General features: G+C 37.8%; 1 protein-coding gene across 5 annotated transcripts; it reads right to left on the reverse strand.

Annotated features, from left to right (window-relative positions):
• Nucleotides 1-1336: 1336 nt before the first annotated feature.
• STAT4 (signal transducer and activator of transcription 4) lies at nucleotides 1337-92526 on the reverse strand. 5 transcript variants are annotated; one of them, XM_019740777.3, is made up of 25 exons: nucleotides 92411-92499; nucleotides 92141-92272; nucleotides 89798-89926; nucleotides 88233-88377; nucleotides 37190-37288; nucleotides 34904-34996; nucleotides 33911-33989; nucleotides 32408-32493; nucleotides 30787-30938; nucleotides 29007-29165; nucleotides 28248-28340; nucleotides 24880-24939; nucleotides 24572-24589; nucleotides 24389-24482; nucleotides 22502-22546; nucleotides 12537-12620; nucleotides 10922-11020; nucleotides 7935-8070; nucleotides 6329-6378; nucleotides 5597-5691; nucleotides 5154-5290; nucleotides 4630-4821; nucleotides 3142-3208; nucleotides 2651-2759; nucleotides 1337-1632 (listed from the first exon to the last, which is right to left on the reverse strand). In XM_019740777.3, exons 2-25 carry the CDS (start codon nucleotides 92146-92148, stop codon nucleotides 1606-1608), a joined length of 2256 nt encoding a protein of 751 aa, XP_019596336.1. In that variant the 5' UTR covers nucleotides 92149-92272; nucleotides 92411-92499; the 3' UTR covers nucleotides 1337-1605. The 5 variants fall into 5 exon arrangements, with proteins under 5 accessions (XP_019596336.1, XP_019596338.1, XP_019596337.1 ...); XM_019740779.3 differs by having other exon boundaries at nucleotides 92116-92272; XM_019740778.3 differs by lacking the exon at nucleotides 92141-92272 and having other exon boundaries at nucleotides 92411-92526.
• Between the last annotated feature and the right edge of the window lie 51653 nt (nucleotides 92527-144179).

A 144179-nucleotide genomic window follows, 5' to 3' on the forward strand; every position in this document is an offset into this window, starting at 1 on the left:
AAAGACTGTGTTAGAATTGGAGCGTGTGCACAGACGGCAGTTTACTAAGTCTGGACTACAATTACCGGCTGTTAGAGCTCAGCGCTGGGATGGTTTGGCCCCTACTTCTAGTCTTTCTACCACAGGGAGTACATGGGCCTACTGAACCCTGTGAGGTAAAGAAAAATTCCTTGGGCTTGCAGAGTTGTACCCACTCTAATGGTTCTTTGGGGGGCTTTCCTTGCTACCTTAAGACTGTAAGGAAATGTACGGGCAGCTGTCTTGCTTCAGCATTTATTCCAGATGAAGGCACTGGTATTCAGTATTGTTGGTCAAAGTGATTCTTTATATGAAAAATAATTTGAAAAGGGATTAGCAAAATGGACATCTGTGATTTGTGTGGGATGGGTGAGGGGGAACATGAAAATATGATTAATATTTTGAAAAGCTACATTATGTTTCATTAAATACTGCTTATTTGTTACTAGTTGGCAGAAACAATAATTCTGGGCTATAGAGGAGGAGATTGATAGGATGGAATCTCTCTAAGGGAGAAGGCAGTTTATTTTAGAACCATTTTTTTGTTTTGTTTCGTTTCGTTTGTTTTGTTTTGTTTTGTTTTGTTTTGTTTTTTTGAACTCTTTTTCCATCAAACATCGGCCTCTCCCTGTTTGGCTTGTCTGAGAAACAGGAAATGGTTGGAAGAAGTTAGAAAGGAGTCCTCCAGAGGGGACTGTCATCTCTGATTGCAGTCAGGGCTCACCTTGGATGGCAGCCTCAGGATTTTTCTGCAGTGGGTCATGGCAGATGTCTCCGTATTGTGACTTCTTCACCTGGCTCAGCAGCTTTCCTAGGGCCTGGCAGACAGAGAGAGCTCCCCAAGTCCTGGCATCAGACGATTTCCACACTACTGCTAAGGGCAACAGCTGGGGAATAGCACTGCTGAGCATCCGGCCTGGCCCATAATATCAGTGCCCCAGATACCACCAGGAATGACTTTGGATCCTTCCCCTAATAAGAGGTATTCCTGGCAGTGTCCCAGCAGCTGTGAACCTGAAGTTGGGACAGTGTTGACATGACAATCGAGAGGCTTCATAATTCCCCCCATGGACACCCTGTGAACAGCTGCTATTAATGCCCCATTATTACCTCCATGTTGTATCTAGTGTGATGACTTTTAACCTGCTAGAACTCAGGACATTGGTTTATTTGGCTTTTCCCTCAGGCCTTCCTGCTGGATTTTGAGTCATGTAGGTGTGACTTGGTTATTTTTTGACCTGTTCTGAAATCTCACTCTTGAACCTTCTAGAACCAAGATCATAAGTAATATGAGAAATAAAAGCAGAAGTGAAACAAATACATACAAACGAGGCTTTATATTATATTAACACTGGGTTTCTTAAAGTGTCTTATCTTGCAAGTTTATCTGAAGCTCTGGTTTTTAGCATTTCAATCACAACACTCCCAGTTAGGAGAGTCATGCCAGTGAGAGGAGAGCTTCAGACTTCAATCGTTTCCTGGAAACCGGTATATACAAAGCTGAAGAAATAAGATGTGATTGTTGGCAAAGATCAGTCTTTAAACTTTTTTTTGCTTCCTTCTTTTGAATATCAAGAGTGTATCCTGTCATTCAGCAGAATATGGAGACTTCATCTAAAATTGAAACATGAAAATGATCTTTGAGGAAACTGTTGTTTTGCAAATAAATCACTATTTCTTAGGTAAATATTCTCTACTAAGTACTCCATAATCATTCTACCAATTAAGTACGAAGTATTCTAAAAAATAATTGGGGTTGATCAGTCTAAAATAAAAGCACCTTTTATATAGATGATAACTGTTTTAAGAAGGCCTATTTATTCCCACCAAAAACATAACGAGGAAATGGGTGCAAAGCGTAATTAAAGTTCTCTCATAACTAAATGATTTAAGGACCGCTAACGTTGGAATAAGCTGTCCAAGGAGAGTATGAATTTTCCATCCCTGGAAATCTTAAAAAGAACTAAAAACCACTTGATTTATAGCCAGATAGAAATCTCTTGGGGCTCAGGGTCCCTCCAAGATTCTATTATTCTGATGTATGTTCATCCTCATGTAAATTGGGGGTTTGAATTGCTTGTCAGTATTGGGGTACAAGCACAGATAGGAGGCATCCTAAATCTCCTTACTGCATTTATAATTATGACTCAGTTCTCAGAGGATTATTATTATACTGCTGTTGATTGTTATTCACGTAAAGAAGCTTCTGGAACAAATTAGGCAAGTAACAGTTAATCAAGAAAAATTGGGATTTGTGGTGCTTAACTGCTAAAATTAATATTAAACTAGGCTTATAACTATTGACTAATATGTGCTGAATGCTAAAGTGGAGAGAGTGATAGGGGTTGGTAGGGCCAACAGTGGGAGAAGTGTATTTGAGTGCGGGTACAGGAATATTTTGCCCTGTGGTAGCTTGTGATGGAAAGAATTTAAAGCAGTTCAAATAAGTGAAGGTGTCTGCTTTCGGTGTGAGTAATATCAGCAACACACAGGACTGCACAGACATCCCTTGGGCCGTGCTAATGAATTGGTTTCCTCACACTGTCCAGAACTTCAGACCATTTGATTCACACACCACCTCCACTTCATTAGGAATGCCCTTGACCAGCAATGGAAAAGAAAGGGAACATACTGCAGTTTCAATTGTTGTGGGACTCAGGTTTTCTCTCAGCACTGCATATACACTTGGAGACATGGGAAGAAGGTCTGATGGAGACGGTGGCTCAGCTGAATCACTTCGGCTTAAAGAGGTAACAAGGTAAATATTAAAAAGAATTTAAAAAATCATAGCTGGTGGTGACTTACTGTGTCAGGAACTCATTTCTAGGACTTTATTTGTGACACTGAGAATGCCCAATTCATTCTTTGATAACACAGCCTTCAGCCTACTACATGGAATAAATATATGGCATGTGAAAGGACAACTTCATAATTCCAGTCATGATAGAATGTGGTACGTCCCGAAGACACTTTATGTATAAAAGGAAATGGAACATTGAGCATTAAAATGCTTTATTCTCAGTTATATCTACTCTGCTCTACCCTTAAATTTTCTATAGGAAAGCTTTTTTAAAAAAAATAAATTCAGTAATAAATATTTTACATGTGACTAAGATTACTTACATTGTTGAGATTGGGATAAAAACAGAAGGAACATAACCTTTGTCTCCCCTTTCTGTTGGTCTTGAGACTGAAAAAGAAAGGCACAAAGTTGGGGAAAATGTTATCAATACTATTGATAAAATTAGAAAAAACGTCTAAAAAGATATAAGTAATGCTAAAAAGAGAAAAACATCTCTTGGCAGGCCCAATCTGACTTTACATATTAATGTCTTTAAATGCGTGAGAAAGATTGAGAATCAACTGGCTTCTATGCTACATTTTTTATGCTACTATTACTGTTAGAATTAGTGTTAGCATAGAATACAATATTCTATGCTAATATTACTGGCTTCTATGCTACATTTAAGTTTGATTATAAGAACTGATTTATTCATATATTGGGGGATTTATAATAACTCAGGACTTTTCATTAAAACTGACACCAATCACAATCTTATAATTACAAATTTTGAAGCATAAATATCAGTGTTACTAAAAGTGCTACTGTTCTATAGTCACAGTAACATATACAAACCTCACCTTGGAAACATTCCCAAAATTTCTCTGCTATACGTACTGAACATGTGTTTGGTCCAATTGTAATTTGGACCAACTGTAATTTTTCAACTGTAATTTGTTGCATTTCACCAGATATAGACACTTAAAAGCCACAGGGTTTTCTGTTGTTATTGTTATTGTTTGTTTGTTTGCTTATTTCAGAAGGGAATGAAATAGGGTGGCAGCAAGTCACCCTCTCTGAATGACAGGTGTAGGATATTCCACAAGATGGTGCTCAGAGATTTAGTTGCTATAGATGAATATTTTAATAGATTGTACATCCTTTCATTAAAGAAACAGAATGATGAATTTATATTACAATTATGTAGCTAATCTCATGAATGTTCTTTCATGTATTCAACAAATATTTACCACATGCCTCTTTTGGCCAGGTATTATTTTGGCCAGGAAAGGTAGGCATGTCAAGACTTGTTATGGGTAGGCTAGGAGGTAGGAGATATTACACAGACCCTCTTGTCTCCTCCCTGGCAAATGAACAATACTGAGTTAGAGACTACAGTAAGATAAAAAATATAAAGCTTATAAACCCTAAGCTTTTGCAAAAAAACAGACTTGCCTAACTTTTACCAGCTTTCTAATAATTACTTTCTTTTCCTCCCTTCCACCCCGCAGTCACAGAAGTATAGTCAGAACCACAGAAGGAAGGAGAAAACCAAAACTCTCCAAGTGGCTGTGAGAAGCCTCCATGGCCACAGTGAAGTCTGGTGACAGCTACTGATTACTAACTATTCTGCTAGAGTTGGACAGCCCCAGCCATCCCCATTCATGACTGCTGACACACCACTTCATTTCCAAGGCTTTGACCAGCACATACCCGTTGGACATGACAGTGATCAAGTAGACATAAAAAGAGGAACTTCATTTACTTTACTCCAATATGATGTTATTTCCCAAAATCTTAAAAAGAAAAGCAAATAGAAAGAGCCTAACCTTCGCATGGCTGAGAGCTGTAGTGTTTACCGAAGGCTTTGTCTTTGGGAATGTCAGGGTATAAGTACTTCAGAGGGTTTTCAGGAATATTTTCAGCCATAATAACCTTGTAGTCTCGAAGGATGTCAGCAAATGGCAGAGCAGACAACCGGCCTTTATTGTAGGGTTCTACAGAGTGGAATCTCACTTCTCCTGGAGAAACAGAAAGGAGGGGCATATTTGGGTCCCACAGATATTCTTTGTGGTCATTCTTCCTACCCACATTATCTTCATGACACTGATTATAAAACAATGCCAGCCCTTCTCTACAGTCTAGACAGTACAGATTGCCATGTGATAGTGGACACCCACATGGGCTGTGAGAAATTCATGATACCGTGTTCTGGCACAACTATAATAACAAATACTCAAACCCACTGAACACGTGGAAAATAGAACAACATGCTACACATTTCTGAAAACTGGAATACGAGTAACCAAACTCAATACTAATTTCACAGGAATAAACAGTAGTGATCATGTACCATTTTCAGAGTGGTCCACCCAAGTGAAAGTTATTCCTCCAAGGTGGCTTTCGCTGAATCTTAACAAAAAGGTTCCAGGCATTTTATCCTTTAGCAAGAGTCGTTCCTTCTCCTTGCTAACAAAGCCCATGACATACCTAAAAATAGAACAATGCATAGTTTCATCTGATCAAAGACTATAATTTATTACATTTGCATTTAGTTCATTCACAAAGAATGGACCTAAATTTGTTTTGAGTGTAATCAAAAGCCTATGGTGCCCGAAATAGTCTTATACAGATTGAAGTAAATGTCAATATTCTATGAAGAATGTGAGAAACTGCAACTATTACATTTTCCCCCTATGACACTAAACATGCTCGAAGAGAAAAGATTAAACGGAAAAAACTAACAGCATAAAAATAACTAATGAACTCATGTGGAAAATATACCCTGTAACTCACCCATCAATCCAAAGGGGAAGAATATGTTTCTTAATTAGATCTAATATTGCTTCAAGCCATGTCCAAAAGGTAAATGATTTCCCGGGTAAGTGTTCCTATTGAAATAAACAAACATCAGGACAATAACTGTTTCACTAGTAATGTTGATATAATAATTTGAGTTCCATTTTTTTCAGTGAAATATTTCTGTAAAATGAGACAATACTTTAGAATTTCTTTTTAAAATAACCTTAATAAAATAATCATCAAATTCCCAGATTATGATATGGAGACTCAAAAAGGAGCACTATTACATTTTCACCCATCAGATCTACAATATGAAAAATGATAAAAACCAATTCTGGCAAGGACATAGAGAAACATGCATTCTTATCTGGTAAGGACTGTAAATTCAGACAAATTTTCTAGATGGCAATTTGGTAATGTGTATTGAAAGCTTTAAATATTCCTTTAACTCTTTGCTCAGAGATTTTTTGGGATTTTTATGTGAAGGAAATGTTTAGACAAGTATAAAAAGGTATATATACAAGATCCTAATTCCAACATTAAAAAAATAGCCAAAATTCTAAGCAATGTCAATATCCAACTGGCAGTTTAAAATGTATTTTCTAAATCTTAAAACATTCTTCTTCCAAATTAAATGCATGTTGCCATTGATATTAAAAGACTACCTACGGTTGTCGGGTAGAAAAAACATCATATAAGTGATGTCCTCCCTTCCCCTGTTTGTACCTTGCAGAATTTGGCCCAGGTGAGATGACCATCACTGTAGCCAGATTGGACTAAAATGAAAGAAAATAATGAGATTTTTATTAAACAATTAAACTCTTTAATTTGGTGCTCAGTTTAGATTTTCCTTCCCCCCTCTTCTTTCATGCATTTCTTAAGCACCTGCTATGTGTTTATAATGTACTTAATGCTAAAGACAGTAAAAATATATCACGAAATTTACTATCTAGGAAACAATTCTTTACCATGGATTTTGCTAAAGATAACTTTAGGAAAGGGGTGTCTAGGGCCAAGCCTCCACGAATGGATAGAATATAAATTGTCCGAGGGGGAGAAAGAAGCCACTCCAGTAATAAGAATAATGTAGGATGAATAGTGGACGTGAATATGGCTTATATAGAAAACAGTAAGAGCAGCCAGATCTTGGTGGATAAACATTATAAAATCAACTTGTATAAATTAGACGTAGCCAGACTACCAGGAATCTTGGCTACTACCATGAAAAGGATGGACTAAAGATTCATTGGGCAACAAGGAGCCACTGACTGGTTTGATCAGGGCAGTGAAAGGATACAGGAGTTTCTATCTAAATTTCTAAGGAAATTATACTCATAAGAATACTTTGATAAAGATCTGAAAGAATATGGTGGCTATCTATGCTACATATTTAAGAGCTTTTACTCACTCATTAACAAATATTCATTGAATTCCTACTATGTGGTATATGCTATAAATAAGAATTAAAAAGGATATTTACATTGGTAAATATTATAATATTCCCAAAGCCCTGATCTGTTTAAAAACCTATTGATCGGGTAATAGCTACAGCATCACCTGTAAGTCAAACTTAAATCACACACATTTCCACTACTATTGCTCAAATGCATCTTTGGCCCTACTTTAACTAAAAATGTATACAAATCCAATTTTAATTCTTTTTTTGGTGCTAAATGTGTTCACCCCAGACTTTCAAAATATAGATATCTCTTAAAATTCTTTTAGAAAGAGCTTATGTTATAATCTCTACATGGAGTACCAGTGTCTCTATTTTGCAAACTTTAGAAATGTCAAAACAGAAGTTTTCTTAATATAAAGAATTAAGTATTTCCTCGGTGATTTTAATTTCTATTGCATTGATTTTAAATTTTCAGCTATTTTCTATGTGGTTAATGACCATTGTGATATTAATATGAAAAAGCTAGGCACCATTATAAGACTTCACGTTATTTTCACTGCAAAAGGCCTAAGAACACCCTGAAGACTGGAGTGTGGAATGGAAAGGAAGGGGCTAGAGAAGTGGACAGGCCTGGCCTGTGTCTTGGTTCTGCTATGAACTAGCCATGCAGCTGTGGCAAATGACTTAACCTCTGAATTTAAGTGTCCTCATCTATAAAATAGATCATTCTGCTTTAAAGAATCATTGTTCACCCTGAAAGCACTTCTGTAAGAGAGACAGTAAAGCAGTTAGCTCTTGTGCCTGACATTATAGTAGGCACTCAATAAACTGTGACGATACTTGTTATCATTAATAGTAGTAATATCACCCTGCTTCTTTAAAACACTTGAGTACTAAAAACAGGAGCAAGTTCCCCCGTCGACCAGCTCTCACCTGTCAGCTTCTCTGCCAGCATGTTGAGTTGATCTGAGTTAAGGCCACGACCGACATATGATGAAAACTGCCAGCTCATCACTTCCAGGAGTTGACTCAAAGTGGCAGATGGAGGGTTATTAAAGAAAACCAAGTTCTGAAACAGAGTTGCAATGATGATTATATTTATTAATCACACTGAACACACTGTAATTCAATATATAGGATTCCTGATTTAAACTCTTTTGGCCAACCTAAGTTAACAATACATACAGAATATCTCATTTCTGTTGTGGTTTTTAATTAAGACTGATTTTTTTCTTTTCCTAAAGAGTTCCTTGTTTCTTCAGACTAAAATAATATACAGCTCCATCTTATCCTTGAAAAAATCATTGGGCGTCTTTTTATCTTTCCCTGGACTATAGACTATCATTAAATTCATATAAGTACGAGGTGTGACCAAACCATACAGTGACTGTTTAAATGAAAAAATATTTACAGTAAAAGACACGTTGCCATTTACCCCCCTCAAAGTACTCCCCCTCACTTCGAACACATTTATCCCATTGTTCTTGCCACTTTCTGAAGCAGTTCTGGAAGTCCTCTTTCGTGAGTGTCTTTACTTCATCCTCCCTCATGACAATGCTCCGTGTCACACACTACTTCTGTTACGGCAATTTTTGTCAAATAAAAACATTACGGTGTGTCCTCATCTACCTTATTCACCGGATCTGGCTCCGTGCGACTTCTGGCTCTTCCCCAAAGTCAAAATGATCATGAAAGGTAAATGTTTTGAAACAATTCAGGATATCGAGGAAGCCATGACAGTACAACTAAAGACACTCATGAAAGAAGACTTCCAGAACTGCTTCAGAAAGTGGTTCAAAGCGAGGGGGAGTATTTTGAGGGGGATTAATGACAATGTTTCTTCTACTATAATCAATTTTTTTAAATTGAAACATTCACCATATTTTTTTATCACACTTCGTGGTTAACACTGTCCAACAAATAACTGGACAGATACTGTTTTCTGAAATAATACTAATTTTGAACAAAACTTATATCATGTTATTTAATTGGTACAAGCTATACCTTGACCAGACAAAGCATCCCAAGCACAAAAGCAGTTAAGTCTCAAGCTAAGGAAGATGACCCTACAATATGAATTTATAGTTAACCTGGGACTCCTGTTTTACTGAAATTAGTAGTCTTTTTTTATGTTTCTCTAGACAAGAGAATCTTCTGCATGATCAACTGTAAACAAGACTGTTTGTACCAGGAACTGGGTCAACGATAGTGGAACAGAAGACTTCGTCTCAGATTTCGGGGAAGCAGAAGGTGTGAAAGATGTTCTAAGAGAGAAGGAGGTAAAGAAGTGAGAGATCTAGTGTAGTACAAGGAGAAGACCTCTGGCGAACATGAAAGGGAACCAATTCAAGAGATTTCAGAAAGTGAGAATAAAAGGACACAGCATCCAATAAGGGTGGGAGATAGGAAGGGGAGGAATGGAGAGAAAGAATTTCTAGCGAGGCCATTTTCCTTGAACCTGAGAATTGTGTCTGGATAAATAGCCAAAAATCATAGAATAGAACCAGGGTCTAGGAGCTTGGATTTTGAAGCAGAATAAAATTAAGAAGAAAAATCAGAGTTAGTTGTTATGTTGGACTCTGCGGGTAGGCTGTGCATCTATATTTTAGGAGCTGCATATGATCTACATCTCCAGATTCCTCATCCAGGAGCTGAGCAGAATCTGGGACAGTTAGTGTGACAACTTTGGTATCTTTCCTATAGAAAAAGGATGCTGAAGAAAGCTAACTGCTGCACACTGTACTCTGAGGCTGGAGGACAGGGAAGTGTCCTATCTTCCCTCCTAAGTCCTGGAGTTGGATGAAAAGCTCTTAATGTGCGTAGTTCCTATGGGGAATGACATTTCATTTCAGTGGTATTGGCTGTTCTTGGCTTTAAAGACCAAGTGATTTCTCTGATGAGTTCTGTTCTTCTCACTGGAGGCTGAGAGGATGGAAGCAAGGCCCAAAGCTCTCCCAAAGCAACCTTCCTCTGCAGTTACTCTGTCTCAGATGCCAGGGCTGAGTCACTTTGCATGCTCTTTCCTTATTAGGCACATTAAATAAAAGGCAAAGAACACTTAGAGCTGACTCTTTATATCTGTTTCCATTGCCAGAACCTAAGGTAAAAGAATTCTTCCCTTTCGAAGGAATATTTGCTTTGAATTAAGAAGAAATGTTATTTATATCTGACCTATTTTCTCTAGATTTTGGTGGTTTCCAGGACAACACACTGAGGTTTTCTAAGAGGGAACAAGGGGAAGTGCTGACTCATCTTTTTTTGCCACTCCCTTCCCTGGTTGTCTTTTAAGAAGAGCATCTATTCTCTGCTTGCTTTGTAACTTGAGGCCAACTTTTGATCAGTGTCTCAAGTAACCACTAGATGGCAACAAAACCCAACTTGAGCCTAGAATGGATTAAATCTATAATCAACGTCAATGGATTAAATCTACAATCAACTCAAAAATTTGTACAGTCAGTGTGTAGTTAGGCAAGATTGATGAAGAGTCTAGTTACTTATTTGGAAACCAATTCTCTACCTTTGTAGAAGAGCCTGTGGGAGATGTGGCCAAAAGTAGTTAAGGAGGTAAACAGCAGATAGTCATCAAATTCTGCAGCAAGGTGTCCCCCCAGAGCCCAGTTAGCACAACCACAGGATGACCCTAGAATTCTCTGTGATGCACATGTTTGGGAGCTGACCAGACCCACTGTCACTTTTGCTAGCCAGAACTCTCTCAGGTCCAAGTACATTTGAATATAATACTTTAAATATAACTTGAGAGAGGAATCCTACAACTAGACATATTGGAGTTCTGGAATAAAACAACCCACAAAGACATGCCAACATTTTACTTACATACATATACAATAAAGGTGGGCTTTATTGACAATAAATCACATTGAATAGAATTAAAGGAGGAGAAATAGGGATAGAGAATTTACCTGGGAATCATTGGTTGACACATTGTACCAAATGATGGATGCCCAAGCATTAGGTAACTGACTGACATTGGAAATCATCACCACAGGTAATGAGCTGGTCTGGTTAAAAAAAAAAAAAAGCATAGTTATTACAGGTAGTTGCACCTTAAATTGATTTTACACTTGACCCTCTCCCCTCTCCCCAGGGCCATCTCAAGCCAATCCCACTCCTCCAATCCTGGTGTCTATACTACCCTCATCACTAAAACGGTGTGTGAAGGCACTGGAACTTTCTGACCATATATGAGTTAAGGGTGTAGGAAGGAAAGAAACTATAGAAACAGGAATCCTTTCAAAAGTGCTTGGTCAGTCAGCTTCTCCAATATCTTCCTTGACGTTGTATAAATATTTATACTTTCTTATATCACATACTGCCTTAAATGCAATGAATTAGAGCTTGTCTTGATTTAGCAACTATCCTCTTAATAAGTTACACTAAGGAATCTAATTTTAAATATTTCTCTGGAATGGATCAATATGTTCAAATTATGATCTAACATAATATACCAGATCTAATTAATATACCAGACATAGGAGTTTTATTGTACAAGATGAAGAGGTAAGCAATTTTGAAATACAAAGCATTATGGGAGATAGAGTTGTCTGGTTTGTAGTGGTAGAACTCAACTTAGTACTATTGGTACTGTAGTTTTCAACTTTATGGAATAAACACACTTTCACAGACTAGTCTGGGAAACTAAGCAACTTTCATTCGTCCCTTCCCAATAACAAAGGTTAGATAACTGTAGACAGTGAAATAACCATTTGATGAACTTAATAGCTCATGGCAACAGAAGTTTAGGGAAAAGAGATGAGGAAGGAATCCATAGAAGACTTTGTAACTATATTTATGTTCATTAAGATAACAGGAAAGGCAGAACTCTAAAATAATACACCCTACAAATAGGATCGATCATACTCAGGGTGTGTGAAATTGTGTTTGTTCATTCACATACTTATTCATTCATTTATTCAACAAATGTTGAGCATCTGTTATGCGGTGGGCATTGTACGAGGCACTGGGAATGGAGTGACAAATGAGGCATGACGTCCTGCCTTCAAGGAGCTCATAGACAATCATGTTCAATTTAATTCCCAAAGTTTCTTTACTTCTTCTTTGACTTCAATGGTGAATGTTGTAAGAGGATCAAAACCACGTACTGTTAATGCTCCTATGATTTATCTTTACTCATTATATTAGAAAAACCTTCTTTCTGAGGGATTTTTATGTACAAGTTAAATTTTTGAAAAGCTATTACTATATGACATGGTTCAAGGATATTTATTTCTCTGTAGGCTTTCCACTGAGTATCCATGACTCAGAAAATCCCAGAAAACAAGAATATGTATGTATATTGAATTCATAATGCCCACGAGATTTTATCATTCATATTTAATCAGAATAGTATAGGTTGTCTAATTAGTTAATATTTGCCATATTGATTTTCTAAATTAAAGCAAAAATAATGAATAGGGATGTACTAATACCTAGAAAAGACTGAGCTTTCATTTACAAATGCTGACCAATTCCTGAAAATGTTATTAGTAAATAGCAGATGTTTCTTGAAATACCTACCTCCAAATCTATAGTCAGGCCATAGAGACAGATCTGTGTTTCAAAGGTTATGGAATGAAGCTCCTCAGTCACCATGTGACAGCCCTTGGGGAGAAAGAAGTAAGTTTTTATCTTACAAATGCAAACTTTCCATCTATGAAAATCTATAAAAATCAATAATTATCAGAGTACATGCCCCCAAATATTCCCTAGAGTGGAATATTTTTTATTATTTTGAAAGTTAGTTAGGCTACATATAGAGTTCAACAAATCTTCATTTCCAAGCAGAATAATTTTAACAATATAATTTCTGGCTTTTATAATTCCAGTGTGTTTTCATCACTTGAAATTCAGACAAATCGTTCTTTATTTTCTAATTTTGGGAAATCAATCCTTTTGACTTACCAACTAGTAATAAAAGCAAGTCATATGTGTGTAGATATAACAGAAACAACTTGGTGACACAATGAATTTGTTAAAGAGAAAGCAAGATTTCCTTCGAGTTAAACATGGTGGGTAGAAAACCTACCTGTATTTTCCTCTACTCCCTCCAGAAACTTCAACACATAACAGCTGGAATTTTGTTTACTTTCAAATATAAAGTAAAACTGTAACCAAGATTTCCTACTGAGAGGTAGGGGAGTGTGGAGTGAGGGTGGCAATAAGGTGCCATGTGCCTCAGAGCCAGGGGCCTGACGCAGTGAGCCCCTGAGGCTAGAGAATGAAGAAGGCTGACCTGGAGAAATTATGAGCTCCAGCCCATGCAGGAGATGCCACCTCTCCCCAACCCTTGTTGGGGACAGGAGGTTTACTCTCTGGAGCTGATGAAACAGAGGAACTAAAGAGGCACCCTGCATTTTGGATACAAGGTCAAGCTGAGGGCAGAGGTGAAGTGCTGTGTTAAAGAAAGGAAGGCCTTGTAAAAATGTACGGGGAAGCTCATGCCCTTCCAGTTTGACATCTCTAGGAAAGATATCCAAGAAGTGGACTAGACCTAGGAAAACAGCTTGTAGATACTGCCTTTGGGGGTCCCCCAATGAGATAAACATCCTAATAATCACCCGTAAGTCTACAATTCCCACCACGCACAATTAATGAAATATACATATTTCATTAAAGAGTTCTTAAAGATGTTTAAATTTTTTTATTAATATCCTTACAGATATAACAAATATATTACATCAGTGAAACAAAAACAAGATGTTATTAAAAGAAGCATTCAGAAAACAATAATGAAGAATTAGAAATATAATAAGAGAAATAGGCAAATCAGTAGAAGGACTAGAAATAGGATGAAGGAAATGATCCGGAAAGTAAAACAAAAAAAGAAAACCCCGAAGAAATGAAAAATAGGATAGGAAAAAATAACACAGAATTAATACAGAAACTCCCACAGCAAACTAGCAGAAGTTCTATAAAGAGAACAGATAAAAAGGAATAGAGGAAGGACCAATGGCATAGCCCAAGGATAACTCACACACTGCTGATGGGAGTTGGTACAATCCCTTTGGAAAATAATTTCTCAATATCTAATTAAGTAGAAGATGCACTCCCTAGGGTGATCGTGAAAGGACGTTTGAAAATATATCAAAACAAAAAACCCCAACAAAAAGCAATTGAGCAATAGAATCAGAGGTCAATCAACTCAGATTGCAGCAACAGATGGAGGGTTCTGAGGGATGTTGCCAAGGAAAAAGAAAAAGAAATTCAGATTGACATGTTTGACCAAATTGTGAGGAGTTTTTAAGTAAAGAAGGAAAGTTTAGGGCTATAGTAGTGACAAGTATATAAAATAAACTGATCAAATTAAAAAATTGAGGCAACTAATAAATACAGGGAAAACTAAAAGTAATACAAGAATGGAAATACAATCATATTATTATATGGCTCAGCTGTGAACAATTTTTTATAATCATACTAATGTAAACATTGAATGTATTAACTAAACCAAAATATGTCATATAATGACATTGTGAAGATGGGGGAAATTTATATGTATGGGGAGAGCGGCTATAAAAGAACCATAGCTTAACCATTTATGGAAAAAATTCAGGAATTAAATGTACAAAATTTTTTATAAAGTGAAGAAATATCAGTATGCTATGAGCATGATATTTATAGCTCAGAAAATGAGCACCTCTGGGGAGAGGGCTTGCAGTGGAAAGGAGTGGGACAGAAATTGCTGTTTTTCCCAGATGAAATTTACCTTGTTATGAGCTTAGGACCAGCAGCATTGTCATCTAAGAGCTTGTGAGAAAAACAGGATCTCTGGCCTCATCCCAGGCCTTCTGAATCAGAAGAACCTTGGGTGTAATTTATGAGAAAATTATTCTTAATGTGGTGTATCCACATTGTGTTTAGTCTCAAAAAAGATGTGAAAATTTTGGAGATGGTATAAGAAGCATAAACAATTTTAAAAAATCAGTCCCGTGGGAAAATGTAAACAGAAGTGGAATTATTTGACTAGAAAAGGGTGGAAAGGGAGATTCAATATTGAATATGTGTTCAGAACAAGTTAGAATCTGTACTAAATTTCAAATAATAAAAATAGTTCTAATATGATGACATGAATAACAATGACACGTGGAAGGTTTTATTGACAATGAGGAATGTTAAATTTAGGATTTGTTACTGAGACGTTAATAGAGAATTAAAAACTCCTCTCTCCCTTGGGTTAGATCATTGTGGTACCTTACATTCCTGCAGGTAGTTAGATTCACTCAAGTAAGATTGCTTCTTACTGGGTTAGTACAAAGTTATGCTAATGAAAATTCTCCTTGAAAATCCCTTAGCCCACCCCTAAAATTATTCCCAGTACATTCAACACACCAAATAGTCCTCCCACCCTCATTCCCCCACTCCCATGTTTAAATGCAAACATACATACATACATACATACATACATACATACATACATAGCTGTTTCTTTGGTTGATCATGAGATGAAGTAGTCAGCTTGTGTTTAGGCACCAAATTAAACAAAAAACACATTTTTCAAACAATAGAAAATCTCACTGCCTTAGAGAGGGTTACGCTACGCAAAGCACAAACAAATGGAGAATCTACAATATTAGGTTCACTAATGGGTGCCTTTCACATTCTGACTGAATTCAATGGCAGGATGATACAAGCCTATGCAGAACAGTTGAGAGGCCTGAGGCAAGCACACAGATGGAGATCCACATGCCATATGTCTAAATATTTAACCATTATAAATCAAGTTAACAAACTGTTAAAATATGGCCAAGCCTTGACATCTAAGCTTACAATACACATGAACTGATCGGCCAGGTTTTAACTCCTCAAAGTCCCACTGGAACACTGTGGCCTGGGGAAAGTGTGGCCATCCTGGACCATTGCCCACTGCCTTCTTTTCCACCTCTGTGAGGGGCCTTGCGTGACTGGTGTGTCTGCTAGGCCTCCGTGCTTGTGCCTAGAAATGTTTGCATTAAGAGTGACACCTATGCTTGGGAGAGTAAACCTGGAGAAGAGGCCCACACAGGACCTGGAAATAGTCTTGAAGTCTTTGGGGCTGGGAATTCTGCAGTCCTGGACTCTAGGTGAATACACTGCCTTGACCCCACAGAAATCTTTCTCCACAGAAATCTTTTTCTGCAGATTGGTATGCTGGAAGACAGTCAAACCGAGCCTTTTTTTCCCCCCTTATTCTGCCTCTGCCCCCACCCCACACTCCTGTTCAAACTGTTGTTTCTCAGTCTAGTTGGGTAGGACACAGCTCCCTGGCCCATACTGGTATTATGAGCCTTGCACTCCCCTGGGCGGCTGCCAGCCACTCACGCTCCAGGGAGAGCTGTTGTTCACAATCTTAGCTGTACAGGGCGCAGCTCACTGGCCCATGTGGGAATTGAACGGGAGAACTAGGCATTAGGAGCATGGCACTCCGACCACCTGAGCCACCGGGCCAGCCCCCAAACAGAGCCTTTTTGAGTATGCAGTCCCATCTCTCCCTGATTCTAGCCTCTATAGGATAATTTATGTGATTAAATGCAGTAGTACATATGATATGAACATTCATTATGGGTAATTGCCACAGATCTTTGGGTTATGGCACCTGTGTGTTCACCATCAAAAGTGTGAGAAAGGGGGCTGCCAGTTGGCTCAGTTGGTTAGAGTGCAGTGCTTATAACACCAATGTCACCTGTTCAAGTCCCACATGGGCCAGTGAGCTGCACCCTCCACAACTAGAGTAAAAACAAAAAACAGCTTGACTTGGAGCTGAGCTGCCAGTGGGCGGCTGGTTGGCTCAGTTGGTTAGAGCGCAGTGCTCATAACACCACGGTCACCAGTTCGATTGAGAAAGCCAGACTCCACACACAGGGCAATGACACTCAGGATTGTCCACTAACTTTGGAAAAAGACTTCATGCTCTAGATATGACTTTACTGATCTGGAATGTGGGTGGTGGGAGATCTCAGTGATTCAAACTAATTTCTAATGTTTACTTAAAACCCCTGATGCAATTGTGTGGCACATTTAGAATGAGATCCAACAGGGAAGCTAGCATACAATACACATGACTGGAGAAAAGCAGCTCTGGCAAAAGGAAGCATCATTAACTTTCAAAGCTTGCATGGCCATCACTCACAGACTTTATTACTTTATCAGTGCAGTGTAAGCCAGAGACACTATTCAATTTCACATTCCCAGGATCCATTCCTTACAGATTGGGAAAATATCATAGGTAAGATGTACCATTAATGACCATATTAAAAGCCATTCCGATCATCTGGGATGATTATGGATTGAAAATATCCATGTTTATGACACTTATACGGCACTGAATATTATAACTGGATTAACTGTATTGTACTTCTAAAGAAAAGTACCCATTGGATAATCTGCTAAGAAACTGGAAAACTGGCTGAACAAGTTGAGCAGGGCTCCATCTAGAAAAAAAATACACAACCTAATGAAAGGTAGGGAAAAATGCCACCATATTCTTTTTTGTTTCCTCTGCTCACTGTCTAATAGTATGTACACCTTGGGAACCTAGAATGTGTTAACAAGTGGTTATGGCTTTTGACTTGAAGGGAAACCTCTGCTAAGTAAATATGACTGGGATAAGAATGATTTTCATTTAAATTTCTTGCCTATCTCTTAACAGGCCATAATCTACAATAATATTGTACATGGAAAACTATGTGGAATAGAACACAATTACAATACTCCATTCACTTGACGAATATTTATTGAGTACCTATCACGGGCTAGACACTGAGTTAGATGCTGGGAAACAGTAAGAGGGGAAATAATGATACAATCACAGAGAGATGAATCTCAATCACAGGATCATAGGAAATGAATGTAAAATGACAGTTCCTAGCCCATAAAATAAGGGGACTGTATGGAGAGTGTGGCCTAAAAAGTCCACATTGTTAGTGTTATTCTTGTATTGATGTCTCTCTTAAAAAAGCATTGCAACTACTTAAATTAGTTCAGAAGGAAATCAACTTCCTGTGAAAATACTTGGGCTAGTTGGAGTGTGAGAAGTGTATCTGTGTTTGAGAACACTGAACCTTGAAAGAACATCTGTTTGGCTATTTTGTTAAATGAAACGCAAGTCACTCAGGCTTTACTAATAGCTTCTTTGTGCTTCATGACTTCCCACCACATAAACAAAATTACCTAACACCTCAGTTTGTGGCTAAAACTGTCATCAGTTGAAGCCTGCTGACAAAGAGCAAACTTGAGAGACTGCAATTCCTGCTTCCCTGTTCAAACAGTTTCCACATTTCAATAATCACTCTGTAGCTGGACCCCTCCAGATAAGGACCTCTAGGGAAGTGTGCTCCCTGGGGATGTTTATTTTATAGAGACAGACTGATGCCTTCAAAGTTTGGCCACTTGCTAGGTGATAGAATTATTTCTTCATAGTGACTCTTCCAAGGAAAGAACAAAGGTGGGAGAAAGGCAGAAATGGCTAACCTTGATTTTGTGACAGCATATCTACAGATTCCTCAAGGGGTGTTGTGAAATTCCGAAGCAAATTCTTAAAGTTAAATTTATTTTGTAAAAAAAAAGTAAAAACCCTACCCTGTGTTGCACTTATGAGGGTTACAGAATCTTAGTCAAAGGAGCTTCAGAGATGTTCTAGTCCAATGGTTTTAAAATGATTTTTAACCTTGACATATTTTTGAAAGGAAATTTTCCACCTGGGTTCCAATCTGTAAAATATGTGTATATGAAATAAAGGTGTCTTGACTGAAACAGGGATGGGGTATCCAGACCAACCCCCAATCCAAAGGAGTCCCTAAGGCACCTCTTTGGGGTCTTCTGGGCATGGTGTGGGGCTAATGCAACTTTCTCCCTTCACCCAATCCTACAGCCAGGAGCCCCTGTACATCCTGACAGGTCACCTCTTTTTTTTTTTTTTTAATTTAAAAAAACAATTTTTTTAATTGGCGAGTATAGGGGAACAATGTGTTTTCCCAGGACCCATCAGCTCCAAGTCAAGTCATTTTCAATATAATTGTGGAGGGCACAGCTCACTGGCCCATGTGGGAATCGAACCGGCAACATTGGTGTTATGAGCACTGTGCTCTAACCAACTGAGCCAACTGGCCGCTGCCTGACAGGTCACCTCTTGGATAATCTCAGAGTCAAAGAACCATGGAGTGCTGCAATTCTAAGGAGATTTGGAATGGTGGTGACCTTATGGGAATATCATTCTTGATATCTTGGGATATTCTCAATCATTTCATAAGTATCCCACCCAAATTCTCACAATCACAAAAGCAGAAAAGTAGAACTGAGGACCCAAGGTTGTGTGTGGGGTGGAGGGGGGCGGGGAACAGAGAGGGGTGGGTAGGAACCTGAGACATGCGATTCCCACAAAAGGGGCATACAAACATGGTATTCCGAGGTTTCAGGGACCTGGGGCCGTAACAGGGATGTGCTCAGGAGCCCTTGAAAGGGAGGGTCTGCAGCAAAGCAGTTTGGTGGGTGAGGACCAGGTGGTCCTAGGTCAGATACCACCTTTGGAGCTATTTCCCCACCTGTGTAAATACCTGCTCTTTACAGAGAGGGCAGCCTGGAGGGGGATCAGGAACTGCCGTAATAGACACCTGCACAGCATATTGCAGTTGACTCACATACACCATCTCATTTGGTCCTCCCAACAGCCCTGTGAAGAGCAGGGTAGCATGATCCCCATTATATAGATAAGGAAACTGGGAGTGAGTGAGGGGAAGTGGCCTGAGCAAGGTCCTCTGCCTGTAAGACGCAGAGCCCAACACCATGCTATTTCCACTACCCCACCACTGCACGCAGGAGATAAGGGAGAGGTCAAGAACATTGTCTGAGGAAGCATTCTTTTAAATTCCTTCTAAACTTTGTAAGGATTCTGGTGCAAGGTAGGTACATGATTTCGCAGTGGGTGAGTTTAATAGCACCAGCAGCTGGAGCAGAGAGGAAAAGATGACATACTACCTGCAAACCCTCAAAGATCTCTCTCATAGGAATCCCAGCACGTGGAGGGGGCATGATCAGGTAAAAGGGTGGGAGAGGGTCAAAGAGGAGTGCCAACCAGCGTGGCTTCTCCCAGGGAACGTTTGATGATTCCAGAGGCAACAAGGCATAGTGGCCAAGAGCATGGGCGTGACAACCACGGTTTGAGTCTTGGCCTGACCCCTCTGTGTTGCAGTTTCCCTAAGTGAAATAAGTAATGTACTAATAGGATCTACTTCATAGCAAAGTCACAAGAGTTACATAAATCAATGTCTGTGTAGCTCTCAGACGGTACCCAGTATATAGTAAATGCCACACGAGGATTTGTTAAGTAAATTTTTGTCGGGCTGTGAACTTCTGATGCAGGTACTCACAGATATGCAACAGCTACTATTAGAAATTCAAAAATGAGGCTATCATATCTTAGCTTCCCGTTTTCCTGAAAACTTGGTTACTATAATCCCTGTCCTCATCATGTTATTAACCCCACGATATCACCAGATATCCCCCAGCTCTTTCCTGACTTTCCTTTGGTTCCTTCCACTGCCTGGCCAAGCCCCTGATTCCTTGGTTCATCTTGCTGAGCTCACTTTTATATATTTTGTGACTTTTCAATTCATGTAACACATAAAACAACATTCAAGTCTGTGGTTTGTTTTAAACGTAACTAAAAGTCATGTTAAAATTCTATCAACAGGGGGAGCTCAAAGAATAGCTTAAAATTGTCCTGAACTGGCAAACTTGAAAAAAATGGAAGAAATAGAATCATTCCGATTTGACTGCACACTTTTGCTATTAATTGGGAAATAAGAGGAAATAAAGTCAAATTAATATAAGTAGACAGTGTTAATATGACTGGTTAGTTTTTCCTTAGTAGAAGATTATTTACTTAGATTTCCATCTCTAGGGATATCCAAGTAAAGATTTTGATTTTACATTCATGAGTATGACAATGTCCTGAAGAGCTGAGCTATTTAGATTTATTCCCATTTTATTTGTTTTATTTTTAAAAAGTTCAGAAGCATTGTGCTTAATCTGTTCAGACTTAGTAACTACTATTCAGAGGTGTCACGCAGCATGAAATGTTCTTTGCAACTCTGGCCAAAATTCCAGTGAGATGGGTAAAATGGGCTTTTATTTATAATGTGCTAATGTTTCAATTAGGAAATTTGGAAAACCTTTATGGATTTCTATAAGGTAGGAAGAATAATTCCCACTTCTTTGGTTTATTAGAATATCCTTAATCTCAAAATCTCCTTTCATGTGATATCTGGCTTACAGAGACCTGTTTGAAGCTCTGTCCTAAGACTTTCCTCCCTGGGAGAAAAGTTTAGCTCATCTTTGGTGGAGCTGTGATATTTGGTAAATGATTTTTAAGACATGATTAAGGGAATGAAGAATTCTTGGAAGGAAAAATGTGGAGTATTAAACCTGTTGTGATGGATCTGTGTGGCTTTGTGGGGTGGGTTATATTGATCATAGTTGAATGCTGGACTTATAAAGTGCTTTTTTTCTCCCAAATAATTCAAAGACATTTTTCACAGGAGCTGTGAGGTATAAGGCCAGGAGATTGGATCCATATGAACCAATGCACTTTATAAGTGCATTGTGTAGAAGGCCTCATATGCAGCATCTCTGAGCCGAGAGCATTGGGCATTACTACCCTGATCTCTTAAAAGAAAAAAAAAATGCAATATTTCTCCAAGAGATCATTTGCTAGGGTCTTATTTCAGTCACTGTCAGAATGGACTGAAACCCAGGTTTTCTGATCCTAAATATGTAGAGCATAGACATATGCCCTAGTATTTAGGCAAACTAAATTGATGCTCTCCAAGTCCAGGATTTGACCACTGTATCATTTACTGACTTAAATGTGAACACTTGGACTGCATCCATTTGTTCTGTTACTCAATTCATTCAGTGAAATGCAAACCTTAGCTATGAGAGCAAGGTAATTGATACCATAAAATAATAGGATTGTTTTTCACCTGTGATTTTCACATAATATGTTATGATGTTCGAGACTTCTTATCCTCTGTAAGAAAGGAGTGACTTAAAGATATTTTGTAATAATGGAGGATTGACTAAAGAAAGTATGGAACACCTGTAAAATGCAATACAATGCATTTAAATCATGTTCTCCAAGAGAATTTAAGGTTATGGAAAGGTGTTCACCTTACATTGTTACGCAAAAAAAAAGCAGGTTATGAAACTCTGTGTGTGTGTGTGTGTGTGTGTATTAAAGTAATGTGTACATAGATAAAAGTCTAGAATGATGTGAACAAAAATGTTTATAGTTGTTTTCTTAGGAGAGTGTTATTATATGCAATTTCTATTTCCTCCTTTTAAAAGCAAAACTTTTTATACTGTCTGCAATTATCAAGCTTTACATTTGTAATCAGAGAAATATGAATTTGACTTTATATAAAAATATAAATAGGACAGTTTAAGAGCTTTGTAAAAATGGGGTATTACAGAATTATTTCCTAAAAAAATTCTGTTGGAGAGAAAATTCCTACCTCATTTCCTTTGCTTCCAGCACTGGACTTCATTTCCTTTGGTTGCTTTGTAAAAGAAAAGAATAGATAGAGAAGCATTATCAGCTAAATATCAAGTTGGTTGTGCATATTACGGTGATTTTCTTGGCCACAATTTTGACAGTAACCCAGATGTCTTCTAATTCATGGAAACTTGACAGAGCTGCCCACATTCAACAGAAAGGAGCTTCCTGTTTCACTTCATGGTGAAGTTTAGAACTTTCATTGAGATAAGTAAGCAATTTGGCATAAAATTAAGACAATATTTTGGAAAAGGGAAATAATGCAGGGATGTTTTAGAATTTAGTTAGCACTCTTTGTACCTAGAAAATAATCATCTGAGCTAAGCTGTGAAGATACCCAGTCCCCGTGAAACCCAGTCTAACCCAGAGGAGAGGAAAGTAAATGATAGGGCAGGGTGCCAAATGGCAAAGTAAGTACTAGATAGCATTGGAGGAGAAGACTAACTGACACAAAAATGTTCATGATATGGATTCTTTAGTTTAAAAAAGCAGAACGTTATATAGTATGCACAATCTGACCGCACTTTTAAAAAGTATATGTATAGAGATATATGTAAGAAAAAAGAATGAAAACAAAAATAAGGATGTTAATAGTGTTACCTCAGGGTGGTGGGATTGCGAATGATTTTTAATTTTAAAAATTTTGCTTGTCTGATTTTCTACCTTTACTTTTGTATTAAAAAGTGATTAAAGTTATTAATTAAAGAAGATAATATATATGAAAATGGTTTGTGACTAGAAGAAACCTGCAAAATCTAAGGTTTTGTTATTTTATATATTATACATGCTGGAATAAAGAGCTAGCCACTATTTGGTATGTTCCTTGTCCCTCCTTTTCCATGTGACTTTTTTGGAAGACAGACATCTCTAAGTTCAAGGCCTCTTACTGCTTTACTTATTAGCAAACCTTGCCCATTATTAAAAATTCCTTGAGGATAGGAATTAAACCTAAGCCAAAAAAGTGCTCGTTATAAGAATGTATAATAAATGACTCCTCATTACATTTTATTTATTCAGCAGTCTCACCTGGTAGGGATTCAGTTAAAAAGAAATGTACTCTTCAATACTGAAGACCAAACAAACAAACAAACAAAAACAACCAGCATTAATTTGTGTATGCAGATATCTTTCTGTTAATGTAAACTTTATAACTTAAAAAAAAAATAGATCTTTTGAGGCTAATTCAGTGATGTCCCAACATTCAGGTGAGGTACTTTTGAAGTGTTAACAAACCAGATGAGTAACATGTTTCCGGCAATTAAAGCAGTAGGGTGTTTGGGAATCTAAGAACTATGCAAAGAATTAGAAAGAAAGCAGGATGAGAACTCTAGGTTAAGAGGAAGTGGTAAAAACAAGAAGCAACAGGATGAGGCTGGGTCAGAAGCTTTCTAGACATGCCAAGACAAACTGTACAACTGTTATACCCAGGAACATCCTATTTACCCCCAAGCTAATTCTCCTAAAATGAAAGTGTCTTTAGCCAGACATGTTGTTATTAAATATCATTTGTTGGAAAGATTTTTAAAAAATGAGACCAGGAATGTCTATCCATTACAAGACAGATCACCTACCATTATCATCAAACTATATTGACCAATGCCTATATATATTTAGGTACTACATCACCATTGTTAAGAACTCAGACCTTCTGAGTTTAGGCTCAGTGTTCTTTCTACCATTTTTAATTCTTCAGTGATAGCATGTTTTATTCTCAATATGGCCCTTAACCTCACATAAGAAACACTAAGGAACAATATACATTGAGTTATAAGGCCCACGAGTAAAGATGTGCCTGATTTGAAAAAAAAAAAAAAGCTTGTATAATTTTACTGTTTAATTTACTCACCAAATGTCGAAATTCTACCGAGAGACTCCCATTAGAAGATTCTTCAATGGACATGGCCTTGACATGAGTTCCACAAAGGACAAATCTTCGATTGCTAGAGAAGAAATCTTAGTTATTTACATGGTCTCAGGTAATATATATTTACGTTAACAGCAAAAAAAAATTCTAAAATAAATGTCTTACCTTAGAGTTGAAACATTCCTGTAAAACCAAGAGGATTATTTAAAATGAGCTATTTAATAGTAAAAACTTTCTATGATATTTTAGAGAATAGTATATACAATTTCAATTAAGAGTTTATAGTTAAATTTTAAAATAAGTCTTCATTGGAGTTCTGTTAAATGTTTGAACTTCAAAGTCAAATATTTGAATTACATCAATACGTAATATTAGAGAACTGAATTTAAAAGTTTGAAATTATTCTATAAAATAAGGACAATTAAAAAAAAAGTCTTACACTTTCATGTTTTAAAATGGAATTTTGTACTTACTTGTCAATTGATGCTTTCACTTTTACCTGATAGTTTAGTTCTGGCAATTTTATTAGTAGTCTGGAAAGACACATAAATAAAGAATCAAATGTAAAAATTAAAAGTGCTAAAAACCTTTTTACATTTAAAGTTTTAAACATATTTATAGCATATACATATGAATCAAATTATATTATCTCCAGTTATATGTTAGTGTGTTTTTAAAATGTCAAATTCCATATTACTAATACTGACATCAGCCACATAATATCGTATTGACAAACATTTGGGAAGTGTTTCCATATTGCTTCAGTTGATGTGTGTTGGGTAATACATTGGTTAGGTCAGAAAAATAGCTATATATTTTGGCTGAAGCCCAAATTTGGGTTAAATGTATACGTTAAAAAAAAGTCATTTGCAAGTCTATTAATATAGCCCCATTTTATTCTCATATTATAAAATACATTCTGTAAGCTTAGGAAAACTAAATGCTTTGATGATAACTGTTTTATGGTAAAAATACTGAGAGAGACTAGGCTTCTGGTAGAATATGGAAAATTCCCATTTAAATGCATTTACAATTTTTAAACATACTATATTTAAGTAGCAGCAAAAATGTTCATAATTTTAAAAGACCTAAATTCAAACAAACAAGTGATTAAAGGTCAAAATAATAATTTCTTTAATTTCTTCTTCTATTGTAAGCACTTCCTTTTTTCTTTTGCTTTTGCCAACTCCTCTAAGCTGTACCCTCTGATATACCCTTTCTGTAGGTTCAGTCCAGTTTCAGAAATACTCATTTAATCACTCACTCAATCATTTACTCATGCACTCATCCCAAACCTTGTTCATTCACTCAGCATATCCTGAGCTCTTCAATACATCCAGTACATCCCTAGGTATTGGGATACTGGCATAGTGAACATTGTGGAAGGAGAAGTGTGGACATAAAAGGGAAAAGTCCAGCCAAATAGATGGAATATAGAGAATAGTGATAAGCAACTGGTTGATGTTAGAGAAATATAATCATGGTAATAGAAAGACCAAGCAAAAAGGTGGGTAGAATGAAGCAAAAGTTCCTTAAAAGTCCTGTACAAAGCACAGGATTGGTTTTAGGGTTTGGAATATATGTGTGTAGCTGTTGGTAGCGAGCAGTGAGGAGGTCACATGAAATAAGGCAACATGTTTTCCCTCTCTGCCTATCTCTCTATCCTACTTCAGGAAGGATCTGATTCACTGTAAGATGTAACAACTAAAGGGAGTCCCATGTTACCGCTCCCTTTGAAATAGAAGGATGCAATGCTATGGTAGAGAGGGGTTTAAGGGAAATCTTGAATGCTAATTAAAGGATCATCTATTAAGATAGTGAGGAACAGGGTACAGAGAAGAAAAACGGGGACTCAACAGTCAGGCAGAAGAAAGGGCAAAACACCCAAATGAGGGACTAATGGTCTTTGCCTCTTGCAATTAGTTCAAACAACATGCAAGGTGGTACCCATTCAAGGAACTCTTTCACTCAGAACTCTTTTCTGAGAAATCCCTACTCATCTCTCTTTTTGTCCCAGGGAGCATCTTAGATTTAGCATATCATCTGTGGGGGTACCTCGTAGAAAAGTAGGATGTCCACCATCCCTCTATCCTATTTCTCTTTACTGTTACTATCTTCTGGGTTACATAGAGATGTGGGGATGAAGAATAAACAACTTTTGAAAATCATGAAATTTTAAAAGGGAACCTGGCCTCTGCCTTTTGTTTTTGGTTTTTAAGTCTTGGTGCAAAAGTCACACAAGGGAAATAATCAAGAATTTCAAATAGGTTTTGGAAATGCAAACTGAAGACAAATACCTCTCCGTTAAAAATGGAGTTCTGCAGTGATGGATGTTAACTAAATTTATTGTGATAATCATATTGCAACTTATGTTTTTACTATTAATAGCTCATGTATGTCAAGTCATTGTACTATACACTTTAAACTTACACAGTATCGTATGTCAATTATACCTCAAAACAACAAAAAATAAAATAAGGGGCTAGCCCGGTGGCTCAGGCGGTTGGAGCTCCGTGCTCCAAACTCCGAAGGCTGCCGGTTCGATTCCCACATGGGCCAGTGGGCTCTCTACCACAAGGTTGCCAGTTCAATTCCTCGAGTCTTGCAAGGGATGGTGGGCTCCGCCCCTGCAACTAAGATTGAACACGGCACCTTGAGCTGAGCTGCCGCTGAGCTCCTGGATGGCTCAGTTGGTTGGAGTGCATCCTCTCAACCACAAGGTTGCCGGTTCAATTCCTGCAAGGGATGGTGGGCTGCGCCCCCTGCAACTAGCAATGGCAACTGGACCTGGAGCTGAGCTGCGCCCTCCACAACTAAGACTGAAGGGACAACAACTTGACTTGGAAAAAAGGCCTGGAAGTACACACTGTTCTCCAATAAAGTCCTGTTCTCCTTCCCCAATAAAATAAAATAAAATAAGATAAAATAAAATAAAAATGGAGTTCTAATAATGATAGACTATATCACGGGTCCCTAAATCACCATCTACCACAGCACATTTGCCTCTTGTACTCTGGAATTCAGCTTTTCAGAGGTGAACTCAGTGATTAATAATTTAAAACTTTGGGCCCTGAAGATTGAAGCATAATGAAAATCTTTGAAAGTTTGATCTCAAACTCTTTATTTTAAGTGTCATTAGGGAAAACTATACATTTTGGTTTCTCATGCTAATAAAAAGGATCAAATAGATAGATAAAGCAAAAATAACACAAAAATCGTGCATCTTTAACTCAGGTACATAGTAAGTATATACTGAAAAACATACTGCTGAGCATTTTTGCAGAAAATCCAATAAACTAGTTGTTGGGTAATCACGGGGGAAGAATGTGCCACTGTATTTCCTGGATAGGATGTTTAGAAACTTCCGTAATCTGTCCCTACTCTGTCTTCGCAATTCTCTCTCTTCCTGCTCCCCATGCTTAGACAACAGATCCAGGAAGTCATTATTTCTAGAGTCTTACTCTCCTGCAATCCTGCTCTCCCTTCCCCTCTCTGCTCTTCCCTTAAGGCCTTTCCTCACGGTGACCAAAAGCTATTTGCCAGTCTCTTCAGTCTTCTCTCAAGTCGACCTTTTCAGCAATTAATCCCATGTTGCCCAGTGCTGTGACTTCATACTTTCATGATAATATCCCTCATGTCTTCATCTTCATTGTCATACTCTGTACAAGCAGGGCCCTCATTTTAACATTGTTGTACATGTTTACCACAGCTTAGAGCTGGGCATGCAGGAGGCGCTCAATAAAGAAGAGTTGAATGAATGTCACAATGAGAGAAATTAGTCTTAATTATGCATGTCTGTGGCTCCATAAACATATGAAATGTTAGAACACATTCTGCCTACCTTAGTTTTACAGTGAACTGAATGAGAGTTTTAAGTACCATCGGCCTCTGAGGGTGGGTTGGCATGCATGGCTGTCGTTCAACCACAAATGAGCTAGATTAAAAGGAAATAAAGCTTGTCATTTGAAAACACTGAAAATATTGACAGGCTGAAAACCGCAGAGGAACAGGATGCTGTCCTCTTCTAAGGTCCAAATTTCCTACACTTAGAAGACAGTCAAACCTCCATTAAGCTCAAATCTTTCCAAAGACGTCTCATAAATAATTACCAGGAGATGGGGAAATGCCTAGAGAGTGTCCCTAAGTAACAATAATAATTAATTCCTGATTGTCGCAATTGAGTCAAGAATAAAAGCCCCAGTCTATTTTTAACATACTAAACATAAAATAGAAAGTTAATTTTATGCCATTTTTGAACTAGATATTAGGATTTCTGGTACATACTAGTCTCCACCCTTCATTCCTTGGATATGTACTTAAGAAATCCTTGAAATCTTCTTTTCCAAAATGTTGAAAATGAAATTTAGGTGGGTAATGTGCTTGGTTCATGGAAAACTAAGTCAAGTTGCGGAGGGAAGTATTGTTGAATAGTGAAGAATAGAAACGTTTTTGGAACTCTCTGGAGTTTTAGTCACTTTGCCCTGAGGTTCATTGTTTACTTTGCTACTACCTTCTCACCTTAACACCAAACCAGGCTGGGTGTCCCTGCAACTCCACAAGACTGAGGCTACCACGAGGCATTTAAATGGATAACACTTACTTCTTAAAGAGATTGTAGATCAAGAAGGTGACTCTTTCCAGCAGATGTGGTCTTTGCATCGGGATGGGATCACCTTCATATGTCATTTTGATAGACTGTTCCTCTAATTTCTCCAATTGCCTTTTGAGTTGGAACAGACTTTCTGCCAACAGTGTAAAGCTATTGAACAGCAAATGAAAATTGCAGATAGTTTTTCCACTTAATCTACCATTTTAACTATTAAAATTTTTAACATATTAACTATTAAAATATTAAACTAATTAATCATTTAATTCTGTAAAAGGTTAATGAGAGTTCTTTATGTTTTTTCCTTAATAGATTTTTCTCTAAAATGCACAATATAATGTTAAATATTTTCAAGGTTTTCTAATATATACCTTCAGTTACAGGCAAGAAATTCCTTTTTAATCATCTTTTGTTTAAAAGGCTATTAAACATACATATGTTAAGAATCTGGCACTCACTAAAAGACAAAGAAAGAGCAAATTTAAAACTTTAAAAATACATGATGTGAAAAATGTTATGTATAAAAATACTGAAGAAGAAAACCAATATGAAATGGACTCCCTCCCCTCATATATGTTTTTTTATAAGCCCTAGGTATTAGCCAAAAACTATCCATGGAGATCTCTGGAGAAAGGTATCTGCTTGGAATTTCACTCACTATGTGGTGATCTCACCTCGGAAATGGAGGTGGGAGCTTGGGTCAGAAGTCTAGGGAGGAGGAAGATTGAAATGGACACCGAAGGAACCTCCAGCTATAGACGAGGCAGAATGTCTCAACAGACTTGATAAAAACATTTGGCCCTGACAGCAGCTCTTTCTACGAAAAAGGTTATTCCCCACATAACACTGTGGACAGAACTGTCAATGCCACACTGAATTTGATACGAGCACCACTATCTGCTAAGTTCTTTATTGCTCCCTTTGTTGTTTATCTTGTTTTCATAATAACAGAGTACAGTGAGGTTAGAAAATCAATGTATCTCCCCAAGAAAAATCAATATGTTTTAAAAAGAGCCCAATCCCTTACTTTTTTTTTTGAGACGTATGCCTGGCAGAGCAGAACTTTTAGTGCAAGTGTCCCCAGTGACTACATATGTTTATTGTATTGAATTATTCCCTTTGAAAACAAATTTAGATTTCAGCTGAGCATTTTTCTTCTTTTTCATTACACTTTCTAATTTTTTCAATCAGAAAGTTTTATTTTTGCATTGATGAAGAAAAAAACCCTACGAACATGTTTTTTCTCTAATACAGAGGATTGTATCCATGTAGGATTGTATGTGTGCATACACAGGGAGGAGATGCCATGTTGTATTAGCCATTTAAGATTTTTCATTTAAATACAAAAATAAATTGCTTTGTTGACAACACAAACTGATATTTAATTCTGACATGTTAAGACACACATTTAAAAATTGAGATATCTTTTTTCAAGCTTTTGAAGCTAGTACTTCTTATAGAAAGCCTATTTATTGCTGGTTTCAAAAATTCACGAGTCTTACAAGATTGGTAGATGAGAAAAATTAAGCAATTCCTGTGCTAGATTCTATGGATTTCTAGAGATGCTTTCATTTTCTCCTGAAAGGAATAAAAATTAAGAACGTGTATACAATTACATCTATGTTTTCAAATGTAGAGTTGCCCCCTGCTTATAAACCATCAATAAGCTGAATGAACTGAAGTTCTGGTCTCAGCCTGCATGCTCTGGCTGAACAACACTGAAGTTTTGTACTTCCTGTGGTTTTCACTGGAAACTAAAGTCAATGCGTTTTACCAGTTTTGAAGCTGGTCGAGCCCATTATGAAGCGGACCTCCAATGCAGGCAATTTGCTGCCGCCTCTTCCAGTCCTGCAGCTCTTCTATTAGCATGCTGTTCATCAACAAGTCCGTTTCATTTACTATTTGTGTCATCTTACTGAGGGCTTCCTAAAAACAAAGATGACTACTGAAAAGATTTTCATGAGACACAACCAAAGTCACTCACAATTCAACCTATGAAACAATTTACCTGACATGGGAGGTAAAGGCTTAGTTAAAACTTTGACCAAATATTTCACCAAATACTACCACAGAACTGCCTTTTCAAACAATTCAATTATTACAATCAAATAAAGTCATGAAGAAAACAGCATGACTACAGTTACTATTCTCTTAATAGCTCATAGCATCATTTAGTATATATGTTGAATTTGTGACTCTTGTAACAATATTGAACCTTGTGGTCAGTCATAAAGCCATATATCTGCTTTTAAAAAAGGCATTTATAAATTGAATTTATAGTCTTATAAATATGTTTATACATTTATTATAAAATGTATTGATTAAAATTTGAGCCTTTCTGTGTTAGTTTTTATTAATACTTTATCTGGGTTTTGGGAGGCATAGTGAATGAAGGATAACTTTTAAAGGCATAGGAATTAGAAGATGTGAATTTCTACCCTGGCTTTGCCGTAACTATGCGAATTTAGGTAAACCATTTAACTTTGCTAGAACTTGGTCTTCTGATCTGTACAATCCGGAGGCTAGACCAAATTATTTCCAAGGTTAAAATCTCCTTAAAATCTTATTTCTAAAGTTGAATAAGATGGTATGCATAAAACATATAGTACAGATTTATTATGCATTAAACATTAGTTTATCTTGGATTAACTATCTGTATGTTTAAAATCTGACATGTAACTGTTCAAGTTTATGATTTAGGGTAAAATAAATTTTACACTTATTTGTGCTCACACAAATTCCTGCATACAAAATGGAGCCGAACTTTTGAAAATATTGATTTATCAGTGACTGGTTAAATTTCAACAGCATTTATTTTCGAGAGGTAGAAAAGTTAAATAGAGATGTTTCCCCTCTTTTAAAATATTTCATTGAGCCAGAAAAAAAGGTCTCCCTCTCCTTGGGAGGAGGTTAGATTGAACATATTCAGTTGTCAATAAACTATTCTGAAATCTAGGAAATTACTTAACACAATGTCGTTTGCAGCATAGAAACTGGAACATTTATTCTCCCAAGAAAATTTTGGTAGTCATGAAGTAATATTTTAATTATACGTATGTAGTAGAACCCATCTCACCATATTAAGTACAGCAACTAAAACAGTCATATCTGAAATAACGGCAATAAAAATTGGGTAAAATGTTCACCTTGGTGTTAATGATTGCTACAGTAAATGTACCACATAAGCAAGATAAATAGACTCTAGATCTAGAGTTCCAGTTCTGTAAACTTAGAAACATGGCAAACAATATGGTACTTTTCCTGGAAACACTGCCGTTTATTCATTCAGCATGAATGTAACAAACGAAATCTAAGAGCTTGATTCTTTTCAGTAGGACTAGATGTAAGAAAAGGAGAAAAACAGGCATAAGCCCAAGTTAAAGTTCTTCACTAACCTTTCTCTTGAAGTCGAGGCTGTTGAGCATTTCTTGCAGAGTCAAAACTTCCTGACTCATGAGGGCATTGTTCTTGTCACCCTGATCTGCGAAGGAAAAGAGATCAGATTTAGAGTCCTCTCCAAGACGAAATTCTCTGTCCTGAAAGCAAAGTCTGCTGCAGTCAACCTCCTAAGATCTTGAGATGCAAATGCCTAAATGAGGCCATTAGATATGAGGTGGCTATCAGTCTATTTATTTGGCCAGGAAGGATTACATCCAAACAAAAGCACGTGAGAGAGGAGCTCTCTATTTTAAAGACTTTGAGAGCAGACCATTCTTCAGACCAAGTTCCTTTTGGAAGTGGGGATAGAGGAGGTAAAAAAGCTTTTGTATGGATTCCTTATTAGCTACCTCTACATTGACAGTAACCCTTGTTGGTTGGCAGAAGTAGAAAAGGAATGGGGCCTCTCTTTGTGTCCATCATCAAATCATAGCTGACTCTTCCTGCTGCCTTCATCCACCCCTTCCTGCTCCACCTTACACCCAGGAGTTAGGAAACTGCCTGGTAGACTTACAGTTTTATCTACTTGGTCTCATGAACTAATAATAAAGACTAAATTCCTTGCTTGCCCTTTTTTCTTTGCAAAATGTGCTAGCCTCACAGTAAAGCTAGAAGTGGGAAAGAGTTGCAAATTAAAAAACAAAAAAACAACTCTGACTGAAAAAAAAAAAAAAAAAACAAAACAAACAAAAAACTTATCCTCTTAAATGGGAGATGTACAATAAAAATTGTATTATTTAATGTGAACATTGAACTTGATTGGTATATAGCAAGTGATGGTTCCCACCAACCACTCATGTCTATGAAAAGTGAAGATTGGGAATGCTGATCTGACTTGTGTAACTGTGAAAAAGATACCCCAGAGCAACATTGTGCCACATTTCTCTACAAAATAACCCTGATCTCCAAGGAGTCATTCTGGGTTGTTTTAATTCCTAAATTCACTAACTCCTAGATACTAACTTTTGACAGTGTTTATTGGTAGACAGAGGAATTTTGTGTGATTTTTAATTTTTTATTGTTTTTGTCTATTTTCCAAATTTCCTACAGTGAATCACATTTCTACTTTATAATTTTTCAAAATTATATTAAAAAATCACCTAGGGATGATATTAGTAATTTCCTGATCATATTAGGCAATTATTATTATTATTCATAGTTGTAATAATGATATTTCACTTCTATAGGAGAATGTTCTTAGATTGGGGAGCTGCATGCCAAAATAGGGGTCATTTCTCAAAATTTACTTAGAATTGGTTGGTAAAAAAATATATTTATACGAAAAACAAAAAAAGGAGGAAGCAAAATAAATACTCCTCTCCTGAACCCTCCCTTCAAAAAATCTAAAAAACTCACTTGGGAAAAGCAGATCAATTTATCAATTCTGTCAGTAAAGAAGAAACCCTAGTCGTGTTGCTTTTATATCCCTATGTAGAATTCTAGATGAAACAAAAACTTACCCATCGTCTGAATTGTTTTATACCTGTAGTCAAATTCATCTTGCAGGTCTTCTAAATATTTGGTGTCTTGTTCTGTCATCTTTTTACAAAAGAAAACATACTGACTCAGTTGTTTCAATTAAGCGTGTCAACGAAACATCATCAATTTCAAAATACACTGTTTGTGCTTCCCGTTCCCAGTAATATCCTAGACTAACTGTATAGAACCTACATTCCTAAAACGCTAATTCCCATGAAAGTTGAGTAACACTGGAAGAACCAGACTGAATTTGCTCTTCCACTTTCTCTTCGTGATTGGAAATCTTTCAGCATTATGCCTTGCATTTCTCAATTAGTTCCAAATGCTACCAATAGCTTTTTTCTTACCTGAGAATATGGATACTTTTCCCTTTTAGTTCCATATAATTCTGTATTAATGTACCAATTATCATTTTGCTTAAAGTCTCCATTCTAATCGGCTGCAGTTTATGACAATTCTGTACAATTTTTTTTCTTCTAGTTTACTTCTTAGGGAAAAAAATCGTGTCTCCTGTTTGTTTCTGTCTCTGAGATTTTCACTTTTTTCTTCTCTAAACCTGCTGATGTTTTTCTGTTCAGGCATAACAGGTATTAAGTGTCAAGATCTGGGCTAGAGACTTTTCATACTACCTCATGTGGCCCTCACAACAATCCTATGATGGAGGTTATCCTCACTTTTACAGGTGAAGAAGCAAAGGTTCAGAGATGTGAGGTAACTTACTTACCTGAGGCCACATAGCTTGCCAGTGATAGAGTCTGATGGGAAACCCGAGTCTCTAGTAATTGAAGTTAAAAATCTCCCCCAAAAGAAATCTTTTCTAACATAAACATAGTGTGTGTGAGAGACATTTATCTTATTAACAAATTGTCCTATGATTTCTGTATGCATTAACTTTGGGCACATAGGAGAAAGGTGCACAGGTAGTTGGATGGGGATAATAGTTAGCCTGTCTAGGTATCTGTAAGATCACTCACCTGCACGCTATTTTTAATGGCAGCCACTTTGTGCTCCACATTCCTCTGTCTTTCTGAAACTGAAGAACTTTGTAAGGATTTCTCCAGAGGTCCCTGAGAAAACAATGTCTTGAAATTTCAGTGATGCTGATAAAAAGGTTTATGATGAATATAACATACTTTGTAGTATATGTGGTATACTTTGAACTGAGGTTTGGATCAGTATGATATGAAATAATCTATAGCCATTAAAAATCATGCTGTAGAAAAATATTTAATGACATATAAGTAATATTAAATTGTTAAGAAATTGAGAAAATATGTATACATACAGAAGGTGCCAAAAAATGTATACACATTGTAAGAAAGAAAAAAACTATATTAAAATTGTAATACCCAATATATACCAATAACAAAAGATGAACAAGTCATGTATATAATTTTTTTGGCACCCCTGGTATTTATAATGTATGGAGATATATATATATATATATATATATATATATATATATATATATATACACACACACACACACACACATACATATATATATGTATGTGTGTGTGTATATATATATATATATATATATACATATACACATGTATACATATATATAGTGAAATTACAGATGATTTTATGGTTTAAATATTTTTCCTAATTTACTATAATAGACCTACATTACTTTTGAAATTCTGTAAAAGTAATATATGTAATTTAAAAATTAGCATAGTGAAACTACATTAAGTTAGACTTACATTCAGAATTAGGGATGATGAATCTGCCAGGATGAGATTTATTTTTACACTAGAACAAAGGGAGTTTACTAAAGAATGTGTAAAAATGCTAGCCTAGTTAAATAGAAAGGCTAACCAGCTCCTCTAAGCACCATTTCTTGGCCACTCTAATAGTCTGGCATTGAGTGTGCGCCTTAGATGTAAAGTTACCCAGATATTTAGAAATGAGAGTCACTGATGTTGACAATCCCTTTGCCTTACACTCGGGTAAGGAGCCAAGGTTAGAAAGGTTGATGACTTAGCTAAGATCCACAGCAAATCAGTGGTGGAACCTCAAGTGGGATCCATTTCCTTGACTGGCAATCAAGTGTTCTTTCAATTACACCACATTCTTCAGATTGTAAAGCTTTTAAAATATTCCCTCTCTCTGATTTTGGCCTCCTTTATTTGTCTATTTATTGAAATTTACAAACCAGTGCTTCTTTTGTGGTAGTGGCGGATTATTTGCAGAGTGACTTTGATGAGCATCTACGCAAATAAATTAATGTTTCTAATTTAACTGATACCTAACATTTGAAGGGAAACACACACACACAAATGATGAGATGAGGGATACAAGAAAGGATAGTTGAGAATATATATGAGCATATATTAGTAGTAGCATCTTAATATTACCCCACAAGCACTGAATCAAACTATATTTACTTTAGAAACTTACTATGCTTTAGATTTTAAATTAAATAAAAAAACCATCCTTCTTCTTCATCTAAAAAATAAGAATAGCAAATTGTTAAAACTTCATACTTGTTTCTCCCAAAACAACCATAACCTAACAATAACTAAACCTGAAAATGTTTAATAGTTAAAAAAGATACTTTTCTTGGACCTTCAAAAATCAATATTGTGGTGTGATTTATTAAATTATGGAAGACGTCATTTGGAAAATTGATTGCTTACATACTCTTTTTTTACAAGGATTAAATGAAAATGTATTCATTAAGGATTTCATTTATTCCTCTACTTGTCTTTGGTGGACATCCTGAATTCATTCAGAATAGTGGGATAATGGAAGGGCAAATTACATTCAAGTAATCAATAAGCAAGTATTTATGGAGTTTCTATAAGGTAAAATTCCTTCTTGAGGAGTAGTTTGGACTACTGGGGTAGGAAATGAGGCATACTGAAGGGTTCTGAAGATCAATCCCTGAGGAAAAATATGCCAAAAGAAGCAGAGTCCAAATAGTCGTTAGGAATTCAGTTAAGAGGTGGTTACTATGTTCCTGAACCAATATTGTAAGAACATGGACCAGAGTGTGACCAGTGGAAATAGAAAAGAAAATAGAGATAGGATTCAAGGAAAAAAAAACCTCTGGCAAGACTTGGTAATTATTTCAAAAGGGAGTGGAGAAAAGGATCACTCAAAGATGGTCCCTAGACCTTGGTTACAAGGGACTGGAAGGATGATGGCACCATCAACAGGTGGAAGAAGCTGGTTCGAAAGAAACCAAGAATTTCTGTTTCAGAAAAACAGAGTTCAAGGTGATAACAAGATCAAAGTTCAGAAAATATTACCTGAATGGGCATGTTGGCTGCAGCCAATATTCTCCTCTCTTCCCTTAAACAATTTGAAATAACCACAGCTACATGCATTGGATTTCCATGAAATTTTCCCTAAAGAAAAAGTGAGCAAAAACAACATAAAAACCTAAATATACACATTATAAGGAAATATCACTATTTTTAATCTAGTAAGTATAAAAAATTATTCAGGATTTGTTCCGGTAATCTATTAGATAGCCACAGAAACTTACCTTGTGAATGTAGAATCCCATGTGGCTTATTGCTCAGTCTTTAAAAATCATTTTTAATAATTAAAATAGTTCTTGAGCACCTCTGTAGGAAAGGCCCTGCATACACACTCAGGCGGATCAGTTTATTTTAGGCTTAGAATAGGTTTCAGGTAAATGAGTTACTTCTTTATGAATTATTATGAACCAGGATGGTCCCAGCTGGTCACTTGTTAACTCTGTGCTTCATGATATGTGTAAAACATTTCTTTTGGTCCCTGTTTGGTGGTGTTCACGTTGACTAGCTCATACCTATATCAGTTTACTCGAGTGAAACTGTCACACATTTCAGCAACAATATTTTATGACATCTAAGCATATACTTTTTTTTATTACCAATACAAATGCTGCAGATATTGTAAATTGACAGCTCGTGGACGTAACTCAGCCATTAGGTATGTTCTATAAGTGAAAATACTGTGATCCCTTCAGAGGGAGCATGTTACTACCCACAGTTGCCCTACTGTCCACTACTGAGTGTCCCAAGCACTCACTTACCTCACCTGCCAGGCCCCTGTAGGTGTCTGTGTTTTTGGTTTACAAGACTAATTCCAATAACACCATCATTTTAGTCATAGCATTAAACTTCTTTGCTATTAGACTTTTTCCAAGGCAGGATCAACAGGAAGCACAATAAATGTAGACAAATGCATTTATTTAGTTTCCTCCTACCCTCCCCTCTGAAGGAGCTGCTAATTATTCATGAAATGGCCAAAAGGTCAACAGCAGAAGAAATAAAACAACAATCCACAAAGTGGAAAATTAACAATTAAATAAAAGTAGATTATACAGACCAGTAAACCAAAGGGTCTTTCTAAGATAGAAATGAGGTTATTGGTTGTAAATATTTTTATGACCTTGACTGCTGTCACAATTTTGTTAGCTGATACACGTTAATTAGCACTTCTGTTTGCAAAACTAGGGTAAACACCAAGTGTCTGAGTTTCTGCTCTTCTATATTCTACAGCTCTCAAAACTCTCACCCCCCCCCCAATCAGAAAGCTCAAAAGAAAAAAAAATGAATTGACAGAAACTCATATGGTAAAGAAATTAAAATGATCATACTTAAAAATGGATACCAAATTTCTGATTTCTGCATGCCGACAATTTTAGATTCTTTTTACTTAAAATTTGTTTCTGTTAATTTTCCCATTCATTATTTTTTTCCATATACCTTCCATTCAACTTCCCATGGAAAGCATTCTTTTCTTATGTTGTCTTTATTTAAAAAATATTTCATTGATAAAAGTAAAGCGTTTTTTCTAGGACTAATTTGGAAGCTGTCTTATTTATGTAAACTTGAAAACTTTCCCCATCCAAGATCAGGAGTTTCTCCAAGACCCCCAAAATCATCATTATTTGTGTGTTTTTCCACTGTTACAGGAGTTCTTTGTTGTTGATCATTCAGATACTATCAACATTTCTCAGCTCTATTGTGTATACTTTTTCATTTTCCTTTCCTACTTGAATTTGTTTTACCTTCCCTTTCAGATTTAGTTTCTCCCCATGTTTGTAAGGTTAAATCATTCATTTTATCATCCTCTTTATGAACAAACAGTTACCATTGTTTTCATCCAGATTATCTTTGCATTTTCCTTTTGCATTTTTCCTAACTTAGTCCCTTACTTATATGTGTAAGACAAAAAACATCTTATGGAAAATGGATCACTATAGATTCAAAACCAAAGCACTTTTTATTTTTGTAATTATCAAAGATGCACTCATGTCCACTTTTCAGTAGTTACCATATATGGACCTCAAAAATAAAAATAACAAAATAAAAACAAAAACAAAAACACCCCTAAATGTGTGTTGGTAGAAGGGAAGAAGTGAAAACCAGAGAAAGAGAAACTGTCTCTCTTATGTATAACTGTTGCATATATCCTCTACTCTCTGGCTTCTCTTTTCATTATCTCATAGTGTCAATGAATAGAAGTCTTTAATTTTAATGAAGTCAAATTTATTTCTTTCCTTTATGGCTAGTGCTTTTTATGATTTAAGAAATCTTTCCCTAGCCTGCAGTCATGGAGGATTTTCCTGTACTATCTTTTTAGTCTTTATAGTTTTGCCTTTAATTTTAATTATCTTGGAGCTTGTTAATAATGAGAGGTCCCTTTCACTGTTTTCTAGATGGATACTCAGTTCCAACAATATTTACTAAACTTTTGGTTCTTCTGCCACCGCTCTGCTGGGCCAACTCTGTCATAAATCATGTATCCATCTATGGATGGGTTTGCTTCTGGACCCCATTCCATCTTATGATTCTGTCTACCTCTGCTTTATCAACAAACTGTCTTAATTACTAGAGCTGCAAAATAGGCTTGATGTCATGGAGAACAGGTTTTGTTTTCACTTCCATATAAATTTTAGAACCAGCTTGTCAAGCTACACACACACAACCGTATTGAGAATTTGAATGGCACTAAATCTTTAGATACATTTGAAAGACTTGGTATCTTTATAATTGTGTTCTAATTCATTTAATGTCTCTCTATTAAGCATTATAATTTTTCACAGAGATCTTACACATTTTTGATAGGTTCATTTCTATGTAGTTGGTAGTTTTAATAATGGAATACATGGTATCTTTCTTTCTGTTTTGTATAAATATTGATACAATTTTTCTTCCTTTTCAATCATCTAATTTCCATCAAGATTTTACTTTCATACTCAAGATTTATTTAGAAATGTATTGATTAATTTCCAAATATAAAGATTTTCTATTTATTCTGTTTTTTTACTGATTTTTTTTTTACAGTTTTCAAAATTCTGATCAGAATTGATATTCTGAATGACTTCAATCACTTAAAATTTGTTGAGGCTTACTTTGTGGTCCAGCATATGGACTGTTTGTAGATGTTCCACGTGAATTTGTAAAGAATGTGAATTCTGCAGTTGTTGGGTGAAATGTCTTATACAAATTCATTAACCCAAGCTTGCCAATTATCCTTGCTGATTTTTTGCTTGATTAATTTTATCAGTTATTGAAAGAGGCATGTTAAAATCTATTTTGTGAATTTTGTCCTTGTGGTTCTGTCAAAAACATTCAGATTTGTTATATGTTATTAGTGAGTCAAACCTTTCATTACTATGAACTGACCTTTATCTCTTATAATGTTTTTTGCCTTTAAGCAAAAATATAAACTTAGAATTTTATCACTTAGAATTTTTATTTTATCCTATTGAAAGAATTCTTTTGATTTATTTCAACACATAAATATTTAAAATCACATATCAGTATTATGCATATAAAAGTGTAAATATACATGAAATAAATTGGTTGATGTATTCCTAAACTTCATATATTTAGAATTCGATTTTTCTTATCTTAGATTCATTGGCATCCATATTTTTCCACAAAATAATGTGCCCTGAACCATCAAGAATGTCAATGATATAGCATTTCTTTAAAGTATGCACAACTATCGTCTCCATTCTGTAAGTTTTGATGTTGGCACTTTTTTGATCTTGTCAAAAATTCTCAACAGAAAGTTTTTAGACAAGAACCAGGACTCACATTCCTTCTGCGATCGTCCTTAAATGGTTTGTTGTCTGAAGCATTGAGGGGTTATAATGATCTAATCATGCTGTCATCGTTAACAACCACATCACTACACTTTTAGGTGAAACTATTATTTAGCTGTTCAAATACATGTCCATAAAATCATTGAGAACGAGAATATATAATAGGTGCCCAGGTATCTATTCCAGAGCACTTCTAACCAGTCTTCTATCAGTTTAACTATCATCCATACTATCTCCTCCATTCAGGTGGCACAGAATCTTCACTCCCCATAATGAAGATGTTCTTATTCTGAAACATTGTTTTACAGTTTAAATTAAATATGGTAGTAACTTCAGCAATTAGAAGTTAGGCATAAGATTACAATGATACTCTGCTTTTCATAACCCAAACTCATACTCTTGATCCCTTTAAAGATCCTTTTGCATTGACAGTATAATTTTAAGTCTTGTCAAAGAAAGCCAATCCCCCTTCCTATTTGATTAAACACATATTTTAATTTTTGTTCGATGACATCATGTTGGAGGTTAAGTTCATTCTGCTCAAAATCAGCAAGAAGTCTCTGATAAATAGATATTTTATATCTCAATGATAGCTCTGTGCAATGCATGATTTGTTTACTCCAGCCTTCTATTTTTTTGAGATTTCCTTCACCAATTGTGAGGAATTTGATAATTTCTCTTGCTGTTGTTGCTTTGTGCATGATAGGCAATCCCTTTGCATGAATCTCAGTAATGAAATGTAATACAACTTCTACTTGTGGGCATCTTTCTCCCTTTCTTATATTTTATAAAGCTCTATATTGTCGATTTCCAAGAAAATGTGGAATTTAGGGTCATCTGTCTAGTGACAAATAAACTTATACCCTGATGATTTGTTCCCATCCCATTCTGCATACATAATAACTATTTGCTTCAATCCTGAATCATAGTGTATAGTGACAATACTTTTAAACAGCAATTAAACTCAACAAGTGTACCAACAGTGTACATAAGTCAACAGAAGTGACAACGACATGAATAGCTATGACCCAATTTCACATCTCAGTCAATGACAATGACATTGTGATTGCCACCAGACAATAGCAATTAAGAGATGCTATTGATTATAAGATGCAATTTGATTTGAGATGTTAAAATGTGGAAAAAAAGGTGTCTTGGAACCAATGGATATGCTGGTTTATTCTTTTTGCTACTTTTTGCTAAAATCATTGACTTTCCTTCAAATTGCTCTTTTACTGTCCTGTCATCTAATTTCTAAATTTGACTTGTCACTAAAGAGTGACTAGTTCTCCCAGATGATCTGATGAATACCAGTCAGAGGTAAATGACCTGAAAAGGTTTGTTTAAAATAATCTCCTCCATTCAGGTGGCACAGAATCTGAGATTTCACAACTAGACAGTCACTCCTTTGAGTTCTTTTCCCAAGGATCCCCTTTAAAATGCAAACACGTGAGGAAGAGTTAACTCTACATTTAATTTCTTCTACATTGTGAAAGATTTGTCAAATGCTATTCTCTGGCTGCAGTGAACTGGAAACTCCAGGATAAAAGTAATGAGTCCCAGGACACATCAATGGAGAAGTTTCAGGAAAGCCTTGAAAGGGTGACAGTAGTAACCAAAGGGCTTATAAGATTCTGAACAAACATGTAACCAACAACTGTTCTGAGCTTGGGTTTCTCCAGAAGCTAACCTTGAGACAAGGATTCTAGTGCAAGAAGTATAATTGGGAGCTGATCCCAAAAAACAGTCATGGGAATGGGTAAGTGAGACAAGGAAGAGAAGAAATCCAATAAAGGGTGTGTTATCAAGCCATTGGTTAAGATGGTCAGGAAGCCAGTGTGGACATGTGACTTAGAATGATCTACCCAAGGGCTTTGGGAACTGGAGTATTTTTACACCAGCTCTTGTCGTCATTAACCCTGAAGCAAAAAGATGCAGATCCTGGCACTTACAAGTCCACTTGGCTAAAATGATGAGGCCCAAGGGGATGTGGTCAGGGCACCCCCCACCTCTGCTATACCAGCCCTTTCCTAACCTTAATTTTAGGTATTTTTTACTTATCTCTTTTTTTAACTACTTACAACCATACTGTACTCAAATGTTGATATTTCTTCTTTTATAGTATTTCTGGGATATGAAGCAGTTGTCTCCAATTACAGAGCAAAATATTTTCATTCCAATTTTTACTGGCAATCTGCAACTTACTGCACACTTCTAGTTGCCAACTAGCTCTCTCCCTTTTTATTATCCCAAATACTGCTGTTAACTCATTTTTATCCTAGACCCTTACCAGTATCAAACACACTGGCCAGTTTCTACATGACAACAGTCTCAGCTTCAGCCTCTTATTATTTCCTTCTCTTTGTTCTGAGCACACACATTTTCTTCATGATTTTTACCTAATGTTTCCTCATAAGAATAATAAGGATATGTGTACTGTGGGGAAAAAAAAAAAAAAACCCAGCAAATTGAAGGAGAGCTGATCTAGTTGTTTTAAGGCTGATTTAGATATGGAATGATCAGTCTAATAGATTTAAAAAGCAATTATCCTTCTGGATAATGAAAACAATGAGATACCACTACATATCTATCAGAAAGGCTAAAATTCAAAACACTGACAACACCAAATGCTGGTAAGGATGCACAGCAACAGGACATTTCAAATTGTACAGCCATTTTGGAAGAGAGTTTGGCAGTTGCTTAAAAAGTTAAAAATATTCTTACCATACAATCTGACAATCATGTTCTTAGGTATTTACCCAAATGAATTAAAAATGTGTGTCTAACAATGGGATTTATAGATGATGTAATACAGAGTTGTATACCTGAAATCTATGTAATTTTACTAACAATTGTCATCCCAATAAATTTAATTAAAAAAAAAAAAAGCTGCAAGAAAAAACAAAAATGTGTGTCTACAAAAAAACCAGCATACAAATGCTTACAGCAACTTTAGTCATAATTATTAAAACTTGGAAGCAACAAAGATGTCCTGCAATGGGTGACTATATAAACAACCTGTGCTATATCTATATGATGGAATATTATTCAGTGATAAAAAGAAATGAACTATCAAGCTACACAAACATATGGAGGGAACTTAAAAAAGATGTTGCTAAGTGAAAGAAGCCAATCTGAAAAGGCTACGTACTGTAAGACTATGTACTGTAAAACTATGGAGACAGTAAAAAGATCAGTGGTTGCCAAGAGTTGGGGGGGGGGGGGAAGAGAAGGGTAAATAGGTGGAGCACAGGGGATTTTTAGGGCAGTGCAACTTGTCTGCATGATACTGTAATGGTGGGCATGTGCCATTACGCATTTGTTAAAACCCACAGAACAGGGCAACACAGAGTAAACGCTAATGTAAACTATGGACTTCATTTAATAATAATATATTATTGGCTCATTAATTGTAACTAATGTACAACACTAATGCAAGATGTTAATAATACCATGTTTCCCCGAAAATAAGACCTAGCCGGATCATCAGCTCTAAAGCGTTTTTTGGAGCAAAAGTTAATATAAGACCCAGTGTTATTTTACTATAATATAAGACCGGGTCTATAATATGATATGATATGATATGATATGATATGATATGATATGATATGATATGATATAACATATCGGGTCTTATATTAATTTTTATTCCAAAAGATGCATTAGAGCTGATGGTCCAGCTAGGTCTTATTTTCGGGGAAACATGGTAGGGAAAACTCTGGCGGGGGCGAGGGGCGAGGCTAAGAAAGTATATGGGAACTCTCTGTACTTTCCACTCAATTTTTCTATAAACCTAAGACTGCTCTAAAAAATCAAGCCTATTTTTTTTAAATTGTCTTACTAAAGTCACAGTTCTTACATATCCTTATGCTATTCCTTTTGCCAGGAATGAACACAATCAAATGAATACAGTTGCCTGCCTCTCTTGTTTAGTTAGCATTACATTCTCTCATCACCCTAAGGTTTTCTTGATAAAAGAGAAGTGGAGTATAGATTGTCAATGGACAAAAATGATTAATGCCCCATTTCTATTTATACTGCTAATAAAACATTCATCTCAAGACAAAGTAGCTAAAACTTAACTGCAAATTATCTTTAAATTAAATTAACATTAACTTTAAATTAAAAGAAGATACTTCTTAAAGTCATCAAGTATGTCTTCTACAAACTGAGTATATTTCCTAAACCATGTTCTATGTCTGTGAAGGCTTAATTCATCCTAGACAACTGCTCTGTGAAGCAGCTGGAGAACTTGCTGTATAAAGTCAGAGGACTTGGGCTTGCAGTTGTTATTAGCTGTGTGACCTTAGGCAAGTCACTTTTTAACTCTCATTACTTTAATTGGCCTTCATTAGTCAGTTGGGATAATAATACTTGTCATTCATCATAGAGTCATTGTGAGGAGCATGCCAGACAATTGAGAAAGAGTTTTGTAACTTGTAAAGCACTCTATAAATATAAGAAGTCTGCTATTTTGCCTCATCGGCGTGTTAGGAGAGTTTAAAGCTCATAAATGGTAAATTGATAAAAACGGAAGATAAAAATCTTCCTACTAGTTTCACAGAAATGACCAAAACTGATTATAAAGTCAATGAAGACTGAGCTGTGTTCCAGGAAATATATTTATATAAATATAAAAGAAACTCCAGGAAAAAGAAGATATGTATTAGGGGTTTTCAAAATATTAAACAGTGGGGACTTTCCTGGCATTTCTTTAGGACAAACCCGCACAGGCACACAAATACACTAAAAGCTGTGTTGAATAAAAAATTAACCCACACAAGCTAGCAACTAAAAATAATAACACAGTCTTCTCATTTGAGCATAATTCATACTATCTTTAGAAGAAAATAATTAACACTACACTTTCTACACATAGAAAAAGGCCTGGGAGGGAACTTGTCAACATTGCATTAATCACCATGCTTGGGGAAATGGGATTGGGGCGTGGAGTGGACATTTTCACATTTACCTCAATTCTTTGGTATTGTTAGACTTTTAAAAATAATTAAGCATGTGTTACTCTTATGATTAAAGCTAAACAAGAAGTGGTAAATCACACATATAACGCTCCGTATCAGCTCTTTCTCTTTGCTTGATTTATGCAAAGGTGTTTGTAAAAGATGTTGGCCTTGAAAATTTGTCATTCACGTAAAAAGAGAAAAAAAAAGAGAGTTGGAGTCGAGTTAGATCTTTATAATGAGTAAAAGTCAATGCTCTTAGGGAATTCACAGACTTGTAATTAAGAGTTAAATGAATTGCTTAATTCAATATGACAGGAAGAGAACAAGATAGATGCTAACAAATTCTACTTAACATTTATATGCTTGAACATAATAATAGAACCTGCCATTTACTGAATACCTATGATATGCAGAGTGCTTCATAAGCTTTAGACTTCAAAGTACATATTAGGAAGCCCAGGGTTACACATTTGTGAAAAGTCACAGAACGGAGAAGGTAAGAAGGAATTCTTCAAATCCAGGTATATCTCATCTTACAAACTATGAAATTTCCAAATCACTACTGTCTTTAAAAAAAAAAAAAAAAAAGCATTCCTTCTTTATTTAACTAGACTCCTTGAGCCACAACTGCATTTAACTTTATTTTCCCTGGAAATTATCTTTATAATATTTTCTATGATAAATCTGCTCAAGGACTAACCATTCTTTATGGAATTTCAAGATAGTTGCAGTGGTTAAACAAGCCAACAGAAAATGACCACGTGGTTGATTACAAAATTATTAAATTACTTTTCTTGTGATGATTTAGGTCTTAATACCTCTGGCAGTTATACTTGCTGTTGGTAAAGGCAATCTGCCATGGACCCTGGGTGTCCCTGCATGGTCTTGGTGGATATGCCAAGAATATAAGGCCCTGACCATTCTTGTCTCATTTTTCAGGTTTGTATATAAGGCAAGCAACCTTAAGTGATGAGGTAACATCTCCCCCAGCTAAAGAGCAGGTTTGCTTTCCCTAGCTATAAAAGTATGAATTCTTCATGTTCAGTGTTCATCTCCTGTAACACAGCCCTCTGGGTATGCAGACAATCATGATGGACTCACAATGTCAGCCCTGCAAGACTTGGGGGAAGTGGGCAACCAACGCAAATGGGCATGAAGCTCCAACTACTGATCTTGCTATAAATAAATAAAGTCTTTGTCTCTGATCCAGTAGTCTCATGTCTTTTTCTGGCACCCATGAAACAATAACAAGCTCACTTGTTAACTTGAAAGGAGAGTAAAATCCCTGCACACTTCTCTATATCTATTTGTGCTGTAAAATTTATCACATAGCATTTCCATTATTTATTTCTATGTCTGATTCCCCACCTAGACTCTGTATTTTTCATAAGCAGGAATTGGTCTTCTTCAAGACTGTTCTTAAGTAGCTGTCACCTGATAGGAACCTCACTAACGTTTGCTGAATGATCAAATGAGAGGATGAATAAATTACAATAATCCCCTTCTGAGAGAAAAAATGTATTATTCAGTCTCTGTGGTGATAAAGACCTCTGTCATTAAATCCTTCTGGAGTTTTTATTAATCACTTGTCCCTAGTAGCCAAGAAGATATGAAACTAGAGTCTTGAGATTAGTTGGAAGAGGACAACAAGGTATGAAATACTCCTGGAAATGGCGACTTTGCTTCTCAAAGACCCTGTTGACCAGTATCTTTGATAGTGAGGCTTCCTGGGGGAGACTTGAATCCTGAGGATGGTCCCCCCCCTGCCGCTCCCACCCCAATGGTGAAGATGCTCTGAGTCTCCTGCTGTAAAACACATCTTTTACTGATGGTAAGGGAATCAGTGTCCTTCGCTTATGTCTGGTAGGATCCTTTAGTCACACTATCACTCTTATTCTCGTGATAACAAGGATACATCATCATAATTAAAGAGTATTTAGACAGGAGTATAAAGACAAGAAAATAGAATATTAAGTATAAATTTTGGTAAAGAAAGTACCTCTCCTGTTGATGGTATACTTGTATATCTAGAAAAAACAAGAGCGTCTAATAAAATAATTCTGGAATAAATAAATAATATGACTTTTTTTTTTACACTGGCAATAACCATTTAGAACTGGTAATAGAGAAAATGTTACATTCAGAATAAGAAAAGTAAGTTTTAAAATTTAGGAATAAATTTAACAAGAGAGGTACAAGTCTTACAAGAATTAAACTAGGGTAATATTGAGGACTATAAATAAGATCTGAGAGGGTTTAAATGAAAAATATAACATAGACTAAACATAATATAGAACTGTAGGGTGTGGGACTTAGTGTTATAAAAATGTAAACTGTCCCAAAATGAATACATTTATTTAATGCAATTGAAGTTAGACTCCCAAGAGTTGCTTTTGGAGGGTTTGGGTTGAAGGAAAGAAGCAATAAAATTCATATGGAAGAAATGTTGCACAACAGTTAAGAAAATTTCAAAGGCAAATTAATATTACAGTAGTTGAAGTATGTCAGAGAATTGTCTAAGTGTTCTGTGTTTTCTTCATTTAATCTTCACAACCGTTTGAGATAAATACTATCATCCCGACTTTACAGATAGGCAAACTGAGATAGAGAGATGTTAAGTAACTTGAAGCCAGGATCCAATTTGACTCTAGATTGTATGCTTTGAACAAATTAATCACCAGGTCATTGTCTCCAAGTTGGGAAAAGGAGCACTTGCCATACAAGATAATGAAATATACTATAAAGTATAATGTATTTATAAAGTATAAATATAGCACAAAATACACACTATAATCAATAGTATTGACATATAACTAGATTGCAGAACATAACAGAGTGGTAGAAAATTATCATATAGAAAATTAACATATGAAAAGTTCAGTGGGAAAAGAAATGATTATTTAAAAAAATCTTGCTGGTATAATTGTCTATCAATCCAGAAGAAAAAGTTGGATTTCTATATAAAGAATTCTATGTAGATTCAAGACTTAAATTTCTTAAAGTTTAGAATAAGTTCAGGAAAGTGTGTATAATGTAAGGGTTGGGGGACTTTAAACCAAGGCAATAACCCCAGAAACTACACAAAAAAGATGGATTTTCACTACATTAAAATATTTTTTCCATGGAAAAAGGTGTCACAAAGCCAAAAGACATATAATAGTTGAGGAAAATATTAGGAACTCATATAAAAGCTATTTACTACAAAAACATTTTTTAAAAAGTAATATTTTTAACACTATAAGGAAGAACCCTTTGAAATTGATGAGAAGCTCAATAGAAGATGAATAGGAAATTGACAAAAGAGCACATCCAAATAATCAATAAAGGACAGAAAGAATGTTCAGCCTCACAAATAGCCAGATAAAAACAAATTTAAATAGAGAGAGACATTATTTCCCAACAATCAGATAGGCAAAAAGGAAAAACAACAAAAACACCTACTGCTGTTGGAGATATGGGGAATACAGTCCTCATACACATCACTGATGAAAATGTGAATTTTGCAACCTATTTAGAAAGCAATCTGATAAATCTACTAAATTAAAACAGTTATGTCTTTGATTAGTAAGTCCATGTCTAGGAACTTATCCTATAAAAACTTATCCTATAAAAAAGCAAGCCCATGAGAAGGCACATACAAGGTTGTTTTTGTTATAACACTGTCTATGGTGGTAGAGAAAAACTGGATGTAAAGTGTTTGTTCACCTAAGGGGAATGACCCAATAAATTGTGGCACATCCACTCTGTAGACCATTTTCTACCATTAAAATCAAGAGATTTCTGTGATGCAATATTTGGAACGCAGAGAAATGAGTAACAAAACTTCATTTTTTTGTAAATGACAAAAGCCTGACTTCCCCATTTATAAAATTCCATAATACACACATGGGGATAAATCGTTCATTTTCCCATTTTATGTAACTAATCAGATATAGATATGGAAGAGTTTACATTGGTTATTAACACTGATTTCTTTGGGGGTGATGGCGTGGATGGAGGTAAGGAAAAAAGAAGGGGAAAAAAGGAGTTTGGAATAAAAAAGTAGAATGTAATATCTAATTTATGGTAAATCATAAATCAGTGTTTATGGAGTAAAAGCATGAAAAGATAGTGACCAAAATGTTAATGGTGGTTATCTTATTTTGGTGGAATTTTAGGGGATTTTTAGTTTCGTCTTAGACTTTTCATTATTGATTGGATTTTTACAAAGATTTGCATTATTAAGGAATCGGAAAAATATTATAAAGCTATTTTTATCATAACAAAAATTCCATTAGTAAAAACTTTTTTATTAATTTACATATTGTGCAAAAATTAGAAAATTACAACTCCTAAAGCAAGAAATGGAAAAATCATTCCAATGTGAATAGATAAAACCATTCTCTGAAGATTGTTGACATTTACGAGCAACCCTCAAAGTGTTCCTGTACATTTTCCATTGAACAAAAATCTGAAATCTATTTGAACTGTAACAGAAGTACTAATATCATCCAGCTACTAAGAGGAATGGAAACTGAAGGATCACTAGTAGCTCATAAATAATGGGAGGTGAGTGCCCAAATGACCTATTACTCAACTGTCATGAGGCCAGGTCCCAGAGCCAGTTTAAAACTGTGACTCCTAATGTTGATTTATAGATACCCAGAGTGACACATGTAAGTAATCTTTAGGCTGCCCTAAAATGCAAGGCACACTAACTTGTTTATATGTAAAGTGACTTCTTCTCTCAGGGCCACTCTAGAAAAGACACTAACTAACTAAGTGAAATTTGTCCCTCGGGTGCCAGAGTCTTTTAAACTGACCAGCTCTGGCTTCCATGACTATTTCTATTTTCAGCTTCCACCAACATGTATTTATCGCATTCCCTCAGTTCCTTGCTCATTTAGAGCTAATTAATCAGATGCAGTCACCTCTAACTCCTATCATCTTAGATGAAAAATCCTATTAAACTGTATGGGATTATATATCTTATTACCTCAGGCCCTTAAACTTGACATGCTGAACCAGTTGCATTTAAACAAGAGCTTTGTGGAGACATGGTTTCACAAGAAAAATGCACTGGAAAGGCCTCAGGATTTGAGATCAGAAGTCAAGGTTTAAACCCAGCCTTGCCATTAACTATGACATTAGGGGGGGAAAAAAAGGCCATTAATACCTCTCTGAGCCTTGATGTCCTCCACAATAACATGTGTACACTGTCTTTTTCTCCTAGTTGTGAGAATCAAGTGGGATGTTCATAAGATCGCAATCATTAAACAAAGGTCAATTATGTTTTTCTCTGATTGCAGAGGCAAAAATATTCTTTGAAAAATAATTTTACTTGCAAAGATCACTAAGAAAATAAAAATCACCCATAATCACACGATCTAGAGATAACTGATGTTAACATTTTGATGTTCCCATTTAGTTTATTCTCTCCGCATATATATTTATATACAAAATCATTTTTAACAGCCGTTGAATGGTTATTTTAGCCCTAGTCTGATTTATTTAATAAATTCTCCACTGTTGGCATTTAGATTATTTGCAATTTTCACTATTAATATTCTGTGATATATGCTTGGTTAAATCAACCTCATTAAATTATAATATTTAGATCTTGTTCATTTGTGTTTTGCCTACGGGATGTATCAGAAAATGAGAAAAGTAATATTAAAGTGTCCCATCACTACTTGACTTCTTTCATTTCTTCTTTTATTTATAATTTTTATCCTTATATTTTTATTGATCCATGGATGTTGTATGATCATGAGAAATGGTCTCTTATTGTAATAAAATATTTGTCCTGATTATAGCTTTTGGACTGGAATTTGATATTGTCTAACAAGCTCATAACCATCACGAAGATTATATGAGATGTTACATACCCTTAGTACTAAATAAATGTCAGCTATTATATCTTATTTCTATTTTACTATTATGTTATAATAACATAATGTATAGTGACCATACTTTCTTTTTATCTGCACTTGCCTGATGTATCTTTGCCCAACCTTTCACTTTTAAATCTTCTAATATTTCATTTTAGGGGTTGCTTAAAACATCGTATCATCAAATTTTGTTTTGATTTTAAGTGAGAATCTTCTTATTTTAACAAAAGAACTTAATCTGCTTGCATTCATTACCGTATTTAATATATTTGGTCTTACGCTGTCTTCTGGTTTTCTATTTCCTTTGCTTGTTTTTTGCAATATACTACATATATCTTTTCTTTCATCTTCCACTATTTTGGAAGATATACATACAGTTTGACAGGCTCATAGCAGTTACCATTGAATTTGTCAAAAGTATTTTTGCGTGCCCAGTGGTTCACAATATTGTTTTCACCACAATCACTTGATGGATAACCTCACATTCACTACATACTCTTCTCGATGTAGACTGCTGCATTGATAGAATGGGCTCTGGGTTATGCACAATTCCCAGTTTCACCATACCTAATTCTTCCATTTCACTTGCACCAATCCACAAGATGCCATGACTTCATGACACTGCCATTGAATCCTCATTTTTAGTGTCCAGAGTAAAAAGTTAAAATAAGGAATTTAGCATACTTTCATTAAATATCTCAAATATACATCCAAATAGTTTGGAAACTATTCTTTTAGTATCTATTTTCCATTGTTCTTTTTGTTCCATTTGTTTTGGTCTCTTTACCAATTGTATGTGTGTTGGCCATCTGTCTCTGATTTCCATATGCCATTTTCCTGCACTTTACTACAATTGTGCACTTCAAGTGTGCCTCCCACATCACCTATATTTTCCTCCATTGTATCAATACTATCCTTTCCTGTGTCCAACATATATTTAATTCTAGTCCTGTGACTCTTTTTCCCCTCCTTAGAATCCTTTCCCTATCTTAGTTACAATTTCCCTCTTTTCATATTATTCTTTTGAATTTTCCATTTCAACCTATTTGTCTCTTTTAGATTTCTGCTCCTATTTTATACACATGGTTTCCTAATATATATATATATATATATATATATATATATATATATATACACACACATACATATACATAAATAATAGGCTGTGAGAAAATAGTTTTCAAAATCTAATATTGTAATGGATAACTAGCTGGAATCCAATCTTCTCACCACGTCTACCACTACCATCCTTGTTTAGTCTAGCTAAACATGGCAGTCAGAGTGATTTTGTTAAAATCTAAGTTGGTTCATGTCACTCTTCTCACAGAACCTTCCAGTGGTTTCTTATTTACAAATCAAAGCCAAAGTCTTTACACTGTCCTAACTAAGCCAAAGTCATGAGTGGATAGCTCATACATTATGCATCATGCTCATGCTGGCATGTTCTTTTTAAAAAGGGGATGGTCCTTACAGCTACTAAGTCCTCTCTTCCAGTTGATTATAAGTACACTGGATTGTTTGAAATAACGTTCTTTGCCTTTTAGATTATAAATATAATTCATATCCACTGTACAAAATATGTAAAGTAGGACAAGTATGCATAAAAAATTAAAATTATACTTAATTTTACCCAATAAAGATAAGCATCAATAACTTTTTTATGTATTTATTTCCAGGTTTTTAAAATTATTTTTTCCTAAAATATACAGTATGATATCAAATTGAGATGCAAGTGCATATTCAATAGTTTTTACTTAGTAAATAACACATCAGGATTATTTTTCCATGTCATTAGTTTTCAAAAACATAATGCCAAATATATATATATATATATATATAGATAGATAGATAGATAGATAGATAATTCCATAGCATATATATATATATATATGTATATATATATATATATATGCTATGGAATTATCTAGCTAGGCCAAAATCTATGGAGATATTTCCCTGTTATGGACATCTAGGTTGTTCCTGATTTCTAAATATAGTATGTAAGTATCCTTGTAATAGCTATAAACTGAAAATAAATAAGCCCTTACTTCTGGATTGAGATAGTGTTGGCATCAGCATAGAGGGCTTTTGATGGTCTGAGATTACAGGTGTGTCACTGGGATTTGCTGTGAGGACTGAAGGAGAAAAAGCAGGAGAAATACTCTCGATCAGCTTTTCTTTCTTTTCAGTTATGTGTACAATCATCTCTTTGATCAGCTTTTCTGTTACTGAGGAATTTTTGTCAGAACACTATGGACTCAATTGAATCATCAGTAACATTAAGAGTTGGATTAAATGGTGTCAGAATTCCAGCTCTCCTAATTTTTGTTTTGCTATCAACCTGTCTCAAGCCAAAAATAATTAGCCATCCATAAGAGCACAAATATTACAAAAGAACTCATAATGCCCGGGATCTCATTTGTGATTTTCTGTCATTGTTGGCAAATAAATCAATTGGTACTGGGAACTCTTCCAAGTTGGCAGAGCAGGAGACAAATCAAAACATATGCCTAATTCTGTTTAAGTTTCACAGTTTAGTGGCTGCTTAAAAAAAATTAAAATGTGTTCGATTCGAGGAGATTTCTGGGCAAAAAATGTGTATGAGTCAACAAGTCATTTTAGCAAAAGCAAACATACACCTTTTTGAGGGGCAAAACAAGACTGCATCTCCATGACAGAGTGCCTGCAACCAGCATTAGAATTAGGCCACATCCCATTAGAAGTATTACAGTTTGTGTAGAAATCTCATTTTTCTGAGGGAGCATTCCTGGAATCCTCTAGGTAAGAAAGATATTGTAAAGCAAACTATACAAAGATGTTGCTGTCTGAAGAGGTGACATGTTCAGTGCTTGATGATACATCTAGAGTGTTAGTCAAGTGATATTGGACTTGATAGGTGGACTTAAGAATTCAAATACTTCTATAGATTTAACATCATTAGTAGAAACTTGTGATTGCATGAAATGAAACATACATGTTTCTTATGCAATGTCCAGTAAGGTCAGCATGATGAAAAATGTTTAAGAGCTTTAGAGATTAGCCTTCTTGTTCTGTGAGATCTTTGGTATATAGTCAACCTTTTATCACCAGGGTCAAACCTAGTGTGTTAACCTCAATATGTACTGAAAGCATGTTTATGGGCTGAAAAACCACTAAATCATCATTATTTCTTCTTTATAATTTTCCTGCGTGTCACCAGTCTTAAAGAAACATGCCATGTACAATCAGCTCTGAATAGGATAATATTTATAAAATCACATCTATTTAGGTCTGAGTGCTAAGCTCTTTACATGAATTATGTCATCCAGTCCTCATAACAGCCTATGATACAGGCACAGCACTATTACTCTCCCCCTTTGAGTGGGAAGCTATGGAGGAGGTGCAGAGGGATTAAGTAAATCGCCAAAAGTCACATAGGGAGTAAATCAGAGCCAGGATTCAACCCAAGTAGTCTTATTCATGAATGTGTGTGCACTTAAACATTACGCTAATACTTTTAAATTCTGTTTCCACTTTTTAGTTTTGATGTGTGTTTTTTTATTTTATTTTATTTTCAAGGTCAGTGCATGTAGCTTCAGTTTACCCAGGCTAAGTGGAAATGTTCAAGGCAAAATTTCTTTGTTTTTCAATTAGTATTATTACCATCCCTTCCTGCTGTTCTAATGTATGGTCACAGGAAGAGAATCTCAATAATAGCTCCCGTTTTTCAGCAAGTATTTATTATGTGGGGGAAGTCCCAAATTTTCTATATGCTGAAGGGCCCCAATTTCTATAGAACGTTTCTATCTTGATTAATGCCCACATTTTACAAAAAGGGGTTAATTTCTCTGGAAACTATTAATCCCTGAAAACTATTACTGTAATTTATGAAGCACACCAAAGATGAAATGAAGAGATTGTCCATTGTTTAAGTTATAGAGAGGTAAACAAACTAAGGGAACTTATTTAGAAACAAGTAGAGCACAAAACCATAAATGTAATGATAGAAACAGTATTGTTCTCTGTAGATGACTACCCTTTTGGAAACACATACTTTTTTACTTACACACAGTGATGTTTTGAGAAACAGATTTAGAAACTGACTTTGGAGTGTTCAGGACAAATAAGTCAAATACGAAATTAAGAGGAGAGAGCAGTAGGGGAAGAAAAAAGGGACAGGTGAAATATTGGTTATTTCACTTTCATTCATGCGTGCAAGTTTTACAACGCTAAGCAAATGAATTTTGCATACTTAAAAAAAGGAAACATTTTGGTCATCATCAGTAAAACAGGGGTAATGAGTAGGTTAAAAGGAGAAAAGACTGCACCCTGGGACCGTGATTCTGTGGTCGGGCCTGACAGGTTTAACTAAAACCAGCTAAAAGGTCACAGCTCACACAAGCACTATTTACTGATGGAAACTCCCTTAAAATTCTAAGACACTAGGTATGCGCCCTTAAAATTTTGATAAAGATTCACTAACAAAATTGTTTTTCTTAATTGAATTTTCCATGCCTACTAAACTACCTGAAAAATAAAACTACATGCGTGACAAATCTTTTTCCATTTGGCAAAAACAGAAACCTCTTGGTTTCTTATGGGAAAAAAATCACAGAATATTAGCTTTATTTACTTTCCTATTTATGAAAGACACTCTCCACCTATCTGAACTGTTCACACACTGTCAAGTATTAGCAATGCAATAGTGTGTTTCTGCTACTGAGAAAAAGAGCATTTTTTAGATGCTAGTTGAGCAATGGTGCACCGGGTGGGCACTGAGCACTTTCTCTGATTTCCTGTTGTTCTCATGGCACCCCTTGGAAGGCAGGTGGAACTATTCCCATTTTACTGATAAAAAGCAGAGACTGAAAGGAAATTCTATTAGTTTTGGTTGAAAATTCTTTCAGCTTTTTATAGAAACTTATAAAACATGATTAAGCATTTTTTAAAGAGAAGGAGGGATGCCAGAGTGGTGTTTTCCATGTATATAGCTAAGAAGAGGAGGATTCCTTCAGGTATTCATGCAACAAAGATCTACTGAACACCTACTATGTGCACCTCCTTTGTCTGTCCTCCTTCCCATCTCGTTTGGTCCTCTTCCAAACAGTTTGGTAAGATAGATACGATGAATTACTAGTTCACTCATAGGAGAACTGAGCATTCTCCAAGTGAAGTGGCTTCCCTGGGGCTATTTACCTTGTTGAGGGAGACCTGGAACTCAAACCAGGTTTCACTGCCTCTCTAGAAGTCTTTCTATATAGTGGAGGGAGAAGTTTAAACATGTTTGCCACTCTTCTTTAATTTTTAAGTTGCATCGGACTCCTCTTACTCCAAGGATTCTTAAAATGTTGAGATCATTTTATTTCTCCGTCCTCTTATTTCCCATGTCCCACTCCCTCTCTCAACAACAGCCCCACTGTTGACTTTATGTGGTCGTTTAGAGTTTGGAACCTGGCTTTCATTCTTGGCCTCCTATTCCTGTGAGAAAAAGGGGAGCGGAAGAGAGCACAGATGATTCGGTGCATGCAGCACACCTATGCTTCTCACAGAACAAACTGTTAGTGGAAAACGGCCTAACTGCAGACCCAGAAATGTTGTCTAATCAAACCTACTGATTTTGGAAACAACTTGGCCATTTTCTCTTTTTAACTTAACATGGTCATGTTTCTAAGCATTTAAAGTCTCACAAGGATGTCTGGATGGACTCCCTGGAAATACATTTGGACTTCTCACAATGGCAGGGTATTTGGTTTACTAATCACTGCAGAGTGAGCCAACACTCTAGCTATGCTAAACGGCCCTCAATAAGCTGTTACATTTCCCAGGGGGCCCCATTCACAGAGAAATGCCACAATAAGCAAACCCCTGGTTTCCAATATGAGCTGTCACCTCCCACCAAGGAGCCAACCACTGCACCATCAGCAAGATCCTGTGGCAAATGCCAGCCACACAAGAACCTCAGTCGCCCAGGGAGACATGCTTTCATGCCTCTTACGAGAACAAGGCCACAAAACAATCTCTCCCATTCCTCAGTCTGTACAACCATGGGTTTGGTTTGTTCCAGTGCTAGGAACAAAGGTCTACTTTGGGTCTTTATTCAACAAATATTCCATTGTCAGCTATGTGCCTGGCTCTGTGATAGGTATTGAGAAGAAATACGAAAAATGCTAAAACAGGAATGGGTAAAAAAAAGCCCTTATATTCCCAGGGAATCTAGAGAGGTCTTCAGAGAAAAAGACTTGGGATATTTATAAATATCTTCTATGTGCCACATGCTCTCAGATGCCTTCTTACTTAAAGTCCAATCCAACCCCTCAAGAGAGCTATTGTTCTTGTTTTACAAACAGGGAAACAGGCTCAGGGAACCAGATCCCAGCCTATCTAACATCCATGGGTTTTTCTGCCACTCCGTCTGGAGCAGGTATTCTCTGTCTTTCTTTAAAGTGTTTTCTCCTGGTATAAATGTATCAAAAGTGGGAGAATTTATTGGCCACTTATAACTATACCACCAAAGAAAAGATGTATGAACTTCAACTGATACACTTGAAGTGCTGTATCACTGAGTGATTTTCTATAGTTTCCAGCAGCACATTGAATTGATTTAATTTTAAACATAGTATTTCAAATGTAGAACTTAATATATAGAATATAAAAATATTTTTTAACACATGCATGCATGCATGTATAAAATTTCAAAATTAACTTATGGTTTTGAAAGACTGGAGTGATATTACATCTGGAAGATAAACGCTTATCCATCCTCTCCTCTCTCCTTTCTTAACTCCTTATCTTATTCTTTTTCAATTTAGACATCTAGTTATATTTCAGGAAACATGATGCTAAAATTTTAAAATAAATATAAATTAAGGAACACACATTACCAAGTTTAAGAATCTGATTTTCTTTTTTACTTTTTGCATATTCCAGAGTACAAAAAAGTATTAAAAATTATCCTAAATAAACATGTACAGCATATAATGGAATACTACTAAGCAACAAAAAGGAATAAACTGTTGATACATGTAAAAATATGGATACATTTCAAAATAATTAGGCTAGGGGCCGGCCCGGTGGCTCAGGCAGTTGGAGCTCCGTGCTCCTAACTCCGAAGGCTGCCGGTTCGATTCCCACATGGGCCAGTGGGCCCTCAACCACAAGGTTGCCGGTTCGACTCCCGCAAGGGATGGTGGGCTACGCCCCCTGCAACTAGCAACAGCGACTGGACCTGGGGCTGAGCTGAGCCCTCCACAACTAAGACTGAAAGGACAACAATTTGAAGCTGAACAGCACCCTCCACAAGTAAGATTGAAAGGACAACAACTTGACTTGGAAAAAAATCCTGGAAGTACACACTGTTCCCCAATAAAGTCCTGTTCCCCTTCACCAATAAAAACTATAAAAAAAAACATCAGCTCATTAAAAAATAATAGTAATAATTAGACTAAATGAAGGAAGCCAGTAAAAAGCAGTGCATAAGTACAATTATATTTACATTAAAAATACAAACTAATTTTCAGTGAGCAAAGGCAGATCAGTGACTGCCTGGGGATGGGCCCAGTGCAGGGAAGGGTGGAAGGGAGAGATTAAAAAGGGAACCAAGAAAACTTTTGGGGGTGATGGATATGTTTATTATCTTGATTATGGTAATGGTTTCATGGGTAGATACCTACGCCAAAACTTGTCAAATTGAATATTTTAAATGTGTGTTTATTGTATGCCATTATATCTTAAAGTCATTAAAATTATCATAAACTATATATTGTTTATAGAAATATTAAGACAAAATTTGAAGAAATTACCTACATGTGTATAATATTTGGGACATAGGCTCTAGATTCAGAAAAACTGAGATTGTATCTTAGTTCTCTCACCTCCTAGCTGTGTGACCTTTCTAAGCCTCGGTTCTCTCATCTGTGAAATAGGGAAATAACTGTAACTACCACACAGGATTGTTGTGAAGATTAAATGAGCTAATGACAGTAGTTAGCACACTGTACCCAGCATATACCAAATATTCACCATAATTCTAAGGTGTATATCTGCATACATACGAATATATATGGATATATGTATGCATATGTTTTTTTACATAAGCTGATAATGTGGCACAATCTATGTAGAGTATAGGATAGTGATGAACCCAAAAGAAACAATGAGTCAATCAGTGACAAATGAAATTTTGTAATTACTGTTATTACTTTCCCAAACACCATCTAATTTTTAACAACTGTGTGAGGTAAGTCTTATTACTATCCCCGTTCTGCAACTAAGAAAACTGCATCAGAAGGAAGGTAAGGTCAACCAGCTAGTGAATGGTAGAACTGGAAGTGGAACACAGACACTCCAGCTTCAGGTCTCAGCTCTTCGGAGGAACAATAGGAAGAAAATTCAAGGTCCTGTCTCAAAAGTAGCTAATAATTATTCTGTGACTCAGCTGAAACACACAATTTCTAGTCCTATAGTAGAACAAATATTATGGAAAAGAATCTCTCTGCCATGCACCTCACTGCCAATTCACTGTGCTCCTGCCCATGAAGGGCATTCCCGGAACTCTCAGTGGCTCTGCGCCACGTTCCCACAACTCAAGTGGTGTGCCAAGGATTCCCAAAATCCCTTGTCCAGGCTCTGTGGCTACCCTCCCCCATTGTTTTCCTGCCTCTGTGCCTTTGCACACATGATTTTGTCCACATGTAACATCTGTCCACAGCTCTGTTTATGAAGATCCTGCCCGTGCTGGCAGGCATTAATGACACTACTCATTCATTCATTCATTCTACAAATTTGCCTTGAACAATAATTATTGCCTGGCACTGATCTGGGCGCTGAGAAAAACCACACCAAATAAGCATAATTTCCTCCATCTTTCCCTCTTTGAATCTGACTTGCTTTCTTAGCATAGATAGTGTAGTTTTTCTTTTACCCTTGAGAAAAACTCTTATTCAAAATGTATTAATTTAAGAGAAAGGAAAGTGTTGAATTTGATCTAATAAAAAAAAAGGATTTGACATAAATAATGTTCAGAAACTCACACAAGGGAGCCAAACTTTAATAAGGCTGTATTGGTTTAAGAAACTTTAGGAAATTTTGGCCTCACTGGGAGATGCAGGAAGACAACTAGGGGCTACCAGCACCAACTTTTGCCTTTTGTTGTCACTTGGAAGAGGGATTAAGTAGGCTAAAGATAAAACTCAGAGAGTGCTTCAAATTGGAGTTTCAGCAAAAGGACTAGGGAAACAGTATAGAGGAAAAATAATTACAGAAATCAGTATAATGAAAACCTGTAGAAATTTTTATTTTAAAAGTAACTTTTACACAGAGGAAGTTCTCCAAAGAGCAGCATAGAATGCTATAAAATGCTATAGGTTTTTATAATAGAGACAGTGATTTATATAGAAAAAACGTTTCATACGTATTTTTGATATGCCTCTCCCGTCTGCTCAAAACTACCACAGACAGGAGGTTCCCCTAGAGTGTATAGCTGATCAAATCTAATGTTTAAAACACATTGTTTCTTAAGAAAGCTGTGGTCTGAGCCAAGGTGTGATCTACAGGAAGCTGCTATAATTTAGTCTGGGCCACAACTGTTTTACAACTTGGGTAGCATTTAGACTTAGTTTATCTGGCTGAATGGCAATAGAGACAGGAGAGGAATTATCAATGAAAATAATGAAAAACTCAAGTCTTAAGTGTTGCTGTATTTAATACTAAGTGGCTAATACAATTTTTAAAGCTGAGTAAGACACAAAACTTAACAAAAATTTATAGCCTGAAGTCTTACCTAAGTCATGGTAATGAGACCATATATCAAGAGAATGTTCCTTTCCCTAAAAATGGTTATTTGTTACATATATATTCATTATCTCTAAGGTCTTTTCCATACCTAAAATGGTATTTTTCTAAGATGCTTATATATATAGGATAATAAACAGAAAATGTATATTCTGTGCACAGTATAGAGTAGTGGGGAAAGCAAAAGAAGAAACAATATATAGAAAGGAAGCATTTAAAAATAGTTTCCCTCTTACTGTTGTATTCTCACCTCCTCCATAAAGTTTAACAGGAAGTCACAACTCTCAGTTGCATAATTCGTGTTTTCCATTCCCTGCATATTTTTCAGCTGAGCATTTATTAGAAATATGAAGTCAGTTTTAGCGAGAACACCATCACAATACATGTTATCACATATGACATCACTTTTGTTGCAATTAAAGCACTGGGACTCTCCTACCAAAATATTCATCTGCCATAGGCGCCCCTTAGGTGCTACAGAGATTAGGGTTTCCCTTTGGAGTGTGGAGACAGTGAATATGAAGATGGAAAAGGATGGAGATCTGCTTCCAATTCAGTTTAGCAGCCACATAGTGTTTTGTTGCATCCGTGGGAAGGTATGTTCCCATCTCCACAGGCAAAATTTCATATGCCTTTGTTTCTCTGTTGTCATCATTGTTACTGTTATATTTTGTTCTCAGAACTGATGTACTAATGTACATTAGTTTATGTACTTAAAGGGGCAAATTCGTTGATTTTCCCCCTCTATATTCTGCATTTTGATTTTCTTTTTCTTTTTTTTACAGGCGTGGAAGTGCATTACTTCTATAAACAGAAACAAATATTGGTTACCGGTTTTTCAATTCCACCAATACTTATGGAACATCTGCTATATGTCAGAGATTATGACAGGGCTTGGGGATCCAAAGTTGGTTGAAATGTAATTCCACCTACAGGTCAAGTTATCAAAAATTTGTTCAGTAAGGGCCCACTTATCAAAGTGATTCCTGGCCTTTTGTTTTTAAAAACTCACAATCTATTAGCAAACACAGATGTGTTAGCAGCCATGAGATGCCTGCTTTATTAGTATTATGAAAAAAAACTATTGTTCAAAGCTCAGAGAATAATTCTTCTTTGGGGGTTAGTGATAGAGTCAGTGAGAAAGTGTGATTTGATCTGAGCTCTGAAGGAGTCAGATTTAATCTTTGTTGTGTCCTCTAGGTTTTCTTCAGACAGGATGTCAGGAAGGATATTTTTTAAAGACCAATCTGAAGTTGTCCTTTTACTTATGTGCTTTCACCTTGTGCTTATAAGAATTCTTAAAAGCATTTATTTGCACATAGCTTCTTCACCCACACAGGGCTCACTGAAGCAAAAAGAGCAACTCCATTCTCCCAGCTATTGGTCTACTGGAGAAGCCATTTCCTAGTTTTGCATATAAAGGCCTGAAGTTGGACAGGCTCACAAGTTCGGACCTCCTACTGCCTCTGGAGCAGCTGTTTGTACATTGGGCTCTCCCCTCCTTCTAAATGGTGCCCCCCAAGCTGGTGGGCATGTGTTGCTGCAGGATGTCAGTCAGGTTCATAACCAATACTGACTTAAGTGGTCAAGAAATTGGATGTTTCTCCACGGAGGAAGGGCCAGGGCTCACAGGCAGATAGGAGGTTAAAGAAAACTAAGGTAGCCGTTAGTCTATCTGATGACTTGTGACTTACAATAAAGCAACATAAGCAGTCTCACACCGGGACACACAGCTTCGTAAGAGGGATCACCACTTGTCCCTCTGCCTAGTGCATTGGTGCAGGGCATAACCTGTCAATCATGCCTTGAAAACTCTACTGGTTAGAAAATATCTGCATTGGTTTTGTGCTTAATGCTACTTCATCAGACTCCCCAAAAGCCAATGGGCCATTTCTGTTGTGTCTCATTAGGTCCTTATTCATCTGTGCACAGTTGGACAATGCTGCTCCCACTACAGCAAAAGGTCAGTAGCTTAAAGCTCCACATTTCCAATGCGGATCTTAGGCTGTATTTAGTAATCTTTTGGTACAGGCTGGCACATACCTCAGTCCTCAGAAATACTGACTTCCTATCAACGCACAGATAGTGAAGAAGTTCTTAGTAAATTATGTTTCTTCTCATATATGTTACATGAAGAATATAGTAATCAACATACATCAATTCTTGGGGTCCAAAAATGTACTTTGATTTTTAAATACTAGGGTCTTTGTTACATACTTAAGCAGGGAATACATGAAAAGTTTAGATAAGACTGTGTCTATCACATAGTACTGCTTAATTCTTGCAGGAGTCAAGGATTAGTCAATGGGAAATTTGAAATAAACCTTATGGTCATAGCAAACATTTTGCATACTGCTGGATTGTCAGAAAAACTACATTTCCTTGGAATATACTCCCAATATAAAAGACTTTGGTAAGGGCCGTGACTGACACAGTGGAAATCTGGATGACTCCCTTCAATGTGAAAGATCACATTCACCCTTTGTCCACTGGTCCTGACAAGGAGGGAGAGTTTAATAAATCAATGCTTTTAGACCTATGATCTGGTACCACCTTCTCTACAGGATCATACCACCTACTACAAGTCCAAACTGGACTTATGCCCTAATCAGATGGTCTTGTTACTGTACAATTACTTTGCAATCTAAAATGTGGATAAAGAAGAATCAGCTTTGTTATAATGAAAAATAGCCTAATGAAAGTTGAGAAATATTAATTCAGGTTAGAAAGAAATACCCATGAGTAGCCTACAAAAATATATTTTAATAAAATAAGTGTAGGTATACAATAAATTAGAAGGAATAACCTCACAGATTGGAAAAGTGTTTTTTGTTTTTTTAAAAAAAAAGCATGTTGCATTTAATTTAGACAAGTGGCACATTTTGGGAATGGCCTGTACTAGTTAACCTTGTTAGTTAAAGGAAGACCATTTGAAGCCTGCTCCCAGACTCAACTCAAGTGTAATTTCTTGCAATGTTTTAGTTGTTTAATTTCTGTCTACTTTGGTAGATTACACATATGACAAGGGCAATATTCCCAACATCAGCAGTGCTCCTGGCAGACAGCCTCATCAATGCATACTTGTTGAATGAATGGATTAGTGAAAGTAAATTTAGTCAGACAAATTTCTCACAAATGACAACAAATTTGAGGGACATAGTAAAGACATATTTGGGGATCTGAATCCAAGAGGGCAGAGTAGATAAACACTGTGCCTCCTTCCTTCCATGAACACATTACAATTACAACTAAATTATAGAGCAATTAACCTGGAGAACCAAATGAAGTCTGGCTGAACAGAAGGTTTATAACTAAGGATATGAAGAAAAAGCCACGTTGAGACTGGTAAGAGGGGCAGAGACATGGGACTGGCTAACTCCAAACCTCTGTTTGGGAACGGGGAAGGCTATCTCAGCCACAGAGTTCCTCCTAGAAGAGCGAGAGACCCCAACCCCACACAGAGCACTCCAGCCTGGAGTGCTGGTGCTGCTGAGAAGAGGAGCCCCCACAATATCTGGTTGTGAAAAACAGTGGGGATTCCAACCATCCTGATGGGACAGAGGCTGCAGGAAACCCAGATGTCCTCTTAAACAGCCTGCACACAGACTCACTCACTCCCAGGCACTCACCTTGGGCTCTGGCAGAGGAACAGTGACTTGGGGGATGTCAGAGGCATTTAGCGGGCAGACTGAGGTTTATGGCTTCTGAACAAGAGGTGGAAGACAGTCGTCATTTTCCCTCTGATGGGGCTTCCTCCCAGACAACTGGCAGGCAGGCACCATCTTTCCTGTTTTGAGCCTGCCCCCTACGCTTACGGTCAAATCTGAATTTGATTGGTCTGGTGAGCTCCACTGCTCCATCCTGCTGACCCAATGGGACTCTGCCCCACTCAATTCCCTCAACACTGGAGGCACTGTCTCCAGAGCAGCCAGCCTGCCCACATTGCACACTTTCTTGGGAAACTATTGGAGTCTGGGGGCTTCAGGTGGGTGGTGACTGGCCTCAGTGTGCTGAGACTTTTGCTGAGTAGCTCCAGGCTGAGCACTGGCACCAAACTAAAATTTACATTAACCTGGTGACCACAACTCTTCCCACTTTAGTGACTCCCTGAGTCCCTGCCTCACCCAACTTTTTTACCACAGGAGGCTTTATCAGTGGCTGAATCTTAAGGGAGCTGGCAGGAGGCAGCAGGCCTTGGGGTGTCATGGCTTTTTGTGAAGCTACCCCAGGCATGGTACTGGAAGTAGCCATCCTTAGTTCACAGCGTGGCCTTTCCCATGCACCTCCAAGTTTAGCATGGCAGCGACAAGTGCGGCTCACTTTGTAGCTCCTATCAGGTAGCCCCTGGCCAGTCACAGGCAGTGGGTGAGCTGGGGCTGCACCAGAGCCCCTCCCAAAAGGCCTCAGAACCAACATACATGGAGATTGGCTTTCGACCACAGCAGAGCACTGCCCCATGAGTCCCACAAGCGGCACACACAAAGGACAGCCTCAACAAGCACCAGAGCCCCTCTGGGGAGAACCTCACTTAGTGGGGTAAGTCCCCCACACAGCAGCCTATAAGCTATAGACATGGCCAAACCCCACAGCCAATCAGCCTGAGGGTCAATCCCACACACTGATGTGCCAATAGCAGTCAAGGCTCAAATAAAACAGGAGGGCATACATAACCCGCACAAGGGACACTCCTGGAGCACCCAGAGCTTGTGACAAGGGAGACAGTGCCAAGGTCCCTCAGGACACATACTACATAAGGCCACCTGGCCAAGACTGAGAGACATAGCAGATCTACCTAATACATAGAAACAAACACAAAGAGGCAGCCAAAATGAAGAAGCAAAGAAATGCATCCCAAATGAAAGAACAGGAGAAAACTCCATAAAAATAACTAAACAAGATGAAGGCAAGCAACCTACCAGATACAGAGTTCAAAAACAATAGTTATAAGGAGTCTCAAGGAACTTAGTGAGAACTTCAGCAAAGAGATAGCAAGCATAAAAAAGGACATGGATGCCATAAAAAAGAACCAGTCAGAAGTGAAGAATACAACAACTGAAATGTAGAATGCACTAGAAGGTATCACCAGCAGACTAGATGAAGCAGGGGATCAAATCAGTGATTTGGAAGACAAAGTAGCATAAACCACCCATTCAGAACACAAAAAGAATAAAAGAATAATAAAAAAAATGAGGATAGTTTAAGAGACTTCTGGGACAACATCAAGTGTAACAACATTTGCACCATAGGGATACCCGAAGGAAAAGAGAAAAATCAAGGGATTGAGAACCTATTTGAAGAAATAATTACTGAAAACTTTTCTAATCTGGCAAAGGAAACAGACATACAAGTCCATGAAGCACAGAGCGTTTCAAACAGGATGAACCCAAGCAGGCCCACACCAAGACACATTATAATTAAAATGGCAAAGTTTCTTTTATTTTCTTTGTAATTTTTTATTTATTTTAAGAGTGTCTTTTCAGGACCCATCAACTCCAAGTCAAGTAATTGTTTCAATCTAGTTGTGGAAGGCACAGCTCACAATGGCCCATGTGGGGATCAAACCGGCAACCCTGTTGTTAAGAGCACAGCACTCTAACCAATTGAGCTAATCGGTTGCCCTAAAAGAGCAAAGTTTAAAGACAAAGAAGAAATCCTAAAAGCAGCAAGGGAAAGGCAACTTATAACTTATAAGGGAACTCTCCTAAGACTGTCAGCTGATTTCCCAACAGAAATTTTGTCGGTTAGAAGGGATTGGCACAAAATATTCTATGTGATGAGAAGCAAGGACCTACAACCAAGACTACTCTACCCAGCACAGCTATCGTTTAATATTGAAGGACAGATAACAAGATTCCCAGACAAGAAAAAGCTAAAGGAGTTCATCACCACCAACACAGAGTTACAAGGAATGTTAGAGGGACTTCTTTAAGATGGAAAGAAAAAATCAAAATTACAAATAATAAAATGACAATAGCCACATATCTATCAGCAATTACTTTCAATGTAAATGGGTTAAAGCCTCCATTCAAATGACATAGGAGGGCTGAATGGATAAGAAAACAAAACCCTTACATATGCTGCCTACAAGAGACTCACTTCAGATTGAAAGACACATAAAGACAGAAAGTAAAGGGATGGAAAAATATATTTCATAAAAATGGAAACAAAACAAAAAAACAACACTGGGGTAGCTTAATACTTACACCAGACAAAATAGACTTTAAAGTAAAGGCTATAAAGAGACAGTGAAGGACCCAGTAATCCTGCTTCAGAATATTTATCCAAAGAAACCCAAAATACTACTTCGAGGGGATGTGTGCATCCATATGTTCATTGCAGCATTGTTTATAATGGCCAAGATGTGGAGGCAGTCTAGGTATCTGTTGAAGGTATCTGTTGATGTTTGAATGGATAAAGAGGAAGGGAATGGGTTCTTGCCATCTGCAGTGGCATGGATGGATCTTGAGGGTATTGTGCGAAGTGTGAAGTGTCACACAGAGAAAGAAATATGCAATGTGATTTTGCTTATACATGGAGTATAAAGAACAAAATGAAAAAATAAACAAAACAGAAACAGACTCATAGATAGAAAACATTTTGATGGTTCCCAGATGGGAAGCGGGTTGGGGGTGTGAGTAAAAAAGGGGAATAGATTAAGAAGTACAAATTTGTTGTTACAAAGTAACTACATGTAGGGTATAGCATAAGGAATATAGTCAATAATACTGTAATAACTACGTACGGTGTCAGATGGGTACTAGATTTGTTGGGGTGATAGATGGGAGGGGGTTGGGCTGCAGGGTGAAAAAGGTGGAGAGATTAAGAAGTACAAATTGGTAGTTACAACATAGTCATGGGGATGTAAAGTACAGCATAGAGAATATAGTCAATAATATGATAGTAACTATATATAGTGCCAGGTGAGTACTAGACTGGTCAGGGGAAGCACTTCTTGAATTATATAAATGTCTAATCACTATGCTGTACACCTAAAATTAATATAAAATAATATTGAATGTCAACTGTAATTGAAAATTTTAAAAAGGGCGGAAAAGGTGAAAGGGAATAAGAGGTCCAAATTTTCAGGTATAAAACAAATAAGTCTTGGGGGTGTAATGTACAGCATGGGGAACATCATCAATAATATTGTGATACCACAGTACACAGTACAGTGTCAAATGGGTGCTGGACTTACCATGGTGATCACTTCTTTAGGTCTATAAATGTTGACTAACTATGGTGTACATCTGAAACCAATATAATATTGTAAAACTATTTTTAATAAAAATCTTTTAAAAATATATAGATCAGTTAAAAAACAAATCTTTGGGAATCTATCACTTCTACTAGAAAAGCAGCCGAAAAATTCCCACATTTTAAAGTAGCAAAGAATAATGAAATGCATATGTGAGATCTACACATGAGTTTGTTTGTTTGATTGTTTTGCATTACTTTGGGTAATGCATCTTAATCTTGACTACACATTCTATTCACCTGGGGAGTTGTGAGGGAAAAAATCCCAATTAAAGCAGAATCTCTGAGGTGGGGCTGAGCCTGGCTAGTTTTAAATGTATCTCTGATTGTAATAAGCAGACATTGTTGAGAACACTGACAGAGGGGCACTCCTTCCCAAATGTGTCTCATTATAAAATCACAGGATTGCTCAGTCCACAATCAGCCCTGAGTGGTACCAAGCGTTTTTAGTCTTTGCCAGTTTGGAAGACAAAAAGTGGTCTCTGGTGGGTTTTTTTTGTTTATTTGTTTGGCTTGGTTTGGTTTTTTATTTTATTTTTTTAACAGAGAAGCATTCATTTCTAATTCTTTAAAGCTGTCTGACACTAAATTTCACCTTCTACAGAGTTGCCATTGTTTCTAATTTAGTGTCAACCTAAGAGTAATTTATTGCAGGCTTATTTTCCAGACTATCCTGGGGCATTTCTTCTTGTCTTGAAATAATACTTCTACAACTTTCATTAGGACTATATCTTTATTACTGTAAGTCGATTCTCATCTATCTAAAGTGTGATTAAGTGTTAGGATGAGTTGTTTGAACACTGAGGGCTGTGGGAGTGCAGAGAAGGGAGAAATCTATGTGGATTTTAATGACACGTAAGGAGGACTTGGATTAGAACTTGATGGATGGTGGGAGAAAAGGGGAAATGTGTCTTGTGCAGACAGTATGGCAAGTCATGAGCAAAGGTTTTATTCTAGGGATATGAAACACCCATATCCTAAATCCACCAATGCGTATTCTTTGTCTGATGCTCCTGCCTGGGATGTATCTCTCCTTTGTAAACTCTCTCAGTCCAACTTCTATCAATATTACCAAACCCCATATGACCTGCTGAATCAGAATTGGATGTGGGGGCTAGAAATCTACATTTTTAACAGTTCTCCAAGTGATTTTTATAATGAGACATTAATTTAGGGGAATTAATCTATCTACATAATTCAAGAAGATAGATGGGACAGAATGTCTCCGAAAGAGATCCAAAAATGCAACGCACTAGCACTTCTGTCGACATAAATCAGATACACCATTTTTCATTTACCAAACTGGCAAAGATTAAAACACTTTGCACCACTCAGTGTTGATGATGGAATGGGCTTTTACACACTGGTGGTAAGAATGTGAATTGGCACATTACTAAAGAACAATTCGGCAATTCTTATCAAAAGCCTTAACATTTTTCATACGCTTTGACATAGTAATTACACTTTCAGAAATTTATCCTAAGGCTGTGGTCTCAACCTTGGCAATTTATTAGAATCATTTGCGATGCTTCTATGAACCACAGATTTTGAGGCCCTACTCCCTGGAGATTCTGATTCTGTAGATTTGGGGCAAGGTCTGGGAATCTCAGTTTTGAAAATAGTGATGTAATTTGGGCTTATTGTTTTAATCTCAAGTAATAGAAAAGTTAAAAATTGGTGAAATCCCATCCTCCACTTTCTCCTCTCACTCCCTGTGGGTAATCACACTGGACATGTTTTTTTTTTTTTGTATTTTTTCATTTAATAACATGTATTACAGTCATCCCTCATTTCAGTATATTCAGATCTAATATTTTAATGGTTATATAGCTTACATGGAAATAATTCAATTTACTTAAACACTGTGGACATTTAAAGATGGACGCTTAAGATCACGTTCACATTTTTATTATTATAAATAACAAAAAAATAAATACATATTCTTATATGGGTATCCTCTTTACCTGCACAAGAATTTCTGTAGGATAAATATCCAGATATGGAATTGCTGAGTCACATCAAACTTTGATATTGACAAATTGTTTTCCAAAATGGTTTTACCAAATGTAGCAGACATACCTAACTGTCCACCAAAATTTCAGCTTCCTGTCTGACAGGATGTCCTTGAAAGAGGGAACTGGCAGCCCATCCAGAGATTACATTTCCTAGCATTTCTTGCATGGTGTGAGAGGCATGTAACTAGGCAGATGCAGTGTGTCAATTTTAGGCCAGCAAATCTCAGAGGTGGCTCTAACTTCATACTCGTTCTCTTTCTCTATCTCCTGTCTGTGTCCAAAGACATCCAGGCCCCTTTGGAAAAGCTGAACCACATTATGGAAGGAACTTGGATCCCTGAATCATAATGAAAAGGAAAACCACCCACTTATCTACAGAATAACCAACATTAGATTTTTATGTGCATGATAAATAAAATCCTATTGTCGGATATTTTATTTAATACTGTAACCAGTATAATCTTCATTAATATACCAGTTTACACTTATATCACAGTAGATGTCTATATTAAAAACAATTCTACAAGAGATTTTGATGTATGAAGTTAAGACCCACTGTCCTAACAGAATAATCATAAATATGAATAAAGTTTTAACAATAGGTATGTGTTCTTCACTTGATTATATTGGTGAAAAGTTGGAAAAAGTTATAAATGTCCAATTAATAGGCAAATACAAATGACGCTAAAAAAGAATATTTAATGGCATGGAATGCCATCCCAATCAACTATGGTTGGTTGATTATTTAGTGAATGTATTAAGCTTAGGAAGGAGGTTATAAGACAATATCAAATTTTTAAATAAGTTAAAAATTTATATGAGTAGAAATATTGGCAGGAAATATACTATAATATTAACAATGGTTATCAATTAGAGATGAAATTACAGATCTTTTTCTCCTGTGTACTTACCTATGTTTTCTAAATTTTCTTTATTGGATATGCATCACCTCTGGAATAAGAAAGTTCTTTAAAAATTGGTAGGTATGACATTAAACTACATACCAAAAAGATACAACCTACAGGAACTCAGAGATAAACCACCTTCATGGCTCAGGATTTGTGTGGTTTGAGGCTTAATAATTTATGAAAGTTTGCTACCTCTGAGAGGAGACCTGAAACCAAAGTGGTTCACATGCTCATTAAAAGGCCTTATACAGAACAGTTTACCAACTAGTACACATTTACGAAGCGATTAGCAAGGTTGGAGATTAGGACCTATATATAGAGAGCTAAAAAGAGTTCTAGAAATGGGAAATTAATAGTCCCCAAAAAAACAGTTTCTGTCTTCTAATACATAGAGAACTATTTTTTTAAAAAAAAAATAAGAACCAGATGTTCTTCCATTCACTGATAAGTTTGTTTGTTCACTGACAAGTGAACGATGAGAAAATGGGATTAATTTATAGCAGAGTAACAAAAGAAGGCATTTCCTGATGACCATGTTTGTAAGATTTTGGAAAGGCTATGAAGTCTGTTCATGCAATAACCTTCCCTAGAGATTTTAAATAACAGGAAACAGATAGAGGTGGTTCAGTTGTGGTTTAGAAAAAAGGAACCCTCATACACTGTTGGTGGGAATGCAGACTGGTGCAGCCTCTATGGAAGGCAGTGTGGAGGTTCCTCAAATAATTAAAAGTAGAATTACCACATGACCCAGCAATCCCTCTCCTGGGTATCTACCCAAAAAATCTGAAAACATTTATCCATAAAGATATATATGCTCCAATGTTCACTGAAGCTTTATTTACGGTGGCGAAGACATAGAAACAACCAAAGTGTCCTTCAATAGGTGTTCAAATAAAGAAAGTGTGGTGTATATATACACAATGGAATACTATTCTGCCATAGGAAAGATGAAATAGTGCTATTTCTGACAACATGGATGGATCTTGAGATTATTATGTTAAGCGAAATAAATCAGACAGGAAAAGTCGAGCACCATATGATTTCACTGATATGTGTCATAAAACTGAAAACAACAAAGGAACAAGACAAAAAAATAAACAAAAACTCATAGACACAGACAATAGCTTAGTGGTTACCAGAGGGTAAGGAAGTGGGGGGTGGTAGATGAGGGTAAATGGGATCAAATATATGGTAATGGAAGGAGAACTGACTCTGGGTGGTAAACACACAATATGACGTATCGATAATGTATTACAGAATTGTACACCTGAAACCTATCTAACTGTATTAACAATTGTCAACAACAATTGTTAATTTAATTAAATAAACTTTAATTAAAACCAAAAAATGGATGAGACATCCTGGGGGGCCCTTCTCTGTTTTTTGCCTGCTTATAGATTAGAATGTAGGAGTGGAGAATAAATGGTATGAGATAGCAATTATAGCAGTTAAAAATGATAATTACAGCACTTACGAATGACAAAAGCTAGATGTGAGGTTTTAAATTTCATTTTGCTTATAAAGATGTAGTGGAGTAAAAATTGGGAACTAGGGCCAGGCCAGTGGTTCAGGCGGTTAGAGCTCCGTGCTCCTAATGCCAGAGGCTGCCGGTTCGATTCCCACATGGGCCAGTGGGCTCTCAACCACAAGGTTGCCAGTTCAACTCCTCGACTCTCGCAAGGGATGATGGGTTCTGCCCCCTGCAACTAAGGTTGAACATGGCACCTTGAGCTGAGCTGCCACTGAGCTCCCGGATGGCTCAGTTGGTTGGGGCACGGGCTCTCAACCACGAGGTTGTCACTTTGATTCCCGCAAGGGATGGTGGGCTTCTCCCCCTGCAACTAACAGCAGCAACTGGACCTGGAGCTGAGCTGCACCCTCCACAACTAAGATTGAAAGGACAACAACTTGACCTGGAGAAAGTGCTGGAAGTACACACTGTTCCCCAATAAAGTCCTGTTCCCCTTCCCCAATACAAAAATCTTAAAAAAAAAGAAAAATTGGGAACTAACAGCCCATTTCTAGAGGATTGGTTAAATTATGATATGTCCATAAGATGTGAAAGACTTATATAAAAACACTGTAAAACATTGCCAAGAGAAATTAAAGACCTAAATAAATGAATGTTTCCTGTGGTTACCAGAAGCTGAGAGGTGGGGGAAAGTGGGGAGATGTTGGCAAAGGGTATAAAGTTGCAGCTATGGATGATGAATAAGCCTAGAGATCTACTGTACAGCATGAATACTATAATTAATATTGTAGTGAATCCTGGAGATATGCTGAGAGTAGATTTCAGCTGCTATTATCACACATAAAAAACGGCAACTATATGAGGAGATGATGTGTTAATGAGCTTGACTGTAGTAATCATTTCATTATGTACATGTACATCAAATCATTTTCTACACCTTAAATATATACAATTTTTAAAATATATATTAAATATATAAAAGAAAAAAACTAGGTTGTGTTTTAGTATCTTATTTGGTCAGCTCTACTTTAGAAAATAAAAGAGATAACATTTCCAAATTATTTTATAATGTGAGTATAATATTGATATTAAAACCAGACAAGGACTGTAAACGAAAAGAATATATTTGCCAATAGATGCAAAACACTATATAAAATAGCAAATCATTAGGCAGTATGTAAAAATCAAAGTTTATCTAAGGAACATAACAATGGTTCACTATAAGAAATCTATGTCATATTCCTTAAGTATGGATTAAAAGAGTTAAGTATATAATTACCTTAATACTCATACATGCAGAAAAATTATTTGATAAAATGTAATATTCAAGATTATAAGGGAATTTCCTTATCACCATAAAACTACGGCAAGCATTACCTTACTAAAATATTTTACCAGCTATGACTGCTTTACTTCAATAATATAATAAAATTCCTAGCTGATAAGAGAAGAAAAAGAAATAAGAAGCACAAACCTTGGAAAACAACAATGAAACTTTCCTTATTTGCAGATGATATAATTGCATGGAGAAAACAAAAGAGAGTTTGCACAAAGTTAGAATTAATAAGAGAATTCCGGAAGCTTTGTTTTCAAACATCAGTAGTATTCTATGGACTAACAAAAACATATAGATAATGTAATAGAAAAAAGATACCATTCAAAATATCAATAAAATGTGAAAAATTATCTAGGGATAAATCTAAAGAAAGATGTGCTATATGTTTATGGAGAAAGGCTTAAAAATAGCACTGAAGGACATAGAAGACCTAAGTAAATGTCGTGACGTACCATGTCTATTGATGGAAAGATTAAACATCAAGTCTTCTTAAACTAACATAAATTTAATTCTAATAAAAATCCCAACAGAAATATTCATAAACATAAAACACCGATCCTAAAATTTACATGAAAAAAAAGGATGAAAATAACCCAGAAAATTTTGAAAAACTAAGTGGGTTGTTTGGCCCTATCAAATATCATGAATTATCATATAGTTTAGCAATTTGACAGTATGATATTGATGCAAATGAGTAGACAAGTAGATCAAGGAAATAAGATAGCAAGACTTAAAACTAGATCTATGCATACAGGAAAATTGACATATGATGAATATAAGAAAAATGGACACATTACAAATTAGTGGGGAATATGCTGGCTTATTCAATAAGTGGTGCTGGAATAATTGGCTATTTATATAGAAAATAAAACAAAATTATATCCCTAATCTCCACAAAAGTACCTTATATTAAGCCATAAACATGAGGAATTGCTCCATTTGAAGAATAATCAGAGAAATCCACTAATAATAATATATCTATTTCACAACTATAAGATGGTAAAAATTAAGTCTGAAAACAGCAAGTATCAATAAGGAGGCACTAAAACCAGAACACTTATACACTGCTGGCTAAAATATAAATTTATTAAACTGCTTTGGAGAGCCATGTGGTAGTATATGTTATACAAATGTAGACAATGTTCATATGCCAGCAATTCCCCTCCTAGGCATAACCGAGAACAGTGTTTTAAAAACTACAGGTTATGACCCATTAACAGATAATAAAATCAATTTAGTGGGCAATGAACAGAATGAAAGGGGGAAGGGAGGGGGAGGAAAAAGAAGGGGGGAAAATAGCAGAATGTATCACAGGATGGAAAGTATAGTCAAAGCTGTCCTTTGGAAAAAAAAATGGATGTTTCATGTTCATGGATTGGAAGACCCAATATTATTAGGATGTCATATTTTTCCAAAATGATCTATAGATTCAATACAATTCCAATGAAAATCCCAGAAGTTTTATGTGTAGAAATCCATAATTCTGAAGAAGAGCAAAGTTTGTGGACTATTACTACAATACATCAGGGCCGAATTGCAAATGCATTATAATTAGCTGAAATGTGGTCTTGATTTAAGAGAGATAAATAGACTAACGTACCAGAGACCCACATAAAAACAAGTCACTTGATTTATGACAAAAATGTCACTGCATTACAATGAAAAAGGGATGCTCATTTAAATCAATGATCCTGGGTCAACTGGATATTTATATGGAAAAAGTCTACCTTGACCCCTACACATCACACCAGACACAAAAATCAATTCCATGTGGATCATAGTCCTAAATGTGAAAGGTTAAAAGAATAAAAGTCTCAGAGGAAATCTAGAAGAACGTTTTTATGATCCAGGGCAAGCAAAGATTTCTTAAACAGAACACAAAGAGCAGTAACAATAAAAATAAGATTGAAAAATTGGTCCTCATTAAAATTAAGAACTTTTGTTTATCAAAAAAAGACACCATTTAGAGGAGACTGAAAAGGCAAGCTGTAGTGTGGAAGAAGATATTTGTAATATAGATATCTGACAAACGACTTATTCAGAATATATAAAGCATGACATATCAATAAAACAAAGGCAGACAAAACATTTAAAATGTGCAAAATAATAGTCGCTTTTAAAAGAGGATATCAAAATGGCCACCAATCATAAGATTCTCAGTATTATTAATCACTAGAAGAACTCAATTAAAATTACAATAAGATACCACTATAGGCACACTAAAATGGCTAAAATGGAAAGACTGACAATAGCATGTTTGCTGAGGACATGAACAGCTTCACTCTCATACACTTCTGTGGCAGTGAATGTTGGTACAACCACTATGGAAAGTTGCGTGGCAGCATATCCTAAGTCCAAACGTCTATTACTGAATTCTACCTCAGAAAATATACTCAAAATAAATGAGTACATATATCTACTAAAAGATACAAACAAGAATGTTCGTTCGTAACAGCTATATTCATAATGTGCAAAAACTGGAAATTGTTTCCATCCACAGGAGAATGAACAAATAAATCGTGGTATATTCATACAGTGGAATACTAAGCTGTAATTAAAAAAGAAATCAAAACTATAGCAACAAACAACAAAATGGATAAATCTTATAATGTAGAGTGAAAAAAGTTTAAAAACTAATTATGTAGGGGTTTGTTCATATGAAGTTTAAAACAGCCAAAACAAATCTATAAAGATTTGTGAGTGGTGTTGACTGGGAGAAGCAAGGGAGAGTTTTTTGGGTGCAAAAAAACATTCTACATCTTGATCTGGTGGTAGTTATACAGATTACATAAAATAATAATAACAATCCATTGAGCTGTACAACTAAGATTTGTGTACTATATGTATATTAGGTACCAACAAAAAGGTTTTTTAAAAAGTGATGCACTTTCCTCTAAGTGCGTTGTAGTAAAGTATCTACTAGACCCCAATCTACATCTTTCAGTTTGTATATGAAAAGGGACAGCAGATGCCGCCCTCCTATGGAATTTCTAAGTGAATCTCTAACAATTACTTTGTGTTGTATAGTGTGAGGAAGTTTGAAACCTTTTGTACTCCTAGAGCTCAAAGAGTCAGCGCACTTAGCTCCTGAGGAGTTGGTATTGGTTCAGAAAGACCACCTTCCCCTTTCCAGGTGAAGGTAGTTCCAGGACATTTGTCTTTGCTTCCTTTCACTTCAGTCCTTACTCCTCTCCCAAGTTAGCACATTTTCTCCAGAAGGTTAGTGTCTCCTTTTTTCCTCTGAATAGTTTTCTCAGTTCTTCCTGTTTCCTTCTTTCATCAAGCCTGACCTTCTCTTATGTATGCCATAGTTCTAACAACACTTCTTCCCAAAGTCAATTCCCTTTATCCTTAGGAATTGCTGATTCTCGCAAGAAAATTTTATAATCTAAATTGTGCTATATGCATTCTAAACTGCATTTGCAATAATGACAAGACATTTGCTCAATTTAGTTGGGGATACTTAATTACAATAAGGCAGTATCCACATTTCAATGTCAACTCAACTCATTTTATTAAACAAGACACTGAGCCCCTCCTACATGCTGGGCTCTGTGTTAAGCACTAAGGATGCAAAGATGCATGTTTCCAAAGAATTCACAGTCTTGCGGAGGAGACAAGCAAATACATAGACATATTTGTTCCAGTAACTTCCCATTAACTTACTACTGACTCCACTCAAAATTCATCAAACTCATCTTTTTATTCCACTTCCCTCTCCAAATCTAATCTTCATTATGCATTAATATACATGTAATAATCCAAACTAAAACCATTTCTTATTTCTCACTCTCGCCCACAGTTCATATCTATTTACTCATTTACATGTCAATTCTTTTAACCAAATTATCTCACAACTCCAACACATTTATTTCATCCCTATTGTCATTGCCTAGCTCAGCATCCTATTTCCTTTCCCTTGAACTATAGCAATGATATTCAAACAGGTCTTCACACCTCCATTTTCACCTCTGCCACGCTATCCTCCACATTATTGCCATGAAGTCTCTGTCTCTGTCTCTATCTACCTCTGTCTCTGGGGAGACTTTTTATTGTTCAGGGAAAGAAACACAAGAATCTAAAGGAGGCAATATGGTGAGCTGATGGTGTGTTGAACTAGAGGGAACCAATGAGATATTAATTTCTTTTCTAAAATAAATCCTGACAGAGATAAGTTATGAAAACCTGGTACGTATAAAAGGCAGTTAGCTGTTTTTTAAATGTTTGATATAGCAATGCTTATTTTCTTATTCCCATGTCTTTCTACTGAGGTGGAGATCACAGACTAAATGATTGAAAATAGGCAAGTTCTTGACTCCATAGAGACACAGAAGGTCTTCTCGTTTTTTAGTCACCAATATTGTTCTTGGTTACCTGTACCACTCTAGCACCGTATGCGTACTCAGGAGCCCACTCAGCAGCTGGGAGTGAGATCCCTCCATTCTTGACCAAAGTAGCCAATCAGAGGATTGTGGTAATAGAGTGCTGAAGATCAGTCAGACTAGAATCCACTTCAAGGAGAATCAGAATTCAGAGAAAGGACAAATCATTATAGACTTAAATAAACTGTTAGAGAAGACTTAATAAAGAGGGAGAGCAAACCCGGTAGGCAAGATACAATAAAGCTTGGAGGAATATGCACAAAATTATTCCTGAAAAAAATTTCAGGTGGGTGAGATCTTGAGATGATCATACTGGACTTCCAGTTTCATGTCACGTGCGCTGGACAAGGACCTGCACTGCATACCACCCGCCTCCGGCAGGCTGTCCCAAATTGTGTAGCAAACAACATCTTGACAACTAATTCACATTTCATCTTAAATGGGACCACATGCAGGTCTCTGAGCCTGGAAAATATGAGCGCTGTGATATTGGCATCAGGTAATTATCTCAGAGGAAAACAGATTTTGGAGGTGTAACTTGGGGACTTGAGGAAATAACTGTGGAGTGAATGACAAACTGGCTGCGGCCCACCTGCAGCAAAATGACCAGACAGATTGAACCTTCCATTCAACTCTTTCAGAGTTAACACAAAGTAGCTACAGCAAGCCGTAGGTTGAGGTCACCTCTTCGCTTCCCTTTGTGTGTGGTGTTCAGAAGGGAAGAAGAGGAGTGAACTGAGAAAGTAGCATGAGTTCGAGGATAAGACCTAGTAGATCAGAGTGGCTCATTAGTTCAAGTAACTATTTTTCTTCCCTGGTATTGCAAAAATGTGTTTCGCACCCTCCACCTTGTCATGTTTAAAAAATCTTACTTCACCTGATACTCAGAACCAACAACAGGATTTTTACAGACAAGGCAAGAAGGAACCCACCACTTGCCCAAATTTTAGGAGCTTTCAGCTCCAACATGTATTTTTGTTCAGGCAAACCCAAATGACATCTGAGAGAGCCCAAAGTGCAGAGGATAGAACACATGAAGGTGGGTTACCCTTGCATGCGCCTCCTCATCCATCAAGTTTAAAACGCTAAAAGAGTCATTATCCTGGTCAGTGAGAAATGTTCTGTAGGTGTGGGATTACTAACCACAGAGTCACACCAAAACCCTGAATACAGCCTTCTATTAAGTTGGTGCAAAAGTAACTGCGGTTTAAAAGGTTAAAAAAAAAAATAAAAATTGCAAAAACCGCAATTACTTTTGCACCACCCTTATAATTAGTGCAGATTTTTTTTTTCTATTATCAGACAAGTTTGGTGATGCCTGTTTCTCCTTACTTCCCCAAAACTCATTTTTGAGGAACAGATATAGAAGTTCCTACAAATTAAAATAAAAACATAGAAGGTGTGAACTTTTTAGACTGTAAGCTTCATGATTTCTCCAATTGCATTCCTAGTGCTTAAAATGAGATTGATAACATAGTAAGGACTCATTAAATATTTGTCCACTAAATAATATTTGCTATATGATATTTATAAAAGACTTAGTACAAAAGGACACAGAAAGTATGAAAATGAAGAGATGGATTCATTTGCCAGTTAGTAAATAATAACACAAAGAAAGCCTCACAATGAAATTTCAAGATGAAAAAATAGAAAGTGGATCAAAGAAGGATGTTTTATATTGATTTTTTTTATAAAAACCTAAGTCATCAGTATTATTTTGTACCTATGCTCCTCACAAAATAGGAACAAATATATAGAGCAAAAACTTCTAGAAGTTTAGGAGAGTTGATAAATCCACAGTAATAGAAAAAGACTTCGATATGTTGCTCTCAAAAATGGAATTTTCTAACAGGTCTCTCTGATTCCTTCTTGACTAACAAAAGTTATATCAGCCAGAGTGAGCTGTTGAAAACAAATCAGTTCATGTCACACCCCTGCTCACATTTCTCAATGGCTTCCCATCACACTCAGCATTAGACACAGATTGCTTACCAAGGCCCTCAAGCTTCTTTAAAAGACAGCCCCTGCTCACCTCTTTGATCTCATCACCTTTTCATTATTTCATGTTTTAGATGCATCCTTGTAAAAACCACAATTTGTCTTATGACTGCTGATATTTGTCCATTTAATATATATCATTCGGATTTTTTTATCTATCTTATTTTGTGCTTTCAATTTTTTATGCACTCTATATTCACTTGTAGTGGTACTTCTGAAATTTTACTGTGTATGCTTAAACATGTGTTTAATTTCCTTTAGTACTTCCCTCCATGAGGGAATCGTTGTGGTGAACCTTCAAATTTATATAATAATTAACTGTGTATAGAATTTTAAGTTGATGGATATTATATTCCAGCTCTATGAAGAAATTATTCTACTCTTTTGTTGCTTGTTAGTTGTTTCAAATTTGGTTTTCAGTTTATCTCTCATTTCTGTGTAGGTAATATATTTGTTCTCTCTTATTACTTGTAGGATCTTTTCTTTCTCTGTGCAGTTTCTTTTTATTTATCATGCTTGGGACCTGTATTTCTAGAATGTAAAAAATGTAGGACAGCCACCATGTCAGCTCCTACTTACAATTCTATTTTATAGTGAAAAAAAATTTTTGACTGTAACAAAATTCCCTTTAATTTGTCATAAGTTTCTCTGTGCATTTAAAAGTATATTATATTTTATCTAGCATTTCTATGTATTTTCAGTGGGACAATTTTTACATTTATCTACCTAGAAATAGAAGTCAAAATTTGAACTATAGACTATGTAGATATGAACAAGGAGAGCACTACATATTAAATATATAAAAATTATCTCTAAAAAATGTATAGAGTTAAATTCATTTGTAAGAAAAAAAAGAAAAATAAATGAAGTAAGCACTTGAATAAAGAAGTTAGAAAAAGAACAATTAAACGGAAGAAATAAGATGGATACACCACCAGATTGGTGCACGACATATGTCCATAACACATGTGGGGCAAGGATATGGATGGAGCCAGAACTCTTATGCTACTGGGGAACGGTAAACTGGTATAAACATTGAGGAAACACAATTTTGGCATTATCCAGTACAATTAAAGATGTATACCTCATCCATGATTGAGCAATTCCACTCCAGGTGTGTATCCTAGAGAATTTCATGCTATTTACACCAAGGAACACACACAAGACTTTTCAGACCAACCTTGTTTGAAACAGCAAAGAAATACTGGCAATAATCCAAGTGCCCATCAACAGTAAAATGGATAAACTGTGATATAGTCACACAATGAAATGTTATGTAGCAATGAAACTGAATAAACTGCTACATGCATCAACATGGATGAATCTCAGGGACTATGTTGAATGAAGACAGCAAGCTGCAAAGAATAAATATAGTATGATCCCATTTATGCGAGGTTCCATAACTTGCAAACCTATATACTATATTGTCTAGGGATATCAGTATATGTGGTAAAACTGTAACAAAAAAGGGAGAGACTAATAAAAGCAAAATTTAGATTAGTGGTTTCTCTGGGTGGGGACAGAACAGAGTGGAGTTAGAAAAGGGACAAAGGAGACTTCAAAAATACTGGTAGCTACTGGGTATAAAATATCAGTGGCAGCCTGCGTTCCAGCCTTCTATCTGCATATATATGTATAGATTATGGAATAACACTCATCAAATATTAATATAATTATAACTAGGCAGATTTTGGATTACTTCATATTTTCTTTGCATGTTTCTGTATTGCTACAATTTTTATTATGAATGTTCACGTATGTATTGTTTTTTTAAAATAGTCATTTTATCTGAGGGAGAAAGACAGAAAGGTTGTTATAGACCAAATATTTGTGTCTCCTCAAATTCATATGTTGAAATCCTAACCATTAATGTGATGGTATTAGGAGGTAGAGTTTCTGGGAGGTAATTGGGTCATGAGGCTCATGAGGGCAGAGCTCTCATGAATGAGAGTAGTGTCCTTATAAGAGAGACCCCAGAGAGTTCCCCTCCCCCTTCTGCCACGTGAGATCATAGTGAAAAGGCAGTCATTTATGAACCAGGAAGCTGAATCAGACACCAAATCTGCCAGTGCTTTGATCTTGGACTTCCCAGCCTCCAGAACTGTGAGAAATAAATGTCTGTCTTTAAAATCCACCTAATCAGTTTTATCTTTGTTATAGCAGCCCAAACAGACTGAGACATAGAGAGGAAGGCGAACAAGGAAAAGAAGTTTGCAATAGGTAGTCCAAGAACAAAGATCCAGCAATCAAGGTCTTAGGTATTTACTTACCCCAATGGGTTGAAAACTCATGCCCACACAAAAATCTTCACATACATGTTAACATCAGCTTTATTCCTTATAGCCAAAAATGCATAAACAAATTATAGTACAGTATTCTCCCCTTATCCTCAAGGGATATGTTCCAAGACCCCTGGTGGATGCCTGAAACAGTAGGTAGTACTGAACCCTACATATACAGATGCTCCTTGACTTGCGATGCAGTTATGTTCCAATAAACCAATTGTAAGTTGAAAATAATCATAAGTCAGAAAAGCATTTAAAACTCCTAACCTACCAAGTATCATAGCTTAGTCTAGCCTAACTTAAACATGCCCAGAACACTTACTTTGGCCTACAGTTAGGCAAATTCATCCAACACAATGAATACACTGTAGAGAATTGGTTGTTTACACTTGATCACCTGGCTAACTGCCACTGCCCAGCATCACAAGGGAGTATTATACCGCATATTGCTTTCCTGGAAAAAGATCAAAATTCAAAGTACAGTTTCTATTGAATGCATTGCACTATGCACTCAAAAAATCCTAAATCGGGGATGTCTCTACTGTGTTTTTTCCTTTACATACATATCTATGATAAAGTTTAACTTATAAATTAGGTACAGTAAGAGATTAACAACTAATAATAAAATAGAACAATGATAATATACTATAATGAAAGTTATGTGAAGGTGGTTTCTATTACACAAATTATCTTATAGTGCTGTTCTCACCTTTTCACTTAAAGGAAGCACATTGTGGTTTCTCTTTGGCACACCCAAATTGCCTGTATGACTGCTCTTGTACTTTGTCCATTATTAAGTAAAATAAGCATCACTTGAACACAGCACTGCAACACAGTGACAGTGGATCTGATAACCAAGATTGCTACTAAGTGACTAACGGATGGGCAGCGTACTCAGCGAGGAGACACTGGACAAAGGGAAGATTCATATCAGGGGCAGGATGGAGCAACACAGCGTGAGATTTCGTTATGCTACTCAGAATGGTGGGCACACAATTTAAGAGTTATGAATTGTTTTTTTCTGGAATTTTCTACGTAATATTTTTGGGCTGCGGTTGACAGCAAGTAACTGAAACCACATAAAGTGAAACTTTGGATAAAGGAGTACCACTGTAATGTATCTGAACAGGTTCAGCAATTGTCACAAATGTACTAAACCAATGCAACGTGTGAATAATAGGGGAAAGGGAGGGGGGGGTTGGAGAGGGAGTGTATGGGAACTTTTTGTACTTTCTGCTCAATTGTTCTGTAAACTTAAAACGGCTCTAAAAAACATAAAATCGTGTGTGTGTGTGTGTGTGTGTGTGTGTGTGTGTGTGTGTGTAAAGTCTAAGAACAAGGGGAAGCATTCTTGAAATACCTGGGGTAGATATTTATTTTTTAGCAAAATCTAACATAGCCCTTACCACATGCTTTTGGCCACAGAGTGTAAATGTCTTGCTCTGGGACACACAGAAAGTAAGTCCCAAAGCCAGGATTCAGCCCGATACAGTCCTTGCTCCTGGTCTTGACTGGAGACTGCCTCCCCTTAAAGGGGCTAAGGCTAGCTGGATATCCGTATTCACTACTTCCCATCTTGGAGCTTGCCTTTACTCTTGGTTCAGTGGTTTTGTTTAATTTGTCTTTTATAACAAGCCATTCTAAATTCTTATCAGAAGTAGATGTAATATAAAATAGTAAATTTAAATATTGAAACTGCTCTATAAACAACTAAAATAAATCTGCCCTATACCTGGCTTAGTTCCCCGGTACCATATTATTTGCTCTTTTTCTTATAATAGTTAAAATAGATTGTATTCAAAATTCCAGAGGATGAAAATGCTTAAACCAGATAAGCACCATATCAACAATCTTTTGATAGGTTTTTTTCCTCCTTTTGGGGCTGTGGGGGAATCATGTTTTATCCAAAAGACTTGTCTTATAAACAAAACTTAATGGGAACATGATAGACTAAAAAGAAATATGAAATACAGGGTTGTTTAGGTGTAAAACCAGAGTTGACATGTTCTTTATCACTATTTTCTACTATGTTCTGAATTAATATATAAATACCCAGTAAGCATAGTTTATAAAACAAAATATGCAGAAGCACAAGAAAGAAACAGCAAGTACGGGGCCGGCCCGGTGGCTCAGGTGGTTGAATCGCCGTGGTCCTAACGCAGAGGTTGCTGGTTCAATTCCCACATGGACCAGAGAGCTGCGTCCTCTACAGCTAAGATTGTGAACAACGGATTGTAAACAACGGCTGGGAGCTGGGCTGGGAGCTGGGCTGCCGTGAGCAGCGGGAAGTCGGCGCAGGCTACCTGTGCTGCCAGGAGCGACCTGGGTGTGTATGGGGGGGGGGGGGGAGGGTGCGCAAAGCTCATAATACCAGCATGAGCTTACACAACTAGACTGAGAAGCAATGGCTTGAACCGGAGTGGAAGTGGGGGAGGCGGAAGAAGGGGAAAAAAAAACCAGCAAGTGCTTTTGTCAATTCAAAATATCTCAACTAACCAAACTGTTTTTTGAGCTCCCAGTTTGTAGTAGAACCACACTAGGTAGTAGAAGGAAGAGGGAGGTCACAAAAGGAGGTCAGGCTTTTACCCTGAAGGAGCTTGTGACCTGCTTAGACATATCCAGCACTGATGAGATGCTGGTTTTCTTGCAACCAGTGCTCTGTGAAGGATCAGAAAAAGGGCTAACATGCAGGTGAGGGTTTCCCGTGCAGCCCCAGGACCTCCACAGTTCCTCCAGGAGTGAATGGGAAGTGGATTGGAGGAAGAGGGATGGCAGAGCATTCCTGGCTATGGGACAGTCATGAATTAGGCTCAGAGTCAAACAGTGATCTTGGTGTGTTTGGAAATAAGGAGTATGTTTATTTGTCTGGGACAGGGGTGTTGAGCAGCTCAGGGCAGTTTGTTGGTAAAAGCCTACAGAGGCCAGATGCTGAAGGGCCAGTGACATAAGCACAAGAGTTCGTGCTTGAGCAGAAATGTGACTGGGAGTTATTGAGGGTTCTTGAGCTCCCTTGCAATCTGATATCCACACAGAAAAAAAAAAAAAGATGGCCTGTACACTTACTCTTGATTTATATTAGGCAGGTCCTGCTATTTTCCCTATCAACAAGAACCATTTCCTGAACGACTTTTTTTTTTTTTTTTTTTTTTTTTTGCCTTATAAGAGCACCAATCTTCCTTACAATTTCAAAAGGCAAATAACAATCATTCTCATTTACACTAAAAGATATGGGAATTCAGAAAGATTAAGTGATTTTCCCAAGGCCACATTTTGAGAGTCAGAATTTTCAAAGACTACGCCTCATCCATTTTTACCCATCTATGCCCCTCTAGCAAAATACAGAACTTTGTTTCTAGGCCAGAGGTCAGCAAACATTCCTGTAAAGGGCAAGATAAATATGCCTGATACACACACACACATACACACACAATCACATAAACATATTTTTATTTTAGGCTTTGGGGGCCATACAGTCTCTGGTACAACTACTCAACTCTGTGGTTGTAGGTCAAAAGCAGCCAAAGTCAGTGTGCTATGAGAATGGCCATGTTCCACTAAAATACAGAAATTTGAATTTCATATAATTTTCATGTCACAGGTGTATTTATGTTTTTTATTTTTTCAACCACTTAAAAATGTAAAAGCCATTTTTGGTCATGGGCCATACAAAAACTGGCAATGACCACATTTGACTTGCAGGAAGCAGTATGCCAACCCTTGTGTTAGGTTTCTTTTTTTTTTTTATTAAATTTATTGGGGTGACAATTGTTAGTAAAATTACATAGATTTCAGGTGTACAAGTGTTAGGTTTCTTGAGTAGAGCATTAAGCTAATGAAGCCAAGGTTAAATGTCTTATCGCCATCAGAGGTAGTTTGCTTTATGCTGTGAAAGATCCTGTTTTGTTGGCAACAAGCTATTTTTTTACCCCCAGCCAAGTATCTTGCAAATTTGTACGGGATGACAAGGGCAAAGATGGCTCAGGTCAACCCAAACAGTAAGAAAAAAGACAATATATTTGTCCCTCTCAAAACTGTTAGTAACTTCAAGCACATTTGTTTTATAGTCTTGGTAAAATTTTCTAAAAATATATTCATTGTAAGTTTGGGATTCTGAGAATAGCTCACTGAGAAACGGTACTTGTACTTTTCATGTTATTTAATATGTTGTATAGGCACGCAGTAAACATTACAGCAGTCCATGTTCAGAGTTTGCTACATCAACACTTCTAGGTTTAGCTCAGTAGTAGCCTGCCCTTAATAATTTAGATCCCTGATTCACTCACTTTATTCATTCATTGCTTTAATCAATGAATATTACATATCTACCCTATATCCAGCCTCCTGGTGGGTGCTGGGAATTCAAAGCTGAATGTTAAAATCCTTGTCTAAAGGAACTCACAGTTTGGCGGAGAATTACAAATACACAGAAATAACACTGATGTAGAATATATTAAATGCTATGGTACAGATGTGTTTCCAGGTGCTGTGGAAAAGCAAAGATGGGCTTTGCCTGTGTAAACCTTTGGAATAAGGCTCTAGAGTACACCAAAGAATGTTTCTGAAGGAGGTGAGATAGCCAAATCTGGAAGGTACATACAACCATGATGCTTCCAACTATGAATGAGAATAATACTAATTCTAAATTGTTACATCAGAGACAAAGGCAAGGGAGGACTGGGGAATAGCCACAAAACTATTATCTTTTAAATCCCGGCATTGTCAAATTCTATCGTAACTCAAATAGTCACATGTAAATCACACATACCCTCCCACCTACAGCACACTTAGATTCAAAAGATCATGAAAAACAAACATTGGGTAATAAAATAAAATTGGGCACAAAATTTTAAATTGTAAGGGAATTCAGACTTTACACTCTTAGATCTCATTTGAAAATAATATAAGGGTACATATTTGATTTTTTTTTTTTTTTTTTACTGAATTTAAGACTCATAAATTCAAACATTTTGAAAAAGTAGAATGCATTCTCACCTGAAGGACTTTCCTAATTCTTTTCAGATTGTGTATCAAGAGCAGGTTTTTCTCTTTGGAAACACGACCTAACTGGTCATCCAGTTGTATTAACAAGTTTTGAAGAAGAATTGTTGCCATGGTTTCATTGTTAGAAGCCGCCTCCCTAAAAAATAAAAGTGTTATTACACAGCAGGAAACAACTTAGTAAAATGTCTATTTTTTTACCACACTAATTTTAAAGTGATAAATCTATTCCACAGTAATAAACATTTAATGGTTTTTAAAAAATTGTACTTCTCGCTGGAAAAAAAATTGTATACATGAAAATATACTCAATAGCATTAATCACTAGGGAAATTCAAATCAAAACACAAGAAGATACTACTTACATCTATTAGGATACAATTATGTAAAACACAAAATGAGTTAAGTATTAACATTTGGAGAAACTGGGTCTCTTGCATGTTGCTGATAGGAATGAAAAATGATGCAGCCACTGTGGAAAACGGGATGGAGATTTCTCAAACTATAAACACAGAATTACATACAGCAATTCCACTCCTGGGTAGATACCCAAAAGAATTGAAAGCAGGGACCTGAACAGACATTTGTACACCAATGTTCATAGCAGCTTTATTTACAATAGCTAAAAGGTAGAAACAACTCAAATGTTTATTGATGGAAAAATGGATAAACAAAATGTTACATATAAATAACATGTTACACACACACACACACACACACATACAGATTATACAATAGAATTATTATTCAGCCTTAAAAAGGAAGGACTTCTGATACATGCATGCTACATGATGAGTCTTAGAAATATATATATGCTAAGGGAAATAAGTCAGTCACTAAAGGACAAATATTTTGTGCTTACACTTATATGAAGTACCTAGAGTAGTTAAATTCATATAGACAGAAATTAGAATGGTGGCTGCCAGGGGCTGGGATGGGGAGAATGGAGAGTTATTGTTTAATGAGTATAAAGTGTCAGTTTGGGAAGATGAAAAAGTTCTGCAGATGGATGATGGTGATGGTAGCACAATGTGAATGTACTTAATGGCACTAAACTGTATGCTTACAAGTGGTTAAAATGGTAAAGGTTATATTAGTATACTTTACCACAGTAAAAAAGTTAGATGACTTGTTTAAAGCAAAAAAAAAAAAAAATTGTTTCTAGTTGTACAAGCTGAACAGAGTTAAAAAGAATGTTTGTAAAACATACTAATAAAAATGTTTATTTACACTGAGTCTGTGATGGAGAATTAATATAAACAGTAGACTTACCTCTTGAATTTTTAATATTTAAAAATTGCTGGGGTTTTGACTTACAGAAAAACAAAGCTCTAGTATTATTAAGTTTTAATCTTAAAACTTAGATTTCTGGATGAAACCAGAAAGGACAATGATTCTCCTCCTTTGAAAAACCTTTCCAGAATTTTGAAAAAGTATTTTTATCTTAAAAGAATGTACCTATTGAGTCAAAAGTGGGCCATAGAATAAATCCATAGGGATAGAGTATAAAGCATTTTTGCATCAACCTCTAGGAGAAACAAAGTAATATTTGATCTTACCAGTCCTGATTTTCAATCCATTGGGCCAGCAGATGTCGAATTTCCATAGGAAGATTGTCATCATAGAACTGATCTACTTGTTCCAAAAATTTAATTTCTAACTGTTGGACTTGATTCCACTGAGACATGCTGTAAAACAAGGGGTAAACTTGAGGTTTAAAAGTAATGTCAATAACTGTGGTACCTCTTATTCTTTTCTTAGATTTCAAATAAAGACGGTATTTTCCATTAGTTAAATAACTGAAGAAAAATTACGTTTCTTTTATGGTCACTCAATTAAAACAGAAAAGGAAAAATGCTTTCAAAGCCAAAGATAAAGCAATTCTAAACTTTTCCATAAATCATCCCTAATGAAGGAAACAGGATACTCCCTCTACACCCAAACCACCTCCTTTTTGCTCTAACAGGACCTCCTATTCCCCCTTTTCCAGGAAGCTTTCACTTCTCCTCAACACCCCTCTCCCCACCGCCCCCATTAATCTACACGAATTTGTATTCACAACAAGCTCCTCCCACACCCCTTTCTCCCTCCACACTGTTAGACTTTGAGCAATTTAAAGGCAAAGAGCATACTTAGCTATACCTCCTAAGGCTCTCCTATGGCTTTAGATGTGAGGAATACCTGATAAAAGCTTCTTTTATATGAAATTGCCCAATCCTTTTTTCTTCATTTCAGATGTGTCTGACTTCTAGAGTCAGTCTTATGTTTCTAGAGTTCTAGTCTAATTTGGTCTTAGCTTTATGAAGGGTTTCATGTATGCATTTTTGTGGGCTCTAATTCTTTCAGTTCAAATCATCTCTCAACCAATACATATTTTTATTTGTTTTTGTGATGATCCACTAATAGCTGGGCAAAGCTTTTGAAGTCAACTTTTAAGGAGTCTCTGATGTACGACTGATAGTGGTTAAACCCTCAAGTGACTTGAGGAAGAAATCACACTTGATATGTATTTGACAGCCTGTCATAAAACAAAAAGTATGTGTTTCCCCACATAACCCCATTCTGGCCAATTTTGAAGCTTTAGACATATTTCCTAACTCGGGGAAATGAACACGACATTTCCTTGAAGTTACAGTATTTTACTGTTTCAAAAGTCAAATTTTTCATTGTTTTGTCAGCAATTCTAGATCAAAGAACAATTTTTTATATGATTAATCACCGTAGTATTTCAACCTATCTCAAAGATAAGTTAAGGTTTCCTTTTCTCTACAGAACACCATGATAATAAATTTCACATATTTCAGGTTTCAAATGGAACCATTTGGGGGAACTTTTCCCTGATCTAAATGTATAGAATACAATTAATGCCAATGTTTTGCTAAAAGAAAGCAACTGGGAAAAGAAATAATGTCTCATTTGCATATCACTTTATATTTATGAAGACCTTTACACATGACAATTCTGGGCACATTGTAAGTGCTCATTAAATGTCCATTAAATCAATGAGTGGTACTCCTGATGTTGTTGTGAATAAAGTAAATGGATAGTATTACCCCAACTTTAAAAATGAAAAAATCTGAGGGTCAGAAATGACTCCTCGATGCAAAGCTTTAAAAATTGACCTGGGGTCTCCTGACACCAAATGCATCCCTTTTTTCCAGATACTGGGTGTATATATGTTCCACACAAAATTGGAATATTTGTTCCCATGCCACTATTAACATTGTCCTGCTATAGCCCATCAATTTATTCTGGTTAATGACGAGAGAACATGAGCTGAAAATCACATTGCAATTCTAACTGCTACTATTATTAAATCTGCTTTGATTTGGATAAAAATCTGTTTTCTAACAAAAGAATTAAGTCAACTGAACTTATCCTAAAGTTAGATAGATCACTCTTGGGACCCAAGTTTAATTTTCAGAGAGCTGAACTCAAGGCTGAGAAGAGGAAGAACAAGGTGTATAGTTCTAGGATATTCTTCTCTGTTGCAGCCTCTAGAAATGTCTTCAGACTTCCTTCAGCACATTTCTATGCTTTCACTCTTGAAGGGCTAATTCTCCAGTCCCAAGAAAACTATGGAACACTTGTTTTGAAAACTGAGTGCCTGTCTATTCTCTTTGAACGCCTGGTCCTAGAAGATCTATATAAAGGGGCATTTGGTTTTTGTCCCACTGGTGGGTACCTAATGGTGCTTTGTGGGCTCTGTGGCCTAGAGCTTGCAAAGATGATCTGCCCTACAGCATTACTTGCTCTCATCAAAGCCACAATCGCTGGTTGTATTAACTGTGGACTTTTTTCTGAAACCCAGGTACGCCGTCTAATGTCAGACACCATAACTCAGAGATTCTGGCTAAGAAAGTGAAGAAGGGCTCACTTTTTAGCACTCGGCGAGGACACACCTCCACATCAGCTACAACTGTCCCACCGTTCAGATTCCCGGCGGCACAGCACACACGCGAATCTCCCGTTCAGAGACCTGCACTGGAGTGCATCTTTGAATCACGGAGTTGGACGCTTCTTTTCAAAATCACCTAACCTCAGACAAGTCAAAAGAAAGTAACTGTCAAAACACCAAGTGAACAGCAAAGCCTCAGCAGCAGCCTGCATAAGCATTTCCTGGCCCGTTCTTCTCTGAAAAAGCAATATGAAGGTGTGGTCTGCCTACTTACCTGGCTCCCTCAGCCTAGGTCCCAGGCGGTGCTCAAGTCCAAAGCCAGAATCTCCCCTCACACTCCCCGGGACAAAGCCTCTGATGTCATCATCAGTAGAGGATTTGCATTTCTCCTCCCACTTGAGGCTTTCCTGTGCGTCAGTGTTAGCGTCTCTGGGACTTTACTTGGGTCAGTTCCCACCCACTCTCTTCTAGAAATGCTAAGAGCAGAAACAGGCTGAAGCCCCTTTGCAGGAGGCCCTCTCCTTTCAACCCCATCAGTCACCTGCAGCTGCAGGTGGCCCAAGGGGGTTAGGAGGAGGTGGGTGGGTGGGCACTAAGCACACTCGTTTTCATCAGTGGTTTCCCCAGACAATCCGGGACCTCCTGCAGACTTACTTATCTGGAGCTAAATTCCTAGCTTCCTGCCTTCCTCCTTTCAGACTCCACTCACCCTGGTGAGCCAGCCCCAAGGATGAAAGGGGTGGGTAGCCAGGATCAAAACACCAAGTTCATAGACCTTACTGTGGTCCAATTCCAGCAGGTTCTGCTCCCTAGGAGAAGGACAGCCTCACCCAAAGGTTTGGGCCAGCCCCTGTGGAAGCCACTGAGAGCCTGCCCCTCTTGGATGGCCCAGCATCCTCCTTCTCTCCCCAGTAGCCCTATTCCTGGTTGCTGTGGTATGCTTTTCTCCCTTTGTGACATGTGCCTGTTCTAGAATCACAGAGCTGGAGGGAGCCTTGGTCTCATCTGGTTCTAACTCTTCTTTCCTATCTGGAGAGACTGAAGTCCAGAGAGGTAACCAAACTTACTCAATGAGTTAGCCGCTGAGCCTAGGTAAGAGTCCAGATATTTCAACTCCCTCCTTAGTGGTCTTTTCATTTCATCTCCTCAGAGCTAGATTGTTAAGCCCCTGACACACAGCTAGAGTTCCATGAAAATAAAGACAAAAATAAAGGGAGATAGATTGAAAGACAGAAACAATGATTAAATCTGCTTATGTACATGCCTAGAGCAATACTGTATACCAAGGTAAACAGCTTGCTTCCTCACTCACCCTGACCAGGCATCACACATCTACAGCCTCAGGCTTCTGCGGCTCTCCCAGGTGACATTACTATCATGTGCTTAAATGTACCCCTTTCCCCCCCTCAGGAAAAAATAAGTCAATGAACCACAAAGTCATACTAGGGACATCACTCCAAGTTCACTAGTCAGATAAGCCTGGTCCTGGCTTGCACCCTGTGCCTTTTCCAGGAGCTTAGGACGCTCTTCCCTACATGCAGAAAGTGCTTAATTCATACTATTCCATAAGTTATGGGGAAAAGTCCAGTTTTCTGCTGGGGAAATGGTCACTGTCTATATGAAAAAGACCAAATTCTTGGTACTGCAAGCTCTGTACAATTTGTTCCCAAGTTATCCAGGAAATTTACATTCCCTATAGGAGCTCACAGTCCAACACAGACCGGCCTCTTCTGCTCCCTAGATTAACCGCTCCTCTCGTATTTCAGTTTTGATGTTCCCTTCATCTGCACTTTCTTCCCCTAACTTGTCTACTTATTGAAACTGTATCCTTCTCAGGGAAGAAAGTTCACTGATGACCCCAACCATAGCAACTTTTTCCTGCTCTGAATTCTCATCACACCTCCCATCCAAACTGGCACTATTCAAGACAAACAAAATACACACCACATATATTAAGTTTTCTAGTAGCCACATTTAAAAAGGTGAAAAAAAAAAAAGTGAAATTAATTTTAATACTATCAATAATCCAATACATGCAGAATATTAACATTTCAGCATATATATCAATATAAGTTATTACTACGATACCTGCATTTCTTATTTCATACTAAATCCCTTAAGTCTGGGGCGTATTTGACACTTCCAGGCCATCTCACTGTGGACCAGCCACATTGCAAGTGCTCACTAGCCACATGTGGCCAGTGGCAAGCCTATTGGATGGCACAGATCTAGACCACTCATTTAGCACTTTTCACTTCCTGCCTTATTGTTAGTCATACTGGTTTTGCGTGTCTTTATCATCATTGTACTCAACTACTGAGTGTGTGCTATACAAAGCAGAGAGTTTGTTCCCTTCTTCCTTTTAAGAATCTCACCTTGGGGCTCCCCCAGCAGTTGTCAAACTGTTTGGTCTCATGACATCTTTATACTCATAAAAACTTTTGACAACTCCAAAGGAGTTTTGTATGTTACTATCTGTATTAAATTTTTATTTATTGTATTAAAAATTAAACATAAGAAAAAATTAAAATAGATTCATTTAAAATTATAATCATAAACCTATTATGTGTTAAAAACATATTTTTATGAAAAACAAGTATGTTTTCCAACAGACAAAAATTAAAGAGTGGCATTGGTTTACATTTTTGAAAAATCTCTTTCATGTCTGGCTTGAGAGAAGACAGATGGACTATTACATCTGCTTCTGCATTTGATCTGCTGCAAAACATTGTTGTGGTTGATGTACTTGAAGAAAATCTGGACTCACACGGAAACTTAATTGGAAAAGGGAAAAGCATTTTAATAGCCTTTGCAGATACTGTGGGTATATTTCTTTGATGCCACATCCAAATTTAACAAGTGGTAGTTTCTTAAGGGTTAGTTACCCTGTGGAATGTAAAACCATATCAGCAAACTTTACATATATAGTACTGTTACCAAATCCACTGGTATGTCTTGTGTTTTGAATGGAACTTTTACCCACACATGATTTTGTAATATCACACATTGGTCATTTGGAAAATACTGGTCCACCGAATTAGGCAGCTCTTCCAAAGGCTGACACATTCCATCATTCAATATATATATATATATATATAAATCCCATTAGGTAATAGCACCACTGATCTCATTAGACAAGTATTTTAAGTATTGGGAAACTGTTAAGTTATAGGAAGGACACAAATTTTCCAAATTCTAATTTTTGCTAGAAAGCTCCAAATTTATTGTTGAAAACAAATATTGTGGATTATTTCCCATGTTCATTTTCAGGAAAATGTCTTCCAAATACCCACATCTGAGTAACTATAGTTTGTCAGTAATTTTTTCAAGTAAAACCAGTGTTCTGTGAAAAAAAGTGGCCAGTTTGGTGGGCAACTCAGTCACACAAGTGCTTTTCCTTTAGGCGATCATCATACATTAATAAGTGTACTTCCCATTTCATCACACTGAATATTAAGGAGACATGTATTCAAGGTCTGAGATTTAATAATATTAATTTTGCTGCTTCATCAAAAACATTTTTAAGTCAAGCTGGCATTTTACAGATGTTCAGTGTGTGGTGTTGAAGAAGACAATGACTACTCAGGTAACTTAGCATCACTGCCTTCGTTCATGCACCAACACTATCCCCCGCTGCTGTGGTATCATCAGTGCAAATATCAACAGAGTTAAAAGGCAAAACTATTATAAAAATAATTTTAACTTTGCAGACACTCTTAAAAGTTCTTGAGGACCAACCCAGGGATCAGCAGACAACACTTTTGAAATCTCTGCTTTATCCACCATATCCTATCCGCTGAAATCAGTTTATCCAAAAGTACATATCATGAGAGATTATCCACCTAAATGGACAATTTTTTTCTTGGTTAAAGCATCTGCCTTAAACCTCTTTCTCCCTTTCTATTTCATTAACTGAGCGAGGCTTCTAAGAAAGGTCTCTCTATGGCCACTTTGCTTCTCTTTCTTAGAATCCAGTCTAAATAGCGAGGTCCTCAATTTCTTGACCATATACTGGCTTTGGCCTCATCAATTCCTCAAAGCCAAGAAAGGAAAAAAAAAAAAAAAGCAAAACAAATAAAAACATCCCAAAGTGAATTTCTGAACTTAAAGGCTGCTACAATTTCTCTCTCCCCGACAACAAAGTGATCCCTCGATTGCCCTGGTTATAAGTCTTGCTCCTAATTTTTTTGGGGGGTAGGGAGCCTCATATAGACTTGCAAAAATATAGATTCTAAACCTGATTTTGCCATTTTTAAGCTACTTAACTCTCTGAGCCCTACATTCCCTGTAAAAATGAAGATATTACATCCCACATGAAATTTCTGGGAAGATTCAAACATCTAGTATATAAGATAAGGAGAAGTGCTCAATAATAGCTTTTAGTAATAGAATACTAATAACCAGATTGTAAGGCTTTGGAGGTCCCTAGGTTTACCCTTCGCCTTCGTACAGAAAGGGTTTCCGACAGAGATGAAGAGAGGGAAAGTGAAGTAAGCAGGTTCACACCTGTACATCGGAGGCAGAGAGTATTCAAAGTCGGTTCTTCGGACTATGCTTTCCCCACTCTTCTAAGTAGAGCTGCTTATTTTGGAGGTAGTGAGAGAGGAAGAGGAGGGGATAGATATCACTTTCCCTCCAGCAGAGTGGTACAGCCAAGGATTACTTGGAACAAGACAGTCTGATGTGGGCCTTACCAGCTCATCTGTGCGCAGGTCCTCAGGTTTCATCAGAATAGAAACAATGTCTTCTTGTACAGAGAAAGGGTTTAGTATCTAAAGTTAGTTTTCTCAAATCCAGTTTCCAATGACAGTGCTCCCTCTACTGCCACTTCAGAAGTACTGTAATTTACAAACCAGCATTCTTTCCAAATAACAGCACTTTTTCAGCACTAACTCCATGTTAGACAAGGTGCTAAGAACTTCACATGCAGTGTTTTACCTAATCCTCACCACACACCATAAGATTAAGTACCATTGTTATCTCCAGTTGACAGACAAGGAAACTAGGCTTGATGAGCCTAGAGGACGTGGTCAGTGTTAATCAGATGGTAAGGGGCAGATTCAGGAATCAAATTCAAGACTCTCTGACTCCAGAAACAATGCTTGAAACCAATTCAGCTTCATTAAAAGTTGTATCTGCTCTTACTAGAAAACCAATAAATTGCTCAGAGAACAATGGAAAAAGTAAGTTTAAGAATCTAAACACAAATTCCAAAATAGAGAAGTTCATTGCTTACTGTATTGGTTAGAGATGACACATATGAGATCTGACAATTATGTTCACGAACTCATCCTAGAAAAAGTGCTACATACTTCATGGTTGACTATCACAATGGTCACCTTCAAAGTAGTCCCCTTGGGAAGCTATGCCCCAACACCAGTGCCTAGTCCATCTTTCAAAGCAATTTTGGAACTCTTTTTCTGGAATGGCCATCAGAGCTGTCATCATATTACCCTTGATGTCCTGAATGTCATCAAAATGACTTCCTTTCAATATTTCCTTTATCTTTGGGTAAAGAAAGAAGTTATTGGGGGCCAGATCAGGTGAGTAGGGAGGGTGTTCCAATACAGTTGTTTGTTTACTGGCTAAAAACTCCCTCACAGACAGTGTCATGTGAGCTGGTGCATTGTCATGATGCAAGGGCCATGAATTGTTGGCGAAAAGTTCAGGTCATCTAACTTTTTCACGCAGCCTTTTCAGCACTTCCAAATAGTAAACTTGGTTAACTTTTTGTCCAATTGGTACAAATTCATAATGAACAATCCCTCTGATATCAAAAAAGGTTAGCAACATCATTGCAACAAATTCGTGAGCTTAACTGTCAGACTTCTTATACTGATTCTCCAGCTTGCCCTCAGAGCATACAGACAATTAGTCATGCATTTAAAAGTTCCCAATGTATCATGATGGTAGACACATTCCCAACAGGGTTCCAAAACATTAATTTGGTTGTATAGTATCTTCTTCTTTATACTGTACCTAGGTAACTATTTTTGCTGAACCACAAATTAGAAAATAAGGTTTGACAGCAGGCTAGGGTACTTGAATTGTAGCCTTTGCAAAAAAAAAAAAAAAAAAAAAAAAATCTGTCTGATCAGTTAAACAGCCGTTAACCACCCTATTCTATTTTACGTTATTCTCTGAACTGAATTTTTAAAGGGTCAGGACTACATGTTATTTTTCTTTGTGTTTGTGTTCAGCTCAGTGCCTGGCATAGAGCAGGTATTCAAGCACTGTTTACTGAACAGATGGAAGAGTGGATGGAGAGCTAGCTGCATTACCATCATCTGTCCAGGCCCTTCATTCCCACCAAGGTTGTCGCTATGTTTGGTAGCTATAATAGTATTTCATATTTGTAAGTATATATAGTTACATAAACTGATATAATGATTTAATGTACATCAATTCTATCTGAACACCAAGGTGAAGAGAGTAGAAGAAGTTGTCTTTCAATTTCTTTCTTTTCTCATTCTCTCTATCTCTCAGATATTTTAGAGAGAAAATTATGTTTGCTTAGGAAAAGCCATTGGTTAAACTATTTGAGTTGGTAGGATAAAGTGAAAAAGACAGCTAACAGACTCCATTTAAAGACATAAAAAAGAACTTGGGAGAGTGGAGCAGATAGGTGAGAAAAGAAGAAAAGAAGGGAAAGGAGATACAAAGGGAGTTGAAGAAGGTGAGTGAACGAGAGAGGAAAGAAAAGATGTCACAAAACTTGCCCCCAAAAAGGGGGTCAGTGAAAATATTCTAGTGGTGGGGTCTAATAAGCCACCTAATGATCTATATCAAGTTATTTTTTGTCTCTGTTGTCTACCTCCTCCATCCCAGGCTTCACGAATGAACAATATGGTTTTAGTTGCAGTGGTATTGAAGGAGATGAAAAAAGGGAGTATTAAAAAGAAGGGTGGTATATCTTTCCATTTATTTAAGTCTTCTTTTATTTCTTTCATTAGTGTTTTGTATTCAAATCCTGCACATTTTTGTTACCTTTATGCCAAATTACTTCTGGGTTTTTTTTTGTGTGTGAGATGATAAGCGGTATTTTTCAAATTTCAAATTGTAGTTGTTATTGAAATTAACTTTTGTATATCGACACTGCATTCTGGAACTTTGCTAAATCCCCTTATTAGTTCCAGTAGCGTTTTTGAAGATTCTTTGTGATTGTCAACATATACAATCATATAATCTGTGCATAAAGACTGTTTGATTTCTTCCCTTCTGATCTGTATCCTTTTATCTTGCCTAATTGCACTAGCTAGGACTTCCACTGCAGGGGAGGATGAGTGATGAGAGGACATTCTTGCCCTGTTCCTCTGCTTGGGAGGAAGGCATTCAGTTCAGTCTCTCGCCATTAAGCATAACGTTAGCTATAAACTGCTCATACATACACTTTATTAGGCTAAGGAAGTTCACTTCTATTCCTAGTTTGTTTGTTTTTTAAGAATGTTTACTGACTCTTTTCTAATGCCACGTTTCCCCAAAAATAAGACTGGGTGTTATATTAATTTTTGGTCCATTAGGGATTATTTTCAGGGGATGTCTTATTTTTGCATGTACAACAATCTATATTTATTCAAATACAGTCATGTCATCTTCTTCTGGAACATCATCATAACTTACTAAATGCTGATGATCTTAACTGAGACATATTTTGGGGGTAGGTCTTATTTTCGGGGAAACACAGTGTTTTTTTCCTCCAACTTTGGTAGTTCCTTTACACACACGCACTAATCAGTACTCAGCTGAAGAATCAAGGGGAGCCCTCTGCAGTCTCCTTTCTGGTGCTCTGCCCTGTAAATTCTAGCCAATTTGGGCTCCCCAAACTCTCAACTTTGTCTCCTTATCTCAGAGAGAATGCCAGGCTGTGTTTGAGTTCCCTCCTTCTGTGCTGCAGCCTGGAAACTTTCTCCAGAAAATCAACGGGGACAATAATAAAGATTGCCTTATTTCTTCATCTCTCTTGAGCATCATTCTCTTGCATTGCCTGTCCAACAATGTCTGAAAACCATTGTTTTATATATTTTCCTGTTTTTTCAAAAGTTGTTGAAAGTAGGTGAGTAAATCCACCCCTGAAACAGTTGCCAGATTTTGCAAAACAAGACTGTCACTTAAATCTGAATGAGAGACCAACAACGAATGCTTTTTTTTTTAGTATATGTGTAACCCATAGTTATTGTGTAAGTATGTCTGAAATTCAAATTTAATGGGGTTTCTTGGATTTTACCTGGTAACCTTAATCCTTGTTAATCTGTCATGTCCAAATCAGAAGTCCCCAGAGACTCCTTTAGGTGCTGGAGCTGTATACTTGCTTGGAAATTCATTCAATTCAGTCTGAAATATTTACTGAGCTCCTACATTGTGCACATCATAATGAGAATGATTTAGGGAGGAATCTCCTTAAGGAAATACCAAATTGGCTGTGAAGACAAAGTAAGCACATGAAACTAAGAAGTGCTCAGTTTAACTACAATGTTTAGCATAAGTGCCACCGGAATATGGAAGAGTTAAAGACCAAAATAAGCTGAAGTAGTCCGAAAATCCAGGAGATATCGTTAAAATAACAACAAAAAGTGAATGATGAAAGAACTGTATTCAGGCAGAAGGAAAGAAAATAATATTCAGCTTGCCTAGACACAGACAACAGAAGGGTGGTTACTAGAGGGGAAGGGGGTTGGGGAGAGGATGAAGAGGGTAAAGGGGTCAAGTATAGGTGATGGACTAGACTTTGAGTGGTGAGCACAAAATGCAATACACAGATGATGTATAGAATTGTACACTTGAAACTTATATAATGTTATTAACTAGTGTCACACTCAAAAAGTTTAATACATGAAAAAATAAGGTTAAGACACTGATGCAAGACTCATATTGCCATCCCTCTACGCAGCAAGGAAAATAACCTGACCAATGGATACTATGGAAGAGTCATTATAAACAAGGTCATTTCATATCAAAGATTCTGACATGGTCGTTCAGTTTGTTCACTGCACAAGGGTGACAGGTAGGGAGGATGAATGAGGACTGAGATCTAAACTGCTCCAATTCCGAAGATATGAGTGTTGATACAGGGTCACATCCAATCAAAGGAAGGGATGCTTTTTTCTAACTCTAAGATACTTTGTAGGACCTCTGAGGTCCTGGTTGGGAGCTTCAGTGTCTTCCTTCTGGGTAGTCACAGTATAATGAATTACTTCTGTACCCGTTACCCAGATGCTTCAGGTGGAAGTCACTATGGGAAGAGATGGGTGGAGATGTTAGAAGGTGTGTCATCTCTGAGCCATGAGCCTTTCTCTACTACTGTGGAAAAAAGAGCGTGAAGGGACAGAATGACATTTGGTTTTATGGTTCAAGGAAGCAAAGTGAGGGCTTGGGATAAGTATTTTGATAAAACCACCCCGAAGTTCAGCACCAGCACCCAGTAGCTTGTATATTAACATAAATACATTTAATGAAGAATGGTCCTAAATCCAGCACAGTGAACACAAAGGCCTGCTGGGGCAGGCAGAAGATGGGCTCCTGAAGAACCTAACGCTACCTGAAAATATTTTTCTCCTGAAAATCTTTCAGGAAAAACTGCAAATCTGTATATTTCAAGGAAAAATTGAATTTCAAATGTTGGTATGATTCAAAAAAATTTAACAACATGGACACCTACAAAAACACAGTGTAGACTTACACTGCTCTAAACAAGTAATACACGTCTGTAGGTGTGCATGCTACTAATGTGCCTTCTGTGTTCTAAAGCAATATTTCCCAGCCCTAATCATTCTACACACTATCCACATTGTCTAATGGGGGTCCCACAAAAAAGAGAGAGAATGGGATGATGTGAACCAAGGCAAATATTCCCCTGCAGAGAAAGATGGATGAATGTAAGTATTTTGGAAGACATGAACTTGTTAAATCTGACAAGCTCAGGAGACCGAAAATAACCACAGAGGATGGTCTGAATATAAAATTTCTAACTAAAAATGGGTCATGGCCAGTTGTCACATCCTTGGCCTAGCTTCCTTGACAAAGGTCAATCTTTACCTTAAGTGAGCCTGTCTATTGTCTTTTTGAATCTTAGATAACATGGCCTTGGAATGTCAGATAACATGTTTTTTTTCTGACCAGAGCAGGAAACTACAGAATCCTTCATTGTTATTCTTGTCCTCTGATTACCATCTCTATGTGCTTTAAAAAGCGAATTATTTTTAACTATCCTGTACCCACCTGTGTAAAAGAAGTACCTGTCTCTCCAATTTACTTTTATCCAACCCCAGAGCCTTCCCCATTTTACTTTCTCCCATATCCTTAATCTACCACCAATGGATTTCATGTAAACTTCTTCCTTTGAGTCTGTGTATAAATTGCAAACCGCCATTTTGCAGAACATTTTCTCAATCTGTTGACATTTTGCTTCACCGCAATTGTCGTCACTGGCTCAAATAAACTCTTGTAAGCTTTTTCATAGGCTGGATGTTTTTACATCAACAAACTGAAACAGCTATTTTCTCTCCTCTTCTTATTTATCAGTTTGGTCTTTAAAAAAAAAAATGTGTCGACCAAATTCAGACTTAACTAATTGTAGCAATTGTTTCATATTTAGTTGTATCAGCAAAATTTCAGACTATCTAGAGACCGTGAGGGTGATTATAACAGATCTTTACAGAAAAAGGCATTGTCAGCTCTTTACCAGCTTGGAATTCCTTGCTGCAAGCAAATAAAATAACTCAAATTAAAATAAAATAAAATAAATAAACAAATAAAAATCTCCAAAGAGAGTAACCACTGTAACAAATACCTGATTTGTGAGGGGGAAAAACAACTGTCACTAGCAGAGTATGACATTATTCCACATATATGAAATACCAATGACTAGGTCTAAAACCAAACTAAAGTAAAGGAAACGGAACTAAATTAGGTGCTTTCACAGAAGGTGAACTTATGTCTGTACTTCCACTGGATATGAAAATAATGAACTAAATCTTAAAAATTAAGGTTTGCTATTTTCTTTCTCTTAAAAATTGTTTGACTTCACAAGTACGTTTGGCTATAGCCTATATTGATCTTTTTGTTTGAACTACCAAGTTCTTAGTTTTATGCTATATTAGAGCAATAGGAGAAAAGTCTAACACACAATTAAGAATAGAGTTTTTAATGGAAGAGTTCTATTTTAAGGACAGCCAATCTTACTACATAAATCTTTCAGTTTTCAAGTTGTAAAGGTTTTCTTTTTCCCAGCCAGTTTGCAGACTAGAATATTAAACAAGCACCAGAGGGCACTATTCTCATAGGGAAACACACTCACAGACTGACGAAAAATGGAGGCTTCTAAGCCGCGTATAAAAGAGTTCCTTTCACATTTTAATGAGATGAGTATTATTCTCTATGCTATTATCATTTATAATAGTATAATGGCCTTGTCCCTGAGACATCACAGGGTTTACAGAATTAGTAAATTAGACCCACCAACTTGTTCTATGTCTGTGGCAAGTGTACTGGATAACACTTCACACCAGCACGGATGTGGGTGAAAAGGGGAGGGGCATGAACAATACTTAGGCCAAAGTACTGTGGGGATTCATTCTTGGCTTTGTTTAACCTGAATAACTGAAAGGAGACATTGTCAAATTCATACCTAGAGATCTGAGCTAGGAATTTGATCAATTTAGATAAAATTTTGGTTTGTACTTTATTTATTTACGTTTCTTTACACAGAGTGGTAATGCTCAGAGATCGGGACTTTCTTGCCTCTTCATAACATTAACCAACCACCCCCTAAAGATATGTCATCTGTGTAAAGATGGTATATTTAGCAAATGCACCTTCAAAACAAGTCCCCTGCCTGTCCCTTCCAAATAAGTTGCCACACTTAAGTCCTTTATGTATGGAAATTCTAAAGCCACTTCTGCTTGTTGGTTGGTTGGTTGGTTGGTTGGTTGGTTGGTTGGTTTTTCTAGAGAACTTTCTCTACTAATCCAATTTACTTCTCATAAGAAGGCAAGGCCTCCACATTCACTTCCTAATTGCTACAAGGAGTAGAAAAATCCACAAGGAAATTACAAGGACAGAAATCATCTTTATCAAGTACTGCTGTGACATAAAAGCCTAGTTAATAAAAATCATATTCATTCTCAGAAATCACTAAAATTCATGGTAACGCACCAAAGAACTTTCTATTCCAATTCCCTTTTAGAGGACATTCAGTCTGCGCATTCTCTCAGTGTGGAGAAGCTTGTCATGTTTGGCCATATCAGAAGCAGCCAGTTAATCAGATGTAACATGAAACTTGGACATGATCACATAGTGGTAAGTTGTACTGTAAGTGTATTGTCCTCTTGCCCACACTCTACAATACTACCCCATTGTAAACAAGATGTCTGGCTTAACTGGGATATCCTCTAAAAATATTTAAACTAAAACAGAAGCTGACATCATAGGGGAAGGCTGTATTCCCTGTGTTTGTATTTCTAACTTCCTATGCCATTCCCAGAGAAAGTCACTGGATGTTGCTTAATAATGATAACAATGGATTACATACAGTGGTTGGCAAAGTTAGGAAAAACGATTAGATCATCCAGTCAACTCATCTTTCCAGCAAAGGGCAGAATCCCCAGATAGGGAATCTAACACTTCATTTAAGGCAAAGGTCCAAGTAGTAAGAACTACACTGACTCCGTTGTCTTCTCTAGCAACACTGACAGAGCACCAAATCTGTTTGAGTTGGCTGCACTCATGCCCTACTTAATTCCTTAAACAGGAGCTTCCAACACAGTGCTGCTCTTTTCTGTGCTAAAGATAACCAATGCAGTAAATGCTATCTGGTGGAAGGTAATTAACTCTTGTAAATGATGCTTGCGCCAAACTCAAGGTCAGGTTACCACAGAGAACACCTTGATGAGACAAGGCCAACACAGGGAACAAGTCCTAGAGAGTCCCCCTGTCTGGAGAGTCTTTCACCTTTGCTGTGTACTGCATTGTGTAAACTCTGGCTCAGAAAGAGCTGTTGTTTCGGGTTTATTTATTCACCCGATTGAATTTACTCAATAGCGCAGCTGAAATGTTTGGTTTCTCACTCCTAGGCTTTGGTCTTTATATTAACTGGAGAGTCTACCTTGTTCCTGGGTATAGTTTCTTCTCAAGTTCAAATATATGGCTAATTCAAATTCTCAAAGTGGATTTTATACTCCCTAGGAATGAGACACTAGAACTCTCCAGACTGGCTGCCAGCTTCCCACTTCACTTTGGGCTTTGTTATGAAGAACGCAGAACTCTCAATCCAGAAACACTTTATTCCCCACAGTGAGCCATGCTCTCGGACTCACGGTGGAACCCAGAATGGCCAGTCACAGCAGTCAATCTCTCTGACTCTCTGTTCGGGACTGTGCGTGGTAAGAACCATGTCAATTTGGAACTTTCAGTGGCTGTTCACCTATCTAAGGAAGATGTCATTGAACAAAGCCAACAGGTACCCATGGACCTACTCATATCTAAAGTCCTATATCCCTGGACTTCCCAGTTAGTCTAGAAAATAAATTCCTTTTTTTTTTCTTAAGCAGCTTAGAGTTTAATTTCTATCAGAAGCAGCCAGTTATAGCCTGATTGAAAGAGTATCAAAATAGTACCACACTATGAGCTAGAAAAAAGGAGAGAGCCCCAGAACGAGAACAAGAGACCGAAAGTACATTGTTTATAAAGAAGCTATATTCAAACTTGTAATGACTATGACTTATTTCACAGAGAACTTGCTGAATTGGTTGAAGTTTTCCAGGGTTATATCTGTTATTCTTTAACATTTCATGGAGGATTGAGGACGTGCCAGCACACTGGGAAAAAAGCCGACATAAAATGGTTATGTAATAAAAGGGAAAAAAGTTGAGTTCTGAAAATTAAAGACCTGTAAGCTCAACTTGTATAGCAAGGGGGGAAAATTGCCACAGTGAAAAACGTGAATGGAACAAGATACTGACTTTATATATACTACATTTCCCCAAGATCAATCTAATATTTTAACCTATTGACAAATAATAAGTAAATTATATCTGTGTGTCAGAATTGGGACCAGTGATGCAAAGCACACAGCCAAGCCAGAGAAGCCACAGCCAGACTGGGGTCTCAAGGGAGATAGAGACCAGAGCTGGAGACAGTTTATACCAGGGGTCTAACACCAACGGAATTAAGGTAATCTAAGATGTTATGCCATTGTCTGTCACTTAAAAATTTAACTTTCAAGCATGGGTCTATGAAGATCATTTGGTTTGTTTGAGACACACTGAGCTCACCATTCAAAGAGCTGTCACTAGATGACTGCTTCCCACATTATTATTTATTCATTCTTCATTCATTTACTCATTCATTCACCAAACACTTATTAAATACCTTGTTTTTGCAAAGCACCTTACTAGGTATAAAGAAAATAAAAATGATAAATTTTTGGTTGGGTTTTTCTCCAATGAGAATAGCTGAATCAGGGAACAGTTATGATCTAATTAGTATTGATGTTTTCCATTAAAATACTTTTTTTTCCAAAGGACTAATAGTTAAGGTGTAGCTAAGTCCTGATTAGTTTTTTCCATTACTTGAATATTTGGTATATGCTAGAACAAAATTTCAAAGAAGAATTTATGTCTTAAACTGTTTTTTCAATCATGACTTGGCTACTTCTTTATTTTTTTTAAGTTTAAAGTATCATTCCAGCCTTGCCTGTAGATCCCCAATTTCCTAAAGTGCTTTTTGACGTACTGTTTTATATAGTTTCAATATATTGCTAACCAGTACTATCTTTTATCTGCAACTTTGTTCTTGTTAAGGTCAGAAGCAAAACAAACATAAAACAAAACATATGGAGAAGAGATTATTTCATTCTTTTCAGTGTTCACTTCTATTTTTACTTTCCTTGTAAATCAGTAAAGTTGAAAGCATGTTTCTACATCGCTCCCATTTTCTGTGGCTTTCCATTATTTTTTTTTCAAAATAACTCAGTAAATAAGCTTCATTTAAAGATCTCTGACAAACTTCTGTATCTTAAATGAACATTCACTTTTCACTTATGAATTTAATGTAAAACATCCAATTTGAAAACTTTTGAAACAATTACTACATAATTTTCTTATACCTATAGGCAGGTATCTATAAGATGAGTCAGAAGGTGATTTATTCATTTATCTATTGTCAGTAAATTACTGAAAACCAACAGTAAATAATGAGCTGTAGTGAGTTAAAACCAGGTGAGATACTGTGTGCAAGGCACATTTTTGCTGTCAAATTTGTTCCCAATTGCTGGAAGAGACAACTCATAGTACTGAAAATACGTACCTCAATATGAGGTAATTTGTGATTCATATTAGGTAATTTGAATACACTAAGTAAGACTGGATGGAGAAGACGGACCCTAAAGGGTGGTTTGTACTTTTGATAACAACTGAGAGAAGATATTATAAGTGAGTAAAGACTCGACAGGAAAATGCAATGGCTTCAGAGAAGGTAAAGTGTGGCGCTTTGGCACTTCTATTCATATCGATAAATAGAAGTGGATAAAGCTGGTGAATATTCAAAGTATTGTGATGTTTTGAACGTCAGGCTCATAAGTTTGGAGTATTTCTATGACCGGTTGGCTTCATTCTCAGCCACTCCAACACATTCTCAAAACTGCTGCCAAAGTGATCCTCCTAAAAGGTAAAGTTAGCATAGAACTCTTCTGTTGAAGATCTCTCAGTGGATTTTAGAGGGGTGTGGGTCCCTAAGCCCACTCAAGTACAGGTGTCTGTGAGTCTGTTCACAACTGAGCACCAAGACAAATGTTCCCTCTGGCTGAGCTTGGCCTGGTGGGTCCCCAGTGGCCCTGCCTGGCCTTGTAAATAGCTGGGTAAACAACACCCCTCTGTAGTACAAGCAAAGGTCTGAGACAGGTGAAGAAATACTACCTGGCAACCCATTATGCCATGGCAAACAGGCTAGGAGATGCGTTTGGGGACTAATTGAATTCTCGGGATACGTACACAATGGACCTGGATGTTAGGGCCTCACTGAGCTCAAACAAACCTTCACATAACTGTGTCAAATTCACATTGTAAATGCATTCAATTTCAGTAAAACTACACCCATTATATTAAATTTATGTTGTTAATTTGAATTGTATAGTTTATATTTTCATACAAATTTAACTTTTCTAATTTGTGTTGCATATGATGGAAAGTAGGGATGGATATATTCCTAAGGAATTTTTATCTAAATCATATTATGGTAAAATTTTATGTGTGTATGTAAGTAACATTATGATAAAAATAATTTAAGTAAACACTGGATTTCACACATTTATTTTTCTGTAAAAGAGTTGTGTGTGTTACCCAAGTAGGGGGTAGCATTATCTCATTTAGTTTTAAAATCATTCCTGCAAGACAGTTATTATCCCCATATTATAGATGATAAAACTGAGGGTCAGAGGGTTCAATAACTTACGCAAGATCAAACAGCAGTTAAGTAGTGAAGTTGAGATTTTAACCCAGTTCTGTTTGATAGCAATTCCTCTGTGCACGCAGATTCAATAGTCATCTTCACAGACATGAGAGTATTATAGAATTTGTGAATGAAAGTTCTAAGTCATAGAAGCAGAGAAGTACATGGGCCCAGACTCCTCCACAATACCTATTTCCAGACTGCATCACTACAAGAGAAAACTATGGATTATGTTCTTATTAAAGCAAGGAATTGCATTTGATGACTTCTTCCTCTGCTCTCACATTCTTAAGTCTATGATCCCTTACCAGATTTGTACTGCTCCCTCAATATCTCAGTTCCAAGAGCCAAGTTGAAACAGTAAGGAGTTCTTTCACATTTTGAAGGAAATGTTTTTCACAGTGATAGGTGCATGTTTCCCCAAAACACCTAAAGCAAGCTTCAAATACCATTCCCACTGTTGCTCTTTACTGTCCTCGCCGCTTTCAAAAACAAATCACTGCAGCAACAAAAGCCAACAAAATGTGGCTCTAGTCTGCTTGAAGTCTAAGCCAGAATTGCTCTTGGTTTCCCAGGCCAAAGTGGGAGATGCAGTGAGCTGCGTTATAAGCCCTTCACAGTGCTAAAGAACAATGGAGTGGAGAGCTTCAAAATCAAAACCATACATTTGGTAGGAAACAGCTCCAACTGGTGCTTGATTACTACCTAGGCATTCTGCTTCTAACAAGATTTGGACAAACACAGGAAACCCTGCAGGCATGGATGAAGAAATGTTTTCCCTCGCAGGACGGAAAAGGGCAGCATCTGATGCTGTTAGGATCACCGTGATTCTGAACAGCAGCAAAAGACAGGCCATGGAGGTGGGGGGGGGTTCTCATTTTTATGGTCTCACATGGAGCCCTTTTCTTTTCTCGGAATCCTCTTCAGAGGGAGAGGCTGTATAGAATTTTCCTGAATGTAATGAACGTCAGCACATTCCCAGCTAGACCACGCATTCCATTCTTATCGACTGAAACTGACCTCTCTGCCCCAGCATGTTCTTGTTCATCGCTATGACTAATTTCAAGTTCACAGTGATGCAGGTTTCTAGATGAATTGCACAGTCCACTCCAGACGGCAAATATGTACCTCTGGAATCTCCTCACCCTTATGGAGAGGTCATGCGCTAGCTTACAAGAATGACGATTTTAAACACAGTTGGCTTACACTCAAATCTACATCCTACAAAATGCTCTGCTCAGACTTGCCTTTCTCCTTTCAGTTGGCAGAGATCTGCCCCTTCCTACTCTTTTTCTGTCTAATACCAAGTGACTCAAGTGGGAGTCACGACCAAAATGAAAACTATTAGCACATAATTCAAGATTTTAAAGTGCTTTTTTCAGCCAATGGAAGTGACCAGGACTCATGAGAGTCCTCAAAATGATGTTGAATAGGCACCTGAATCATGCTTCTCCACTAGAGGTTTCCAAGTTAATTGTTCTGACACATACGACTGAGCTTCCTCTAGTGAGCAAAAGTCTTATCCCATCCGTCATCAGTGTCAAAGGAAACAAAATATACAACATAAAGGCTGGTCAGAAATTGCTGTTTGCAAGTGCATGTCTGCGTCAGCATTATTCCTTCGACATTGGGTGAACTCAGATTCCATCGCCCTGACCTCCCCAAAAGCTTTGTTGGAGTCTCTAAGCAGTTCAGGTCATAGAGAATGAGTTAATCCATGTTTCTATCTTCTCCCTTTTCAAGATTGAGTTTTCTTATTGAGACATTTTCTTAGAATTCAAAGCAAAAAGGAAGGAAATTGCCCTTGTGTACATCTAGGCAGTCCAAATACCCATTCGGACAAAAGGCTGCTGTACCCCATTTGCTCTTTTTTGCATTTCTGAACTGTGACCTCCAGGAGACTCTGCTGAGGTTTCCGTGGAGCTTTGGGGAAACTGTTTGGAACCTCCAGTGGATATGTGGATGTAAAAGTGGCCGAAGACAAGACCCTGAAAATCCAGGAGCAGAGTCTGGGGTACAGAATCCTACACAGCGCTGGCCTGTCCATCCAGTGATGCCTCAGCTCTCAAATTATTGCTCCTGTGTTACCTGCAGTGCATCTGGGGCCCTGGGAATTTAGAGATAAGAGAGTCCTTGTCATTGAGGAGCTCATGGTCTAATCAGGAAGGTAGAAGCTTTGTAATAAGTTAACACTGCCTGAAGGAGGTGAAAAAACATCACTGAGGTGGTTTTTCAGCTAGGTTTGGAAGGCTGGATAAGAGATTGCCAAAAAACAAAAGAGAAGGCTGAGGGCACCGCTTTTACAAAGGTAAGGGCCGGATCTGCTGTGGTAGGAGTGAGGGATCTGAAGGAGAGTAGATGTTGTAATGAGGCCAGGCAGGTTGGGCCAGATCAGGAGGGCCTGTTGCTTCATAAACCAAAGGATGAGGTGGTGTGCTTGGCGTCAGTGTTGGGAATAGACTGGGGTAGGAGGAATTTAGAGGAGAGAGACCAGATGTGAGGTTTTTGCCATAGTCTCAGCAACTGCTGATGAAGGCTGGGCCTAAGGTACTGACAGCCAGATTAGAGGAAAAACGAGTCACATTTCAAAGACGTTTTCTGAGGTGGAATTGACATGTGGATGATGAGTGAGAAGTTCACAGAGGTTTCTAGGCTGGTAGTAGCAGTTCTGAAAGAAGCGCTCTCTCTCTCTCTCTCTCTCTCTCTCTCTCTCTCTCTCTCTCTCTCACACACACACACACACACACACACACACACACACACACACACACCACACATTCTATCAGTTCTGTTTCTCTGGAGAACCATAATATACTACTAATATACAATTTAAGTCATCTCTTCCAAACAATTAGTTTTACAATTACCAGAAATAATAAAAAAAGGTCTTACTAGAATATAATAACATTTAAAAGTTTACAGAGATTTTCCAGCATTGCCCTAGAATTTTGCAATAACCACTTTTCATTCCATAAATATCTGTTGAGTTCTTTTATACCTCATCAACACACTTATATATTTTGAATACAATCTAACTTTCTACGTGGCAGAAACTGTGGGGGTACTGGGTAGGGAGATTCTTGATAATGTCCAGCTTAGGCCAATGAATCTTGACTTGTTACATAGACTGGATTTTTCTTGACATTTTGGGTTCATTGTCTGTCCTTTCTGAATCTCAACGATAGCCCTTTCTATGGTCACCTGAATCTCAATCCAGTGGCTTATCAGTATAGAATTTCCAATAATAAAATTCTTTTTTTTAAATTAAAGTTTATTAGGGTGACAATTGTTAGTAAAGTTACATAGATTTCAGGTGTACAACTCTGTATTACATCATCTAGAAATCACATTGTGTGTTTACCACCCAGAGTCAGTTCTCATTCCATCACCATATATTTGATCCCCTTTACCCTCATCTACCACCTCCCTCCTTTCCTCCTCTTCTTCAATCCAGATATAAACAAACTGATATGCATTTGTACTCCTCTTGAAATCTCCCCAGTTTGCGTTTCTGGGTTCTTCTGAGAGGTAAAGTTTAAATTTTCTTCCTTTTAGCCTGAACCACTGTTGCATGTGTGCTGCATATGTAGACATATGCTCGCACGCATACACACACACACACACACACACACACACACACACATCATCATCATCATCAAAAAACCCTGAACATTTGAGGGTTTTTTTAACACAAACAAAAGTGCAGGGCCGGCCCGGTGGCTCAGGCGGTTAGAGCTCCATGCTCCTAACTCCGAAGGCTGCCGGTTCGATTCCCACATGGGCCAGTGGGCTCTCAACCACAAGGTTGCCAGTTCGATTCCTCGAATCCCACAAGGGATGGTGGGCAACGCCCCCTGCAACTAAAGATTGAACATGGCACCTTGAGCTGAGCTGCCACTGAGCTCCCAGATGGCTCAGTTGGTTGGAGCATGTCCTCTCAACCACAAGGTTGCTGGTTTGACTTCTGCAGGGATGGTGGGCAACGGCAACTGGACCTGGAGCTGAGCTGCGCCCTCCACAACTAAGACTGAAAGGACAACAACTTGAAGCTGAACTAAGATTGAAAGAAGAACAACTTGACTTGGTGAGAAAAAAAAAAAGTCCTGGAAGTACACACTACACTGTTCCCCAATAAAGTCCTGTTCTCCTTCCCCAATAAAATCTTAAAAAAAAAAAAAAAAAAAAGTGCAAAGGTCTGCTTCAGTCCACATCCTGGTTCTGAGGTGTCTGATCCAGTTGACACAGGTCTATTCTCCCCTGAATGTCTCTGCATGTCTTGGAGGAACCTAACAAGCAAGCCTTAGCCTTGCTGCACATCAAGAACATTTTAGATTTATAGTCAGTTAATATTCTCAGGACAGCTCGTGCAGGCTCGTCTCGCTGTTTCTAGAACCATGTTGAAACCAAGAAGTGGCTCTTGAATCACTCCTCCTTCTGCCCCCTCCCCTGACTTCAGTGTGTCCCTAGTTACACTTTATCATGCTTAGTGTTTGGACTGGTGTCACAGAAACACCTTGATTCTTTCCTTGATGATGGGAAACATCATGGCAGAGTCTGAGAGTGGGCATCATGCTGGCAATATGACAGTTGTCCTTTCACAGGCAGCCCAAGGAAGAGGGAGGAGAGGGCTGTCGTGATCCTTCCCTTGGGCTACCCAGATCTGATATCCCGACTTTATTATCCATATGATAATTGAGAGTTCTTACTTTTTCCAAAATGGGAAGTATAAGTCCAGTCTGAGGTAATGGTCAGTTGTAATCTGTGTGGTGACACAGACCTTCATCCCTGGAAGTTTTCAGCCCTTTGTTGCTTTTGTCTTTTCAAATCATTTTTTATGCAATTGCCCTTTAACAGATATTGTTGGACACAGAAGAACCAAGAGAAGCCTCACTAAATCCCTCGGTTCTAGACATACTCCTCTTTGTAGCAGCAACCCTCTCTTCTAAAGGGAATCATTATCCATCATGCCTGCCAGTAAAGTATCTCCCCTGTTCTGGCTTGCTGACTCGCTAGCATATGGTGCCCAAAGAGGCCAGGTGGTAGTTGTAGTGCCCAGTTCAGTCGAACAGGTGGCAAACAAATTCCTGGAAGCTAGACCTCTAATCTAGCAGAGACTGTGAGGATGAGAATCTCAGATTCTGTAAGTGAGTCACTTGGAGTTATGGTGGAGCAGGGTAAATCCTATATCATAGGGGATATATATTTATATCTATCTATCTATCTATCTATCTATCTATCTATCTATCTATCTATCTATCATCTATCTAATCAATCACACCATGAAGGACAGCACCCCAACCCCACAAGATGTCCCTTTGCTGGCTCTTTAGATGAGACTTCCACAAGCCATTCCACTGTTCTATAAAGCTAGTTGCTTTTGAATGATAAAATCCATTCTGAACCTAGGGAACTCTATAGCCACAAGCCTGTTATTGCACTTCCTTTGCTATAAAGTCTTTACTCTGAGGAAATGTCATATGTACAATGTTAGTAGATCAGACACTATGTAGATCCTTAGATGGTGGTGTTGGCAGAGGTATTGTGGGCAAGAAAGGCAAACCCATCTTCCAGAGCATCAATTTAGGTAAGTATGAATCGCTGCCCTTTCTAAGGTGGAAGGAATCTGATGTAACTGACCTGCCACCAGCTGGCTGGCAGGTCTTTCCAAGACTGAGGCCATATCAAAGGCTCAGAATCAGGGGCGGTTTGTTGGCTCAGTGGTTAGAGTGCAGTGCTCATAACACCAAAAGTCACTGGTTCGATTCCCACATAGGCCAGTGAGGTGCACCCTCCACAACTAGATTGTAAACAATGACTTGACTTGGAGCTGATGGGTCCTGGAAAAACACACTGTTCTATAGTATCCACCAATAAAATAAAATAAAAAAGCCTCAGAATCAGTCTCTGATCATGGCAGGAAGGAAATTCAGCAGCGGTGGTACCTAAATCAGCCTTATTAAGAGTAAGTCCATGTTTTTTGATCCACGCGGTTTCTATCCACCATAGTTTCATGGCCCCATTGCACAAGCACCAGGATGACTCAGTGAGAAGCTGACATTCATTGTCTCCTTGGTTGAGCTTTGTTTGAGATTGTTATTCCCTTGGGGGAAGTAATATGTGATAAAGGATCTGCATGCATTGCTTGTATCCGTTCCCATTAGTCTGTGTGTTAGACATCCTCATCTCGTGTCTTTGCTCCTTCCATGTACTGACCATTTGCTCACATTAGTTTCCAATGCTCAGCAGTCAGTATATATCCTTTCTTTAGGCCACTTCTCCTTTAACATGAAGTTCATAACCAAGTGTATTGCTCTTAATTCTGCCCTGTGGGAGGATTTCTCTTACCCACTTTTCCTTCAGGGTCAGTCTTGAGTGGGGCTTTCATGCAGCAGCAGTTCATTTCTGGCTAGCACCAACATACTGTACCACCCTTTTGTGAGCAAGGCCCAAGGCCTTCCTCCCTCTCTGTCAGTTGGCCACAGGGAATCCCCTATGAGTCCATAGGTGTGTGTTAAAGGACAGGTACTAGTACAACAGAGATAGGGGAAATGAGCTCAGGCTACCTGTCCAGGTAACTTACTCAGGTGTTCTGGACTGACTTCAGTCCAATCCTGAATGTACCCCTTCTGTGAGGTAATATTAGGTTGGTGCAGAAGTCATTGGGGTTTTTGCAATTATTTTTAACCTTTTTGAACTCCAATGACTTTTGCACCAACCTAATAGATTATTGTCATACCCACCTGGTCCTATGACTTGGTAGATCTGATAACACTCAGCTCGTGAGGAGCAGCTCTTTTCACAGTTACTTGGTGTTCCGTGATGAGAACTAAATTTTGATTTGTGACCAGCGTCATGTTATTTTTTTCAAATAGGGACTTGTTCTCTGCCACAAAAGATAAGGCCTTGCTCCAGAATCCTAAGGGTCTGTGCTATTATTCTTCTAAGAGATGTTTCAGAAGTTCTATACAACATTCTTACGCGCAGACACCTTTAGAAACTTCAAATAGATGAGTCACATGGTTTGAGGAGGGGGGCAGCTTTTACTGCAGACTGGACTTGCTACAGGTTTCTTTCTTCCTCTAGGCCACATTTGAAACTGGATTTTCTATAAAAAGATATAGAAGTGATAAAGAGAGAACCCAATATTCTAGCTGGCTGTCTATCTGTCCTTGTCACTCCTAGGAAGGCCATGATCTGATCCCCATCACCAGCGATCCCTGCAGATCAAAGCAGCGCCCGGACCAGGCTGTTCTGAGATGTTACCACGATTGTCATCCTGGAGGCATCAGGGCAGATCTTGAGAAGAACAAGTATCCTCTCACCGGGCTTCAGAGGTTATTGCATTGTCTCAGGGCAAGTAGTTTTTCTCCTCTGGGGAGATAAAAAGGGCTGTTTTTGGAAGCTGGGAGGGGCAGGGACATTTGGACATTTATGATGATCAGGCTTGTCCACTCAAATAGCCCCATTCCAGGTCTCGGGTTCCCACTCTTTCCCTATCAGCACCCTTATGTTGACAATAGGAGCACTTTGATGCTGCAATCCTGGATGTGATTTTCTTTCTTGTCTGCCTTGCAGCTGTAGGAGACAAGAGGTTTTTAAAAGCTTCCTAGAGGTCCTCTGGCTTTCATAGCACACTTTAAGTGGGCAGTTAGCGTCCCTGAACCTGTGCCTTTTTGCAAATCTTCCAGTACCATCAAAAGCAGACACCCTGTAAGACCCTAAAAATCATTTCTCCTTTACTAATCAAGTACAGCCACTCGAAATGCCACTACCTTGCCTGTGACATACTGTCACATGCCAGTTAAGCCCAGGTGAATGCTTTAGCAACTGTGACATCACTGCATGCCGGGGATGGATTAGGGACACCCAGTTTACCCCCCATAAATGGGGATGAAAAGTTCTATCCTGAAGGTCTGCTTTCTAAGAGCAGTCCTTATACCATGTCTTAGCCTGCGTTCCTTAAAAAACAGAACCTGAGGCAAAATTTTATATGCTAACACTTTTTTGTAGGGTGGAATCCCAGGTAAAAAGAGAAGTGAGGCAGAGAATAAGGAGGAATAAACATAAGGAGGTGCAGGACCACGCCAGCCTGAGCTTCCCCACAAACACAAGTCTTAAAAAGACATCTCGAGAGAGACCGTATGAAAGTAACTGCATCTTGGAACAGTCTGCCAGAGACAAAGAACAACCAGCTTATGTGCAGGTCATCTCTCGTTTCTTGTCTGCCACTGGTCAAAGTTCGCCTCATTGTGGCAACTTCCCCGGAAGTTGCATCGAGTTGCATCAACATCCCCTTCACTGGAACTTTGGAAGGCCCAAGCCAGGTAGCAGTGTGGTGACAGTGGTCTGTTTTCCTGAGCTGGCCATGTCTGTTGAAGCTTCTCTGTCTGTGGTGATGACCCCAGCAGCAGCAGCCAGGCCTTAAGACTGCAACGGTGGGAGGGCTGCTGCTAGCACCTGCCTGGTTAGGGAAGAAGGCTCATGGCCAAAGTCAGGCTTTGGAAAATAGCTGAGGATGAGTAGATCTGGGTGGCACATAAACTAAGCCTGGTATTTTCATTTTCCCTTAAAGGAAATAAAGCTTGATGTTAAAGGTAAGCGTACTTCTTGAAGGTGCAGCAAGTTGGTGCTCTGCCTCCCTTAATGAGAATCTTTCCTCATTTCAGAATTTCATAGACTCAGGACTGGAAAGGTCTGTGCAAATCATTTGGGTCACCTCCATATTTTTCCGATGAGAACCATGCACTTTAGAAAGCTTAAGCGACCGTCTCAAATAAAAAGGAAAGTGAGACTGCCTGCCTCTATTCTCGGCGTCCTTCCACAATATCACACTGATAAGGTAGGTGAAGGTGGGGGTGGTTAGTTGGCATCCCACTTGTGCCCTTATCAAAGTCTTTTGAAGGTGTTGGTTTAGTGAGGTAATGTCTAGAAGCTGTTTTAAGAACGTTGAAGGAAAGATGTTATGTAATTTTGAAGCACTATTGTTGGTTTTGGAACAAAAATTCTTTAAAGAATCCTAGGCTGCCTTGTTAGTGAATCAAAATGAATGTTACAAAGATCAACATTTCCAAAGGCAACATCTCATCTTTGGAAATGAAAGAGAGTATAATACAGAGAAGGAAGTGAAGTAAACAAAGGTGAGTGTGTCAGATCAAGTTATTGCCTCCCTTTAATTCTAAATCAATTACGGTAAACAGCTCTTAAGGATCGCTGCAGAGGTCACCTTCCTGTGTTCTTAATGTTCACACCGAAGTCAAACATAGCACTCTGTGCCCTTTTTAGCACAGCTATCGAGTCAGCGTTCGGAGCTGTCATAAAGGTCAGTTTGTACCTAGAGCAGAAACCCCTCATTCCTTAAAAATAATGTCATTTCTAGCAAATCCGGTTGCTTTGCCCTTGGCGGATACATTGACTGCAGTGACACCTGGAAATTCTTTCCCTTGACACATGTACTGATGGTCTAAAGACCTAAACTCCACCTCTGACAGCTTCAACTTCTGGAGCTACCCTGCTATGCTAGGATATACCAATCTCCTTCCATGTTATGTTCCAAACAATATCCTAGGAAACTTCTTGTTTTTATTTCCTGTCTGAGAAAATGTTATAAAAATAATTCTGGTTTGCTAAAATCTGTTTCCTATCATGTCTTAAATTATCCTGGCTCCAATTCATTTGACTATCTGCCCCTGCTCTGTGGGAGGAAACAGATGAACGGGCTTCGAATTTCCACAAGTAGATGCCAACCACAGTGTGCCCTGGCGCTGCTTCAGGATGCGTTTTGCCAAGGGCAGAGTTTCACTTCTGATTTCATAGCAAATCAAACCCTGAATGAGAAGACAGCTATAGACAGGAGGGAAAACAGCGTCTCTTTAAACTGTCAGCTATTCTCCTTATATCCATTTCCACCACAGAAGGATCCATTGATATGTAACAAGAAAAATACAGATTGAACTCAGTGAAGTGTGAAGAAAAGCACAGGTAGTTTCCAGGCAAGACTGTCACATCATCAGTGCAAGCAGAGGATTTAAACTAGTGTTTCTACCATAGAAAGAATGCTCACTTCCAGGGCCTGCCAGGTGCTACTCTAGATGCTAAAAATCTCTCCTGGGTAGGAGGTAATAGCGCACTTACTTTCATGCATGTAGAGTTTCCTGTTTTACCTCCTTTACCCTCCTCTGGCACCATGATGCTGAAGACTGAGAAATATATAATCATGCTCTTTTTTGTTGTTGTTTTCTGAATTATGCAGGGTGTGAATTCTACTTTGGAGGCTTTCTGAAAGGGTCTAATACCTGCTGTCCACTAAAACCCATTACAGGCTTGCACAAGAGGAGCCAAAAAATAAGACTTTATGTAGTAAAGGATGCTGAGCAATGGCTGCAGAATTGGACCCTCTGGGCGTGTGCTTCTTTTGGCTTTTTCTCCCCTTCTTTTTATATTAAGGGAGCTTGTTGAATGCCTATGCTTCACAGACCTGGAAGGTACTGTAAAGCCTTGCAGCAGTCCAGCAGGGGCAATCTCCAAGTTTTGATAGATGTTGGAGGATTTTGTGCCTTTCCTTGAATAAACACCCTTAGTAGAGCAATCTAAGTACAGCACTAGTGATGTGCCTCGTGTATCTCTGAGAATAGAATGGATATGGTAATCTATTGTCTCTAAGTGCACACGGAGGGTCTCAGCCTCCTCCATGAATACAGATGTGGAAGAATCACCAAAACATGGGGCAGGAGCGTACCTGGGCACTGTGTACTAGGGTAGATGAACTATGTCCTATGCGCTTTGTCGTATGTACAAATGCAAAAGCATAAGATAGCATCATAATCAGGATATTGACATTGATACAGTCTCCTGATCTTACTTATCTGTATAAGAAATGTATTATTAACAAACTATACATTCTCTAAAGAATATATTCTAAGAAACAAAGCCTCAGATATTTCTGAAAACAGATACAAGAGAGCATTAATTATAGTACTAACATGGCAAAAACTAAAAATAAATTACAGAGTATCTCTTAAAAGTATATTATTCCAATTACTGTTGGGTGGTGGGATTAAAAGCAATCTTTATTTTATATTCCTTTATTTTATTTCTCTGTTTTTCATCTTTTCTACAATTCATTATTAACTTTATGATAACAATGAAAAATGTTTAACAGAAGAAAAGAAAATGTTCCTTTGGGTATGATATGGACACATCCTGAGAGTAAACATACAAATATCAAGAATGGTCAGAATTACTTTTAAAAGAGATTGGTTTAATTTGCTGACATGTGTTAGTTTGGTTAGTATAGGTATGCATACATATATTTTTAATTGAAATAATTATAGATTCACACACAGCCATAAGAAATAAGGCTGAGAGATCGTTTGTACACTTTACTCAGTTTCCACCAATGGTAATGTTTTGCTAAACTATAGCGTAATATCACAACTGGGATATTGACATCGGTACAACCTACATATCTTATTCAGATTTTCCCAGTTTTACTTGCGCTCATTTGTGTGTGTGTCTGTGTGTGTGTGCACACATGCACCCACATGTATTAAGTCCTATACAATGTTATCACCCATATAGGTCTGTGATCACTACAATTAAGATACTGAACAGTTCCAGCATCAAAAGATCCCTTATGTGTTCCTTTTATCACCACACCCACCTCCCTCATGCCAGATTTCCAATCTCTCATCTCTGATGACCACTAATCTATTCTCCATTTCTGAAGTTTTGTTATTTAATAAATGTTATATAAATGGAATTATAGACTATGTAACCTATTGGGATTGGCTGTTTTCACTCAGCACAAATCCCTGGAGATTCATCACAATATTCTCTTCCTGTTTATTGCTAAGTAATATTCCATATTACCTATGAACCAGTTTTAACCATTCACCTGTTGAAGGACACCTGGATTGATTCTTAGTTTGGGATAGTACAAATAAAGCTTCTATGAACATTTGTATGTAGGTTTTTGTGTGGCCATGTATTTTCATTTTTCTGGGATGGATACCCAAAAAGCTCAATCATGATAGTTCATGCTTAGTTTTATAAGAAACTTTCAAATTGTGTTCCAAAATGACTGTATTATTGTACAATCTCAATAGCAATGTATGAATTATCCAATTTCTCTACATTGTCCCAGCATTTGGTATTGCTTTATTTAGTCATTGTGGTAGGTGTGTAGTGATCTCATTGTGGTTTCAATGTGTACTTCCCTAATAGCCCATAATGTTGAATATCTTTTCCTGTGCTTATTTACTATCTGTATATCCTCTTTGGTGTAATGCCTATTAATGTATTTTTGCTCCTTTTCTAATTAGATTGTTTAACTTTTGAGTTTTGAGAATTCTTTACATATTGCAGATATTAGTCCTCTGCCATGTACGTGATTTGCAAATATTTTCTCCCAATCTGTAGCTTGTCTTTTCATCCTCTTCACATGGCCTCCCATAGAACAAAAGTTTTCAATTTTATGAGGTCCAATTTGTTGATTTTTCCTTTTATGGATTGTGTTTTGGGTGCATGCCTAAGAACTCTACCTGGTCTCAGGTCCCAAAGACTTCCTACTATGTTTTTTACTAAAAGTTTTATAGTTTCATATTTTACATTTACATCTATGATGCATTCTGAGTTATTTTTTTATGAAGTGTCAGGTTTAGACCAAGGCTCATTCTTTTTTTCTTTTTTTCTACGATGTCCAACTTCTCCAGCACCATTTGTTTAAAAGCCTATTCTGAATTGCTTTTGCACCTGTCGTGCGGGGCAGCTTGTGGGGTCTCAGCTCCTGCTCCCCACACAAGAATGCAGGATATGGTGAGGCCAAAAAGGAACACCCACAGAGCCATAGGTAGGGGAGTCATACGACTATCGTCTTGCTGGCAGCTGGTTTGGAGACACAGGAAGCAGGAGCCACACTGTCTGCAACCCGCCGTGCTAACTGCAATCCGCACTTGCCAGCCACCATCTTCTTGCTAGTCCCTATTTTTCTGCTAGCGTAGCCACAGCAGTTATATTAGTAGCCAATGGCTCATTGGTTACAGTTGATGGCCAACTAGCCACAGCTGATGGCCATCCAATCACAGTTGATGGCCATTTACTACCTGAGTGAGCACCTTTCCACGTGAGGCCGAGAGCCTGGAAACTGCACTCCTGGCTCTGTCCCCACACTCCACCCCTACGGGGTCTCGCCTCACAATCTACGTGACAAGCGTCTTCCGCAAGTTGCCCTGTGCAAGGAGCCTGGAGGTGAATGCAATATCCTGGGCACAGCCAGGGTTTCTCAGGACACCATCAGTCCTTCTGGGCACAGCCAGACTTCCTGGGCTTCTTAGGGTACCACCAGTCTCCCCGGACACAGCCAGGGCCTCTGAGGGCACTGCCACTCTCTCTGGGCTCAGCTAGACCTCCTGGACTCAGCCAGGGCCTCTCAGGGCACTGCCACTCTCTCTGGGCACAGCCAGACTTCCTGGGCTCAGCCAGGGTTCTCAGGGTACCACCACTCTCCCTGGGCCTCTCATGGTACCGTGCTGGAACAACAGCGACTCATAGTCAAGGTACTTACATATTCTCGATGGCAGCCGGTTGGGACACAAAAGCAAACATCCGCCAGTTCTACTACATGGTGGTACGTTCCCAAGCAAACAGTCAAGCGATCCATTAAATTAGGGATGGAAGGCAATTCCCCATAGTCCATAGTCATTCACCAGGGCTGTCCTGAGGGTGAGGGACGACCTTGACCTCACCCGCATCTCCCACGGAGGACTCAGCAAGCCTTTCCTCCTGGGACAAGTCCCTCATCCATGCTGCCTCAGCAAGCACTTCCCACAGGGCTGCAATGACCTTCGCTTTCTCCGGCCTATGTTGGTTGGTGACCGTCCACGTCTTCCCACTCCTCCATGGGGGTCCAACTCTCCAGCAGCTGCTCCTCCTGGTCTTCCTGAGACTGATGCACAAACTGCTCCCCCACACTTCGGAGAGCTTTGGCTGGCACTGTACCCTGCTCGCTGCGCCATTTGTCATGCAGGGCGGCCTGCGGGGTCTCTGCTCCCGCTCCCCGCATAAGAACACAGGATGTGGTGAGGCCAAAAAGGAACACCCACGGAGCCATAGTTAGGAGAGTCATACCACTATAGTCTCACTGGAGGCTGGATTCACATGACGTGCAACCTGCTGTCCGCTTTTCTGCCAACCGACCGACTCTCCTTGACTCCACTCCCCAGCGCAGCCACGGCAGTTATATTAGTGGCCAATGGCTCAAGGGTTACAGCTGACGGCCAACTAGCCACAGTTGATGACCATCTACTACCCGAGCCAGCACCTTTCCACGTGAGGCCGAGAGCCTGGAAACTGCTCTCTGGGGCTCTGTCCACACAGCACCTTTGTCAAAAATCAGTTAGGTATATTTTTGTGGGCCGATTTCTGGGTGTCAATGCATTTTGATGCAGCATCTACTTCACATAGAGCGATGGAGAATGAGGAGTGATTGCTTCACTGTGCATAAAAGAAGAGGGAATCTCTGTGGGGTTATTAGCGTAATAGAGCCAAATGGAGAATTAGTGAATGAGCACAAAACCTGCCCCACAGAGGAAACACCTGCCTGGCAATTGCTGAAACATTAGGCTTAAGCTTAAAAAAAACAAAAAAGAACAAATCAGCACTCAAGATGGCGGAGTAGGAAAACGCTGTGCTTACCTTCTCTCACGACCACACCAAAATTACAACTGAACTACAGAACAACCATCACTGAGAATCATCGGAAGTCTTGCTGAAGCAAAGCCCTACAACTACAGGCATACAAAAGAAGCCACCTGGAGACTGGTAGGAGGGACAGAGACTTGGAACGAGCTGGTCCCACACCCGCGCGACCATTAGAAATTGGGAGGGATATCTTGGTTGTGGAGGTTCCCCCCAGAGGAGCAAGAGGTCCCAACGCAACACCAGGCTCCCCAGCCCAGGGTTCCAGTGCCAGGGAGAGAAGACTCAATAATTTCTGGTTGTGAAAACCAGCAGAGATTGTGGTTAAATGAGACAGAGGGTGGCTGCACCCCCAGGCGCTCCTCTTTGGGGGCCCACGCATATACTTACTTGCTGATGGACTCCCTCGCTCTGAAATCCAGCGCGGGGGCAGCAGCTCAAAAGGGGAAAGGGACATATGGGGAGTTGTCTAGCCTCAGGGTGAGGGCTGGAGGGGCAGCTTTCTCCCAGACAGAGGAGCTGCTGTAAGCCATTGTTTCTTTATTTAGCCCTCCCCATTCCCAGCATGCAGACGCAGGCAGCTGTCATATCTGGGTCTCTATCAACCTGGCTATCACCATTCATTAGCCCCATCCTGATTCCCTGAGACCCCATCCCACCCAACTTTCAGGCCCACCCAACCCACTTCCAGTGGCTTTTTTGTACAAACCGCCTGTTTTGGCTCATGCTGCAGACTTTCCTAAAGTCTGTCAAAGGTTTGCAAAACCCAAACAAGCAGCATCTGGCTTTGGCCTGTCCCGTACCTCTGGCTGAGCAGCCCAAAGCCTGGCACTAGTGGCAGCCAGCCTTGGTTCATGGCTTGACCTCTCAAGGCATCTCCAAGCACAGCACGGGCCGTGGCCTTCTGTGGATTGCTTTGAGGTTTATGCCAGGTGGCCCCAGTCGAGGCACAGGCTGTAGTGAACTTGGTCTGCAGTGTGTCCCCTCCCAGGTGGCTCTGGGGCTGGTATGCCCAGTGGCCAGCTTTGTACCAAGCTGGATCATCACCTAGAATCTTCCCCAACCATAGTTACTTTCACCTTTACTCTCTTTACCTTCTTCTTGGAGATTTAACTCTTTTTAACCAAAATAATCTACAATATGGATGGGTGCACACAACAAACATTTAAAAATTTCTTAATATTAAGGGAATGAATCACACCTCTCTTCTTCTCTGTAAGACACTTATGCCATCCTGTCCTCTGACATTTCTTTATGGGAGCCTCTTGCTTCCCTGTTCATGTGTCTCATAGCACAGGTGGGAAAAACTCTCATTCTCTGTCTCTGTCTCTCTTTCCCTCTTCATGTCTTCCTCTTCTTCATTGTATTTTAATTCTATTTCTTCACGTCTTCCTTTCAGCATGGGTAATGTATTATAATTTTTTGTGGTTTGAAATATTTATGAGGACTGAAGTACATGTTTCCATTATACGTCCTTGAAATTTTAGCTTCTTAGACTACATGATAATCATTTCCACATGCAATTCAAATTAATTCTCAAACTTTTAGCGGTAGTAATAGCACTTGTTTATTTAATCAATTAACAAATATTTACTATCTACCTACTATATGGGAGAGCCAGTGCTTGCAGTGGAAGCTATCGGCACTGCAATCTTCTGAGCACCTTTAGTTTATCCCAATCCAGGCCAGTCTCATTGTCCTGAGCCGCCCATATGGAGGTCAGTGAAGACACACAAAGACCCAATCACTTATGGGATACTTCACGTGAAGTGTATGACAAGAGCTCACCGGAAAAAAGCCGTGTGACCTTGGGCCGTTTCTTCTTGACCACATAGCACTGGTTTTGCTGAATCATGCTGAATCAGTTAGAATAACCTGGGTTACATATGAATAACAAATAAGCCCCCAATTTTTGTTGGTTTAAAATAACAAAGTCTTGTCTTTCCCTTCAATCTACATGTCCTCTTCAAGTAAGTGGGGATGGGAGAGCAGAGCTTTATATCAATAGTCAGCATACTTTTCCTTAGAGGGTCATTTGGTAAACATTTTAGGTTTTCAAGCTATATAGTCTTGATTGCAACAACTCGATTGTAACTTGAAAGCAAAACTTTACCCAGGGACTGTAGTTTACTGATCCCTGCTCTACGTCATCCCCACTCCGAGACTTAGACTGGTGGAGGCTCCATCATTTGGAATGCCACACATCGTGGTGGCAGGAGGAAAAAGGATCATGGAGAATCACGCACCAGCTCTGACATGCTTCATCTGGAAGTAACCCGTATTGCTTGCACTTACATTTTGTTGACTAGAGAAAACCATATGGCCGAATTTAAGTTCAGTAGATGGAAGTGGGAAGTCATCCTTCTGTGGGCCTAGAAGTGGAGAACCAGAAACTCTAACAAGCAGTATTAGTTATTGCATCATTCTTTTATTCCTCTCTTTTGAGGGCTGTATTTTGCTGAACTTTACGTTAGTAGTTAAGGAAATGAGTTATAAAGCTGTGGTTTACTCTATGTTCTCATGGGTATTACTCAGCTTCTTGATAAACTGGGCCTCTTTTCCCCATTTTCCTGCTTTTCTTGTTCAGCCTCTAGTCTTATTATTACTCAGCAATGAGAGCATTAAAGAGCCAAAGGGAAAGTGACATATAAAATGCAAACTCACCTCAAATGCCATTCCTGGACCTCACACCACCACCTAGGGAAGTCTCTTTCCTGGACCTCATACTACCACCTAAGAAAGTCTCTTCTGAGGGCCCATTGTCAGGCTTGGGGTTGCATACATTTGCGTATTATTGATTATTATTTAATTTACACAATCTATTCTAAGTAATCATTCATTCTTTGGAGCATCACCTGGCCTACGTTGGACAGCTCTGTATATTAGAAGTGTGTGCGTGTGGGGGTGGGTGGGTGTGTGTGTGGGGGGGGTGTGTGTGGGGGGGTGTAGGCATGAATATTAGAAAACCAATCTGGTGAGTTTCTCCATAGCTTCATTTACATCTCATTACCATCTTCTTTTCTTCTGTTTCTTCTTTACATTTTATCTCCATTTATTTCTAGTGAACCCTGATATTTTTGGAGAGTCAAAGTTAGGTTGGAGGAAGCTGGAATTAAGGATAATTTTGTGGTAAAATTTCCCTTGCCTATGTGCCTAATCATACCTTCTTCCAAATTTCTTATTTGTTCATGTACCCACTCAACTTCTAAATGAATACCTACTATTTGCCAGGCCCTCTGCTAGATGAGTAATGGAGATATAACGGAATAATAGCAATAAAGTTTTTGCCCTTATGGAGCTGAAAACTTTTGTAGAAAAAAAATGGTGATAATTTATAAAACACCTAAAAAATCCTGGAAGTTGCAGATTATAAGGGTGCATGTGGTATAGCCATCTATCTCCTGGAGGTTAAAGCATTAGAGGGCAGAGTTCCTGTTACTCTGTGTGAATGCAGGCACTATTAAGGGCTTTTATTCAAATGTTTTTGTTCTTTAATCTTTTGTTTCCATTGTATATACTACTGCTATCTTGAGCTCTGTTTGGAGAATGGCGAATAGCCAACAAGTTCTCAGTAGATTTCCCATTTGTAATAGGTTTTTCATTTATCTGGGTTTGGCTTAAAGATCAAATTGCTTTTAGGCCTACTTCTGCTCCTTTCCAGAAAGAGCTGGCTCTTTCTCCACCCACTTGGGAAAAGCACTCCTCAGGTGAGAATTTCATACCATTTGAATGGAACTAAAACTTTCCAGGAAATAAAGGGAGCAGAAAGGCATAACTTCTATCTTTATTTTGTTGCCTCCAAAGCTCAAGTTTGAGATTTTATGTTCGCTATCATTTTGTGGTTTTCTTTCATTGTAATTTTTTATTTTGTGGGTAAAAAAATGTATATCTAGCTGGAATGCTGACCAAATAAACTGAATACAATATTTAAATGTACAGATATTTTAAGAAAATACTTTTTACATAATATCAGCACAAAGTTCAAACCAAAAGACCTTATACAGTGACAACTCATTTATTCTGCAACCTGGAAAATTTGCTATTCCATATTACAAAATTTCCAAAACACTCACTTTTTTTGCTTTCTCTTTTGTGAACACAATTTTTAAAAAGTAACTGAGGTATTTTGAATTAAAATATTTCTGTGATATTTCCTATCTCTTAATTCAAAAATAATTCATTCTTTACTTGATGGCTCCAAGCATAATTATTAATTCAGATGATTCTAATTTTCTGTAGCATATTGATACTCATGGACCTTACCTAAGAGGTGTAGGACAATTGATCTTAACAGGTATGACTAAAATACTATAGTTTAAAAGTATGCACATGAAAACCTATTATAGACTTGGTTGATTGTTTTCTGGTTTTTTGGTGTCTCCTTCATTATTAGGGGTGTCAGATGTCCCTTTTCCCAGGCATCATGTATCTGCTTCTAGTAGTAACCACAAAATTAACAATTTATTACTTTAGATTTATGTTGTGCATATTGATTAGAATGAACTTGGATGCACATGACATTTAGAATAAAACTAACAGCAGCTAAAACAAGATAGTAGCTTATTTGTGACTCGTGCACGAGAATTCCAGAGATAGGCAGTCCACAATGAGTATGGTACACCTTGAATTTCCTAGAGATTCAGGCCCCTTCTAATTCTCCACTGCAACATCCTTAGGACACATCCCTTATAGTCACAGTCCAAGATGGCTCCTAGAGCCACTATACCAGGGCTCCAGCCTGCAGATTGGAAAGCAGGACGGCAGAAGGGCTGAGCCCCACCTTTATGGGAAACTTCCAGCATATTTCCCACAAGACAATATTTCTGCTTGTATTTCATTGGTCCAAAGTTTGTTATACTTATAGTTGTAAGAAAACTGGAAATACAGTTTTTATCTGAGTGCGTGACTTCCCTAAACAAACTTGAGTTTCTGATACTAGGTAGAAATGGAAGGGATGCTGGGATCAACCATTAACAGCCTTTGCATACTTGTATTCCAATACCAAAAATCCAAACTTATTAGAAAATTATGTAGAGATTTTGAATAATGTGAGTTTCACCTATGAAGTAAAATGAATTGCATTTAATGCGTGGACTTAGGTATCTTATTATTAGAAAGCCTTTGAAAATGTTTCCAGATTCTTAGCTGAGTTTTGAATAATTGAATTTGCTATATAAACAGCATTTGAGCAACTGAGGTGCTATTGTGGCTGAAGTGAATATTTATATATAAAAGCCTTTTGTAGAATTCAAGAAATTTTAGTTTTCCATGCCATACAGATGCATTCCAAATGTGGGAGTTTCCTGTCAAAGTATGTGCTTCAAGTATGTGCAAGAATTGTGTGTGGCCTGAACCATTTGGATTGGATCCTTGCATTTGGTTACATCACCTCCCCTCGTCATTATTTCTCAATTCACAGAATTTATGCCAGGACTTACTAGAGATAATTTCTTCCCATTACGTAATTCCTAGAGTATAACCAAAATCTGATATGTAGGTTGTTTCCTACATTTTGTCTCTGAATCTATTCCTTGCAATGTTTGAAACCTTGAATTAATGAAGGTGAAATACTCATGAAAATAGAATGCCAATTTGTGTGTTTGTTTGATATATGCGTATTAGTGTTTGGCAAGGATCATTGTGAGCATTATTTCTTTGGTTCCCTGATGTTTGGTTTAAAATCAAAAATGACATTTGCATAAGCTAGAGGTGTGTCTGATTTGGAACTGGGTCTTGTGCCCCCATGCCCTTGAAGGACTTCGTTCTCTGGGTAACTCTCATGGCAGGACACATATTCTACTGGTGAATTGTATAGGCTGGATTTTAACTGCCCTAATCTAGCTATGCCCACAAATGTGACTTTTGTCTATGAAGCAAATGTGGAAACAGCCTTTAGCTCATTCCTGGGCTGAGGAGCAGCTGCTATGTGCTAATATAGCTGCACTGGTTGTTTACAACCACCCTACCAGGTGTTAGATATTTTGAATACCTCCTCCAGAAAGAATTAGATAGATCTTCCTAGTTAGATGAGGGATTCCCCACTGCAAGATTTCCAGCCACCCTAGGAGGAAGTCCACCCCCCACACCATCTCCTGTACCTCAAGTTGCCCACCAGAGCAGGGGTCTGGCAATTCTCAGCCAAGCCTGAGGAGACAGGTGCCCAAACTGGGACAGATGATGCAGAGTTAATTTGTCTTCCACATTTGACATAATGACCATTGTGTTCTCTTTTTACTTCAGCATCTCAGCCATTTCTGTCCTCGACATATTCACATGAAGTTTTAGCAGTGGGAATAAATGCTTTTTATATACACCATTAAAAGTAAAAGGCGAAATAACAAAATGGCATAGGCATTTTCCTTCTGCACCCTCTGCAGGCATCCACTTTCACTGTGCATTCTGCCTGGACTTTCATGCATTACTGCAGGATAAAAATCTGCTAAGTGCTGGGAGGTAGGTACGGAAATGACTAAGATCCAGTCCCTGCCCTTAGGTGCTTACAATCCTGTGATGAGACAGTGAGGAGCCATGATGATGATGATGATGATGATGATGATGATGATGATGATGATGGAGGATCGTGACCTGATCCAGTCCCTTCTGTGGAGGAACTTGAGTCAAAGTGGGGAGAGAAGAGATAGGATGGGTGTCTTAGTCAGCTCAGGCTGCCATAACAAAATACTATAGATTGGGTGGCTTGAACAACAGACATTTATTTTTTCATAATTCTGGAGGCTAGAAGTACAAGATCAAGGTTCAGGTCAACGCATTTTTGGTGAGCATGCTCTTCCTGGTTTGCAGACAGCTAGCTGCTTTCTTGCTTGTTTTCACATGGTATTTATTCAGTCTGTGACTTGGGAAGATCAAGCTAGAAAGCTGTCTGGTGTTTCTTCTTTTAAGGGTGTTAATCTTATCAGAGCCTTATCACTTAATTTAATGTTATTTATTTCCTTACTTCAAAAACAGTCACACTTTGGGGTTAGGGCTTCAACATATGAGTTTGGGGAGACCCAAACATTCAGTCCAAAATAATGGGTTTGAAATGAAACACCTGGAATAGACGAGTCTCCCAAATTTCATTCTTGTTGTCTGGAAGATTTACTGGAACACCAATGACTTATTCCCTTGAATTATTCCCGTTGACATGACTCCTCACCTTCTAGCTTGGATCCTCAGTCTGAGAAGTCACTTCCATTTGGAGGGATGGATGATGCTAGTGATGGAGGAGATTTTTGAGTGAGTGAGTGAGTGCCAGAATTGTGCTCGTGGGACCAAAGAATGGAAATGCAGACCAAGGAGAGGCGAGGAGTTTTTTAAACAGAGGACAATTTATTGAAAGCAAAGAGTTAGAGCTCCCAAGCGGGAGGGGATCCTGAATGGGGTGCCCCGTGATTGAGGCAAAAGCTCTTACTTTTATACCTTCCCTTGCCTGTTTGGGGAAGGGGACTGGCGCCTTCTTATGGAATTCATCTATCAGGTTTGTCCTGTTTGCCCATCCTGAAGGGATTAGCAAAATAACCCATTCCTATCTATCAAACCTGTTCTGTTTGTCAGGCCAAAAGGAATTTTATGATTAACTTCAAGGCGCTGTTACATTTTGTCCTGGAGCGAAGGAGGGATTTCAAAACCTGGAGTTTCAGGATATGGCTGTCTTTGTTTATTCCACCAGGGACTTTTTTGTCTGTCTAGCAACATGCTAACTAACCTGTCTCATTAGAAGTCCTCCAAGGAGCTGGAGTAAATACCTGAGTGGGGAGTTAGAGTGGCGGCCTCCTGATAGTCCTTCAGGCTGCGGTTTAGAATGGCCACATATCCAGAGCTAAAACCAAGGCAGACTCTGGACTCAGATAAAAACATTTTAAATTGAAATTTCTCAGGACAATACATAGTACAGTACATGGTTGCTCTAGGATGGGTGAAGGAGAACTCTGTAAAGGTTAAGAAGCAAAGGGAAAAGGAATCTAGCTGAGGAGTCTAACTTTTACCCGTGGCTCTAAAAAGGAGCTGAGGTTCACATGTATATATGTAGGCCTTGCATGCTCACCCAAAGAACTCCTTTTGTGCCACACCTGGCCCTCAACACTGCTATCAGGGGCCCCCCAGCTAGATTTTCCATGTCTGTCTCTGTGCGTGTGAACAGATAAAGTGGACATTTCTTGTTCTCCCCATCCCTCCCTTCGTGGGTCACCCAGAGCCAGCACCTGGAAGCAGGAGAAGCAGGCATGGTCAAGGGAAGCAGCGGACTGAACTTTGAGCTCCAAGGCATGTGTTGTAAAGTTTTCTAGGTCCCTCTTTCTGGGGAGAGATTGCTCATGTTTCTATAATTCCAGAAAAGCTGTAGCCCTTTCCCAAGTTCCGCCATGTAGCATAGCCCCAGAGATTGCAATTCACAGCAAAGTTTACATAAATGGTGCCCGTGGTTTGTGCAGTGCACTGCCTTCAGGGCAGGTCGGAGTAACTCTTCCTCTGCCCAGTGATTCCTAGTCCCAAAGGAATCAGTTAACTGTACCATCATCTCTGGCAATAGCAGGAATGGAAACAGGACCAAGAATGACAAGGCCAAGGTTTCTTCATGTGCTTGTGCAAAGGTGTTTGATTTTCCATACCATGTTTTTGGCCTACTACACACCTTAATATTGGAAGTGACTTGTACTTTCGTGGATCTCCACTCATCAAATTTTTTAGCTTTGCAAGGGGCAATTTGCCTAAGAAACGTAACTGTGTATTCTGGGTATTTAAATGTTGCTTTCACTTCCTTGAACATCTAAATCACCTCTGGGGAAAACAGGTTAATAATTCTATTTACAAGACTGACTTGATCTAGTCTTTGGTGGACACAGCATATGAAAAATTATTCAAATTAGGGCTCGAAAGTACATGATGTCCCTGAAGTTTTCAAAGTAGCAGAATGATTTTTCCTTAATTATTTAAAATCTAACAGCGGATGATGTAGGCTAATATTTGAGAATGTCTAAACCAGTGGTTCTCAAAATGTGGTTCCTGGAAGAGCATTACCAAGGAACTTGTTAGAAATGCAAATTTCAGCTCCTGCTCCAGACCTACTGAATCAGGGGTGGGGCCCAGCAACCAACCGCTGTAACACAACTTCCTAGTGAAGCTGATGCTTGCTCACGTTTGAGAAGCTGTGTTCTGGGTCTCAAAAAGTGATCCTCAGTCTTGGATATAAGAATCCCCTGGGGAGCTCTTAAAAACTCTGATGCCGGGGTCACACCCCAGACAAACCAGAAACTCTGGGGGGCAAATCAGGCCTTTGTTCCCTAGGTGATTACAATGTGCATCCAAGATGAAGAACCGCGGCTTTAGGAGCAATAATTCTCCAATTTTGTCATGTGTAAAAATGACCCAGAGTACTTGTTAAATGTGTAGATTCAGTAGATTTTGATTCAGTAGCTCCACGGTGAGGCCTCCAGGAATTTATATTGTTAGCCAATCATCCAGGTGATGCTATTGCAGAAGGTCCCTGGACCACTTTATAAGGAACACAACTTAAGAGCCAGAATTGCTTAAAGAATATTGAGGGGGCGGCCGGTTGGCTCAGTTGGTTAGAGCGCAGTGCTCATAACACCAACATCGCCAGTTCGATTCGCACATGGGCCAGTGAGCTGCACCCTCCACAACTAGATTGAAAATAGCGACTTGGAGCTGATGGATCCTGGGAAAACACACTGTTTCCCAATATTCCACAATTTAAAAAAAAAAGAAAGAAAAAAAAGAGTATTGAGGAAGGGCTGTGCTTACTGGCGGGAATTAAGAAGCCATAGCTCTGAAGATTTAAAGTTGTAGGCCAAAGGAATTCAACAGATGATTGCACAGAGAGGACGGGAAATGGAGCTGCAGAAAAGTGAGACTGTTTCATTATGATGTCCTGGTCAACCATTGCTGTTATTGATCTTGGCAGCCCATGAGATTTCTTAGTGAGCAAAATAATGACATCAGAAGACTGACTAAATAACCTCTTAAATCACATGGTACTGTGTTGGGAACTAGCACATCCTAACAAAGTGAATTTACAACCCAGGAGCAGAGCAGCGGCATGAAAATAACACAGACTTTGGAGCCCAGCAGACCTGGATTTGAATGCGAATATCACCACTTGCTATCTGTGTGACCCTGGGCAAGTTACTCATCATTCTGACTCTGTGTTCTGATCTGTCAAATGAGGATATCGATACCTCTGTCACTGGGTCATTATGAAGACTAACATGAAAGGCACTTGGCACCCACTAGCCTCATAACAAAGGGTAGCTATTGTTATTCTGCTAACCATTTATCTCCTCAGAGTCTGTTTTCTAATTTATTGTACCAAATGCTGTCCAATAGTTTTGACATCCTGAAAAATTCCTCCAGCTCCTCTGTATTGACTCACAGAATTCACAACAAGCAGAGACATGAAAACCTGCCATTGTCTTTAAAACTAAATGAAAGCAACTAAAAATGGATAGTCTAGGGAATATTTTTTGTTAAGTCCTGTGCTTAACTAAGTCCTCCAAACTATTCTCCTTGAGTCTGTTGAGCAAACTTATATCCATAGCAATTTCACTGGTAAAAAAGTTAACTTGGGGGAAAAAGTTTACTTTCCCAGCTATGTTCTAATTGTATGATTAGAATGAGCATACGTGTACATACATTTTTTTTTTACTGTGGTAACGTCAAGGGTTGATGCTACTACAGAAAATTTTAAGTGATGCATGCTATGTTTCCTTATTCAAGAAAGCTTTTTCTAGCTTTCTTCTGATAAACCTACAAAAATAAAAGAGAATGTGACAAAGAAAGACATTAAGAATTAAAGTTGGGAAAGAATTCAAGCAGATACCCAGTTTTTTTGTTTCATACAGAAAAGTCTAGCCTGACCCTCATGATGGCCTGAGGCAGATGGAGGCTTCTACCAACCTAACTTCTTACTTCAGCAAGAAATTCCTCTGCATTCCTCCTGGTGCAAGATAAACTCAGTTCCTCTGGTGAGTTGGGGATGGAGAGCCGCTGGCGTATCGTGCCCATCATAATTACCCATCATACACTTGAAGATGACAATTGAGTCTTCCTCTATCCTCTTTTTTTTCCCCAGGAAAAAAAATCCAGTTCCTTACAGCTTACGTCCTAGGCTCTGTTTTCCAATCTTTTAACCATGCTCTTTGTTGTGTGTCCTGGCCATGTTCCCTGCTTCTCTTCTCAGCGGTGGCTCTTGGGACTGGACCTGGTCCATGAACGAGGACCTGACAGCGCTGACAGGAATAGGAAAGCCCCTCTGTTTCCACACTCACTAGTGAGCCAAGTAGTTAAGTCATCACTGAGCACTTCCCGCACATTGTTCTAGAAGGTGTGGAAAACTGCTGTCCACAGGGCCAGGCAGGGACATAGGGGACAGGAGAGGATGGTGTCCAGTGAGAGCATGCAGCTAGGGCCAAAGAGGGCAGCCCAGCTTGGTGCCAGGGGTCTGTTGCCCTGAGCCCCATGATTGCCAGGTCTTCTTTTTTAAAAACTTTAATTATTTAAAAATTGATATATAAGTGACATATAACATATTAGTTTCAGGTATACAACATAATGATTTGATATTTCTACACATTGCGAAATGGTCACCCCAGTAAGTCTAGTTAACCCCACCACTGTACATACTTAACAAAAACGTTGTCTTTTTTCTTGTGACGAGAACTTTTTAGATCTACTGTCTTAGCAACTTCCAAATATGCAATACACTATTATTAGCTATAGTCACCATGTTGTACGTTACATCCCCATGACTTATGTGTTTTATAACTGGAAGTTTGTACCTTTTGACCCCTTTACCCATTTTGTGCACCTCACTGTTGTTTTTTCTGTTTTTGATTGATTTCTGCTCTTGTTTTTATTACTTCCTTCCTTGTGCTTACTTTGGGCTTAATTTACTCTTCTATTTCTAGTTTCTTAAAATAGATGCTTAGATCATGGATTTAAGACTTTTCCATTTTTTAATATAAGCTTTTAATGCTATACATTTTCCTTTAAATACTTCTTTAACTGTGCCTCACAAGTTTTGATGTTATGCCATCATTTGAATTCAGGTAATATTTTCTAATTCATTTGTGTCTTTTCCTTTGATGCATAAATTATTTAGAAGTATGTTGTTCAGTTTCCAAATATTCTGGATTTTCCAAATATTTTTCTGTTATTGATTCCTAATTTAATCCTATTAAAAGTATGCCAAAGAACATACTTTTTATGATTTCATTCATTTTAAACTATGACTTAATTCATTTTAAAGCTGAGACTTTTTTGTGGCCCAGAATATTATCTTTCTTTGTGAATGCACACTTAGAAAGAATGAGTATTTTACTGTTTTGGCATATATTGTTCAATAGCAAATCGTTTGGTGGTGTAGTTCAGGTCCTCTATATTTTTACTGATTTTTGTCTACCTGTCAGTTCTATCAATTACTGAGAGTGCAGTATTGAAAAGGTTATAAATTTCTTTTTGTTTTGTCATTTTTTGCATTGTGTATTTGAAGCTCTGTTATTAATTTCATACACATTTAGGATTTTTTATGTTCCCTTAATGAATTAATTCCTTTATTAGTATGAAATTTCCCTCCTTATTCCTCAAAATATTTTTTTTTTCTGAAATCTACTTCATCTGATATTAATATCTCTACTCTGGCTTTATTTTTTTTATTAGTGTCTACATGGCATATCTCATATCATCTTTTCATTTTTACCTTGTTTATGTCTTTAAAGTGCATCTAAAAGACAACAAATAAGCATTGGTGAGGATGTAAGAAAAGGAAATCCTTGTGCACTGTTGGTGGGATTGTAAGGTGCAGACACTGGAAAACAGTAAGGAGGTTCCTCAAAAAATTAAAAATAGAACTACCATATGGCAAAGTAATTCCACTTCTGGGCATTTATTCAAAGAAAACAAAAACACTAATTTGAAAAAATATATGCATCCTTATTTCAGCATTATTATAATAGCCAAGGTATGGAAGCAACCCAAGTGTCCATCAATAGATGAATGGATAAAGATATGTTATATGCAATGGGATGTTACTCAGCCATAAAAAAAGAATGAAATCTTTCCGTTTGTGACAACATGGATGGATCTAGAGGTATATTAAGCTAAGTGAAACAATTCAGGCTGAGAAAGACAAATACCATATGATTTCACTTACATGCATGTGAAATCTAAAAATGAAAACAAGCCAACAAACAAAACAAAACAGAAACAGATTCACAGATACAGAGATTAAACTGCCAGTTGCCAGAGGGGAGAGCGATGGGGGAGGGGGAAGGGAAAAAAAGTGAAGGAGATTAAGAAGTAAAAACTTGTGGTTATAAAATAAATAAGTCACAGGGATGTAAAGTGCAGTATAAGGAACACAGTCAATAATATTATAATAACATTGTACAGTGACATATGGTTACTAGACTTATCATGGTGGTCACTTCTGTAAGGTATATAAATGTCGAATCACCATGTTGTACACCTGAAACTAATATAATATTGTATGTCAACTATCCTTTAATAAAAAGATAAATAAAAATTATGTGTATTTCTTGTAGACAGAGAATAGCTGGGCTTGTTTTTCTATCATGTAACAATTTTGCTTTATAATTGGAGAATTTTAATAGTTTATATTTAGTGTTATTGATATTGTTAAATTTGTATCTACCATTTTAGTCTTCGTGTGCTATTTGTCTCGTCTGTCCTTTGTTTCCTTTTACTCTGAGCCTAAAAAACTTCCTTAAACAGTTCTTGTAGGGTACATTGCTAGTGATGAATACTCTCAGGTTTTGTTTACCTGGATTTCTGTATATAGAGCTCTAACTGATGATTTTTTTTCCCCAGTACTTTAAAATTGAACGATGTTTTGGTCTTCCTCCCTCTGTCGTCTTGCATCCCCTAAGAGGTTACCACTGTTCTATATTTTGTGTTTATTATTCCCTTGCTTGTGAAGATTTATCTGATCTCCTATGTATAGATGCCTAAACAGCATATATTTTTTTTTAGCTTTGTTTAGTTTTTAGCTTTAGATTTTGATTTGTGACTGTGGAAGAAAGATGGGTGCAGGAGTAAACCTGAAAGCAGGGAGACCATTTAGAGGCGACTGTCATAATCTAGTAAAGAAGTGATGAGAAACTAGATTAGGGCAACAGAAAGAGGAAAGGATCGATATCACCTATTTCAAAGACAGATTGCTGAAACAAAGGGATCATTTAAAAGAATATATAGTAAGAGATTCTTTAGAAATCTGTGCTCTGTGATATTTCGAATACTAGAAATACAAAACTGTTTGTTTAGTTTATTAATATATGTAGTTTGTATTTTGACCCTTGGTGTTCTGGTGTTTCCCTATGGTTTCCAGGGAACAGGGAAAAGCAAACGTATATGCCTTCTTCCTAGAAGGTCTGCTCTGTGACCTTTAAAGACAAGTAAATAAAAGCCATGTACTTTTGAGTCATGTGGAAGGTGTGGTACTTTATGATCCTACCAAGCAGCTGAACCAACCCTCAGATTTTGGTTTTTTAACTCCAAAACAAGTCCTCAGACCATAATGTCTTGAATATGCTTTTTAAATTCAGCATACTCAGATTTTCCCCATATTTGTTTTTAAACAAAAATCTCACCATCTTTTTGTAATTTGCCCATACAACATTGCTATTGTTTTCAGAGTAACTTTGGAAAAAACCAACAATTTGGGCAATATTTGCAAATTGCCGTTAATTTAAGGCTGTCTGCAGTAGGGGAGATTTTTAACTTTAAAATAAGAAGTTGAGTTAGCCAGTTTTATTGAGACTAGAGCAATTAACTTGTAATTTGTGGTTGGCTCAAAACAGCCACTCACTAGAAGGGGAGTCTGGGTACTCCCCAAGCCCTCACGCTGACCTCCATTAGGCAATTTGAACAAAGCAGAATGGCTTGGAAGAAATATTCTCCAGCCAGGAGGCCACTGTGCCCTACCAATTAGATTTGGAAACTGGTTCAACTTGCTGGGTCAGAAAACAATCACACAGCAGGAGCTTAAAAAAATACAAAGTGATTACTTGTGAAAATGCAGGTTAATTTAAGTCATCTTCTGAGAGTCAATACCCCCTCCCACCTCTCTAGACACTTACTTGAGCAATTTCTTTAGTTTGAACCAGACGGATTGCTCAACAAACCATTTGACAGACTAGGAAAGTCAGTTATTGGGAGACAAAATATCTTGGATTTTAGTTATGTTCATCAGTGGTGAAGCTCAAATAGGCCCCAGTGGTTCTTCTACTTGTCTGCGGCCTCTTAGACTATTTAATTAAACTAACATTAATTTGGTGCCCATTATGTAACAGTTCTGTACTAGGCACCCTGCTAATGTTGTGTTACTTTCCCAACGGGTTAGGCAACTTGAGAAGATCTCAAATAGGTTATAACAGGGTCCCCCACCTTATTCTGAGAAGATACTATTGGTCTCCAAAAAATTGAACAGATTAGGGAAAAGAGGCAAGGTGGTGGGTCACTGTGAATGGAGAACCTGAGGGGAGTGGCTCTTGTTCCATCCTCCCAGTGAAAATTCTGGCAAACTTGAGGCAGGAAGCCTAATGCACAGAGGGATGTGATGGTTTGGGGATTTGGGGAGGTGAGATCTTCGGATCTACTCTTTCATGCTGGATGAAGACCTGTGACTTAATCCTAACAAGATTGGATACATTCAGGATTTTGTGGCCACCTTCATTGGTTGACATGCATTCCTTCTGCATCACCCCGCCATTAATTTTGTTTGACCGTGTAGTTCTCTACTCTGAAGTATTCCTCCCTGAATGGGAGAGTTTTGCTTTATTTTTATTTTTTACCTCCTGATGATTGATGTTTAGGAAAGAAAAGGTAAGGCAAAAAGCAGATAGATAAGCTGACAAAATACAATTTATATGTTTATATCAGAACAAAAAGCTGGTTATGAGTTATCATTATTTGGTACCAAAAAGTAATACAGATATGATTAAAGTCTTTCAACCCAATCTTTTATCCAAGGAAATCTTTTCAGAAAGTCAGGCAGTATTTATCTCATAAAAGCAACCCCCTGGTTTATGGAGCTCATTTATATGACAGCTATTATAATCGTGTTGTCTGGACCCAGGGGCCAGAAACACTATCCCAAATTGAACTTCTCAACACCCTTGGCATGGAATGAGTATGCATACAGAGCGGGAATAATATCTTCCATTTGCATAGTGCTTTTTTCCTCTTTCAAGGCACTTTCACATCTATAATTGTTTTGCTTCCTAAAATTCATCGTTATTTTTTGTTTCTAATGATCATTCGGCCACCATTCTATAGACTTAGTTCAAACTTGTTGAACTAAGTTTCATTAAGAATCTTAAAGTCAGAAAGAACATTTGGTGATCTTTGAATCTGGGCCCAGGACTCTGAGATCTTCCAGAATTCTTCCTTAAATTCAAATACCCCTTGGAAGGGTTATTTTACTAGGTAACAGCTTAACATGTAATTGTTCACATCTTAGCATGGCTTGGCAGTTACCTGGAAAAAGAAAGAGGAGTTTTAAGGTGATGACAGAAGTTAATTAGAAGAGGAAGATGCCGCCAGGAGGGGAGGGAGCGATCACTAAGGCTGACAAATGCCACCTCTCTAACTCCAACCTCAACCTTCCACATCAAAGTGCATTAAGCACCTCTACTACCTGCTGGCAGGGGCCCTGCACTCTCCTGACAGAGCACATATCACACTCGTTTTATTTGCTCAGTCAACCTACTAATTCTGTTCGTAGACTCTAAGTTCTTTGGGGTTAGGGATTCTTGTCCCTCATCATTGCTTTCCAGGCTTTCTAAGCATATAGTAAAGACTCAGGAAGTACTTATAGTGAATGAAAACATTAATCCATAATTTTATGCCTAGTTGTAATAGTTAAGCTTCTCTCTTATGCCATCTTTATTTTCAAAAGGAATGACTCTGGAACATGCCAGATATTGAAATGTTTATCTTGGTCTTAATCTTCTAGAAGAGAAAAGTATCTAATTTGTCTGTGGGATATTAAAAATAATAGGTAACACCTACTGAATATTTACTGTGTGCTGGATACTGTCCTATCACTTTATACAGATAATTTATTTTATTCTTACCACAACCCTCTGAGGCAAATGCTACTATTATCACCATTTTAAAAATAAAGAAACTGAGACACAGAATTTAAGTCTACTTGCATATAGATTTTGCCTTTCATATTATGAAAAAGAAAAAAGCGATGAATGACAACAACAAAAATGTTTCTTCTATTTGTTTTGATCAAACTTCAGTGTAGACTCAGTAAAAATAAAATAGAAAAGACAAAAGAGGAATTCCTCCTTAACAGTGCGGACGTATATCATTGCATAACAATATTAACAAGTTCCTAAAATCTACATGAATGCGGAGCTATGTTAAAGATAAATATTAAGAATGATCCAAGAGAGGATACAACGAGAAGATAGTCATCTGCAAACCGGGAAGAGAGACCTCACCAGACACCAGATCTGCCAGCACCTTGATCTAGGACTTCCCAAACTCCAGGCTGTGAGAAATCAATTTTTTTTTGTAAGGCTCCAAGGTAGCACAAAACCTACGTCCACCAGGTGGCGCTAGTGCCTCCAAATGACGGGCCTGGGTGAGAAGACTTCTGTTAGTGCTGCCAGCACCTTTAGCCAAAAAGATTGAATATCGGTCAGTTTCCTAGGCCCACAGCTTTGTATTCAGGGCTAACTGAGGCACTGACAGACATTCTGCCTACTTTTGTATAAGAGGAGGAAATTTCTCAGGTGCATGGTCACGGTGGTGTGGTGAGTGGATAGACACAGGTCGGTTTCAAATCCAAATTCAAAGGCAAGTTTCTTCAAATCCTAGCCCTACCAGTTATTACTATTATAGTTGTAGGACCTTAGGCAAGTTACTTACTCTTTCTGTGTTCCAGGATCCTCACCCATGAAATTGGGGCTATCGTTGTGCCTACATCATTCTGCATAACTTGTAGTAACATCATTCTTCTCAAAGAAAGTACAAATGTTCTATGAAATGGAATTAATAATATGACCTTTCAGTAGCTGGGCACTCAAATTCAATCAACACTTTACTTGGCTCAGAACACACCTTCAAGGAGATGAATTTGAGTTTCAGTTTTAAATGCTAATGTGAAGCTGTGACTACTAACTAGATGTAAGATTGTCATTAGAAAGAGGAATATAGATTTAGCATCTCCAATGAGCTAGTCCCTTCCCTAGGTATGGCTGCTGCAAATATGACCAAGGCAAGTACTACCCTCATCCTCATGAAGCTTCCCCATTTCAGCTGTAAGGACGAACTGTATAGCAGGGAATATAAACATTAAACAAATAATGACATAAAAGTAAACAATCACAAATGTGCAAAGTACTAGGTCTTACAGGAATGTAAAACAGATGGATCTAACTTAGTCTGGGGGTCAAGGAAGGCTTCAAAGAGGAAGTGATAGTAGGAGGTAATCAAGTAATTAGCCAAAAAGAGGGTGGATAAGAATTCCAGGCAAAAGAAATGTCATTTGCATAGACCCTGAAGTGGGAGGAGCCTACTCAATTCAAAACAACTGAGAAAATTCTAGTACAGCTGAAGGTGAGAAAGAGTGGGACAGAGAGACTGGAAGCTGCAGAGGTTGCCTATTGAGCAATAAGAAGTATTAAAGATTTAAAATAGAAAAGTGACATTATCAGATGTGCATTTTTTTACAGTTCATCCTTACAGCTGAAATGGGGAAGCTGAATTGAGAAGATAAGGATGGTTTGGGAGTGACCAGTGCACAAACTTTTTGTATTATTTTGGCCAAATGATGATGGCAGCCTGAAACAGTGTGGCAGGAAGTGAATGACTGACAGACACTTAAGGTGTGCATTTGTCGATTAGATGAGTAAGAGGGAGGAGTCAAGGTTTCCGGCTTAAACAAGAGGATTGATGGGATTGACATTCCAAAGACAGAGAACATTGGAGAAGTGAGAGTTTTGGAGGAAGATTCATGTGTTCACTTCAGGGTATTTTGAGTTTGAGGCACTTAACAAATATTCAAGAGATGCTGGTGAGAAAGCACCTATATGTACGGAGCTCAAAAGAAAGTTTGTGGTTGTTCCTATAGTTTTAGGTGTTATTGGCGTACAGCTATAAATGGAAACTATAGTGAGAACTTCTACGGAGAAAGTGAAGTGTGAGAAAAGATGTCCTGGGACAGCACTCTAGGGAACCCCACCATCTTCTAAGTCGGTAGAGATTAGGAATCTATAATCAGTAATGAAAACAGAGGAGCGTCAGAGGTGTAGGAGGAAACCCAGAAAGCCCAGTTCCACTCCCCCCAAAATAATTATGAAGTAAGCTACTGAGAAGTAAGGGAAGCTGAGGACTAAAACCATGTTCTTTGGATTTGGGGACAAAGACATCACAGGTGACTTTTGTGGGATCGGTTTCTATGGCAGGCTGAAGGCTGAAGCCAGATTGCAGTGAGTTGCAGAGGTAAATGTGAGATAAGGAAACAGTGATAATATACACCAAAAACATTTTCTAGAAATTTGGCTGGGAAGTGAGGTGCTGGGAGGGATTTTTTTAAATGGGGGAAACAAGAGCAAATTTAAATGCTGATACTACAAAGCCGAGAGAGAGAGAGAGAGAGAGAGAGAGAGAGAGAGAGAGAGAGAGAGTTGAAACTATGGGCAAGAGAAAGATTCCTAACAAGTAGGGGATAGATCCAGGACAGGGGAGGAAGGACAGCTTCCCCACAAGAAGGACAAGAGTGAGACAAACACACAAAGTTTGTAGAATTAGGAGCAGGAAGTTGGTGTAGTTCCTATGTAATGCTTGTGGTTGTCTCTGAAATGCAAGGGCTGCCATCTGCTGACACTCAGGAAGGGTGAGGTGGGCGCAGAAGGAAGATTTGAGGTAGTCCACGTGCAAACTAAGCAAGATGAGAACTCAACTGAGGTTGGTGACCATTGACTTATAGTGACACAAATAGGAGAAGGGATGTGATTTTTGCAGCAACATTCATGGCCCATACGTCACACGGAGATGGTAAATTGTTGGATTCATTCCCTCACAAATTTTTATTGTGTGTCGGCTCTGTGCCATATGCTTTGCTATGTGCTGGCTTCTGCGGAGCAGATATCATACAAGGAAGATTAGGACAAGTTACTTTTGGACATTAATAAGCGTGACTTAAATGATAGGCCACCAAATCCTATAACTATGTAGGGGAGGAAATGCTCTTCCTCTAGCCATTTAGGTTCAGTGGCTGGGCCAAAGAATCAAACTGACAAAAGACAGATTCATAGGAGAAGAGCATACAAGTTTTATTTTAGTGTTAATATTTTCACATGGAATGGGAGCCTTCACAGAAAAGAAATGAAGACCCAAAGAAGCTAATAGGCCAGAGAGCTTATATATCATTTCAACAAAGAACAATAAATTGTGGAGATGGGACAAAACAAAGGAAAAGAGGTTTTGGGCTAAGGGCAGTAAATTGTGAGAAAGGGACTAGGAAAAATACAAGGGAACTAATGAAAGATGGGGGTTATTTTGGTAAGTCTGTTTGTACAGATTCATCTCATCTCCAGTAATAAGAATGTTCTCGTTTTCCTGGTACAGAGAAGGCATCTTTCTCACAGGAACTTTATGTCCTGGTTTTAGGTGGAAAGAAGGAAGTCAGAGAGCCCTTCCTGCATCTGCTGTTTCTTAAATTGCTTTCTGCTCAAAATAATCAATAAGCCAAAACGGCATTTTTGGTGTGTCATGTTCTAATCGCCTGAAGCTAAATAAGGAGAAAAGTGAAGGAAAGAGAGAACTGGTGAATTTGTAAACAGTAGAGAGAGAACGCCACTGCAGGTCTCAATAAAAAGAAAGGGTGGATGTCCTGGGGATTTGCTACTATCACGGAA

This window comes from Rhinolophus sinicus, chromosome 17 (assembly GCF_057876585.1).
Source record: "Rhinolophus sinicus isolate RSI-liver-muscle chromosome 17, RSI-T2T, whole genome shotgun sequence".
NCBI lineage: Eukaryota > Metazoa > Chordata > Mammalia > Chiroptera > Rhinolophidae > Rhinolophus > Rhinolophus sinicus.

Bases quoted from the DNA above. Each gene is read 5' to 3' on its own strand.
- STAT4 (XM_019740777.3), bottom strand. The intron at 28,341-29,006 runs GTAAGTGTTATC...CTTTTAATCTAG, and splicing joins ATCTACAATCTCTTTAAGAA to CTCATTTGTGGTTGAACGAC. The intron at 5,692-6,328 runs GTACAAACAGGG...TTATTTCAATAG, and splicing joins CCTGGGCCAAATTCTGCAAG to GAACACTTACCCGGGAAATC.